Source organism: Ictidomys tridecemlineatus, unplaced genomic scaffold, assembly GCF_052094955.1.
Source record: "Ictidomys tridecemlineatus isolate mIctTri1 unplaced genomic scaffold, mIctTri1.hap1 Scaffold_545, whole genome shotgun sequence".
Taxonomy (NCBI): Eukaryota; Metazoa; Chordata; class Mammalia; order Rodentia; family Sciuridae; genus Ictidomys; species Ictidomys tridecemlineatus.
Genome location: NW_027523619.1, coordinates 7994 through 152172, shown reverse-complemented (window position 1 = coordinate 152172; position 144179 = coordinate 7994). Strand labels below are relative to the sequence as shown.

The following is a 144179-nucleotide window of genomic DNA, read 5'->3' as shown; positions in this document are numbered from 1 at the left end:
TTTCTGTACACAAATATAAATTCTGGACAATCCTTTTTCTTTTTTTTCCTCAGTGCCAGTTATGCTGGTCCAGTACTAGCTCACTGCCTCTTCCTTGCTGATCACTTCTGGTATGCAGCACAACTAAAGACAGATAATTCTGACAAACAAAATTATTTTCAACACTCTCATAACCCCTACAATACACTGAGGTACATTGCTGAAACATTTTACCAGTTTACCTATCTGGTAGAATTTCCCTAAACCATTATTCAATTCATATATCATTATATTTTCCTCAGGTTTACTAAATGTATATAGCATTACTTAACCATCTATCATGCAAGTAAGATAATTTTGAGTCTTAAATGCCTCCATATTTTAAATTTAGGAAATTGCAACTCTACTATTTCATTGACTAGAAAGGTATGATCAATTGAGTAGTGTGAGATTTTGGAAACAACTACCAACAACTATCAAATCCACATATCTCAGGACATCAGTATGCCATAAACAAGTTTATTTTATTCTGAGGCCTTCAGATTTAAATTCAAGTTCTGGTATATAATGTAATCTTGGCCAAATTCTTAACCATTCTACACCCATAATCTTATCTATAATAAAAGTTTCTTTAATATCTACTTCAAAGTGTTATAAGGATCAAGTAGGATAATGTTTACAATGCTGAAAGCACAGTATATATTTTAATAAACACTAGTTTCCACCACACTCTACCCACTTCCATTCAACCCAACAACCCTCAAGGATGAAAAATCTGGAATGAAAGATTCAACCAAGTTAAGTGGCAGGAAAGTCAACCTCCATGAGATCTGTTTCATACCTGAGAGAGGTAGCTCTGTCTGTCCTGGCCTGAAGAATCTGCTGATTGTCACAGTCTCCTTTCACTCTACCCTACACTCTGCTTTGGTGCATATTGCCACCTTGATGATCAAAACAACTATACAGTTAAGGTTTGAAGAACACCTTTGAGTTAAAATACTATAATTTACAATTATAATGTAATTTCAAGTGAGCATTATATAAATTGATATTTAAAAGTGATAAAAATTAAGCCAAAAAAATAAACCTTAAGGAAATTGATGGTATGCAACAATCATAGAAGCATAGATGCTTTGCTTAATTTTTTATAGGATTCTATCATGTTATATTATTTTTAATAAAAAATTCATTTTATTTACATTTAAAGTAATACAGTAAGAAGAAAAAGTTATAAAGAGGGTTTATTACAACCAGTATTTGCTTAAGAAAAAGCCTAAATGACCATTTATAAAAGGTGGATAAAATTCATCTGGTAAAAGAATTATGAGGCAAATATTCAAAATGATAATATGGATTTATAGCATGAAATTCCTTTACAAGAATTGGTATATTGATATGAACTAATGTTTAAAAAATAAAAAGTTATGTGCTATGTAGAATAAGAAAAGAAAGAAAAAAATGTGGAAGTTTGTTTACCAAGTACATAGAATTCAACATTTTGATTCACACTTTTACCTTTATACCTTTTATATTGTCTAAATATTCCATAAATGTTTGTGATATTTGCAACTTAAACCAACTAAAGCTATTATCAATTTGAAAACTAAAATAGGGTAACCTTTGGCCTTGCATCTACTTTAAGCCTCTAGGAGCCATTCTTTCCATTACCACCAAAACACAGCCTGCCTGCTGCCTTACTTCCGCCTTTCTCTTCACTTCTGACCTAGTCTAATGAGGACCCTCTGGGCTCATCCTGAGTCTACACTGCTTCAGACCTTGGTCTCTAAGCCCAGATGATCTGGCAAAACATTTTCTGTCTGAATCGGTGCTTCTTCCTACCTGACAACACCCCATACTAGTATCTGCCTTCCTGACCCAGCCCCAGGCAGGTGCTTTTGGGGTAGTGCTAGCAGTAACCTTTGCCCTGACATACTTTTCCAGCACACCTGGATGCATGTACTATACTTTCAAAGAATTATAATTAATAATACTTTTTAGATACATGGAACAAATTTATTAACTTCTTAATAAGTTAGATGAAATGTATGGTATCTATTTCTTTTATAGCATGGCACCAAAATTGTTTTTTGAAGTAACATTTACTGTGCCTTGTTAAGTTCTCAAGAAATAATATTACAATCAAACTTTACTGTTCTTCCTTCTTATAAGAAGCACCATTCTCTGTCACCTTTGTCATATTTGCAGAATATATATTTATGACATTAGAATCACACTGTTAACATCATTTCAAATTAAATGATGTCCCTAGAATGAGTAACAAGTTAGTTCTAAACACTACTGATAGTTAATGGGCATATAATAAGATGCTTATTTGAGAATACAGTGATGACTCTGTTTTCTCTTTATTCTTACAGCACTTAGTTTTGCTACCAGCTTTCCAGAGTTGACTTTGCAATGGCATATTACATACTGTGCTTTGCTGCTTCTCTTCAACTTACTGGGACAAAGTAACTATAAGCTGCACAGCCAAGAGCTTTCTGAGGATCTTTGGTTTTCACGCCTGTAATATAACTGCCTGAAGGGATGAGAGGCATTAACCTTGCATCCTCCTATCTGGTAATGGAGTCACTTCTTTTTTAAATTTTCTCAAGACTATTTCAACATGCTTTCTCTTTATACACATTCTTTTTCTCCACAAAGTTACATTTATGCGAGTGGGGAGGTAGTAAGGTAGAAAGTATTGTGAGAGTTAAAATGTCAAAATGGCTAAGCAACAAATGTTGCTTCAATTATCAAATTGGAAATGGACTCAATTGATATATGTCTAAAGCATAGATTTTAAAGGCTAAGAAAGTGAATGTTGATGTGTTGTACCTTATGGGCATGAAGAAAAAATATGACACATACAATCCTAGATATTTTACATAATTTATCTTCCTAAAGTCTTACAATAAGCTCAGGGAGAAAACAGTTTTATACCCATTTTGCAGATAAGATAATTTAGTAGGAATTTTAAGAAAAGATGGAATTTGAATTCCAGTCTGTTTGATGATGAATTTATACCTTTATGAAGCCCTGTGTTCCCTGTACCAATATAACCAAATTTAGTTTTTAATATTTTGACCACTTTTTCTTAGTGATTGAAGTTTTAATTATTTGACTTGTGAAAACAGTCAACAAACTTCAGGTGCTCAGTGGATACTCTTGAGACTCAGACTCCATTGGAAATGTACCATGATTCATCTCCACCACCACTACCACAAGAATGACCACTCTTTGAAGTCCCTACTGTGTGCCAGCATTTTATTATGAAATTAACACACACTTTTATTTAACCTATAAAATAATCTCCAAATCAGGAAATATAAACCACAGATTACTACCCATCTCAGGGTTGTCCAGAGTAATGGATTCAATAACATATATGGAAAAAAGAGAGATTGATTTTAAGGAATTGGCTCATGTGATCATGGGAGCTGCTAAGTCTGAAATTTATAGGACAAGCCAGTAGCATAGAAACTCAATAACAAATTATATGTCAGTTTTGAGACAGGATTTTTATTTCCAGGAAATCTTGGTTGGTTCTAAGGCCTTCAACTAGTTGATTAAACTTACCACCCACATTACTGAAAGCAATTTTCTAAAAGTCAACTGACAATAAATGTTAACCACATCTACAAAATACTCTTTTAACAACATCTTTAGACTAGTGTTTGGCCCAAAACCTGGGTATCATGGCTTAGGCATTTTGACATGTATAATTAATTCTCACACTACCTTCCTACTGTAATGTACAACTTTTCTTATTAACCTGCTATAATGATGTATACTCATTTGTTTATTTCTCATGTAGGCTACTTAGTTTTAGTACTGCATAACCTTCATTGACCTATACTTCCACTCCTCTAATTCTATCTCCTTATAAGTCTGTTTTTATAAGTCACTTCTTGCTTTTGTCCATAAGTCTATCTGATGGTTGCATTATTTTTTTAAGAGAGAGAGAAAGAGAGGAGAGAGAGAGAGAGAGAGAGAGAGAGAGAGAGAGAGAGAGAGAGAGAGAATTTTTTAGTATTTATTTTTTAGTTTTCAGTGGACACAAAATCTTTATTTTATTTTTTATGTGGTGCTGAGGATCAAACCCAGCGCCCCACACATGCCAGGCAAGCCACATCCCCAGCCCTGATGATTGAATTATTAACAATGTATAACCTACATTCTTTTGACAAGACATCCTGTTTATTAAGGTCAATATCTTAAACCAGTTCTAGCTTTTCTTTTAATCAAATAACCCAAGAAAAGCAAAATCTAGTATATCCTCTGGATGGTCTGAAAGCTACTTGATGTTGTAATACCAGTTTCCTTCATAAAAGCTTTCATCCACATTGTTTGTTTTAACAAGTAAGATGTAACAGGAATCATGATTTTCCACGTACATATTCTAGAAAAGGAATCAGAAGCAAGTAGCTAAGTGACCTGCCTGAGCTCAAACCATTGATTAGTGGGGTATGGGAGGTCTAGAACTCCAACTTATTCCCTCAACATATATCACTAAATGCCTGTTATGATGTTGCAGGCTTTGGATTGGGTGTTGCAATTTATCAATGAACAAAATAGAAAAAAAATACTTGCCTTCATAAAACCTAAATTTTAGAAAATAGAGTAGACAACAAACAAATAGGTAATATATAGGGTGTACAAATAATACATGTTTATGGAGAAAACTACTGCAGTAACAACTGATATTTGTAAGTTGTGAGGCAAGTTGCAGTACAAAATTAGGTAGTCAGTATGTTTCACTGCAGATGTGGCTTTTGACCAATGCCTGAAAAAGATGAATTACATGACTTGTGAAAATATTGAGAAAGAGTCATTGCAGAAGGAAGGTCCCAAGTAGAAACTTCCTGCTGGGCTTGAGAAACACAGTAGAAGTTCTAAATTAATTTAGCCTAATTTGCTATTCCCATTTTCAGGTCCTTTTGCCATAAAATTCTACTAGGCAAATCTACACAAATTTAGCCTATCAGATAAAAGTTGTAAAATCCACAGTCATTATATTATCCCCCAATACACCTATTATATTGATACTCTTAGATGTTATATTATAAACTTATCCTTCACTCATTAATGGTGCTGTAAAGTAACTAAAGTGGCTAGCAACTAAGTACACAAAGTATTAATTTAGCTTCTTATTCAACCAAAAAAATGACTGTGGCTTCTCTAAATCCTCTTCATTCTAGGAAATAATTTAGACTTATCAGTGATTTGTTCAGGACATAATAAGACTTTTAGAAAGCTACTGTTTAAAAAGCCCTTATGAAAAATTACATTTTATAATGCAAAGTAAATTTGAACAATAACTTGAATTTTAAATTTCTAATTATATACTACCAGAATTTCTTTTTTTGCAGGTAGAGCCTCAAAATACATTAGTCAATATTAATAGTGTCTTATCATCTTAAGAGGTTAATTATATGACCACCATTTATCTAAATTCTATAATCATACACCATTTCTTGAGTATTTTTTAAATGGTAGAGAGCCTAGTCTTATTGTCCTAAATTAAGTCTTAATAACATTTTCCCATAAAATCTGTAATTATTACATATAAGACATAACAATTAACAAGTAAATTCTGCACCTACCGTATGGTGCTTACTGCTATCTAAGTCATAAATACAGCAGCACATTTTAAGCAGACTACGCAAATGGATTCTCAGGTTTACAACAGTTTGCAGAAAATTTCTCATATATTTCATTTTGCTTCTATTTCCTCTAAGTCACTTCCAAGAAAATGCATACAGAATACATTCTTTATTTCTTCCTTTTAATTCAGTGTCCAAACACCACATGTGGAATAACAAGGATTCCAATCACAAAGAGCCAGCTAACTGCTTCATTGAAATATTTTTAAAAGGAAGATTCTAATATGTAATTTTTTGAAAATTCAAACTTTGTTAAAGTATACTTTAAAAAAATTTTCTGTATTTTCAAAAAGCCGAAAACTATGGCGGAACTATTTTTTGCACAATAATAATAAACAGTAAAAAATTAACTTTTAAAAATCCTATTGGTCCTGCAGCCTCCTGCCAGAGTCCCACACAATAGCAAATACCTAGGATGAGAATGGCTCCAGTGGAGCAACACTAATACATTTGACACAGCTTTCACCCCATCATTATGCAGAGGAGCCTCTGCTTATCCCTTTGTAAATTGGAGACTCTTTTAACCAGGAATCCCAGGATGAAATGGAACCATTTTCCTCAAGGCAAAACAAATCCTTCTCCAATGAATTTTGTTATTGTTTATTGTTACACTGTTTTATCAGCACTAAACTGTATGAAAGCTTCAATTAGTTCTTGATGAATGATCCCATAGAAGCATGTAGTTTCATTTCCCCTGCCACCAGATATTTCACTGAGTGTTATTAAATGAAATATAATTGGGATAAGATTCAGGAAACTTATAGAGGCTGTACTGCTCTCAGTTCAGCCTAAAATGGTTAGTCATCAGTAGAGCTGAATCACATCTGATGCACTGCACATATAAATTTCTATTGCTGGATCCTAGGGAGCACATAGAGGCACTAGGTACAGTCTGATGCACAATTTCTGCCCTTTAGAGAGGATAAAGGCCAATGGTGAGGTGCCCAGTTTGGTGCTAGGTCAATAGTCATTATCTCCTTAAGGAGCAAAAAGCATCTATATCAGTCTCCGCTTTATATGTTATATAACAACTATTTTACTATTTCAGCAGAGGCCATCAGAGCCCATTTCTCTTTGGTATAAAAACCCTAATTTTAGGGTTTTATTAACATAGAGAACATTAATACATAGGACAAAAGACAAATTTTTCTGCCTCCCTTGTAAACGACCTTACCTTGTTGTAGTCAATGAAATTTAGAATAGAGGTGTGGTACTTCTGAGAAAGCAGATTAAAGAGGATAGATTCAGCTCAGATCACTTTTTTAAAAAAAACCTTTCTATCGTTCTCCCTTTTTCTGGCCGTCAGTGCATAAGTGATAACTGGAACTTCAAGACATGACCTTGAGACAAAAATCACATGGTAGGATATTAATGCAGAAAAATAGAAGTCTGACTGTGAGGAATTTTTAATTATAATTTTGAACAGAGATTTAGAAAGTGTGGTCTGTGCATACTTCAGGTACTCAAGTCATTTTTTGAGGAATACACAAGGTCAAAATTTTTGTCATAATAATACCAAGACATAATTGATTTTTTTGAGAGTGATCTTAATTATATCAGTTGTGCAAAAATAAAGGTGGTTAAAACTCCTGGAATTTTAAACTAAATGATTCTAGTAGTCACTACATTTTTCACCACCACAGAGCCATAATTAATAAATGAATGGTTTGACTAATTCATTATTAATTGAAGAATTTCCTTTCAGATTGTATTCAGTGAGGCAGTAAAAATCCATAGTTTAATTAAATCTTGAAACTTGAGTATATATCAAGTTTTTAGTATCCCATGTGATTAAATGGGAAATACACAAAAAGTTATTTTGTTATATATTGAAGTAAGACGGGTCTTTGGGGGGAAAGCATTTGCTCAATTGAGTCACAAGCTGAAATAGCTATTCTTTCATGGAATATATCCTTTTACTTGGAAAAAATGACTGAAAATTGGTTATCCAGTCATGAGTATTTGGCAGATATTGTATAGAAAATTATTGAATTAAACTATCAGAGAAAGAGAACAACAGCATTTGTGGCCAATGATCAGATTTAAGTTCTAAAATGATTAAGATTTTCTGATAAAATTGGTGAGAACATTAATGAATAAATATGATATTTTCATATATGGAAGATATGCAAAACTCATAATCTATATGTTCAAAATAACCAATATGTGGTGCTACAAAATCATTCATGGTCGAGAGATTCACTCAAAATGCATAAGAAACAGTTCAATGGATTTAATGTAATGAAGTATAAAAAAAACTTATTGATATGATTTCATATTTCAGATTATAACCTTAAAAAACAACCACTTGCTGAGTTTTGATATAATATCAAAGAAGAATATCTGTGAGTACCTATAATGACAACTACATATCTATGGGAGACTGGAGTTTATTCCTATACTTTGATCATACTATATTGCAGCACATGAAATGAAGAAGCAGATATAAAAATAGACTATTGACTATTAATTTCAACATTGAAGAGAGATGAAATAGTGTAAAACAATGTCATACTTTTTCTTTTTTTCTTTGGGAAATTTTTATTTTTATAAAATATATGTTCTTAATGTTAGCATATAATGGGTTTAGTACTGCTTTTAAAAATTTTTTTAAAAATAAAATTTTTTCTACATTTTAATTTCCAATATGCAAAAAGTCACAATATAACCCACAAATAAAAGTAATGAGATTAGAAATTTTAAGAGCTACAGATCCAGCACATGGCCCCTCAACTTCAATATATGTGAACATTATTACTGACACCAGAAGAGATCTCATTTTAATAGTGAGTAATTTACTTTGAAGCAGAAATCCAGAGTTTAAGACTTGTTATTTTATCTCTGTGGGGCTCATAGTATATCTTATGAACCTTCTTCAAATATTCCATTAAGTTAGAAATACTCAATAGCAAAAGAAATTTGTTAGGGTAAATTTTATGACGTGACTATGATCACAAAAGGAAAATAGATTCCTTCCATTTAAAAAGAGAAAATTAAAGTTCAAAAGAATATAGTTTTTGATATTGCAATTAAACCAATACAGGGGGAGTATGTAGAATAGACAGAAATGTCCATGGTTAATTTTTCTAAATGTTGAAACTATTATTTACTCTAAAACTCTTAAGAATCAGAATGCTTCCTACAACTTTTTAAAAGTGAATAAACAAGAATTACCTTACAATTCTAGATTCTTATGCAATTTTCCTCAAGACAAAGCATATTTTCTAGAACTCTCCCAGCGCATTTAATAATTTAGTTTAAAATAGTAGCATTTACTATTCAAATATCTTTTCAAAATTAAGATGGGTCAGTCATTTAAACCTCAGATTTTATATATTTAACAAAAAGATAATCAAATTTACTTCTTAGGGTTTCTGTGAGATTTTTTTAAAAAAAGACAACAAATACGAAAATACTCAAAACACCTGGAACATAACAGTTGCTTACTATTTTGGTTTTCTTTTAACACTTTCATTTTCTTAGAGAACCTCTAATAATAAAACAGCTCACATCCAATGTGGTGGCCATGAAAACATGTCTCTCAGATCTCTTACAACTGCAACTAAGGATAACTGATGTTTGACCTCAGTTTCCATTACAGCCACAACTTTGGCACCAAGGCTGTGCTTCTCACAGACTGCTTCTATTTCTGAAAAATAACAATTGTTAAACTCTAGGAATAAAAGTGTGGAAATTCAGAAAATTAAGTTGCCCAAAGTTACAGAGATAAATATATGTTAATGTTTAAGTGATTTTTGTTACGGTAGAAAGTTGTCCATATGATGTGGAACTATAGACACTTGCAAAATGGTCTGAATATAAAGAAGACACATAGAGTAACAGACAGTAAATGTTGTCATCATTTAACCTGAAAAAGTTGTAACCACAATTTCTATTCTGAGATTCAAACCCATTATTTTTGTGGATGATATCTTGTAGCCATATCTATATTTTAATTGTTAATATTAAGTTAATTATATATTCTATTGAATTCTATCATACATTCAAGCTTTAAACACACACACACACACACACACACACACACACACACACCCCACCATAATATTTTATCCCTCTTTCAAATGTAGAATGACATTATAACCTTATGAAAATAAATAAATGAGGGAGAGAAAAGAAAATTAATATGACCCACTTCCTGCTCCTGATCCCTATAATCTCAAAATTAATGCATTCTGAATCAGCTTTCCAAATCGTTTTAGAAATAGAATGTCACAGATAGAATTTTTTTAATGTTTTATTATAATCAAACCTAGACTACATGGAAAATAATAAAAAGTAAAAATGAAAACAAACTATCGCTGTAAGAATTTATACTTTCTTAATATCTGTATATTTCAGAAACTTTTCTTAGACATTTGATTTATTTACACTCATAATATTAGTTTATATCCAATATCAAAACTTATCAAATTTCAATTTTTGACAAAAATATATTCTCTGGTAAAGCAGAAATTTTAGAGTGGAAAATAGTGGCAGCAACATGAATGGTAATGAGATAACTACAGTAATGATGGCTGAGTACACATCACTCTTATAGGGCTTTTTCTGACATTAACATAGTTCTGCAATGTCGCAAGCAAGTAGACAAATCCAAATAAAAATTTTTCCTAAAAAAAAATCAAGATCAATTACTTATCATTAGAGAACTTGTTCTTCTGACTTATCTGCCCTCCCAGAACACAGATAACATGAACAGAGAGAATTCAACCATGCAATTCCCTAATGATCTGTTGACCATTAATGTATTATTTTTCCCAGAACTTATTTTAGACTAAAGAAATATAGATACAAGCCTTTCAGTTCTAAGCTTTCTAAATGGATAATTAGATATTCCATCAATTAAAATTGTGCAAGTAAAATGTGAATATTTCAAAAGTAGATTGTAGTTCTCAGTTTGATCTATAAACAAATCCAGTAAACAAAGCCAACAAGTTTGTTTGTTTGTTTTGAATATCAACAAACTGATTATATTGTTCATATGGAGAAGCAAAAGACCCAGAATAGCCAACACAACATTGAAGGAGAAGAACAAAGAGAACTGACACTGCCCTTCTTCAAGATTTACTCTGAAGCTACAGTAACAGAGAGGTAGTATTGGAGAAAGACTTGACAAATAGAGACCTACAGATAAAAAGGAGCAAAGGAAATATAACAGAAAATATGGTCCTTCTAACAAATGGTGTTCAAATAACTTAACATCTAAATGTAAATATATAAATTTAGACAAAACTTCACATACTTCATAAGAATTAATTCAGAATGGAACACAAATCTAAATTTAAAAATATAAAAATTATAAAATATCTAGACAATAATATAAGAGAAAATCAAGATAACTTGGCTTGGGCAATGATTTTTTAGATGCAATTTCAAATGCATGTTCCATTAAATAAAAAGTTGATAAACTGGACTCCAGCACAATTAAAAACAACTGCTCTGCTAAAGACATTGTCAACATATACCACAACAATTTTCTTACACAAGCCAAAATCCAGAACATTGACAACACCAAATGCTGGCAAGGATCATGAGCAGCAGGAACTCTCATTCATTGCTACTGGGAACGTGAAATTGTATAGTCAATTTGGAGGGCAGTTTAAAAGTTTCTTACAAAACTAAATATACTATTACCATATGATCCACCAATTGCCTTTCTTGGCATTCTCCAAATAAGTTGAAACCATGCTTCTACACAAAAAACTGCAAATTCTGTTTATAGCAGCTTTATTCATAATTTCCAAAATTTGGAAACAACAAAGATATCTTGTAGTAGGTAAATAGGACATTTTTCCACACTAAAAATAAATGAGCTATCAAGCTACATGGAGGAAATTTAAATGTAGACCTCTAAGTGAAAGAAGACAATCTGAGAAGGCTATACACTGCATGATTCCAACTCTATGACAGTATGGAAAAGACAAAGCTATGTAGACAGTAAAAATATTCATGGTTTCCAGTGATTGAAGGGAGAGAAAGGTGAATAGGTGAGGCATAGAGGATTTTTAGAACACAGAAACTACACTGTATGCTATAATAATGGTGGGTACAACTCATTACCTTATTTTTCTAAACCCATAGAATGAACACCTACAAGAGTCAATCCTAATGTGGATTATAGACTTTACATAAAAATGATGGGTCAATGTAGAAACATCACTAGTACCATTCTCGTGGGGGATGTTGATAATGAAGTAGATTATGCATGTGTGGAGGCAGGGGTATATAAAGAAATCTCTTTACTTCTGCAGAATTTTTCTATGAACCTAAAACTGTTCTAAAAAATACAATCTATCAAAAAAGTAGATTATGAACCATCTGCATAACACTTTAAAATTAAAATCTGAGGGTTGGGTACTGGAAGCCGCATTTTGTAGAGCTCAGGGAGTTTTCCTTCAGAGCATTCAAATGCTGTTGGGCTTCTACTTTAAAGGACTTCATTTTGCTAAGGGGTGGCATGTTTGCCACTTTGAAGATTCTGACATGTTTTAATTGTCCTGTCTTTGAAGAAATGAATATCTGCGGGATTCCCTGATGAGAAAGTTTCCTATTTAGGGAGAAAGATCCTCTGTTGAAGTTATTTACCAGATTATGGTTTTAACCCTGGAGATAGTCTAATCCCTGACAGGGTTATCATCTTTTTGAAAATATTAATATGTTTGGAAAAGGTTCGACTTCTGAAGAAATTCTTATTGCTAGAAGGAGGCTATCTTTAAATTTTTAGCAGGTTGTTTTCAAGAATATTGTGTAACATAGGACAACTTCATTTGGAGAACGTTAAAGTAAGAAGTGATATGTTGTCACTCCTCACAGAATTCTATAAAAACCAGAATAATTTGTTAAATATGCGACATAAAGTATGTAACAGAAGTTTTTACACTGTTATTAGATAATGTTAAAATGTTAAATGAAATCTGTGACTTAAGTGTATACATACATCTCTTTATTGGTTAACTTTTATATGGTGGAGTTTAAATATGTAAAAATCATTCACATGAACAGTGATAAACATTAGGTCTTATATTGCTCCACAAATGGAGACAAAAAATGCTTTTCATCAATTAACCTTCTTTATTCCATTTCTAAGACTCTAAACATTTCTAAAGACAATCTTTAACAAATATCCCTTATACGAAGAATTCATATGAGTTAATTAAAGGGAGGTGAAAAAATGGAAAGATTGAAATTATAAACATTTTATTATATTTCATAGTGAAAAAGAATGAAAATGAAAGAATAAAAGGAAATCAATAATCTAGATAATTATATAAATCTCACTTACTTGTAGGATGTGAAACACAATTAGAAAAGAGCAATAAAAGTGAGGAGATACAGAGTAGTGAAGTTAATGATGAATCTCATTTTCTAAAAAGAGTCATCTAAAAACAAATGGTTTTTTCAGTAATATGTAATTTCTCTCTATTTTTTTCTGATTTCCTATGTGTTTTCTCTATTAACTAATTTGAAAATACATTTTATGAAGCTTAAAAACCTCAAGAGGTATTACATTGGATGTACTTACAAAAACAGGGTAAAACTCCAATAAATCTGAGGAGTAAAGTATAATGTTATGTAATGGCTTTCCTAATGGTAAACTTAACCAAGATTTTGACCTCAGACTATTTTGCAGTATCTCCTCTGATCACTACACAGTCTCCATCTAAACTACAGTCCTCATTATCCTGGTAGCTCCATTTATCATTGCTTATCTTTTCTTTGTCTCCCAGAATATGGAGCCACATTCCATCCTAGATTAAAAGTTCAAGCCAAGTCTGCTTTCTTAAAGCCACTTTCTTAAATGTCAGAACTCACAGCACCTCTGTGTTCCCTGAACTGCAACAGTATGCATTCTTTTATATTACTTGGTCAAGATCTTTTGGGTCTAATCACATGAGTTAGATTTTAAGCTGCCTTGTACCACAGTCTGGCTGGGCACAATTCAGGAGCCACTTGTCAAAAGAAACTAACTTTATTTTTAGAACCACACATGCCAAACAAAACAGCTCCTCAGGAAAAACCCTCAGAGCCCAACTGCCACCACCCACTTCCCACAAGCCTCCCACACACCACACAAGCCTCCCCCACTCCCACAATCCTCCTGCTCTTAAGGCTGGGTCTCGTGGGCAGAGCCAAAGAAGTTCCCCAGTGAGCAACTCCGTGGTCTGAAAGGGCAGGGAAACAGCCCAATGAGTATCACCGCAGAGAAGCCAATCAGCTAGATGTTTCTGGGGCCGCTGTGAGCCAATCATCAGCTGGCAGCTGGAAGTTTGCTGGGGCCCCTTCAGCTGTAGCTCTCAACAGCCTTGGAGGAAGAAATTGGAATATTTTGCAAACTGAGTTGTTCCAAATGTCTTAAATTAACATTTCTCAGTTTTAACAGATATTTGAACCATTCTAGAGAAAAAATAAATGCCATATTTCTCTAGGGTTGTCATACACTATTTTGTTATACTGTCATTTAAATATATGTATGATTATAATAAATACAAACTAAAAAGTAATAAAAAATTAACAAATTAAAATGTATATTATTTGTGAAAAAATAATATAAAGCCAAAAAAATGTTAGAAAGAAGTAGCATGGACCCAGTTCTTTATATATAATTTTGTATTTTGAGCTTTATATTTAAAAGAAAATATGCACTTATATAATATGTTATACAAAGTGACATTTATAAGTGACTTTAGTGTTTTTCTAGACCAAGAGAATAATATATTGCACTTAACCATTATCTGGACAATTTTAATAGTGGATTATATAACTTAAGCTTCATTTTTTCTTTCAATAAAATGTTCACATTTCTGTCATTAAGCTCTATTAAAGGGGTATCCAACTGAGTTATTTTAAACATTAGGGTGGAAATAGTTGTTTTGGGTTTTTTTTTACTGTATATTCATTACTTTACTTGCTATTTTTAAAAATTAGTGTATATGCAGATTGATCTACTTATTGTTATCTGTTAATTAAGTGAATGTGATTCTGTTGACAGAGAGGTCTTGTCTTATCTAAAGATTTGCATTGCATAATAGTATGTGAATTCAATTTTTCCCAGTGTTGTCCCGCTTGGTATAATATAAAATTTCTTCACATGATAAAAGTCATATATCTCATTATAAAAGTCATGGTTTTGTACCATGACTATATATGGAAAAAAAGAAAAGAAATGCAAATCTGGGCACTATAGCTTCAGAGCACAACCTAGTGCTAAACCATAGCATCTAAACACAACTAGCTATTATTTTAAGGTTACCACATGATTGAAGATTAAAAAAAAAATTAAAGAACTTCTGACACTGTATAATAGTCACTTCATTAATAGTATATATGTAATAAACTGTTGATGACTGAGCAATACATGTATGTATATACTAAATTAGAAGACTATAAATAGATATAAACTAATAGATTCATATTTCTTCTTTTGAGGACCTTAACATTTAGTGATAAAAATATAACAATACTAGTAAAAATTAAGAGTATTAAATAAACATACAAAATTATTATGCTACAACTCTACATTCTTGAATTATTTTAAGCATAGAATTTTTTCAAGAAAATGTTAAGGAGAAAACAATGTATTTCTTCTGAAATCTTTATTGATCACTTCCTCTTTTTAGAAGAATTTCTTTATCTCTGAGGTTCTATCACTTAACTTCGTTCATTCTCATCTGATTTCTGGAACCTTGACTTCAACATTTTTATTTGCTAATGTTAGAAATGATCCTCAACCACTAAATCTGATTAACAGTTGCAATGTAAATTTCAATAACATTTGATGCTACTCACCACGTTTGCCTTAAAAATCTTCTGCTTTCCCTAGATCCATATATATATATATATATATATATAGATTTTATATATATATTTTAATTTCTGATTTTCTCCTAACTATCCCTTTTCTAAGAGAATCTCCCTCTATCTAGCCATTAATGTTGTAGCTCTTCAAAACTTGGCCCTATGCATCATTTCCTTATTTTATTTGTTTCTACTTCACACATGCATTATGTTCAATCAACATCTCACTCTTTCATCTATCCTAGATCCAAGATGCTTTCTATTCAATATGGACGGCAGAAACATCTGAATTATCCTAGAAATCTGCCCTCCTTTAATCTACACATCAAATCCATCTTGCAATACCATTTTACATTTTTTCACCTAAGCATTTTTTTACAGCATCACCTTAGTCCACTATCTTACTACACAGCTAGTCCTTTCACATTCTCCCTGGTCTCAAAACTAACTTTTCAGTGTGTAAACCTTACTGGGTCACCTCCTTATTTAAAGCACTTCAGTGATTTCCCAATGCTCACAGGATTAAGCAGTAACCTGATTAGCATGGCTTATAAGGCTGGGCACCCTCATATTCTTCCCTTCCCCTCCAGCCTTATCTCATTAAGCTCTTTGTCCACTATGTCCTCTAAGTGTACTTGCTTGTTTCAGTACCTCAATTCATTTGTGTCCATTTCCTCTCTCAGTGTCCCAAACTTCTTAGATATCAAGTTATTTTGTGGGGAAAACATATGGTTTCAGATTTGGAAACATCTACATTTGAATCCTGGATCTATTTGTTATCTGCTGTCTGACCTCTGTATTCTTTAACCATTCTTGATTTTAAGTTTCATTCTATATGAAATATAGATAATAGTATTTCCCTTAAAATATGTTGTGAGGGGGCTGGGGTTGTGGCTTAGTGGTAGAGTACTCACCTAGCACATGTGAGGCACTTTGCTAGATCCTCATGAATGAATAAATAAATAAAGGTATTGTTTCTATCTACAACTAAAAATAAATAAATAAATACATTGTGGGAATTTTATTATGACACATTACTTATGTTTAAGCCTTAATGTAGAATTATATCTTATTTATATTCTAGGTGCAAGGTACTTAAACAGATTAGGTATTCAATAACCATTTAATGAATAAAAACAAAGACAGAGACATAGGAGAAAAAGAAGAGGAGTGATTGGGAGAAGAGGGGGATGAGAGATAAACAGAGAAGATAGGATGAAAAGGAATTCAAGGGAATGGAAAGAAAGGGAAGAGAAGGAAGGATTATAAGAAGATAGAAAATTTCTCTCATTTTTTTTCTTTTCCAATTTCTAACTTCTCTTCAAACAACATATTGCTTTGATTTGAATGAAATTTTTACAAAGTGAATTAAGAAAAAGGTTTTGGAGGTTTCAAGATGCCAGAATATAGGAGGTCCCTTTCCTGGAAGACCTGTGACTTGAAACCAAGAAAACAGAAAAACAGTTTCTAAGCAAGGTGGGTGAAAAATGGGGTGGGGTCTTTACTGGGAATTAATACTGGATATTCAAAGCAGATCAGGGGCCCAGGAGGCTGGGAATACTAAAATAAGGAAGAAATTGCTAGTGCCAGCTGGAGCAGTTCTTCTGTGAACAAAATGGAGAAATAAGGGAATTAAAGGAACCCATACTTTTCGGAGGACTGTGGTGTGTCTGTTTACCAAGAAATCAAAAATCAAAGACTGCTGGACTAATCTGAAAGGTGTGCTGCACAATACCCTCATGTGGGAAAGACTTTACATCTCTCCCAGCTGCCTGCAGAGGATAGAGGAAAGAGCCATTTTGCAGCTGTGCCATGGAGACTGGGAGCTGGGAAGCAGATTCCTGGTAAACCTGAGCTGGACCCAAAATATAGGTCTGGCAAACCCACACCATATGACATATTGAATGCCTAAGTGATCAGGAGAAAAGTCACATGTGGAAAGGGGCTTACACAGGGGGATACAGGTGGAAACCCATGGGCTCTCTCTCCATCCCTTTCTGGGCGGGACACATCAAGCAAAAATTCAAAACGGCAGGGGCAGAAGTGATTGGCCTTGGAGAGTGAAACTGGTAGACCCTGAAACACAAGGTCTGGAGTCTGAGAGTGATAGAGGAGACAAAGGATTGGCAACTCCATGGCACAAGTGAACATAGGGGAGATTCCTATGGTATCCTATCTCAGTGTGAGCAGGCAACTGCTGGGCCTCAGCATGCACTAATTTAAAATCTTCAGATCAATTGCCATTCAGTGAAGAACATGGTTTCTATGTACGCCTAAACCCTGCTTCCAGAAGCACTGTCTATGAGATCTCCTCTCACACTCCAGAGACCCCACCATACCACTGCTATAAAAAAGCTATAGAACTAAAAAATACAATTCATAATTTAAACTTAACAGATATATATATAAAATATTTCATCCATCAATGACTGAATACACTTTCTTCTCAGCAGCATATGAATCATTTTCTAAAACAAACCATATCTTATGTGAGAAAGCAACTCTTAGCAAATATAATAATAATAATAATAATAATAACAACAACAACAACAACAACAACAATAACAACAACCTTGCATTCTTTCAGGTCATAATGAAATTAAAGTATAAATCAATGATAAAATAAAAAATACAAGCTACTCTAACACCTGGATGACCAATGGATAGCAGAAGAAATCAGGGATAAAAAACAAAACAAAAAACAAACAAACAAACAAAAAAACCTTAGAAGTAAATTAGAATAGCAACACAACATATAAAACTCTCTGGGACACTTTGAAGGCATTTCTAAGAGGAAAGTTCATTACAGTGAACTCATTTATTAAAAGAATAGAAATTCACCAAGTAAATAATTTAATATTACATTTCAAAGGCATAGAAAAAGAACAAATCAACAATGAAAGCAGTAGAAGACATGAAATAATTAAAATCAGAACCAAATCAATGAAATTAAAACAAAAAAATCAAAAAATCAATTAAACAAAAGTTGGGTCTTTGAAAAAAGATTGATAGACCTTTAGCCAAACAAGCAAAGAGAAAGAGACAAAAAACTCAAATTACTAAAATTTGTGACGAAAAAGGAAATATCACAATAGGCACTACTGAAATACACATGATAACCAGAAACTATTTTGAAAAATTTATACTCTAATAAAATAGAAAATGTTGAAGACATCAACAAATTTAAAAGACATATGACCTACCCATATTGACTCAAGAGGACATAGAAAATTTGAATAGACCAATTTCAAGCAATGAAATTGAAGATGCCATCAAAAGCCTACTGACAAAGAAAATCCCTGGACTAGATGGATTCTCACCAATTGCTATCAGACCTTCAAAGAATAACTAAACTATTATTCCTTAAAACAGTGCATGAAATAGAAAAGGAGGGAACCCTTTCATACACATTGTATGATGTTCATATCACCCTGATTCCAAAAACAGAAAACAGACACATCAAGGAAAGAAAACTTCAGACCAATATCCATGATGAACATAAATACAAGAATTCTTAGTAAAACACTGGCAAATCACATACAAAAACACTTGAAAAAGATAGTGTACCATTAACAAGTGGGATTTATTTCAGGGATGCAAGTTTGGTTCAACATATGAAAATCAATCAACATAATTCACCACATCAATAGACTTAAAAACCCACATGATTATCTGAATAGATGCAGAAAAATCATTTGGCAAAATAAAGTCATACTACCAAAAGCACTATACAGATTTAATACAATTCCTATTAAAATTCCAATGACATTCTTCATAGAAACAGAAAAAATAAGAGACCTAGAACAATCAGACTAATCCTTAGTAAGAAAAAGTGAAGCAGGAGACATACCAGACCTTAAATTATGCCATAGAACTATAGTATACCAGACCTTAAATTATGCCATAGAACTATAGTAACAAAAACAGGATGGTATTGGCACTCATGGTATTGGTCTCCATTAGTTATAGGGCTGAGAATGGAGAGGTGGATGTCAAAATATTATAGCTAAGTATTTTAAAATATTATATCTAGGCTGACTTGGGATGACTAAACTTTTAGGGAAGAGATTAAATAATTACTAAATATCTTTCCCCAAGTGTATTTGTCTCTGTCCCACCTCCATGTTTCTCTTCATGTTGCACAGCCTAGCCTGGTGTGAAAATAGTGATGAAATTAACAGGAATTGTGGTAGGATGCAAAGGTAGATTGCTTCAAGGTGGAGGTTGTGTATAAGACAATACATTAGCTAATTTCTAAGGAGAGATTACCACAATACAGCTGTGAAGAATTGACTAGGAATGGGAATAAAGGTTTGAAAATTACCTGTATATATTTAGTAACTGTAATCACTTAGAAACCATTGGAAAATATTTTTTTATTTGCAATAACCAGAGCTTTGAAATAATTATCTCAAAGGAATATAAGTGTAGCTATGAGGGAAGGTAAGATATAGAGTATCCAGATGAAAAAGGAGAAAGAGGGAATACCAAAACCTGGAACAAAGCATTAATGAAATCTCATTCAAGGTGGGGTTTATGCCATAAGTGCCTAATTTCATTAGGATTAGAAGTATTTTACTTTTAAGCTCCATCATGTGGGCCAGATGGGTAAAATATATGAATCAATCTCATTCCCAGATAGTTTACCTCCCTGAACTTAGATGGATAAGCAATTTGAATGGGAGAATACAGTGGCTCAACTTCAAGAATTTTAATTTTGGAGAGCCAGTGGGAAAGATGGTATATACTTATGTGAAAAGTATTTGAGAATGCTAAACATACCTCATAGAGTGAAGAGAGAAGACAATTGCCTTCTTTGAAATATGTAGAGCAATTATGCCTCAAAGAATCTCTACTTTGAAATTTCTACTTTTACGCAAACTGAAGGTCTTCCATAAGACACAATTAACATATTTTAGTTTATTTTACTATATTGTTTATTTTTCCGAGTTCAAATCTGAATTAATTTGATATTTATATTTCTTGTAAATAACATGTTTCAGATTAGTTTTAATTTAATTGGCTTTTAAGTGGTTGATTTAGTCATATATTTATAAACAGAACAAAATGCATACATTGCAGAATATTTAATGACACCTCTGTGAGAAAAGATGAAATTAAGGACTATATGTAATACCAACTATTTAATAATTTTCAACTAAATTAGATTTGCTTTGGCTTTTTTCAGGAGATGATTCTCTAAGGATGATCATGTAAGGATCAACGTGAATGGTCACTAAGGCTATTTTGCTCTTTTTCTTCTGTTTCAGTCTCAAAATATACTAAGCAAATAGAGTAAGATGCTGAAAAAATATATACTCTACCCTGATTAATGGATGCTATAGATATCTTTCTGCTCTGTCTGCTTGGTTAGCTTTATTTCAAATGTGATACAGACCTCATGCTGCACAGCAGATCCAGAAATAGTCCATATTCCTTTAAATTCAGGCAATGCATCATTTTCTATTACACTGTGTCACACCAGTCTATGATTGTAAAGCATGAGTTATTTGGATATGGTCCAGTAGGTGAACTGGTCCCAACAAATGCACTGTTTTAAAATCCAAGTAAAATAGCCTCATGAAAATATTTTTAAAATAGAATTATAAATAATAAAAAGACTTTATGAAGGACACTTTTTTATTTACTTAAAAATCAACATTATATTTCCAAAAAATTCAATCCCATATATTTCCAAAATCTCTAAAAAATGCATTTTGATTATATGCATTTACAGGATCTGGCTCTTAGAAGTTTCCTATGTCAAATTTCACCTTTGCTTTATTCAGTTATGGAAAAAATAAATAATGCAACGGATTCACTCTTCACATCATCTATGTCTAGCAAACAATAATGGAAGACATTAAAATGGAGACAAAAGAAAGGCTTTCAAAGATAAGAAATTATGTTTGTTGTAAAAATCAATATTATTTCAATGGGGCCATAAGTATGGGTAGTGTGATCAAAGTAATGACAAAGTTATATCATCATACTATGATTATCATTAATTAATATTTATTAAACCCTGACATGCTTAGCTAGTGCATAAAGTTGAAAAATGTACATAGTTTTAAGAAACCCATAGTTTCAAACAAGAGACAATACAAAATAATTTTTTTAAATCTTGAGAATACTAGGAAGAAAAATTTTTTCAAAGAGTATGTATAGTCAGGTTTTTTGCTGCTGAGACTGAAAGGACCCAAACAGAACAATTATAGAGGAGGAAAAGTTTATTTGAAGGCTCAAGGTGTCAGAGGTCTTACTCCATAGAAGCCTGGCTCCATCCCTCCATTCCTTACATAGTGGATTACTCATAGGACTGAAAAAAAAAACACCTCTTTGAGCATCCATTTATCCCTAATTATGAACCCAAAACTGCTTGCAACTTTGCAGAAAAATTACAGATGTAGAAAAGCCATATATCTGCAACAAGAAGGAAAAAAAATAGTAAAATAACTGAAAGGTAATCCAAATTTTAGTATTTTAGCATATTTGGAGAAAGTAATGGCCAACAAAATTTATTTAATAATTTCTTTATTTGAAACATAAATTTTCACATATGTATTAGGAATGGTGTTTAGCAGTCAGGTGCTGAGCCATATTGGAAATTGAGGTAGAAAAAGAATATTTATTTGTATACATTTATCAAAATATTTTCCCATATTTTTGACTCAGTGGAAAATTAATTAAAAGTCTACAACCAAAACCAAATTACTTATAAAGCCCCACCTAACCCACTCTGCTTTCAAACCATATTTAATCTTTAACAAAATATTGTGTGGTTTGCAGCACTCTCAAAGAGATAAGGAACTATAGATTCCTTGGAAACAACTTTTTCACCGCATAATAACAAGGTCATAAAACAAATACAAACCTATCTTTATTTAAAGTTCTGATATTTTGTTCAATCTGGTTTTATGCATTGATTTTTATTTTTAAATTACTGCATTGTATTCAAATACTATTTATTTTGATTTTTGAGGATTTTTTGTGTGCTTTTTAAATTTTCCATCTCACTGGCTTCACTATAATTTAGGCTTTAGTTTCAAGTCAGGAATACAATGTAGAATACAACACAATATCTGGTCTCAAAGAAATAAAACTTTAATATGAAATTAGTTTCCTAGGACTGGGGTTATGGCTCAGTGGTAGAGTGCTTGAGTAGGATGAGTGAGGCCCTGGGTTCAATACTCAGCATCACATACAAACAAATAAACAACAACAAACAAATAAATAAAATAAAGGTTAAATTCTTTTAAAAAATAAATGTGTTTCCAAACTGTAACCTATAGGCTTTTCCTTCCCTCTTTCCCTACAAATGTACACTCATTGTGTAGGTATGTGTGAGGCACATATGTGTATGTGCACACACACATGCACACACCCTCACTATTTTACTTTTATTTTTGCTTGGAGAATTCTATGTTCCCTTTTTCAGAATGTTTGTTTCTCAAAGTTTTAATCATTTTTTACAATATTTCATTCTTCACTGGTCTTTAAATTTTTCCAACTTAAAAAATTTTACTAATGTATATTAATTATATAAAATAGTGGGTTTCATTTTAGTATACTTGTACATTTAAATAACATGTTTTGATCATGTCTACCCCACCCATTTCTTTATCACTTGATAGTTTACACCCTTTCACTCCCTCCCCCAGATCCTTCTTCTATATTCTATACTATAGATTTCCTTCTACCTTCATGTCATCTTTTTGTTTGTTTTATCTAAGTTCCACATACGAGAGAAAACATGCAGTATTTGTCTTTCTGAATCTGGCTTATTTCACTGAACATGATGATCTCTAGTTCCATTCATTTTTTCTGCAAATCTATCATTCTTCTTTATGACTGTCTACTAATAACTTTAATGGTATTCCAATTGCTCAGTTCTTTGAACTTTGGGATATTATTTCACTTTTGTTCAGAAAATCAGATATCTTCCCTTTGTCTCTCCACTCCAGTCTCTGCCATGAAAGGTTGCCGACATTAACTTCATCAATAACCTTTCCCACCTTACCACTCCCATTTGGGTTCAGCTGATGGGAAGCACCATCAAGAGACAGGAAAACTGAAGGAGTGAGGTCAGGATATTCATTATCCTGCCTCCTCTATTTTCAGGTCTCCTCAACTGGCTGTCTTCTTCAACTTCAACCCTCTGTTTTTCTAGCTGTGGTAACTCCCTGTCCACCCCCCACACACCAGCCCTCCTTTCCTCCTTTTCTCTCTCTATCCCTTTTTTTTTGGAACTGAGCTGTGAGATATGAGATTGTTTATTTGGTTGTTTATTTTAATACCAACTCAACCACTCCTTTGTGAATTATACCTATGTAAATACCATGTTTAAACTTATCCAAACAGATATGCTCTCAGTTAGCTTGACTGAAAACATATATTTTAGCATTGTGATTATCATATCACAGTGTCACTAGTTACTATTTGTTTTGATATACTCCTCTTTGTTTTAATAATTTTCTCTGTCCTTTTTTGGATTTTTTAATGTATGCGTGATTCTTTAAAATATAAAGATCTTTGATAGGAATATCCTCAACTTCATATATTACTCTGATACTGTAAACATAATGTTAAAAACACAAGTTAACTTTAACTGATAAACAAATCTCATTGCTGTAAGCATGAAATATCATAAATTAATCCTGTAAATTAGCAATTAATCCTGTAAATTAGCTATTGAAATGCTGTACTGGCTCCTATGCTAAACAATAATACATTCTTGTATAGCACTACTTCTATGCTTACTTTTGTAATTTGATATCTCTTTCTCTAATTACACTTTACTCAACACATATTTATTGAACACTAACTATACTGTAGGGAAAACTAAACTAAGCATTACTAGTAATATATAGGACTTTGTAGCATTATCTATGTGTTCCTAAGCAGTATCTATATTCAGCTCTGAAAACAGACAAATATACTAAGAAGTACTGAATGGGGATCCGAAGACCAGTTTACATAACATGCATGGACTTTTAGTAAATGGACTTTGTGACCATTATAATTATAATCATATGGGGCATGTCATCTCTGCATTTATAGTTAGTTTTTAAGAAGTTGAACAATAAGAATTCCAATAATGGAATGAATAAAAATTCCTAAGCATGAATTCCATGAATAATTTAGAAATATGATTGGTCACTTATGTCATTACCACTGTATATGAAGAACTAAATTTTCAAAGTGTCCAATGAACTTTTAAGTTCAAAGAAATTTTCATGAACCATTCATTATTAATCATAACCAAATATTTTTTCAGTCTGATAGATCATTAACTTTTTTTATCTGTATTATATAGCCCACTGGAGATTTTAGTTAATCTAACAATTAAAAGTAATACCTTCAATTATATTCTACTGGTTTCAAGTTAAGCTTATGCATTCCCTGTTTTTTATTGTGTTTAATGGTAAAGACCTTGAAATGTATAAATAGACTACATAATGGACATCAGATAATGAGATATTAGGGACATGGTAAATGCTGATCATATAATGAACCAAATACTCTGTTGCAATATATTATTTTTAATAAAAGTGTGTAATAAACAGGTATACTTTGATCTATTTATTGAATTGCATTTTTAAATTGAAGCATATAGTTTTATTCAATAATCTGAAAATTTTTAACATCCAAATCATAGATGATTGCAGATATTTTAATCAATACATTAGATATCGGTGAAGGAAAGAAATGGGATCCCTGTATATACTGAATACACAACATACATGGCTTAAAGGACCATACTGTAGGAGTTAAGAGCACAGCTTCTTGCCTTGGTGGTCAGTTCTGCCACTTAGCAGCAGACATAATTAATTACTCTTTGCCTCTGTTTCCCCAATTATTAGGATATTTTTAGTAATATATGTTCCATAAGATTCTCATGAGGAATAAATGAATGTATGTAAATTGTGACTACACAGGCAAATACTTGCAAAAAATATTTATTGTATTTATGTCTATCATGTCACTTATTCTTTTTTTTAGAGAGAGTGAGAGAGGAGAGAGAGAGAGAGAGAGAGAGAATTTTTAAAATTTATTTTTTTTTAGTTCTCGGCGGACACAACATCTTTGTTGGTAGTGGTGTTGAGGATCGAACCCGGGACGCACGCATGCCAGGCGAGCGCGCTACCACTCAAGCCACATCCCCAGCCTCACTTATTCTTTCTTCTAACAATATTTTGAGATTTGCATCATACCTACTTTTATAAGAAAAGAAACCCAGACACAAGTATATATGATTTATTTGTCTCACTACTCCTAAAATTGGAACCTACATTTGTCATTGTGAAGAATCAACGTGACCAAATCATGGATATTTAAACAATATCTTTGTTTTGTATTTTATGTTATCCAAAATTCAAAATTAAGAATTCTGTCAAAATAAATAATATATGGTTTCTTCATTAATTCTGACTGTAACCTAACTCACAATTTTGAACAAAAAGGTGGGGAAAAGAAAAGGAAATTTTTTAAAGACAAAAAGAAGAGATTAGTCAAATATACTTCTTCCTACACCTAAGCAGTCAATCAGAAATGGAGGACTTAAAAATAAATAAATAAAAGGTTAACATGGCATTTTCATATATTCCTTGGTCATCTTCCTAATCTCACTCTTTCCCACTGTCTCTATTGTGACTCTTCATGTGATATTTGCTGAGCACTTTACACTTTTCCAGTATAGTTTAATTTTCATCTCATGTATTTTATTGGTTTGCATCATAACCTTAATGACATTATAAAACGTATGTCAAGGTTTCCTTTTCAATAAGAAAAAATTAACCACTTCAAAGCTGCCTCTTTACTCTGTTGATCAATATCCATCACTAACAACTGCACATCTATGCATGTTGGTTGAGCATCTGTCTCCTGGTTTGTTTCTTTGTCACATTTACAGATTATTCTGCATAACTTTTCACCCTGAATCTACACTCTACATGACATAGGTAAAAAAGCACACAGCCAAGTGCAACATTCTTTCTTTAGAGAGAACATGCAGTGCAAATTCATGCTGTGAGGATCTGCAAAGCTCCTTGAGTCTATGAACAGGTGTGAAAAATGTTGCAGCAATCTGGAAAAGCATATTTTAGACAAACTACTATTGTATTATTTAGGTAACAATGAAATGGTTTATCCACAAAAGAGCAGTTTATAGTACTGATATTTTTATTATGAGGCTATCACTGAGAATTTAAATCTAAAAACAGTCTCCATTAGTGAACTTTCAGGTAAATAATTAAAAAGTCAAAATCAAAAATACCAACAATAGCTACATATTTTATACATTAAATCTGCTTTCTCCAGTTTGCATCAGAGAAAGAAACATTTCTTTGCACCAGCTGAAAAGAGTAGAATCCAGATCCTGAATATTTAATATAAAATAAAATGGTATTTATCTTTAAGTGCATTCTACATTCAACACAACTGCATACTCAAAACAAATCTATTGTGTTGCCCTGACATAATTACTGCAAAGGTTTTTCCTTTGCTGTCCCAAGGGCCCAATTGATTTATCTGCCAGAAGCTGAAAGCCCCAAAATAAGATAGCTTTGAGTTTACAGAGGTCATTTTTCATTGTCTAAATAAAAATTTCTAAACAAAAATCTCTCATCCTGTTAACGGAAGGGTCCTTATCTCCCCAGAGGCTACAGCAACCTGAAAGAAGCCATTTCAATTCTTTCATGAAGAAAGATAAAAGCAAGTTTTCAATTAGAAAGCCCAGCAAAACCTTCTTATTAAATGGTGGTAACAGTAACTAGTTGAAAAGGCAAAACTGTTCTAGGATGGGATGGGGAAAGGAGGAAATTATTATGCATGCGACAAATGTTATACAGGGACTGGAAGACAATCAGAGACAGTGACATTTGAAGAACCAACAGAAAGTTCACAAATCCTTATAACTCCTCACAGTTGTTCTCTACCTAAGTCCTTAAAACCTGCCTAGCTTTATCAAGCATGTTTTCTTAATTATGTGTGCCTACTTTTATCAACCAGCATTAACTATTTGTCCCAATAATTATGCATTCAGGCCCATCTCCTTTGATCTGTCATCATTCAAATTGTTTATGCAGCACAGGCAGAGGTGGAATGTGGCATGCTATCCCAGCTTTAGAATAATAGATTTTGTGAGGTTAAGCTAAAAGGAAAATTATAGAAAATGACTTCATAGACTAAGTTTTGATAAAGAAGATAAACACAGACACTAATGGTGATGCCCTGGGAGGAAAAAAAAAAACCAGAACCGTGAAAGAAACAGGATTTTGCTATTGGGAGAAACCTCCAATAACTGAAGAATAAATAAAAGCACTGCTAATATTTTAATTCTTTTAGCAAAATGTAGTAGGAGAATTGAAATAATGTAGGTTCATGCTTATAGTGAGCATAATCTAGCTTATCTACCAGTTAAATTGTTTGTGTATCATTCCTAAAATCTCTGAAAAAGAAATGGTGCTTGGTGGGCAGGGAGAGTGATTAAGAGAAGTGTTTTAATTCAAAAAGCTTAATTTCTCAAATTATTTTCTTACTAGTTTGTGCTGTAAATATATGTCCTATTAATTCTTTAGATTTTTATTAATTTCAAATCATGGTATAGCAGAGGTAACCCCCAGATGAGAATATTATGGCATAATGCATAAAAAGTTTGTCTTTTCTAAGATAATATTTACAAATATAAATTTATTTCCCTCAGTCTAGGTACATATTGTGAAAAGCATCTGAATGTACTCTTTATTCTGTACCTCATAAAGAACATAATTTTTCTTCCTTATCCAAGAAAATATAAAAATAAAATTGATATATTGATTATAAAACTTTATTGTCACAAACCAGAGGTTACCTGATGATTTTCCAAAATTCTGGCTTTATATCAATTTTTTAGTGCTAAAATTATTATATTTGTCAGAGAATATTTAAATTTCTAATAGTTTATTCTGTAGAGTATTTTTTCCTAGTGAATTCAGGTGGAGGCCATATTGCTCAAAACCACACTAAATGTAAAAATATGAAATAAGAAATTTGTGAGTATGTGTGTATGTGTGTGTGTGAGAGAGAGAGAGGGAAAGATAGAGAGATTTTTGTTTTGGTTTTTTATGTATTTATGATGAGTAAGTGGTAATACCTGCTTTGAGCAATTTTAAACCAAATCATCTTGACTGTTTCTATGGAGCAGAATTTGGAAGAAGAATTTGTCACCAGTTCATGTGTTACAAAGTCCCCAAAACTGTCTCATCAGAAAACACATGGGAGTCCACCTTCAGGTGAAGTGTAATGGATTCCTGTTCAGTGATGGGTCTTAATATGCACCTTCAGTATTGCTTACAGAACTAAACACCTGACCAGTTTCACTGATTTCTAGACATATGGATCTTCCCTCAACCAAAAATATGCTATACTCTTCCATGAGCTTCTATCAGAGAGTAGAATGTTGACCTCCCTGAACTTGTTTGCTCATCAAAATCCAAACTGAGGATTATTCAGTTTTTTTTATGTAGAAAAAAAACTGAAAACTATCCCCCCAAATTATGAATTATGCTTTTAATCAGAATGTATAACTAGAAAGTATATTACATGGGTTCTATTGGCCTTATATACAACTGATGGATTGATGCTCCTGACTCTATAGAAGGATTCATACAATAGGTATCTCTGTAAAATACCTATAAAACCAAAGCAGGCTAATGGAAAAGAATAGCAAAATAGAATTGACTTGAGTCACACAGTCATGTTAGTCATAAGAGGAAATCTAGAGGCAAGTGATCTGTGGACGGTGCAATTGTTCAGCCATGTCAGCAGGTACCAAGTTTGTTTAATCATTGTGTACAGCTATTGTCAGATGGCTATTTCTTCACCCCTCTACTTGTTGACCCTTGGTAGTGATATTGCTGTCACCATTCCAAACAATAACACTATATTCAAAGATAAGAGGTAGAGGGAAGCAACAGCACTATTCATGCCTGTGTCAGGAAGAAAATATAACCAGATGTCCCCAGCAGACCTCTCATCTGCCATTGGATTTAATTGGAATGCATGCAAGGAAAGGGAGCAATAGGCTTTCTGGAACTTACAATAGAGGTGGCAAGAGAAAGGGTAGTTTTACATGGATGAAAGTTTATCAAAAACAAAATAAAACAAAACAAAAATTAGGCTTTGCCACATTGATTAAGAAACCTGAAAAGTGGCTTCTAAATACTCATAATTAAGTATAAGAAATAAGCCCCATATTGAGTACAACAGTAGTATAAAATAGTTAAGCAAGTTATAGTATTGTGTCTTCATAATGTATATGAACACTTTTAAATATGTTCATTGCAAAGGTATTGTTTTATCAATAGCAAAGATCTCAAAGCCATAATATACTTGGTGTGAAGTTCAGTCTTATAATAGTGAATGTAAATCACACAATAGGGTTTTTAATGTCTAATTTCTTTAACCAACTTCATGTGATAGGCAATAGGTCATCATGATTTTTAAACTGCTTTATCAGTGACTAAGAATAAAATGTGAATTCCTTCCAAATTTTATGCAACTTTTCAGCTTTATCCGTATGATATTTGATTTGTATTTTATTTGCAAATTTTTTTGTCACATCTTCCTTTTGAAGGGTTGCAATTAATTTTAGTGGGTAACAATTCATAAATCCACTTAAGCACATGAAAATTATAATAGTTGAAATTAAACTTAGTATGCATGAGGCACAGTCAAAAGTCTTATTCATATTTTCAGATTTTACCAAGACAATTTCGAATAAGATAGATACTATAGATATATCCATATTATATTTTCTTTTTTAAAAAAGTTATGCTTTAGGAGGGTGTAGAAGCTATTCAACTAGTAAATTGCTGGGCTTGAATTCAAAACCAGGTTGGTCCAATCCCAAATCCTCCTTTCTTAACTACTCTTCCAATAAATCAGGTAATTAAGTAATCAATCACAATTCAGCTAAGCACAATCCTCCATGAAATGGAATCTTAAGGCGCACTGATGGTGAAAGAAAAAAGTAAGAAATAAAAACAAAACAAATACAATGTCATGGATTTGTTAAAGGTAAACCTCTGAGGAAATTCAACTCAATTTTACATTTGTATCCATTGAAAGGTATCACAAAAGTTTATGTTTAGAATAATGGCTGACATCAGAATTTTCTTAATCATATACTTTATAAGAAAAAAACTGTATATTTATGAAAGCTGAAAAACCAAAAGAATATTCTAGAAAATGTTCAACTGATAAAGAAATTAAATGGTTTTTAAAGCTCTATGAAGGCCTTCCTATAGAGAGGAAATGTTATGAGATTTCTATCCCAAATCTTTCATAAATGCAGAGGAAACATAAATAACTGCAAACTTTCTGTGAAGTGAGAGACAAGGTAGTATATTCAATGAACATTTATTTTTACTGGTGATATGTCCACTAAAATTATTGAGTATGATATCATATATACATTTTAGTCCACTGAGTCATTCCACACTCAATAATAGATCCCATTGTACACCATCATCCAACTAATATAGTACACCATCTTGTCAATTTCTTAGTTTATTTTATGACTCTTACTTTGACAGATTTAAAGTGGAATTTTTTTAAGTGGGGGTAGTATCAGGAATTGAACTCCAGAGCACTCAACCACTGAGGCACATCTCCAGTACTATTTTGTATTTTATTTAGATACAGGGTCTCACTGGGTTTTTTAGTGCCTTGCTTTTGTTGAGGCTGGCTTTGAACTCATGATCCTCTTGCTTCAGCCTCCTTTGCTGCTGGGATTATAGGTATGCCCCACCAAGTCTGGTTAAACTGGAATTTTTAAAATGCATCTATTTGAGTTAAAATTGTGTACCAGCATGTTTTATCTCTCAAATGAAGTAATTGAAAATAATAAAATTTTTATATGGTTTGAATCTGGAATGTTCCCCCAAAGGCTTATGTGTTGGAGAAAGTTTTGGTCCCCAATACAACAGTGTTGAAAGTTACCTCATCAGTGTATCAATCAATTAATGGATTGCTAATTATAGTATTTTTGGGAAGTGGTGGAAACTATAGGAGGTGGGACCTAGTTGGAGGGAGTGGGTCACTGGAAACATACTATGGAAGGGTATTTCTTGTTCCTGACCACTTCCTTTTCCCCACCCACTGCTTTCCATCTGCCATGAGGTGAGCGAGCAGCTTCTTCCATGACCTTCCATCATGAATTTCTGCCTTGGAGTCAACTGACCAAGAACTAAAGCCTCTGAACCTGTAAGCCAAAATAAATCTTTCCTTCTTTAAGTTTTTTTTTTTCAGGTATTTTGTCCCAGCAATGAAAAGCAAACTAAAACAAATGCTAAATCTCATCAAGAGAAATATCTAATCTATGGATGTGTTGTTTTCTGAATAATTCCAAGTGGTCTTTCCATATTTATTATTCTCATTTCCAGATTATTTTATTGGGAAACAGGTTCTTTGGTTCTTGGAGCTTCCTGTGGTTTTTTTAAAAAGTCAAACATTTCCCCCATTTTATGGTCAATTTCTAAAAGGATAAAATGCTCTAATTATTTATATTTAGATAAAAAATCTGATATAAATAAAATTGAGATTTATATGCAGAAGAAGAGCAGTGGAAAATTCCAAGAGACATGAATTAATGGTTTGGTATAACCATTACAAACTAAGAAACACAGATGTTGTTTTGCCTCTTTCCCCCAAACTAGTCTCTGTTTATGGTACTTCAAATCATTTACCAGAACCTAGGAAGTCTTGCTTAGCTCTATTTTTAACATCACATGTATTGTTTCCTTTTATTAGTGCATTATATTTATACATAATAATTGAGTTTGTTTAAATGCATGGAATTTGATTGATTACATTTTTGTTTGTGGTACACACACTTCCACTCCCCTCTTCTCGCCCCCTATAATCCTTCCTCCAATGGTCTTCCTTTCACATGTTTATTTATTCATGTTTGATTGGTGCTTTATAGATACAAATAATGGTGGAATTAACTGTTATATTTATACATGCACATAGCATAATTTTGTTAATATTTTCACATTTGCTCCCCTGTCCTGTCCCTCCTTCTTCCCTCTCAATCTTCTCCTTCTACTTCACTGATCTTCCCCATACCTTTATGCCTTTCTCCCTTATTTTGGTTAGCTCTTGTTTTGTTTTAAATAGTCTTTTACAGCACAATCTCATTAATTTTTATATCCAAACAGGTATATTGTAGCGGGATATAGTGTTGTCATTTATGCTCAGACTTGCACATCTAGCCCTAATTTAAGTAGGTTTAAATTTATCTTTAAAGATCTTTTACCCAGGATTCTATCTACCCAACCAATATCTATTAAGAACATTGAATATGTTATATGCTCTGCTAGATGGTATCACCTACAGTCTCACCTTATATTAGACTTACTTGATAGAGAAAGTGCTCAAACAAGTAAACACAAGTATCTTTTCTGAATATAAGAGAAAGTATCTTATAGAAAAGACATTATTTCAACTTATATATTTGTAATGTTTCTAAATTTTTTCTTGTAAACCTTTGTATGAAGTTCTAATTACTCTATATTCCCACTGTTCTTCTCAGTTAAAACTATTAAAACAGAAACCATGGAACTGGTCAGAATCTTATAGTGAATTTTAATATAGCCTCTGTTTTCAAGCAGCTAACCATCTTGTGAGAAGACAGAATAATAAAAGTACAATGTGTTCTAAGTTTTAAATCTTTTAAAGTATTGTGGGAATATTCTGTATTGTGGGCCAGATTGTGGAAAGTGTTTGGTGTTCAGGCTGGAAGTTTTTAGGAAAGCATTCCCTGGAAATATTCTGGCTAAGTCCTACAAGGTAAATTTGACCAGGAAAGATAAAGAAAGCATCCAGGCTGAAGAAGCAGCACCCGGACAGGTGTGTAGTGTGGTCAGAGAACTTCAACTAATTTGGTATGCTTCATGTATAATGTATGAGATATAGTAGTAAACCTAGGTCTGAAGACTATATACAAGAGCCAGATTAGGATATTCTAAGTTCAAAAAATACCACAGGTCAACAGGAGGTAATGAAGGCATGAAGGGGGAAGTGAGATAATTAGGTTTCCAATTTGCATTTTAGAATTATTACTTTGACTATAACCATTTTTTCAGGTTGACTAAGGAAGAAAAACTAGAGGTAAGATCTCCCAGCTAATTACAAGAGGTAATTAAAACTGTGTTATGAATCCTCTTCTGTTGGTGAGATCAGCCTCCTCACACACAGAGACCTTTAAATGTATGGGTTCCAGTTCACATTTGATTCTGGATTCAAACTCCCTACTTCTCATTTATTCCTTTTCACAAGTTAAGCCTCATGCACCATTCTTTTTCCTTATCACCTGACTTGACTTCCTTAATCCTCCTTCTGTTCTTTAAGTTTCCTGTCAACTCCTACCAATTTCATTCTGTCTGGAAGGAGAAAGAATAAAGAAATGAAAATAAATTGCATTCTTCAATGAAACAGGGCTGTAAATTTATAGCATCAGTCATTTGTTTATATATTTCACATACCAAACTATTCTAAAAACAACCAGCCACAGTATAGCTTTGTGTAATTATTTTCCCCTATATTTTATGCTTATTTAGTGATATCTACATTTTAGGATAAAAATAATTTTAGTAGAAACATGTAAAATATGAGTCATTGACATAAAGAATAGATATCAAATAGTTAAATTCGAAGAGATAAACAGTTTTCAAATGTTTCAAGTAAAATATTAAAAGAGACATGAATAAGACTATACACACAAATAAAAGTATCACACAAACTTACAACAATGAAAAGAATTATTTTTCTATTTTAGGATATATTGTTGAACTTATTTGGAAACTAGAAAAATTCTTTATAAAAAACATCCTGAAACAGCACCATGGAGACTTCACATACACACACACACACAAAATCCCACTACTATATAATTTTCCGTGTGGAACCCATAATGTCCTTGATAGAGACCATCATGTATTGGGACACATATGCTGTTTTCTACTATTCTTTGATTAGCTCTCATTCTTGCTCTTCAGGGTTTCTATCATAATACAAGAAAATAAAATTTTAAGCCCAGAAGGATTTTTACAGTAATACAAGCTATTGATCGGTGCATTTTTTTTTTCTACCAGAGTTTACTATTGCGTGCAGGTTCCTTACAGCTCCAATATGCCCAGCGGGTTAATATTGGGTATGGTACAAGCTGTTAGAAAACTACCAGTACATTTTTCCCCTCAATGTTACTACATATTTCAAGCTCCTGAGGGGCAGTAACAAAAACTTTATTTCTTTGTTTTTATCCAAACCTCAGATTTCATATATGCTTTGAATTGTTAAAAAAAAAAGTCATGAAATACTTATTCAAATTGTTATTTTCATATGTTGGTTAATCCTAAAACATGTTTAAGGTCATGTTTGTATCTGTGTTCTGCTTAGCATGACATATTAAACAGCTCCCCTAGATAGAAGATCATGGGTGAACTGTGAACAGCCACGATGATTATCTTCTGTAATTGGACATCTTATCTTTCCAGAATCTGGCTCTGTCAGTCTCTGCTTTAAATTTTCTTTTGGCTCCTGGTCTCCATCCTTTGGCATTTAGTTACACCTAGTCTCTAGAGAGTCAGAGTCACCTTTTTAAGAAGCCTGAGTTTCAGAGCCCCTTATTTGCATGAGCCCTTTCTCTGATCCTGAACGGGAACAAGTAGTAGGCTTACACAGTTTTCCTTTTTATTGGTGTTGACAAAGTATGAATTTTCATTCCTTTTTTCCCTTTCTTTCAAAGAAGACTTCCATACTCCTGTTTTGTATGCTTCCAGCTCTATAAAACCCAGAACCAACCCAAACTTCAGGACTTAATTGGGTTTTAGTTGAGGTTCTTCTTGTAAAACTCTCTTACATCCATCTCCTCCAGCTGTGTACCTCTCTCTGAGGCCCACAGGCCTGCTCTGGCTTGGACCAGACAATGCCCTGCCAAGTTCAGCTCTAGCTCCTACTTCTCAGTGTAAGAGAGTCAGCATAGGAAAACTAAAATAAATACTATGAAACAAAAATTGCCCTGAAAGCGTATGTGTATATAAACTGCAAAATTTAGACTTCCAACATAGCATAGAAAACAGTTTATTTTCATCTTCTGCTGCCAATTTCTTTCTGGGACATATCCTAGAATCAGATGGAAAATGAGAGAAGACTTACTTCTAATGCTAGACACATGTAAATACTTCTGAGTGACAAGTATTAACTACCAATCTAGGGTCTTGAAAGTATGTTTGTTTCCACCTAAAAGCTTGGCACTTTTGGTGACTATAGACCAAATAATGAAGATGTGTGTGTGTGTGTGTGTGTGTGTGTGTGTGTGAGAGAGAGAGAGAGAGAGAGAGAGAGAGAGAGAGAGAGAGAGAGACTGTCCACCTGCAAAATGACAGGTGGAAAATTATTCAGGGGAAGGAATTTAATTGGTGACCTTTAAAATAATGATTCATTGCTTTAAAACACTTTTATTATATCAGCATGAGTACTTCAGTTAAAATTAATACATTTAAATCAAAAAGAGTAGGTCTTATTTAACCTATCTTTAACCAAAAATTACATCTTACAAGAATTTATTTGAATTTTTACCTTTCCTTTTTCCTTCCTCCTTCCCTTTTTCTCCTTTTCCTTCCATTTTTTCTTTGCTTGTTCTCCCCTTCTTCTTTCCCTCCTTCGATTATAACCTTCTTATTTTTACTGGGAAGGAGACCAGCATTTAAGCTTTAACCTGCTTTATTAGTTGCTGTATGTAACTGCATGGACATTGGAATGAGATAATATATATAAGGCACTTTGTAAGGTTCTAGACCCTTTGTAAAGTTTAGTTCACTGCATTCAACTTCTCACTCTAATTCTGGGATCTCCATAATGGCCCAAGTAGAACAAAATATAGTATATAGAGAACATAGTGTATACCAGCACAATAGGGAACTAGTCTAGATTTTACATTTGGCTACTGATTTGCTCAGAAAGAAAGAATAATTGAGACTGTTGGCAGCCCTCTAACTGACATGCAGAATGTGCTGTATAGCCCCCCTCAAAATTGGATTCCCAAATCTCAGTATGTTTCTGAGCCTAGAACAAATATGTACAGGCAGGTAGCTACAGTAATATTAAAAAAATATATGGCTGGGCAGAGGCTATATTTACTAGGGCATGTTTGTGATTTTCAAAGCAAAATTTTGCGACCAGTTTTCATTATATTCTGGGCTATGTAACTTTTTATGGCATACACATTTATAAATAAAAGCATGAGAGCCTCTAAATCACTGACTTAGGCTGAAATGATGCCTCTAGGGTTTGGGATTATAAAAAAATAAAAGGAGACCAAGCAGGGATCATAAGGCAATATGCTACAGGAAGCAAATTGATATCTGGGATTACAGTAGCAATTCCTTTCTGGCATTTACGAAGAAACATATTTTAAATAAACAAATAGGCAGAACATTTTGGATCTCTGTAAATAGATCTGAAAAGTGAGGCAAAAGCCTTTCCCTATATGGTTGCAAATGACATCATTCATAACCTTTTGAGCAACTGGTGCATTTCGAAGAGCTGTAATTTGCAGATATGATACTAAAGTTGAACTATTCACTCTATTTCGCATTATAGTTCTATTGGCAGAGCATGGGAAAGGCAATCTATGACTGAATTTTCATGACTGATTTCATCTGTAATACTCTCATATTAATATTGAGATATATATTTCTGGACCTGAAAACAATAATAAGTTCTGATTTATTTTTATATCAGTCTTTTATTATAAGTACCATGATCGCAATTTTTTCAAATGTATATACAGACATAGGAAGCCGTGCCACACAGAAGAGATAGCAAATCATAGTCATGTTCTATTTTTTTGTCAAGTGTTCAACAAGTATCATTGTACCAAATGCTGAGGGAGGAATTTGGGGGAGCTTGAAATGAAAGAGGATATATAATGTTAGTCCTTAAAGAATTTGGAAACAATAGGAGAAATGGGATGCTACATAAATGCATATGATGCAAGAGGAAGTTTAATGAGCACTGTGAAAATTACACAAATTCAACAGCATTTCAACAGCAGGAAGAAATAAATAAAAGACAACACACACACACACACACTTCATGGAAAAATATTATCTAACAAATCTTGAATTATACACAGAATTTTGGTGACACATATTATATGAACCTGGTTTTAGGTAAACTTACATTGTTCCTGTAAAATAAAAACTAAGAAGCAAAATTAACTTCCAATAAAGGAGTGAAATCATTTGACTTTAAAATGCAGAAATTTACCAATTACTTCTAATCTGGTACAATGATTTAAGTATACTTGGGATAAAGAACTGTATGAGCAAAAAATTTTAAAAACCACTAACTTTCTACCGTTTACTCTATTTGAGTCCCAGTGCCTGGAGATAGAAAGATGGAATAGCTTTACTGACATCTTCTGGGAAAACTCTAAGGCATGTCCAGGGAACACTGTAACTTCAAATAAGAACACATATATCCTATGCCATTTCTTTGAGTACTTATTTTAAAAGACATCAAAATAAGAAACATCAAAAACAAATTACTACATATTTGTTACATTTTTCTTTTTTAGTACATTTTTCCATTTACTTAACAATAAATAACATCACATTAATTTGATTTTATTTTAATATACATACACCTAGTTGGTATATAGTATATGAATTGATTGTACAGCTTTGATAAAGTATGTAAATTACTCTCCCCTTTATTCATGCCATTTTTTTCATTATTTATAGTTATGCTCACTGAAGAGAACAAATAAATCGCATGACGACACTACAAACCTCTGTTGAAAATATTATGTGTTCACGCACACTAATCCCTTTCACAGGGTGAAAGCACTGCAAACAGCTCTTATGCCCCAAGTTTCTACTGTGCACTTAGGGTCACTCATGGGAATGTGCATAAACAAAGGCTACTACTAATGAAAAGCAGGCACTTAGGAACCTGGAGAAAAACACAGGGTATTGGTGTTTGGTGTATGAATAACTATAAACAAGACGTTTCATCTACTTAAAATTAATTGCAAGGTTTATTATTACTAGAACAACTTTCCCATCAAGTAAACACATACTAAGAATTCTTGGGTTTGAAACCATTATCTTGGGTCATTGCTGATATATCTCACATTCTTAAAGATAGTAATTCAAATATCAATGAGTATAAGATACATCTGACTACAATCCTTTGCATAAGCAATGTAAAAATATTCAGAACCAACAGGAAAAAATGCATTTGTATACTCAGTTTGAATAGAATTAGTGAATCAGTACCATGCAAACTAAACTTAGGTGTGAAGGAAACATATCCAAAGAGAAAAGGAGCAAGATGAGCAGGAGTGAAAGGAGGAGGGAGGAAACAAGGAATTGGGGAGAACCAAGCAAATAGCCTTCTTTTACAATGAAATGGTTTTGAGAATAATAATGTGCTAGTTTCTTTCTTTCCTTTTTTTTTTAATCCAAGAAGCTATTGAAGATTGTAATAATTTCAGTCTAAAAAGCAATGCTGGAAAGCCTCTTCAGGGATTGCCAACTCCCACTGTGTGGAAACACTGTGTCCCTAGTGTAATGGAGACAAACAAAAGAAACACTACAAGAAAAGGGAGGCAGAACAGGGAGGGTGAAAAAAACACAGAGGATGTGGTTCCCAGAGAAACAGTAAGAGTTTTAGCAATGACCAAAAGCAAGCCTAACTATCCCCAAGTTTGAAACTGATATAAGTTAAATGAAAGACTCAATGACCTAAGTAATATATTATACAATGTTATTCTCATTTGAAATAATATTAATTTATCATCAATTATAATCTAATTCTACTTGTTAGTGAAACCCACTCCCTGCCTTAAACCAACTGAACTAATTTTATTTTTGCAGACATCTGTATTGACTCCTATCAAAAGCAAATATATCTATGAAAGATTATTAATTATAGAAACATATTATTCTATTGCTTCTGTTTGCTTGCACATGTATCTTCCTTTCCTTTGGAAAAATAAATGCTTTAAAAATCAACATATGTAACTACACAATGAAAGCTTCCTAGTTAAAATGATACTACTTTTTACTTCAATTTCTATAAAGATTTAAATATGGCTTATTATTTCCATATTCTGATTATTACATAAAGGCCATTAATAATAATTACTGCTTATTTGCTTTCAAATATTCTTAATGTAAAAGTTGTGTGACATGTTGAAAACTACAATTTTATGCGCTTCTTAGAAAAACCCAGTATCAACATTTTAGGAAAGTGTATTTAGATTTAATTTTAATTCAAATTATTTTAATTGCATTGTGTCTATTTTTGATCCTATGAAAAAAAGACTAGGTCTGCTTAATACCATTGTATCTAATCCAGAAACTGATGCTTCTGATATTCAGTATTATCTTTGCTTTTCAAACCAATTTTAACTGTATTATTCATCTTTGTGTAAGTTATAGCTGAAGGATTTTTTTTAGTATTTTTATATGACTACATTTCATAGCTGATACAGTGCAAAAGAGGCATCTGTTTCTTGTATCCAGCAACTCACACCCTGATAAAAGAATCACACTGGACCTTTCTGATGGAAGATCCTCACATCCTTATTTAGAAAGCAAATCATCATATCTAAAACTTTGAAGAAAGGCATTTCAGGCAAAAAGATGGGGAAAACATGGTAGTCAAAACCACTATATTTAAGGTTCTTTGTTTTGTTTGTTTTTGAGATATAGTCTTGATTATGTCAGTGTGTTATCACTGTTACAAAGCCAAATTCTAAAATTTACCAAATGGATAGAACTTTCTTTGATTATAATATACAAATATTTTACTAATGAAGACAAATCTGATTAACTTAACTTTTCATATAGTCCACCTTCATAATGGCTGTTTCAAGTATACTTCATATCTGAGTAGCTATAAATATACCTTGGCTATAGGCAAGAAAAATAACAAAGAACAGTATAGAAATTCAATTTGCATAGTTGAATAATTATTTATAATTCTTGGATAAAGAGAGCCTATTTCTTTTATTATAATTAAAGAACTTGAAAGATCTAGCTATGAACAATGAGCATATCTATTCTAAACCATAACTTTCAAATATTTCATTTTGATATCTCTTGTCCACTTTGCTTTAATTATTTATTATTAGCACTATTATACATTATACATTATTATACATAATGCAATGAGTTATTATAACATAATGACTAACATTTATGGAACATTTGCTATGTTCCATACATTGTTACAAGAGCTTTGTATACACTAGCACATTGAAATTTCTCAGGCTAAGAAATGCATTTTATTACCCCAATTATATAAATGAAAGGTAAATAACTAACTCAAGAGCAAGTGCACTTTAAGTAGAAACAAGAATTAAACCTAGGAAGTCTGACTTGTGTTTTACACTTCTAATATTAATAATACTTTGGATGCCTCAATATATCTAAATTTATTTTGTGTATTCAACTAACCACTCAGTATCTCTGAATACTATGTGTCTAAAATTATTTTTCTACCAATAAAATTATAATGCACCTTTCAGAGGAAACACCACAATTCTAGTATATATCTGTTTGTCTTCTGGAAAATAATTTTTAAAAGACAGAAATAGAAAAGGCAAAAGTACCTCTGATTAGCCTCAAGAAAAGTGTGGAAAAGATGAAAGCCACCTCAGACTCCAAGGAAGAACAATGGGTGTCAGCCACTCCCATCCTTTTCCTTTTATGGGTAAGAAAAGGTTATGACACTTGTATTATCCCTCTTGCTTACCTCTTATTTTAAAAAAGAAGTAAGACAAAAAGAAGTGATGTTCAATTAACCTTAACTACTTAAGTATGAGGCATAGGCTTTTTTTCCCTAAGAACCAATTATTTTTCTACAATACATGTTTTTAGAAGAAAGTTTAAATAGCCAATTACCTTTCATTATGATAATAACAAGACAGTCGTGGTCGCTCATTCCCCAGTTAAGCAGTGTGTTGCTGGTTAAACAATGTGTATGTCAGTCTGAATAAGCAATTCTGCTAACAGTAGGGAACTCTAGATGATATTGGTCTATGGTGGTCTCACAGGTAAGTAATCTGCTCATGGTCATTCACACATGGAACTGATTTTCTCCTTATGTTCAGGCTAGAGGTAGTGAAACTGTAAGTAAAGTGACCTGGGACAACAACATACAAAGTTGAAAGTCTCAGTATGTGCCCTCTAGAAGCTCACAACCTAGTTATGAGAGAGTGACAAAAACTGAAGGAGTTTTTTAAAAGAATTTTTAAGGTACTGTACAAGTTATTAAGGAGGGCAATGCCACATAATCCAAGAAGGGGCAGGGGCCACGGAAGTGTACTCAGAAAGGCTTCACAGAAGAGATGACTCATGTCTAGTTCTTGCAGAAGGTTTTGTCATCAAGCCAACCAGAGAGAACAGGGAGAAGGATATGCAGAGATGAAAAAATATTTCTTGCCAGAAGAAAAATAAAACAATCCAATCAATTTCACTTGTGCAGAAATCAGCTCTTAGAAACTACTTACAAACTCCAGCAGAGCAGAAGGTTTCTCATCCATTCCCAGCAAGTTTGCAATCCCACATGGGGCTCTCCTCATTCATTTATGGAGAGCATGAATATGGGGCAGCAGTGGTGAAATCATCCAGCAATGACTTTAACCCCCCAGCCTTCCTTCATTTAATCACAGCACCTTCCTCCCATTTTGCTTCTCCTCTCTTTGGAGTTCTGTTAAGCAGTGTGCTTGTGGCTTTAAAAATGCAAAATGGTTGCCAAAAGGAACAGTTTTGCCATGAAGCAAATGTTCATACTCTGCAATGCTAATTTTTGTCCTGTCCTATAGTTATACAGGTTGCTATGTGCAATGAATTAAATATTAATGAAAATTATTTGATGATGCTATTAGGGAATATATTGAGGAAATAGATGTTTGAGTACAGGTGTTGCCACTCTGAGGTAACTTGTTTTCCTTCAAGATTTGAAAAGTGACTGAAATGAAAGCATTGGGAAATGCAACTCTTTAAAAATTTAGTGTAATTAATTTTCTATTTCTTAATCTGATACTGGAGACGTGGCTGTGCACTATTTGAAAAAAAAATCACCAACTCTCAATTTCTGGAAGGTATGTTACTATTTAGGTATACTATCTATTAATTAAACATTTAAGATATTTTAACATTAGCAAGGGAATATTTAATATACTCACAGTGCAGAAAATAATCATACTCTTTAGTACTAAATCTTAAAACACCAGATGATTAGGTGAAAATCCTTCTTCATAGAGAAATAGACTGCTTCAACTCTTGCAGAAATTCAAACATAGCAGGTATTCTGGTTTTATGATGTTCAGGGGGAAATTCCTATCCCAAATATATACTTGTGAATGAAGTATGAAATATTATTTTTTGGAAATTTTCCTTTATCTCAACACATGGCTGCTTTTGTTTCTACCTGAGTTTCTTTCTGTGTACAAGAACTGAGCAGGCCTAGAGGCTGACAGATAGTTTATGTGGCATTTAACAATAGAGAAGCCAAGAGTGGCAAGGAGCTGACTAACTTCCTGGAATACTATAGGTAGGAAAATTACCTTGATGCTTCCTGTTTGGGCTGATTTTTCCTTCTGCTGACACTTTTGATGCTCTGAAAGTTGCTTTGCTCACATCCTCTGCTACTGGTGTCAAAGCACACTCTCAATCTTCACATGCCAAGAGTGGAGGAAAACCTTATTTCAATGCCCAAAAGACTTAGCTCCTGTCAAAGATATTCATTTAACACTCGCAGTTGGTCTATGGCAACTTGAAGATGTTGTCTTAAAGGGTAAGATGGTAGGGTGTTCGGGTGTGGAGGAAAAGGCCTAGTTTTCTAAGGAAGGCTTGTGATTTCAATAGCCCAAAGGCAAGTAATAAATGAAGGCTGCACTTTCAACCATTATTTACAAAATCTACCTAAGCTGCTTCTGGATAAGGAGATGAGGTGGTATGAATAAATAAAAAAGGATCATTACAATTTTTTAAGCAAGGGGATATTTTCAAAACAATAAAAAGTTTATTATTTCCAAAGCTTTCTTCTATGAAAATAACTCCCACACAATCTTATTTATTATTTAGTCTTGGCCAGTTGTAAATACTAAATTTCCTGATAAGAAAAATGATTGATTGCCAGCACTAATTTTAAGCTGTGAATTTTCTTAATGTGTTAAGCACTCTAAACAGCACATCCAAAATATGGTCATTCCTAAATATGTGTGACACTAAATTCTATTCTGTATAAAATTAGTCATATAAAACTCCAAGTCATTTACAAAAAGGTAACCAAATATGTTAGTAACAAGTTGCTATGTGACTATATTATGGACAGCTGACAAACCATCCTCCTATCTGCAGACCACAGAAACACTCTTCTTCCACATTCATATAAGGTCACTTATTAATCTTCCACCACTACCCTCACTCCAGAATTCTTCATGATAGTTTGTACTATCCTGAAACCCATCCTAGAACACAGAGAAATACACAAACTTGTTTCATTTAGTCCTTTTTTCTTTCCTTAGGCTACTTTTAAAAGCTGCATATTTTACACAATAAATCCTAATTCAGCCAATACCAATTCATTCAAATAGCATCTGAATTTTAAAATTGGATCCTTTTCAGACAATTAGTTGGGGTGCCAATTTCCCAGTCAAATAAAATCATTTTCCCATTAACATTTTTAGTTATATAATCTGCTATACACATATAATACTATTAAAACTCAATGTGCAAATTAAGTCCCTAGAATATCTCAGTTGCTAATTTGGTCAGATAACTCCAAGCATACATTTTGCTGTCATTTAAATTGGAGATTTTTCTGCTGGCTGATTGCTTTCCACGGGTGAGAATGTGGCTGAAGAGCCCAGTGCATGTCTCAGATTTTCCACACTTCGTACACATGGAAGCTGTCTTTGGGCTGGGACTCTCTCCTCTGTCTGTAGAGCATATTGTACTTGCAGCCCTGCCTTTCCTCCTTGTGGGCTGCCAGACACATTTGCCCAAAAAGAGTCACTCAGTCTTTGATTTTTTGCATGTAAGTTTGGCCTGTCTGATGTTTGCACAGCCATGCCACATTGTTAGAAGTTGTGATTCAATGTGTCCTTGGGGCTTTTCTTTTGCCAGCCCTGCCTACTCCAACTCACAATGCCCCCATTTCAGCTCCCTGTGGAGCAGCTGAGTCAGGGCCTTAAAGTGAACCATCCCCCAAATTTGCCCAGTTTTCATGTTTGCTGCTAGGCTGATCCTTGCTTCACAGTCACAGGCCCAGCTGGGGGCACACTTTTAGTAATCCTGCTTTCCCATTTATGTCACATATGTCTTGCAGGTGATGTGGGAAGCTGCCTGCGACATCTGTGACAGATCCAGACCTCCCAACCATATGGAAGGTTGGACAGTACCAAGCATTTGATTGGATCCAGAGTTTGGTGCCACATTTGACTGCCAACCTTCCAAAAGGCACATGGACCACCTTGAGTAGGTTTCCATTTCTTTGTTTCCCTGAGCTACAATTCAGAGTGGTTTGATTTCCAACAACATCAGTAATACCACTATTACCTACAGGTTGAAGATGAAGGTTCTGGTTTCAGACAACTGGGGTATAAATCCTGCTTATACCACTTTGGGCCTCTGCTTTTGGACAGATTATTTAACTTCTTTATATCTTAATTTTCTTATTTATACAATTATAATACTTATGTCTACTTCATTGTGTTAATATTAAATGACAAGAGGTGATAGATGAAAACACTTAATATACATAAAATATACACAAGTGTTAACTAAATATTAGCCATTTGAGTACATATGATAAAACTGAGTTCGTTGGGAATAACTGTAGCATATATGGATTACAAAATGTGTATGTTATATATACTTGATCAGTTACTAATGTATTTCTCAATTTATTATAATTTTCATTAAATTTGTCTTGTAGAATGTAAGAATGCAAGTCTCTAAAACTTTTGTTAGTCCCTGAACCAAGTGAAATATTTCAGTTCATTCTATACTTTCTTCCCAAATAGCATTAATTATAATGTCCCTAGTACCCTATAAAGAAAGGCAGGAATCCCCTCCTTAATGTAATAGTTGAGTAAGAGTTATTGAAGCCATTCAGACTTCTGCCCACAGCTGGTCCTTCCCATGTGTGTGCATCCTTCTGCTACTTAGTTCTGAAAACTGGAATCTAGGATAGTTTATCTAGACCTTCATTCCATTTTCACATCTTTGATTTCTGAGTCCAGTTAATTAAACCAATATCTTTAGTTCTGTTTTCAAGACTGACTTGCCTACTACACTGACTTGTCACAATATCTTCAAATAGGAGAGATTAAAGGGATCTTAACAGGCAAGTTGTCTTCCAGGGAGGAATCCTCTTCTGTCTGTTGAGTCATCTGGTGACAGACCTGAGCTGAAAGAGATCTTACTGATTTTGTTAAAATCCTTTCCAAAATTAATAAGTCACTGAGTTTTTATAATTGGAATCTGCCTACTTGGCAATGTATTATGTTATTTTTCTTGTTTGAATAGACTGACTGATCTTCAAAATGTTGATGATGTTATCCTTAAAGTCTATGTCTTCCAACTTAATCATCCTCAGTTCTACCATCCTTCATGATTTCTGGTCCTAGCTATTTAGGAATAACCCTCCTTAGTTCTTCATAAATTATAGTTCACATATGAATTATACTTTCTTTTGTAGAAAGAATTTTTTTCTTTGAGAAAATTTAGCAACAAAATATTTTTTCATCATAATACATTTTACCAAAGGCAATGGTCCTATTCCTCTTTTGCCCTGAATTTTACTCCCTAAGCCCCTTTCTTCTTTATCAGTTTTTTAAAGAGGGCACAATTTGGGGGGGGGGATGGACATAGATTAGACACTAGTTTTAGTATTGCTGTCATAAATGTATTATTCATTTGAACTCAAATTTGGTTACAAACAACCTATTCTAATGTGTATGATTCTTGGCTATGGATAACATATGGGGTTGCTACACTGGTAGATTTCCATATCTCTTGCCTTTATATTAGACACTAGTTTTAGTATTGCTGTCATAAATGTATTATTCATTTGAACTCAAATTTGGTTACAAACAACCTATTCTAATGTGTATGATTCTTGGCTATGGATAACACATGGGGTTGCTACACTGGTAGATTTCCATATCTCTTGCCTTTATCATTATAGTTTTTAAAAATTATAAATCAAAATTTATTTTCTTTCTAATTCTCCATTATTTATAACTGTACTAATCTTTAGAGCCCCTGGATGTGGAATTATACCTATATATTTTTTATCTCTTTGTAATGTACTGACTAAAATTGTAATCATATGTGGCCATACATTCATGTCACTATTTAAAACTCTAACATAAAATTTTCATGTTCTCTCAAGGTTGACATCACTTATACTTTAAAGATGAGACAATGTACAAAACAGTAGAATTTATCACATTGCATCCTGTTTTTATGAGAGTGAAAACATATCAAATGTATTTTAGATTACTGTAATATAAAATAGTGCTGCATTAATCACTGACTCTGCTGTTAGATCAATTTTATTACTGATAATAGGAAAGTTTAAGGCACACCCTCCTTTTGACCAAGCTGTCAAATACCTATGATTGCTTCATTTCCATTTAATCATGAATCTAATCTAACCAATTTGAGTGATACCAAAAGTTTTATTACTTTCTCTTTAGGAATGTATATTAATTCATAAAAATATGGTTGATTGTAATATATGTATATGTATATATATATATATATACATATATATGTATACATACACATGCATTCTTTGTGTATACAAATGTGAGGTTGTATGTTTGTATGTGTAAAAACTATTGTGAAAGTATTTGTGAAAACATTGATAACTCTGCTTTGTGACCATTTCCTCTGTTTCTTCCTTAGAGTTCCCGGGTTCCTTGCTGACATAAATTCTTGTTTTACAAGTTTATCATATTACTAATTAATGCTCACTTACATGATTCCATTGTACAGTTGGTGGTATATTTATTAAACTGAAAAGCATCCGGTTTGTAAAATTTTGATTCAAATTATTTATCTTCCTCAAATGTTATTTTAACTTCTTAAATTGGTGAATTTACTACAAAACATACTCTTCTTGATGCCCTAAGAACTCTGTCACTGATCAGGTAACATACCTTCTGGAATTGCCAGCCAAAAATAATAATTATAGGTTTTTATTTCTTGATAGTATACTATCCTTACCAATGTAAAATTAATGGCCTGAAACTGAACAAAAGAGATAAAGTCACTACCTGTGTCCTCAGAGCTGTCAGTTTCCTTCTCAAAGACAGGTTTCATAATCTTTCTACCAGATTTGTTCAATTCTTTAACAAATCCTTATTGAATGTGTACTCTGTGACAGCCATTTTCCTACCAAAATGGGCAGGTAAATCTGCCTATGGGAAGGAGTTAGACACCTGGTCAACTGGCTACTTTGACATGTTATGCATAAATTCATGGCCACATATGGGAAGAGGACTTCAGACAAATCTTGTTTGGGATAGTTAGATCACTTCAATTCCTACAACTAACCTCAATTCGAATTCTTCAAGAATATGTTTGCCTATTATTACTCATGATTAGACAGATTTATTAAACTCTCCACCCATGTTTAGAAAAACTGAATTGTTTTCTTAAGGGACATGATGAGTCCTCATCTTGATAATGTAGGTATCGATTATTGTGCCCATTGAAATAGAAAACTTGAGATTTAGGAAAGCTGTGCCTAACTAGTATTCTGACATCTTTCTCCTGCTTCCTGGGCACTCTTCAATTTTTAAATTTTCATAATCTTATCATTAAAGAAATAATAATGTCCCTAACTATGTATATTGGCATCTTGTCATCAATGCCCATCACCACTATGACAACCAAATAAATATTTTCAGAAAGCACCATATTTCTAACAGCTACATTAATCAACATTTCACCAACATGGCTCCACCTCCAGGTAGCTTTGATAGAGATTGAGTGTAACACCTAGGTGCCCCTAAATTTATCTGCTTCAGGACAAATACATTATTTTGAAGCTCCTAGTTCCTTTTTTCCTCTATCTGCTTCTACATACCTGAGGACCAATGAAAGTAGTAATAGTGATTAAATTTGCACAATAGATAGCTACTTGGAGAATGACCTAGTTGCTATTTGCAATGATATTCACAGCTAGGGTGCCAAAGTCCTAACCATCAGCCATATGCCTGTGGATATTTTTTAAAATTTCTTGACTATCAAAGATATTCAGTGTTTCAAGGAGAAGATTAGATATTATATATTAGAAGATTAAATATGTACTTTATAAGTACTTATTTAATCATTAAAAATAATAGAGAGCTAGGTGAAAAGTGTTTACTAAGAACAAAAACCAATGACCAGCACAAACTATAATTCAATGATCATTTCTACATATTAACTCAGAATAACCAACTTTCCAAAGGTAATATGTTGAAGTGTTATATCACGGTGATGTTAGGTTTCCTTATCTCCAGTTGCATGTAATTCTTCTTCATGTACTACTCCTGCTCAGACATAGCAAGTTATGATTTGTGTTCTCAAGAATATAAAAATCCAAATTTTCAAGCTGGCATTCCTGGCTCTGTACCATCACTGTTTTCTAATATGCCTCAAGTCTACTTACTCTCCACTGCTGTCCTCTTCTCATACTATTTCTTCAAAACTAGACAAAGAATCACTTCTTCTACAATAATATTTTTGTTTCCTGCTAATATCTGTACGTATTTAATGCATCTGAAATATGTCAATGTGTATTTTCAAAAATGTACACTTTTGATAGAAATAAAATACATATTTTATTTTGTGCATCAATTTTAATATGCCTTGATTAGCTGTTTTCAAAATGAATATATTTTTATGTCTACTACAGAGATCAAAAAATAAAAATTGCCAGGAATCCTGATATTGCTATGTGCCAATTCTTTACCATGAATCTGCAAAGGATTTTTATTATTCTTACTCCCATTACCATGGATAATTTTCATACTTTTGAACTTTTACAAATATAATTATTTGGACTTTTTGTTCTTGGTTTCTTTTATTCGATATTTTTTTGTGAGGTTCATTTTTACTTTCACATGGAGCAGTAGTTTGTTGTACAGTATTTTATTGTTTGAATATTTAACGATGTACTTAACCTGTTTTACTACAGGTAGACATTGACTTGTTTTCAGTTGGAAGCTATTACAAATAATGTCTTTTACAAATGTTCTATAACATGTCTTTGATATACATATGTGTGCCTCATGGAAGTATGTGCATTTGGGAGTAGAATTGCTAGATCTAGCCCTTGGTCAATATACAATACAATTTTATAAATACTACAAATTTTATAGATGCAAATGTTCAATTAAGTAAGTGCTTTACATGGGCCGGGCATGATGGTGCATGCCTGTAATCCCAGCAGCTTGGGAGGCTGAGGCAGGAGGATCAGGAGTTCAAAGCCAGCCTCAGCAAAAGTGAGGCACAAAAAACTCAGTGAGACCCTGTCTTTAAATAAAATACAAAATAGGGCTGGGGATGTGGCTCAGTGGTCAAGTGCCTCTGAGTTCAATCTAGGTACCAAAAAGGGGGGGGAGTCTTTACTATTTATTCCTACATTTCTAAGAATTTTTGCATTGAATCAGTGTGATTTTATCAAATGCTTTTTTTCTATATTTTTAGAATGATCATATTATTTTTATCCTTCATTTGGCTAATTGGAACAAAATATAGTAACTAATTTGAAGTATTGAACAAACTTACATTCTTAAAATAAATATAAATTTGTCTTCATTTATTCTCTTTTATGTGCTATTAGATTTTATGTGTTGACCTTATGTTTAAGAATTTGTTTTTCTCTATATTCATGGAAGATTGTGGTTTGTAATTTTCCATTCTTGTAAGTCTTTGTCAGGTTTGGGTATAAAGTATGTGTAAGTCTTGTAAGTACATATGCATGCAATGAAAACTATTTCACCTTTTTTAATCCCTAGAAAAGTATGTGTAAGATCAATACACTCTTCCTGTGAAGGTTATTTAGACCAGGAATGTTCTTTGTAAAAAAAGTTTTAAAGATTCAATTACTTTAATAGATATAATATCATCATATCTGTTATGTCTTGTATCCAGTTTGATAAATTATAGTCTTCAAGGAATTTGAATTTCATAAACAAATATATTTACAAATATATTGGCATGCTATTGTTGATAGTTTCAGGATCTCTGATGATGTACCCATTTTCCATTCCAGGTATTCTACACTTCTTCCCTCCTTCTCTACTTCCTACTCTTTTTCCTTCAGCAATATTAGGAGATTATTAATTGTATTATTTTCTCCATAAGACCAACTCCTGGATATGGTGATTTTCTCATTCGTGCATTTGTTCTTTACATCATTAATTCTTATCCATCTTGTCATTGTTTCTTTCTTGATACTTTCTTTGAGTTTAATTCTTGCTATTTTCTAGCCACATGAGATTGATACTAAGATCATTGTTTTCAGACTTTTTTTCCTAATGCATTTCATGGGATACATCTCTGTAAGCAAAGCTTTATTTGGATCACATGGGTTTCAGAATAAATTTTCATTATTCATTTCATAATATTTTCTTAATATTATCTCTGATTATTATCTTCTAATTTAGATGTATAACACTTAATTTTCAAACATTTGGGTATTTTCAAGTAGCACTTGTTCTTGGGCAATACATACATATTTTTCTGTTTGAGGTTCAGAATTCTAAATAGATCAAACTAGATTAACTCATTAGAGTTTTCATATCTTCCATTGTTATATTAGATTCTTGTATAATTATTTTTCCAGAGAAGTGAATTTAATCATCAAATATAATTCAGCACTTATCTATGTTGTCATATAGTCCTTTTATGTTTTGCTTTTTTATTCTTGATGTTGTATTATTGTATACATAAACTTAAAACTGTTTTTATTTTCCAAATAGGTCCTTAATAACTATGGAATCTTTCTGTTTAGTAAAATTTTCTTGTCTCAAATTTCATTTTATTCTTTTGAAGTCACTATAGGTTTTTAATGCATGCCTTTGTATTGTGTTATCTATGGTGGGTCTCTTAAAAACTGCAATTATAGCATTTTAATTTTTATCTCACTTTATTTCTGTTTTTTATATTTAATGAAACTACTTTTATATTTGACTATTGATTTATGATGTTAACAATTGCTTTGTATTTATTGTATTTGTTTTATATTTCTTCTTTCTTGTCTTAGTTTGGACCCATTAAAAATTGTATTGGGCTGAGGCTGTAGCTCAGTTGCCGAGCATTTGTCTTGCCTGTGTGAGGCACTGGGCTTGATTCTCAGCACCACGTAAAAGTGAACAAATAAAATAAAGGCATGCTGTCCATCTACAATTACAAAAATATTTTGTTTAGATTTTGTTATTTTCCCCCCTGTATTAGCCAGTTAGTTGTACATTTTAAGCTATTCTTTAAGAAGTTGTAGGATACCCTTCACAAAATTGTCAACCAGAAGCACCAAGAACTCTCATGCAAATCCATAAGATAGAATTAAAACAATTGGAATATGACTACTCACTGAGGTGGGTGAACATGGGAGAATGCTGGAATTCAATAGTGGACAATGACTTGGAGAAAGCCAGAGATGATAGATAGTGGAATAAGTAAAACAGAATGCCCCAACTCCCATCTCCTAGATTGTGACAGAGGAAAGGTGAGCACCTGTTTGGTAGAAATAGAGGAGAAAAAAGGGATTGTCACAGTGAAGACCATTAGCACATGATTCAGCATTCTGCAGAAATAAAAGCTAAAAAATAAAAACAAAACAAACAAACAAACAACAAAAAAAACCCTGTAATCCTAATATTTACACAATGATCTGGCTTTAAAGTAGTTCTTTGCACTTCCCAGCATATTTTCATGGTATTCCAACTGGGATCCATCCTGAGAAGGGACCTATTTATGAGCTTACTGCCTCAGAAATAAGTTCATTGGAGGTAGAAGGTGGGCAGTAGACAAAAGTTTCTACCCTTTGGAACCTGTGATTTGCCAAGCCAGCTCTTAGAGTGAGAAGTCACATGTGATAGCATGGGAAATAGGACTGGGAAAACCAGACCACTGGCAGTGAAGCATGTGCAACCTGCCATCATCCCCCTAGCACAAATTTTTGAGACTTCACAACCTCTCTCTGTCCTTGGCAGCTTTTGAGGCCTCACGTAGAACTGGTATTATCCTGAACTCGGAGTATATAGCTCCAGAGAGAATCTTTGAGGAGTTTTACATTGTGCATGAGCTTCCTGTAGTGTCAGCATCTACCTTGCTCTCAGAGTTCATAAGCAAAAGTGTCTGGAGACAGTTTTGTTTCTAGGGAGCTTTGCATTCTACCCTAACTCACTCCAGAATTAAAAGCAACTGAGAATTGTATTTCAACTGACTCTGACCACAAATTCCTCTTGCTAGTCAACTGATAAGCAAGACCAAGGAGAGAAGTGGGAAGAGGTAAATAACCCCCAGACTTTGCTCTTTCCAAGGAGTCACAACCTAAGAAGACATGGAGAGAAGCTCTGATCACCATAGGCTACAACTCTGCACTCTTGCCTGCTCATTCAAGTACCTTGACAGAGAGGAAATTTTTATTAATACATGTTTTGTTGTTGCTGTTTCATGTTTTCTTCTTTTTTCTCTTTTTTATTATCTTTTTATCATTTTTTTCTTTTATTTTTCTTATTTTTATCTCTTTCTCCTTTTTTCTTACTTTTGAACTTGTTTTCTGCTATCTCTTCCTTTTTGGTTAACTTCCATAATTTTTAATTCTATATTAATTTTTATTCTATATTATTTTTTCCACTTTTTATTCATTTAATAATGTTTTCAATGCTTTGATTACTGCTTTGTTTGGTTTTTCATGTAGTTCTTGATGTCATTTCCTTTTCCCATTCTTTCCTGTTTTGTTCTCTTCTTTTTTGATGGGGATGGGGAATGAGCCTAACACATGAAGCATATTAAATGGGTGCTCTACTACCGAGCAACACTTCCAGCCCAACCAAGGAAAACTGGATCTGGCTTCAACCACAACCTAATCCCAGCAGATATTTTAACTTTAAAAAAGGACAGATAGAAGCCCCCAGATTGTGAGCCATGTCCCAGGAGGCATGGCTAGAGTAGATATGAAGTTCCACTCTTAATCACTCAGAGCAATAACAGAAATAACACAATTGTTGTAGGTACCTCATCTATGAGGGACATTAACATAGTTCACTCCCATACCCAATTAGATAGCACAAAACTGGGAAGACTGTAGTTGAATTCTACAGAGGAGTAACTATGACTCAAGCCCCTGCCCATCATTGTGAAACAGCTAGAGCTTCACCAATGTCTAAACAATGTATAAAAGCTCCAGAACCATCACCAAAATTTGAAGAATCAGTAGCAGAACTATTTTCAAGTAACAGAGCCAATATTTATAGAGTCCATGGAAGCCCCCAACATCTGATAGTAGCTTCCATTCCCACTATAGAAGTAACCACAGAGGGTGCTGTCTACACTATATCTATCTAAACTCTCAGGGGAACCACATTGTGGCAAAAGCTACAGAGAAATCAGGTCCCTCAAGCTCTGACAAGGTACTTGCTGTGTCAAAACCAACTAATCACAGCCAACAAAGCCACAGGGAAACTAACTTATGAAATTCAATTGGAACTCAACTCAACACTACAGAACAAACTGATATCCCAGGACACATCATTATGAGAAGGCTGTTTACTAAGAAAGCTCTCAAATAAAAGTGGAGGGGATACCCATCCGAACATATTTACAGTTCTCAACATAGAAACACTAGAAAAATGGAATAACAAGGTAAAATGACACTTCTCAAAGTTTGTGACTCTCTCTTTGTGACATCAAAGAGACTGATATGCTGGAAAAGAATTGAAAAGAATGATTTTGAAAAAGCTTAATGAAATCCAAGAAGATACAAATCAATAGCTGAATGAAATAGGAAGATAATAGGATACAAATGATACAAATGATTATTTTAATAAATATATAGAGACTTTGTAAAAGAACCAAATAGAAAACTTGGAAATAAAAATTTCATTAAGTCAGATAAGAACTCAGGTAAAAGCCTCAACAACAGACCAGAATAAGTAAAAAGAACATCAGAGATTTTTAAGGAAAAATGACATATTCAGACAACACCAAGTTAAAAAATAAAGATTTAACACCATTTAAAGAATAAACATCTGAATAACTGACATACCAGAATGAGAAGAGCTATATCCTTAGAGAATAGAAAAACTATTTGGTAAAATAATAGCATTGTATTTCTCATACCTTGGGAAAGACATTGATATCTAGGTACAGGAGGCATTTAGAACATTGAATAGTACAACTAGAAAAGAACCTATCTATGATGTATTGTAGTTCGATTGCCAAAAGTACAAAACAAAGAAAAAACACTAAAATCTATGTTTTGGATTAGATAATATAGGTGCACCTTTTGAAGAGTCCCACCAAAGCTCCTGTGTTACTATAGAAATGTTCAGAGAAAGAAATGATTGGGCTGAAGTAGCGCTGGCGTTGACAGAGGCGGTAGCCACAGCCGTTAAGGAGTGAGGGTTCCAAGTTTTATACCGCTTTGGGCAGTATTGGGCTTGGAGGGTTGCGATGTCAGAGAAAAAGCAGCAGGTAGACTTGGGTCTCCTAGAGGAGGACAATGAGTTCGAAGGGTTTCCTGCTGAAGACTAGGCTGGTTTAAAGAAGACGAGGATGCACATGTCTGGGAGGATAATTGGGATGATGACAACGTAGAGGATGACTTCTCCAGTTATGAGCTGAACTAGAGAAACATGGTTATAAGATGGAGACTTCATAGCATCCAAAAGAAGTACTGAAGTACCCTACACTTGAACTGTATACTAAATTCTAGAACAGAGAACCGAGGATGAAATACTTTAAGAAAACGTTTATTTCATTATCTGCTTGAATTCATTTTTGTTCTTGTAACAGAAAATAAATGTTTTGATCTAAATAAAAAGTGATTGGACTGTAAGAGCTATAATCTAATCATTTCTTCCTAGTTTAAATGGACAAACTGGATTAAAATTATGTGCAGGTGGAGCATGGCTAGAGTAGGTAGGTCACTAAAGGCATGCCTTGGAGGGTTCATACTTCTTCTGGCCCCTCTAATCCTGCTTTTTCTTCTCCCTGAGTCTACAATGAGATCAGCAGCACTCCTCTGCCATGCCCTTTTGCTCTTCTGGCTATCTTGGGCAAGGTTTACTACAATAATTAGTTCATAAAGCAGAGCTGGAAGATTTTAAAAACTTCCAGTTCGACCAAAAAAAGGTGTGAAAGTATGTGTAAAACTAGAGCCAAAGAAGGTGTGATGTTTAAAGAGATTACAATGACTAAAATAAAGAACTTTGCACAGAGATAATAGGAATGATACCTTGATGACATCATAGGAATTTGCAAGACAACACCTATGTAGTCTAAATGGTTCAGGAAGGAAATTACATTTAAGAAGAGATCACTGGGACACCCTGATTGCAGAGAGGGACATAAGAAGTTGTTTCTCCCAGGCACTCAGAGGCCACTGCAGCCATAATATTAGGGGGTTCAGCCACTCTGCTAGCTGGGAGCAGATCTTGTCTTCATGTCATGCTGGTGCTAAAGTTAGTGATCATGGAGTCTTCCACCAATATTTCAAAGGAAGTCTTATGAGGCAATACATAGTGTCACAGGGTCAGAATTCCTTCGTGTTGTATACATCTGTGAAGGTAAAACTAAAGCTGGAATAGAGACTCCAGGAATTCAGAGACTCCAGTAACATGAACTGTCTGCCAAAAAAAGCTACTGGCTGAGGGAGCCGGGCTAAAAGAGAATCACTATATGCTGTAAACAACAAAGTCCAAGCAAGGGGTAGGACCACTCAAGACCTTTGGAGAGCACATTTCACCATTGAGTTTCCTAGATGCTATATATAGAGTTACAAGACCTGTTTACCCAGGTGGGTTTTGGTCTGATTTTGTTCCATCCTTCATTCTATGCCCCTAATCCTCCATTTTGGAATGAAAATGTTTATTTTGTGACATTGTATATGGATATATGTTACTTGCTTTTCATTTTTACAGGAGCTCACAGTCAAGAGTTTGTCTTAAGTATCAGATGAGACTATATTTAGATGTTTGGGTAATGTTGGAACTATTAAGACTATAAGACTCTTAAACTAAACACATTTTGCTTTGTGAAATGTACATGAGCTTTTGGGGCCACGTGTATTGTGTTATGGTTTGGATATAAAGTGTTTCTTCAAATCTCTTGTACTAATACTGCAATGTTTGGAAGTGAAATGATTGGATTGGGAGAGATGTAACATAATCATCTCATCCGAGTTTGAATGGACTAAATGGATGTTATCTGTAGGCAGGTAGGGCACAGCTGGAGGAGAAGGGTCACAGGAGGCATGTTTTGAAAGGGTTCATCTTCCCTGCGGCCCTTCCCTTACCCATTCTCTGCTTATTGACCCTGCCTTAAGATGAGAAATGCTCCTCTACCTTGCCCTTCTCCAATAATATCCTGCCTTACTTTAGTCCCAGAGCAATGTACTCAGCCAACCATGGACTCAATCTCTGAAACTATGAGTGAAAATAAACTTTATCCCTCTAAGTTGATCATGTCACAATGATGAAAAGTTGACTAACATAAGCTGCAAGAGAAGGGAGGTAGAATGCTTGTATAATATACACAGGGCCTGGGTTCAATCTCCAGTCCTAAAAAGAAACTGCAAAAGAGAAGTGCCAAGTTATATGTAAAGGCAAACACATAAGAATAATAATAGTTTTATGAACAGACATCTAAAGACCAGGAGTGTTTTAGCCAGCTTGTTCAATACTGTGGCCAAAAGACGTGACAAGAATAATTAAAGTAGGGAAAATTTATTTGGGGGGCTCACAGTTTCAGAGATTTCTGCCCACAGATGGCCAACTCTATTCCTTGAGGTCTAAGGTGAGGCAGAACTCATGGAGGAAGAATGTGGTGAAGAAAAGCAGCTGGGAACATGACACCAAGAAGTAGAGAGAGAGAGAGAGAGCTCCAGTTCACCAAGAACAAAATATATACCCCCAAAGCACATCCAATGACCCACCTCCTCCAGCCACACTCTACCCACAAATAGTTACCACCCAGTTAATTCCTATCAAAAAACTCATGCCCTGATTAGGTTAAGACTTTCATAACCTAAGTATTTCACCTCTAAACTGTCTTGCATTGTCTCCTACATAAGATTTTGGGGATACCTTATATATAAAACAACAAAGAGGGTATTGAATGATGAATTTCAAGCACTGAGTGAAAATAACTGTCAAGATAAGCATAAACTTAAGAAATTAATGAACACTAGACCAGCATTTCAGAAGATTTTACACCCAGAAGTAAATGAAAGATTAACACAATCATAGTATCTGGGTAAAATAAGCTTGAGAAGAAGAGTAGACACAAAAAATAAGAGGAGAGAATCAAACATAATTAATAAAGTAAATCATCAAACATCTAAGATGAATAAATCAGGATAAAATGAGCATAGAATATTCAAAATAATCAACAAAATGACATAAATATCCCTATTAAGGTTTAACTTAATCACTAAATTAATCAACTGATATGGATTAACAGAGTGGTAACTATAGGCATATGGGGAGTGGCTAGAAAAGGTGGGTCATTGGGGCCTGCCTTTGGGGCATGACCAGGATCATGCCTTTTAGGTTTATATTCTGTCCCCAGTGAGCATAGCTCTCTCTGCTTTCTTGTTTCCACGTCATGAGCTGCTTTTCTCCATCATGCTCTTCTGCCTCACCTTGGGGCAATTATGGAGTTAGAGCTCTGAAACTGTGAGCTCCAAATATACTTCTTTTTCTCTACCTTGTTATTGTCAGGCTTTTTGGTCACAGTGATAATATAGTTGACCTAAACAATACCTTTCAATAATAACCCTGAATGTAAATAGTTATAATTTTCCAGTTAAAACATGCAGACTGGCTAACTGGATTCAAAGCAGAACACAGGCTGCCTGCAAGAAACTTACCTTATCAACAAAGATATGCACAGACTGAAAGGGAAAGAAAGAACAATAATATTTCAAATTTGTTAATCAGCTCTTTGGTGTTGTGAGAAATACCTGAGAATAATTGTGGCACATTGTTTCAGAGATTCATCCAAGGTCAGCTAACACCACTCCTACAGGCTTATGATGATATAGGACATCATGGCAGGAGGGCATTGCAGAATAAAGCTCTTCACTCACGGCATCCAGAAAACAGAGAGCAGCTGGGAGTGGGCACAAGAAATGAGCTCTCGGGGTATAATACCCAGGTTCCTATTTACTTCAATCAGGCTGGACTATCTATAAAATTTGCCACATTCCAATAGTCCATTCAGCTCTCACTGGATTAATACACTGATGAGCTTACAGACCTCAATATCCAAGTGTCATACTCTGTTTTAAGAGTTATATAAGCAAGGAGAACAAACGTCCAGTTACATTTGAGGCTCTGGTAAGAGACTGCTCCAACATTGGAGCAAATCCCAGTGCAATATTTTAAATGAGTTTTCACTTCTACATCATAGAAACTTATAAGTTGGGTATTTCTGATTCCTGAAAAGCTTTCAAGGGATACTTTCTATATTCTATTGTATCTACATAAAGTACCTAGCTCCTCTTTAGTTGTGCCAATCTCTTAAGCAAATATACCTTCCTTGTCCTCAATTTTATATATACTTTTATGGTCAAACACAAACTTTTCAAATCATTGCACTCTGAATCTTGTTTCTGATTCTCACTTTAAACATTAATAAAAGCCCATAGCAATACTCATGATAGTGCCTGAATTCTATGCTTCCTTAAAATTTCTTCCACTAGATTAATTAATGTATCACCTTGAAATTCATCCTCACACAATCTCAGGACATGGAAAAAATGTAGAAAAAATGTTCACCAGAATTTAACACAAATGGCTTCTAAATTAATTCATATGAATTCTCACTCCCATCTGAAATCTTATGAGCATAGTTTTGACAGTCTGCATTCTTATTGGCATTCTGGTCTTCCAAGATCACACAAGATTGTCCATTTATCTCTGTTTACAATATTTTTAATATTTTTATTAATTGTTGGTGGGCCTTTATTTACTTATATGTGGTGCTGAGAATCAAACCCAGTGCCTCACACATGCTAGGTGAGCATTCTGCCACTGAGCCACAACCCCAGCTCTCTGCTTATAATATTTTAAGACTTTTTTAACTTGTATCTTCAAATCTTGAACATCTGTAAATATACTCCAAAGGTTTCTGAATCTCATGATCAAAAATAGCTATAACAACAACCCAACTTCTTGGTACCAATTTTCTGGATTAGAAAACAATTTGAAGAAGGAACTGTTTCAGTGCAATGTCTTCAAATTTCATTTCTGTGGATTTTTTGTGAGGCAGAACATTATCCGAAGGGCAAAGCAGAGGAAAGTTCTTCACCTCAGGGCAGGAGAGTAACAGAGGGTGGTAGGGAAGACGTTGGGCACAAGAAATGTCCTTCCAAGGTATTTCTCCAGTGATGTACCTCCTCCAATGATGCACCACTTCTTAGAATTTTCACCACCATCCATTATCATTGGATTAATCTACAGATGAGGTTAAAGCCCTGAGATCCATTCTCTTCCAAAAATCCTTACCTCTGAATATTGTTATATTGGACAACAAATCTTTAATACATGAGCCTTTGGGGGATCTTCCAGATCAAACTCATAATGTCAAGTGAATAGAAACCCAGAACAAGTGGTAGTAGATTTACTAATATCCAATAAGATAAAATTAAAGCCAGTTAAAAGAGACAAACAAATTAATGATATTTTGGCAAAGGGTACAATTCATTAAGAAAATATTACTATTATAAATAGATATAGATGGATGTCGGATCACAAAATTTTATGGAACAAACACTATAGACATAAATGTAAAAATAGGCCCTAATATAGTAATTGTGAGTGAGTTCATGACTTCACTATCACCAACAGAAAAATCATCCACGCAAAAAAAATCAATGGACTAACATCAGAGTTAAATTACATTATAGATCCAATGAACTTAAAATATATCTATAAAATATTCAATCCAACAGCTACAACATACACATTCAGTATTCAGCATATGAAACCTTTTCCATAATACATCATATATTGAAACAAAAATCAAGTCTCAAAAATTTAATCAGATCACAATGGATCAAAACTAGAAATAAAGAACAGGGAAACTAAAGAAATTATAAAACACATGGGGATTAAGCAATATACTTTTGAGTGAATAGTGGTGCATTGTAGTAATTGAGAAAAATTAAAAGATGCAGAGAGTCAAAAAATGGAAACACAGCATACCCAGAACCTTGGGGATAAAATAAAAGCCATAATATAAGGGATTTTTATAGGAATAAATATCTACATCAGAAAAAGAAAAGAGATACCTCAAATAAATAACCTAATAACTAATAAATTTTAAGGGCTTGGAAAAAACAACTAAAAGGTAGGAAATAATAGCATAGCAGAAATAAATGAAGACAAAAAAGTACTGCAAAGAATAAATGAAACAAAGGATTCTTTGAAAATATTTAAAAAAGTAACAAACCTTTAGTTAAATTTAGCAAACAGAACATAGAGAAAACTCCCCAAAATAAAATCAGAGATGAAAAAGAAAGCATTATAGCAGATACCATTGAAATTCAAAGGATCTTGAGCTCAGCTCATGGGAAAGTCTAAAAGAGAGAGAAGTGAATACAGGGAACATGCACCCTTCTGGTACACATTCCCAGTGACCCATTTCCTCCAGATACAGCCCACTTGCCTGCAGTTACCACTTAGCCAGTTCATTCAAGCTAGGATAGATTACAGCTCTTGTAATCTAATCATTTCACCTGTGAATATTTATGCAATTTGTAGGCGCTTTTGTTGGAGACCTCATATACAAATCATAACAATCATGACCAAGTTGGTTTCATTCTATGGATATGAGGATATATTATATCAATATATATAAATCAATAAGCATAATCCATTACATACACAGAATGAAGAATAAAAATCACATAATCATCTCAAAAGATGCAGAGGGGCCTTTGATAAAATGCAATATTTCATTATGATTAAAATCCTGAATATATGGTATAGAAGGAATATACCTCAACATAATAAACCCATATATGACAAACTTATAGCCAACATTATACTGAATGTGGCAAAAGCTAAAGCATTTCCTCTAAGATCAGAAACAAGACAAGGATGCCTACTCTTACTTTTCTAATTCAATAAAGTATTAGAAATTTATCCAGAGAAATTAGGAGAAAGAAGTAAATGAGATACAAATAGGAAAGGATGAAATTAAATTATCCCTGTTTGTTGGTGATATGATTCTATACTTAGAAATTGCTAAATCAGCCACCAAAAGACTCTTAGAACTGATAAAGAAATTAAACAAAGTAAAGAATACCAAATTAACGTATAAAAATCAGTACCTGCTGAGCATGGTAGCACCTACCTGTAATCCTGTCTACCAGAGGCAGAGACAAGAGGATCACAAGTTCAAGGCTATACTTGACAACTTAAAGAGACCTTATATAAATAAATAAATAGATAGATAGATTGATAGATAGATAGATAGATAAAGTTGGTAATGTAGCCCAGTGGTAGAACAACCCAGGCTTCTATTCCCAACAACAACAACCACAACAAAACATACACACACATACACACACACACACACACACACACAAACATTCATTAGGTTTTCTTAACACCAATAATCAACTCACTGAGAAAAAAATACATTTCAAAATAACCTCAAACTCTCCTAACCAAGGAGCTAAAAGAACTCTACAATGAAAATTAAAAGACAAGAAAGAATAACTTTGAAAAATACACTAGAATACTGAAACACATCCCTTGTTCATGGATTGAGAGAAATAATATTGCTAAAGTGACCATAGTACCCAATGCAATTAGAAATTCAATACAATTCCCATCAAAATTCCAAAGACATTCTTCACAGAACCAGTAAAAATATCCTAAAATTCATATGGAATCACAGAAGCTCCATAATAACCAATGTAATTCTGAGCTAAAAGAGCGATGCAGAAAGCATCACAATTCCTGATTTCAAAATATACTATAGAGTCACAGTAACCACAAGAATATGGTTTGGCATAAAAACAGATATGTGGACCAATGGAACAGAAAAGGGGACTCTGAAATAAACCTATGCATGCATTCTTCACAAAGATACCATAAACACACATTGGAGAAATGATAGCCTTTTAAACAAAATCTACTGGAATACTGGATATCTGCATGTAGAAGATTAAAACTAGTATCCTATATCTAATTCTGTTTAAAAAAAACCAACTCAACATGGGTAAAAAAAACCTTTAAGACAGGATACTTTGAAACTACTATTAAAATAAGATGTTGGGACAGGCAACAATTTCTTGACTAGGACTTCAATAGCTCATGAAATAAAAGAAAAACTGACAAATGGAATTATATCAAATTAAAAACTTCTGCAAAGTAAAGGAAACAATCAACAATGTGAAGAAGCAGCCTACTAAATGGGGGCAAAGTTCTGGCAGTCATTCATCTGACATAATTATATTCAGAATATATAAGGAACTCAAAAACAACACCATAAGAACAAGTAATCCAAACAAAAAAATAGGCAAATAACTTGAAAAACATTTCTCAAAAGCACATAAAGCCAATAAATATGTGAAAATTAATATTTTTAAATGCAGATGAAAACTTCATTGATATTTCTTCTTACTCAATAGAATGACTTACATATAAGAAAAAAAAATACATTCTGGTGAGTAAATAGAGAAAAAGAACACTTACATACCATGCTGGGAATGAAAATAAATACAGCCACTATGAAAAGTGTGAAGGATCTTTCAAAAAACTAGAACTACAGCTGCCATGTATTCTACCTATGTTTCTCCTAGGTACAAATCTAAGGAAAATAAAGTCAGTATACAAAAGAAATAAGTGTATACCCATGTTTATTGTGGCCCTATTCACAATAGATAAGATATTGAATTACCCTAGAGCCCATCAGCAGATGAATAGATAAAGAAAATGTGATATAGATACCCATTATTCAGCCATAAACAAGAACAGAATCAGGACATTTGCAGTAAAAGGAATGGAGCTGGAGGACATCATGTTAAGTGAAATAATCCAGACACAAAATGAGAATTTGAGAATGACAAGAATTGCATGTTTCCTATAATACATGGGATGAAAAAACTGAAAGCTGAAAATACAAGGGAACTTTCAGGGGCAGGAAAAGGAAAGGGAAGGTAAAGGCAAAAGGGCATAAGGGGAGGAAGATAGACATGATCAAAGCATTTCTCATGTATGTATGTAAGTAAATGTTGCAAAAACAATTAACCCAATTAATATGTGTTAGTATAGCAAAATGAGGTTAATATAGACATTATCGATATACTTTTTTACTTTAATTTTATAGTTACCTATCTTCTAGAAATGGAAAATTTCTTGCAAATATTTAGTTCATATTCACCTCTGTGTGCAGTGTAATTTTAATTTAATTTATACTTATATAAATTTATAATCAGTATTTAAGTAACCACATTTTTACCATTTTCATTGTACTTTAACCCTTTATGCATTTTTGTGTCTCAAGAGAATCATTTACCTTCTGTCTGAAAATCCTTTTAGCCCTTCTTTCTTTTTCTCCCTCTTTTTCTCCCTCTATTTCTCTTTCTTTCAATCTTTTTTGCTGTGCTGGGGTTGAATCCAGAGCCTCATACTTGCTAAGCAAGTACTATACTACTGAGTTATATCCCTAGCCATTTTTTTTTAAAGTTACTCAGGCTGGCCTTAAAATTTTGACCCTCCTGCCTGCCTGAGCCTCCTAAGTAGCTGGGAGTATAGGCATTTGCTTTCACACTGAACTAGGTTTTGTTGTTGTTGATGTTGCTTTTAATGTAAGTTTGCTTGTGATGAATTCTCCTAGTGGTTACTGTTTATATGAAAATGTCATCACTTTCTCTTTATTACAATGTCTACCAGTATAAAATGTCCACCAGTATTATATGGCTAACTATCTGTTTTTTGTTTGTTTTGTTTTGTTTTGTTTGTTTTCTTGATCTTGTGTTTGCAAGCTTTTTGCATACTTTGCTTGATACCTTTTAACAATGATTGTTTTAAAATTCTTGTCCTAATATTTTAAAACATTGTTCTTCTCAATCCATTCTCTTCTTGCAGTTCCAATTCCAGTGTTCTGCCTTTTCATTCTATTCCATGTGTATGTAATAATCTTTTCTGAATTTTCTCTCCATTCTTAGGAATAAATATTTCTCCAAAGAAGCAACTTTGGTTTTATTGATTTTCTGTTTTATTTTCTATTTCAAAGATTTCTGATCCTTCTGATTCATCCTTTTACTTCCTTTAGTTTTAACTTTTTTTCTTGTTTCTTAGGGTAGGAGCTTAACAAGCTTTTCCTCTTTAAAAGCATTTAATGCTATGCAAATTTCCATGTACTTTTTGAGCTGCTACCTACAAATTTTGATACATTGTATTTTTGTTTATATTTAACTCAAAATATCTTCTTTCTAATGCGATTTATTTTTCCACGTCTGGTTTATATATACACATATATATGTATTTAATTTCTGAATATTTGGAGAATTCTCAACTATTTTTTCTTCATTAGTTTTCATTGAAATATATTATGAGCAGAGCCCATACTTTGTACAATTTGGGTGCTTTCCCACCAAGCCACATCTCCAACACCACCATGCAATTTTTGTTGTTATGAGAATCTTTTGACTAAATTGCTGACATTGGCCTCAAACTTACAATCATCTTCCTGCAGCCTCCCAAGTCACTAGTATTACTTGTCTGCTCCATAACACCTGGCTACTTTGCATGGTTTCAATGAAGTTTGTTCTATGATTTAGAATATGGCATAGAACATGTATTTTACTATTGCAATGAGGAGTGTTCTATTATTATCACTTAGGTGAATTTTTCAAGTGTCCTTTGTACTGATCATTCTATTGATTGTTGTTATAATAATTATAGATTTACATATTTCTCCTTTCAATTCTGTCAACTTTTGCTTCATGTATTTTGAAGCAAAAAGTGGGTACATATACAAGATTGTTATGTCTCCTTGTGGACTCAATCCTTTCTAGTTATGAAATGTTCCTTTTCTTCCCTACTGATGATTGTGTGTGTGTGTCTACTATATTGTGATTTTAACATAACTCTACTGCTTTCTTAAAGATTCCCTATTTATGGATGCACATTTTTAAAAAAATCTAATCTAAAAATTCTTGCCCTAAAATTGGGTTGTTTAGCCATTTACATTTTATATAAAACTCAATATGATGGAATTTAATCTAACATTTTGTTTTTTGTTTCTATTTTTTATCTGATTTTGTTCTTTCTTTTAACTATTTTTAATTATTTTATATTTTTGTATGTTTTTGGTTGGTTAGTTTAAGTGGTTATTCTAGGATTGAAAATATTCATACTTCTTGATGATCCTTCAAATAATATTTTGCAATTTCTTCAATACTCTACAAATAGACAAGTATATACTTCCAATGTTCCTCCCTTTTTTGTTTATTACTATCATGCATTTTTAAAATGTTTTAACTTATAAATTCAATGTCATGACTTTTTTTCTTTAAGAATTCAATTATCTTTTTAAACATTTTAAAGGAGAATAAAAGGTCCCTTTCACTACCCATGTATTTACTATTTACAGTGTTCTTCATTGCTTTGTGTAGTTTCAAGTTTCCATCTGTTTATCATCTTAGTTCTGCCTGAAGAACTTTGTTTTACATGTTATAATGCAGGTCTACTAGTGATGAACTCTCTGAGCTTACATTTGTCTTGAAAAATAATTTTCTTTTACTTTTAAAAGATGCTTTTACTAGCTGTAGATTACAAATTGACAGATATTTTCTTTACCATTTTGAAAATATAGTCTCATTGTTTTCTGATTTCTGTAATTTCTGATGAGAAATTTATAATTCTTTGTGTTGCTCTTCTGTCATTTTTCTCTGGCTGCTTTCCCCAGGTTTCAGCAATTTGATTGACATTCTTTCGTGTGGCATTTGTGAGATTTATCCTGCATTTTGTTGCATCTTGTATTATGTGGGTTTATATCTTTTAAATTGAATTTCAAATACATTTGTGATTATTTTTTAAATACATTTCCCTCATTATTTTTATTCCCTAAAAATCCAGTTGCACTTATGTTAAGCTTCTTGAAATTGTCTCACAAGTCACTGAGTTCCCAAGCATTTTGTTTTGTCTTTGTGTGTCTATGTGTTTTATCTTGGCTACTTTGTTTTGCTACACTATTAGATCCACTGAACTTTTTTTTCCCTCTAGTATCTCATCTGTTAATGAGATACCTAGAAAGTTTTAGTAAAACTTTTATATTTTCCAGTCATTCCATATAGTTATTTTTATATTGTCCACATTTCTTGCTTCCTCACATCTGGGGATTAGATGTCATATATCATCAGTTTTGCACTGAGTGCTGAATTTTTTATTTCCATTAAGAATTGTGGAGTATTTTCTAGAAGACAATTGTGACCCTGTTTGATTATTTTTAAAACTTATTTATTTATTTAATTTTTTAAAAAGTGGGCTTCAACCAACCATGATTTCAATTAATGTAACTTTAGAATCCAGCTCATTTGTTTCATTCTCTCAGTGGTCACAATTCTCTCACTGGCCACAAAATAACTTTAGAATCCAGCTCATTTGTTTCATTCTCCATATCTGAAAATAGTTGGATCATACAATTTTCTCAGGTTTTTCCAGTTGTTTAAGGAACAAGGATATTAGTTACATCTACGTGCTGTTAAAATCATCTATTGTTTTTAACCTGAAGTATTATATTTTATAGTTCTAGAATATCCATTTTTTCCATTAAAATATCCTTATTTTCCATTTTGACTTTGGGTAAAGTATTCCAACAGTTTTTATTCTTGAAAATATCATTAAAAGATATATTTAAATTTGTGTGTCTGAATTTCAAAGTTCTATTCTCTATAAGCTTTTTATTGAGTTTGAAATTTGTAAAGGCTTTTCTATTTCCAATCTTTCTTCATGCTTAGAACATATCATGTTTTGGTTCTTAGTTCTAAACCTAGTGTTTTCTCAAGGTCCTGGTACTAATCTATAACTTCCAATTTTCTTCTTCCTGATGTTGTGAAATTAAACAAACAAAAACAAAACAAAAATCTCTTCTTAATCTCCTTGACTTTGTACCCTCCAGTCCCATTAAATTTAGGAATCTGCAAATTCTTCAAGCATAAATATCACCAGATTTCAATTTTACCTCAATATCTTTTTCTGTGACTTTCACCCTGCAACACCTGTCCTCTTCAGTGTTTCTACAATGCCTTCGAATAGCCATTTTGTGTATTCTATCCAGCCTTTATATTGATCTCTATTCGAAGTTTCTTTTGACAACAGGACCTTTACCACAATTTAAAAAAAAAAGGAGAAGAAGAAAGAAAAGTTCAATATATGTTTTATAGCTCTTCAGGCTGTAACTGTTTTTCTGTATGATGTATATCTATAGATTTTTATATAGTTGATATAGACTATGAATTTTCTTATAGATAAGGACTCTGGCTTGTCCTCCTTTATTCAAGTACTCACATAGGGTCAGCTGTCAATAACTATTAAGGTTTGCAGTGACTCCTCTTCTACCTTCCTACTTCTTTTGAAAAAAGAAAAAACCTGCATACTTCTAAATTCCTACATATTTCTATTTGCTAATAACTTCATTCTTTCTTTATTAGTAGTAACATGCTTTTGTTCTATATCCCCATATATCCCTCATCTTCTTAAAATACTGTTTGAAAATACTTGGAATTTTTCACTTCCTGATCCTAACCATGTATGATCAGATATCATTCCTTAGCAAACATATTTCAATGTTCTGTTTCACATTGAGAACTTTTTTGATAAGAGTCAGAATTTTTTTTTACATTGATGGATTGTGAACCCCTTGCCAGCAGAAGCTTACCTTTTGCTTAGCATATATTCCCTTACTGATGTGGGCTCAGCACCACATACAACAATGGAAGTTTGATACAGGTAGACTGTATTAGATGTAAACCTCAGAAAGATAACTGAATTATTCTTTTAGATGAATTGACCTAACAGCCTTCTCTTTTGACTCTGATTCCCAAGCCATTAAAATAAGAAAGCATGGATATTAAATAAAAGCAATGCCTTCTAGCCCAAGACACAAACTTGAATACTTATTATACCACTGAGGAATTCATTAGTATAGCATTGCAAAATATTCTGGAAAGATATATTATACATCATTCAAGATTTAAATTCAAAGTATTAGGTGATAAAAAGTAAAGTTAATAGTCTTCTGGGATATAAAAATATAAATGCATTTGCATTCATTAATGTAAGACTCTTTATTTTTGTCACCTTGAATTTGTTCTGAAAAATATTCAATACTCGGTTAGATTATCACTCTCAACAGTTTATTAATGAGAAAAGAACATTCTCTTTGAAGACTTTACCATAAAATAATTTAAAATTTTCTCCAAAAATGTAAGTAAAATGGAGACTATTTCTTAAGTTGATCTTTCACTTGTGTTTGTGTTTATTTTCCTATTCCTGGAAACTATTGTCTAGTCAGAATATATCTGCTTTTTCATAAAACTTGGTGGTAATCTCTGGGGTGAAGTGAATCAAGAAATGTACATTGTTGTGTTTTAAGTATTTCCAAACATTGAGATTCACCACAAATAAGCCATTAATCAACAATTACACTTAACAAACAAATAAGTAGACACACAGAGAGAAACAAATCAGCATCATTCTTTCTCCTTATGTAAACACCAGTTCAAGCAATTTCTACTGCTTCACTTTCCATTCAGAATGTTGGAATGAATGTTCTGTACCAAACCAAATTCATTCTCTCTCTCTCTACCTCTCTTCTCTCTCTCTCTCTCTCTCTCTCTCTCTCTCTCTCTATATATATATATATATATATATATATATATATATATATATACACACACATACACACACACATAGATATACACACATATGTGTGTATACACACACAGAATTGTTCATGTATGTATATATACAATTATATATATATATATATATATATATATATATATACACACACACACACACATGAATGAACAAAGACAAATGGAATTTTAAAAATTTTATATCCGTCTTTAGAGATTAGAAACACACTCCTTCTCAATGTCATTTTTATCTATTTTAGCACTATTTTTTCTGGTATAAATTTAGAAAAAAACAAAATAAAATCTGAAAACACCTGCATAAAATAATGCAAAATCTACCTACTAAAGAGAAAGTGAGAGAGTAAAAGAAGAAAAAAGAAAAAAAAATAAACATGGCACAGTAGAAGAATAAAGCTTCTGGGGAAAGAAAGCAAAGCTGTGTGACAGATGGAAAGGTCTCAATGGATAAATGGTACTACTACAAATAAATAGCAGGCAGCCAGAGGGAATCAAATAATGATTATGGAAGAAAAATGAGGGTTAAAAAAGATGAAAAGAATGTTGGGACTCAAGCTAAAGATTCTATATTAATAAAATTTCTTATTTTTAAAATATATTTAATTATACATCCACAAAAGGTAGAAAATAACTCATGTCAAATAGGGGAGACAGCTGACAAGTGAACCAGTATGGACAATATAAAAAGCTCAACATGTTCTTTGAGAGGAAGGAATGCATTCCACAATTTGTACTGGCATGCCCCCAAACCTGAACAGATTACTTTCTGACGATCAATATCTGTAACCACCAGAGGCCTGTTAGAGAGTTTAAAAAAAAAATCAGCTTCAAAGAGACTTGGTCCCCAGCTTACATTTTATTTTTGCCAGTGGGTGCTGAGATAAGAGTTTTGGACAAGGCTCATTTTCTTCTCTTTATAAGGCTGTGTATTGAATATGAAGCGCCCTAGCATGTTCTCTGATTCTAGTCGGCTACATTCTGGCCCTGTTTACAGAAACCATGAAAGAGGTCCAGAGTCCCTCACCAACATGAAATAAGCCTGTGCATATTCAAGTTAGCAGTAATGTTTGGCCACTCGGTAGTGAGGTTTTCAATCGTAGATGCTTATTCTTCAATCTGATTTCAGTTTAATGTCAAGTAAAAAATGGGGTAGTTTATTTTGCATTAAGTGGTATTTAGTTAGTTTATTTTAAATGTAACATTTCCTTGTTACTCTTGTCTGAAATGTGCTCAAGTCTCATGAAATCAAAGCCAAGTTTTCTTAACATCTTTCTATCCATAATGAAAAAATATCTATTCCTAACAGTGCAGCAAATTAAAAACAAACAACAAAATGCATAATTATCCTATGCTTTACCAACTGCAGAAAATCACTAAAATCTAGAACAACTATTTCCAAAATATATTCTGCAGTACTGTAGTCTTAGGCATATTAAATTTTATAGGATCTGTAGGAGACCAGCTCCAACAGGGAGTCTCAGGAGACGAATGAATGGTGAGGAGTCGGTGAAAGAGGGGGTGGAGAAACAACACAGACACCAAAGTGAAGGTGTTGATCGCAATCTTTACTTGTGAAGTTGATCATATATACTTTTCATTTTGGCAGGCTTACAGTACTTTGTGGTTACAAAACAGGAATCATTATTCAAACAAAACAAAATATTACGTAGCTACAATTAGAATAGAAGAATGTATCTTGGCTTATGCATAAGCAAGCATTTGTACTTTCAGTTTGAGTTTTGTTTTGAGCTGTTTCTGCTTAGTTAACTTTTAATAATAGTTACAAATGTCTCAAACTATTGGCCTATACCTTGACTATTCTTTCTTGACTTACTGACTGGAACCGGTGCCATGGTTACGGCAAGTGGTTGACTTGTTATTACTTTTAATCAAACAAAAGTAAGAGCACAAACCATTGTGCACAGGCACAAGAACAAGTTGCCCAGTACTAAGCACTAATCTATCTTCTTAACATTAATTTTTCTTCTCTAGATTTTAATTTAATTTCTCAAAAACTTCCTTGACAGGAATACAGGGAGTTTTTCTTTAGACATTAACAATTTACACTCCACAGCTGAATCATTGCATTTAGAGCAAACAGATCTATGCTTTAGAAGTAGTTGCATTAATTGGGAAAGTCATGATTTTTCCTTCATACTTAATGGTCATATGAGAAATCGCAACTATACTTATTAAAGGAATACAAAAACAAACCAGCCCATTCCCAGAAACATACTGCGCTCCTCCAGAGGATGGATGCCTTGCGCCATCCACCTCAGTAGGGCCTTGCCATTGCCTGAGTCAGGGGAGGGGCACAGCAAGGATCAAACATATTTAGGCATTCTACAAATTCTATCCTCCTCTTAGCAATTGATAATGCGCACTATCAAATAACTGAGAGGTCCCAAAGCAAATGAACCTGCTTAGTTTCATTTAAATTTTCTTCAATGCATTTGAATCAAAGGATATTTAAAATCCTGAAAAACTTTATGGTATATCTATGTGGATTTGTTAAATAAAATTGTGCTTTGGACTTCCTTCCACTTCATTAGATTATTTCTGCATTTGTTAAATTATTTTTTTTCTAAGTATTGGAGATGAAAAGCACTCCAGAGAAGGTAGAGAAAATATTTCTCCTACATATCATTTAACATCCAGAATATGACTGAAGATGCACAAGGTAGAGGACAAAAGAAAGGGAAGAGTCTGCTTTACTGTAAGGATGCATCCTATCCCACTCTGCTCAGTGGTTCCCCATCCCAAGTCACTGTGTTATCAAAGCAAACTCAGAGAACACATATGCATTAATCACAAGACTTTTAACAGTGCTTGTAGGTATGGGGGTAATGAATAATTGGGAATTTAAATGGAAGGATTAGGAAAGTTTCTGAAGTGAGTTTGTAGAGATGGCAAAACAGGAAATTGATTAATGCACAAAATTCAAGTTAACTCATGATAAATAAACAAAAACATAAAAATATATCTGGATTGGGATTCTGAAACAAAGTAGTTCAATAATTAGTCTCAGATTTCATATTTTAAAAAACAAAGTAGCAAAATTTTATAAATTTCAAGTTGGTTTTTCCTCTCTTAATCACTATTTTCATATTTGCAAAAATTTAATCAAAAAATTCAAAGAACATTGAATATTGTATATCATTCTTGAATAATCTTAATAAAAATTTTAATAAAAGTCTTGAGAGGTCCTGTAATGCAGAAAGGTTTTAAGTTTTGGTGGACTTTTTCTCTAATCTAATTGACATAGAGAGTCATATTTATATAGAAAGCCTCTTAATATCCCAGGGTTATTGTAGGGAAATACTATATTGCTGATTCTTTTTTTTTTTCAAGGCGGGTTTCCATCATGTTTAATATCTCTCCTGATTATCTGCACCGTGTCTGGTGGGGTTCTTTCTCCCCACGGTGAAAAGCTCATCAAGCATCTCGATGTGCACAGCACACATACATCATGCTATTGATCGGCACCTGTATAAAACTAAAGACAGACTCTGAAAACGGTGGTAAATAGAGAAACCGTGAATCCCCAAAATCACCGCAACCCGAGAAAGTACAATATTTCAAAGGCACAATGACATCGCCAGACGCACCATCAACAATTCTGTGCGTGCGGGTGGATGAGCTACCTCTGCACTGAGGGTCCGTCCATTTCTGGCCCTTGGACTGCGCTCAGAGGTGACATTGCTGAAGAATCCAAGCATCTCCAGCAATCCCAGTTCTTGACTCTGAGATGCGGTAAGAACAGGAAGACTGCACATTCTTCCCCAAGCCTTTGCTCCTCACCTGCCCTCCACCCTCCTGGAGTCTAGGGCCAGGTAAGAATTTTATGGCATTGTTGAGTCAGAACACTGTAAACAGCCTCTTAAGGGTTCAGATGGGTGGTCCTAACTTGGGGACTTGGCACTCAGTGGGCTGGGCTAAGAATAGTATTTTTTGAAGTCCTTGATTTGCATTTGAACAAAGATTTGGCAAAAGGAATTCAAAAGACAAAAACTCAGACCCCAGGCTTGCAGTCTGTGTGGATTCCCATAAAGTTAATTTGGGAGATGGTTCAGAGACACCGGAGGAGGGTCTTGAGGAAGCATTCAGAGCATGTGTGGCAGCAAGTTAAGGTCACTTTGCATAAACTAAAAAGCCATTCATTAAAATTAAGTGTTTGCCATCACCTCAGAGCTTTTTTTAAACCCACCTACCCTGGCCCTTCCATCTCGGCTTCAACGACAGGGGTTGCATTTTTAAAATATATAAAGAAAAATATAAGCTTACTTGGTGACCATATAGTGCACTCTAACAGCTGTCTGCAAATATTTCCACCATGAACGCCCTTACTAAAAGTAAATCACGGGGTAAAGATAGCTCAAACGTGACAAGGTTCGCAGGGGACCCACCGCCGCTCTCTGCGATCCTTTTGGTTGCACATGGAAAAAGAGCCACTTGGGGTGGCCCAGTGAGCTGCGCCCCCTAAACCTTGGGCGATTGGGCCCGGCTGAGGTAGAGGCTGAGCGTGCGTCTGAGCAGCAGGTCCCTGCAGGCTGGGCTGTGACCGCGACATTCGCCTAAATAGTGGTTCTAGTCCAAAGTCTCCCGTGTGCAGGGAAGCCTGTTCTTTTGTTTTTGATTTTGTTAAGAATATCCTCTATTTCAGAACTGTCTTCCATCACGAGCTTCGTCCATCACAGGCGAGGGTTGGGGGGCAACGTCCCAGTAGGGACCGGCTTCACTCCCTGGCACTTTACGGAACAGCTTTGTCTTTGCCCAGTGGCTGCGGCAACGGCGACGGGGCTGATCCTGACCAGGCGAAGAGCAGTTTATAAAGTCGGTCTCTCCCATCTGGTAGATGGGGAAAGATGGACTACAGCAAAGCTCAAAGGTCAGCCTTGGCCCATCTAAAAACGGAGCAGCAGCGAGGACTCGACAGTGTGCTTTCAGTACCCGGAGTAAACCGATATGTCCCGACTCCGGCCACAGGACACAGCCGTGGGCGGCGAGAGGAAGCTCCGCCCAGCGCCCCTTCGCTGGAGACCACGGCCCCAGCAGGCCCTTCCAGACAAGGTGCTTGGCGCCATCAGAATCCAATATCACTGTCTTTACAACACAAAATAGCAGCACGCTCATGTCAAGTTCTTGAGAGTAAAGCAAATCCAACGGTAAGGCTGTCCCCTGTCACGCCAGAAAAGTCAGACTTGCTTTTCGGTTGTCTTAGGTTTTTTTTTTTTTTTCCTCTTTTCTTTTCCAGAAAAAAAAATTTACAAAACACACTTACAGAACCATAAATAATCTGATGGCAATATATACATATTTAAATAATTAACTTAAATATCGTACACCTACTCCTGGATTCCACTCTCTGTCCAGAGTCCGTGGAGGCTGAGGCGGCTCTGGAGGGTCACAGCCTGGGGAGGAAGTGGGTGACCTTCATGGTGGGTGGCACTCGGTTCCCCTTCTTGGGAACCATTCTTAGTGCGATGAACATGCCGGGGTGCTCCTGGGACTCGTAGGCGTTGTAGTTGTTGGGGAGCAGAATCTCCTTGAACTTGCAGTCATCCGCAAAGAAGGGCGAGCCATAGAGCTTGCCCTTGCTGCTCATGGCCAAAAAGAACCTGCTGGCCACTCCGAAGATGCTCACGACGCCCCGCTCCACGGGGGAGAGCTCCAGCAGACTGTCGCTCATGTCCGCGTGCACGCCGCCGATGCGACCATCGGGGAGCACTTGCAGGTGGAAGCCGATGCCCACGTTGCAGTAGAGCCTCCGCAGCCGCTTGATGCCCAACAGGTAATCCCCAGCGCTGCTCTGGACAGCAGCCTCCTTGGGCTGTGAGGCCACGGGCAAGCGCACCAGCGAGCGCACCAGCAGGCTCTCCCAGTGGTGCTCCGGCTCGGCCTCCAGCGTGCCGTTGGGTGCTGTGGGTGCGGCGGCGCCCCCTTGGCCCGCCCAGGGCGCCAGCAGGGCCAGCAGACTGCCAGGAGCAGAGCCGCCGCGGCCGTCCCGGGCCCTGCCATCCCGGCCCGAGGGCGGTGCGTCCGTCAAGCGGTCCGTGCGCCGGAGAAGCCGGCGCCCGAGCTGCGCCAGAGCGGGCCCGCGGGAGCGCATGGACTGGGCCCAGGCTAGGGGTGCGCGGCAGAGCGAGGAGCGGGCGGTGAGCCACGGGGTACCCCGGCGTGGACGCTAAGCTACCGGGGCTGCATGGAGCAGCGGGCAGAGGCGGAGGGGCGCGCGGCCGCGGCTGGGACTCCACCAGGCGATGCGCGCCTCCCTGCGCGCTGGGCCGGCCAAAGGCCGAGCCGCTATATATATTGCTGATTCTTACAACAGGTTATAATCATGAAGTTTTAGAAATATAGAAAAATATGCTATGCTTGGGAGTGACAAACGGTAACATATTAAAGTAGTGTTTCTCCAAGTATGATCAAGAAGTCCTGGGCTGACCCAAGACACTTTCAAGAAATCCATGTGATGGACTTAATAATACTGAGATTTTCCTTGGCCCTTTTATTGTCTCTCAGAGATGTGCAGAGGAATTTTCCAGAGCCTTCATGACATGCAATAAAGTCATCACTCAGATGCATAATAAAAGGAGTAATTGGATATTTTGCATTTAGAAAATGCTTAGTTGTAATTTCTGATACAAGTCAATTTTGCTAGATATAATTCACATTTTTTATAAACAGCTTTTTGGAGAGCTTAAACTATTTTAAGAGTTGTCCTAAAACCAAAAACTTTGAGATCTACTGCTTTAAGGTAAACATAAGTTTACTTAAAATTTGAAGTCTACTATAAATTCTGAAAATTTATTTTCAGTGGATACTTGGTGTTTTCATATGTTCTGGATCAATTATAGAATATAATCTCTCTATATATTTTAATGGGTACAGTAAGATTCTTACCTTCAGCACTTTCATTATGACTATAAATTCTGGGTATGAGTAAAGAGAACAATACATGTGAGCTACCTTTTAATTTTAAAATTTTTTTGTATTTTTTTTGGGGGGGGGCAGGCACTAAGCTAGGTACAGCTGTACCAAGTGCAAAACTCTTTGAACTCTGACCTTTTGATGATAAAAAATTTATGGCTTTAATGACAAGTACAAAAACATGCCCAAGTCTAAACTTACAGTTCTCAAAATTAACAGCTAATGTAGAGGATAAATAAGAAAGAATTATGTGAAAAACAGGCTGATTTGCCTTATGTATTTTCATTTTGGTCCTTTTAGAGATGATCTACCTAGTTTTCTATGGTATCATGCTATGTTTTTAGTCAGTAGGAATAAACATGGAGCAGTATACCAAGTATTGAGAAATACACAATTTGCATCTCTTTTACTCAACCAACCTCCACAGCATTAGGGAAGAGCTACATTCCCCTTTCAGACTGATTATTTGCTTGACTGAAATTAGATATAATAGGAACTATTCTACTAACACTACTATTTCTACAAATTTCTTGAAAAAATATCAGATAAATAAGGTTTATGTTCATGAATAATCAGACAAAACATGTACAGTTCTATAAAGAGCACTGTCACATAAGAACATTCTTGCCTATCCCAATGCTGATATCATTCATTTAAAAAAATGTTGATAAGTTATTTATTATATGCCAGGCACTGGGCTAGGCTCTGGGGACATCCTGGGGACATGAATAACACAGACAAAGGTTCTGACTTTTTTTTTTGATTGTTCACAACATTACAAAGCTCTTGACATATCATATTTCATACATTAGATTGAAGTGGGTTATGAACTCCCAATTTTACCCCAAATGCAGACTGCAGAATCACACACATCCACAATTTTACATAATGCCCTATTAGTAATTGTTGTATTCTGCTACCTTTCCTATCTCCTACTATCCCCCCTCCCCTTCCCTCACATCTTCTCTCTCTACCCCATCTACTGTAATTCATTTCTCTCCTTGTTTATTTTCCCATTCCCCTCGCAACCTCTTATATGTAATTTTGTATAGCAATGAGGGTCTCCCTTCATTTCCATGCAATTTCCCTTTTCTCTCCCTTTCCCTCCCATCTCATGTCTCTGTTTGAGTTTTAATTGAGAATATATATAGAAATATATACAATATAATTAAATTTCAGGGGCATGACATATTATTACCTAAACAGAAAGTGCCTAATCATGGGACTTTAGAGCAGTATTCCTCTCTGCAAAATATGATGTCCAATTGAAACATGAATAATAAGAAGGAGTTAATGAGGCATAAAGTGTTCAAAAGCAGGAGGTAAGAGATTATATTGCATGTTCAGAGTACTAAAAGAAATAACACGGCAGGATTGTAGAGTATATGTTAGGGCAGGAGTGAGGGCTAAAAAATATATATTTAAGGACAATTCTCAGCCTGTATGTCATGTTAAGTAAGTTAGATTTTATTCTAAAAGCAACTAAAGTCACTGAAGAGTTTTGAGTAAAATAGTAGCATTATGAAGTTTGAGTTTCAGAAAGATCACTGTGGTTATGGTTTTGGAGAATAATTAGGAAGAGGGCAAGATTGGATGCAAAGGAATTTGTTATGACATGAATGAAAGTAAAAATTGAATCAAGATGTTCACTTTGATTTATTTAGAATGTTCAATCAATAGAAATTAAGGAATTAAAAGACAATAGGCAGACTAGGGGCATGAGCCAAGGGAAAGGAGACATAGGAGGCACAAACTAAAGGAGATTTGAAGAGCTAAGTTTGGATATTACTGAGTTGTAGGTGACTTTAAGAAATGAGTAAGTTGGCAAGTGGATTTTCAGATCTGGAACTTAGAAAAGAGGACCAGAATAAAGACATAAATGTGGGCTTCACTGGCATGCAAATGGAATTTTAAAAGTTAAAATTGCTGGCCTGGGGTTGTAGCTCAATGGTAGAGTGCTTGCTTCTTTTGTGTGAGGCAGGAGGTTCAATCCTCAGCACTACATAAAAATAAATAAATAAAATAAAGGTAGTGTACCCACCTAAAATTAACAATATATTTTTAAAAGAGTTAAAATTGTATGAGATCTCTATGAAAAAGTATAGTGAGAATAGAAGAGGGCACAGTACTGATATGTACTAAACCCTGGGTATTCTCCCCAGATTAGACTCCTGAAGGAAAGAAAAGGACAAAAATACTGAGTTGGCACTACATTTCTGATATTCGTTATATTAGGGCCAGTGACAGGTAGTAACTGCAGTTTTAAAAAAACAAAATTCTATTTACCATTCATGTTAGTTTGTAAATTATGATTAATGACCTCTAAATATTATTGGTAGTATTTTATTATAGGATTTAATTAACATCTTCATTATGAAGGAGAAAACACAATATGGCCAAATGTGTGCAAGAATAAAAAGAATCACACTTCTTTATTTTATAATGCCATATTATTTTGAATATAATTTCAAAAAAGGATAAAATTATATGATTATCAAAACTGAGTATGAGTTTTAGAACCAAATTGGATGCAATATTACTGTACTGTAGAATAAATATTCATTTATGTAGCATCTAGCATATGTGCTTAACAGAAAAAGATCTTAATAATTTAAAGTTTAGTCATTATGGTGATGGGAAGAGTTGCAAGTAGTCACGCTCTTGTTTATAAATTAGATAATGACAAAGCAGTTGCAAACTAGTTGCTGTTTGACACATGTCATGGGGACAGATACACATAAGGAAAGTGTCTTAGTGCTCTCCAGGGAAAATGAAGTAATTGTAGGAGGGAGAGGGAGGGAGGGAGGGAGGGATTGGGGGGAGAGGGAGGAGTGGAGAGAGAGAAAGAGACAGAGACAGAGACAGAGATAGAGAGAGAGAGAGATCTTAAAAAACTGAATCATATGATGATGTAGGTTGGCAGGTCCAAAATTTTAAGATAGGCTACAAGTTATAGATTTAGAGGAGTTGATGTTGCAGTTTGAGTTTGACTACTATGCTACTTAGCATATCCTCTTCCTTGAAGGAATCTTTTTTTTTCTCTTAAAGGTCTCAACTGATTGAATCATACCAAATCAAATAATAGAAGGTAACTGATTTACTAAAAGTCTTTTAATTTAAGTCTTAACTTCATCTAAAAACGAATCTTCAGAATAGCAATATTTAGACTGATATTTGCCCAAATAGGGCCTGGAAAAATTGAGACATAAAATTAATAATCGCAGAATGCAAAAAGAATTTTGCAAAAGCATAAAAAATAAACATAATAAAACCTAATAGAAAGGTTAATATCTCAGAAACTGAACCTCAGAAAGAATAGAAAAGCAACAATAAAATGCACTGATAACACCAGAAATCTCTTGCAATTCTATATGGTTTTGAAATTTTCAAAGCATTTTCATAATGCTTGGCTTAAAGATGTCTGTTTATTAGACTTATGAGGAAGAACTTCTCAACTTTCTTTCACATATGAATCTAAGATTATGCATATGAATCAAATAATTGTAACAGTTTCTCATTTTATTCCCATGGCATGAGTTATGAAAGAATAGGTTTATGTAAGTGATAGGGAAATATAAGCAGAGATACTAGGCAATATCTCTGATGTCTCTTAACAAAGAAAATTAAAATTAAAATGCTTTGACTGTCAAAGAGGGCATTATTCAACCCTACCTCTCTGTTCCATCAATATATTAAACTATGGTAGGCATGAATTTCAGTGAAAATCAAATAAACACACACTTTTAGTACAAGTGTTGTGCATTGGGAATACAAAAAAATGAAGTCATATTCTTCATCTTATAGTGTGCAATCCACTGCAATAGATAAGCTTCTAACTGAATATTAGCAAAAATTTAACTTGGCCTCACTTAAACAAGCATCTTGGATGAGATACGTTTGAGAGTTAATGGTAGGCCAAAGTTAGAAAAAAAATGGATTGGAAAAGTGGCAGAGAGAAGGTATTATGAATAATGTCATGGTGGGTGTAGAATGACAGAGCATCATCAGTTCCATATGCCCAGAGACAAGTGGGTATATAGAGCAAGTGAACATTGAGAAAGGAGAAGTTAAAGGGTAGGGAAAGGAGGATTTCAAGTACTATGAATTAACTGAGACAGAGTTAGTAAAAACTATCTAGAAGGTATATCTAGGCCTTGGATATATTTGTCATGTAGTACTGCATAAAAACATTTGAAAGTGAAAGACTAATTCTGTTTTACAATTCTATGTTTACAAAATCAGTAGCTCAGACAGATGGGAAATATTCCTTATGATCTGATGGCTTTTACACAAAGCCCAACCTGAAGCTCCCTATCACTTAAAAGCTATCATTCCAGGAGAGGGATAGATAGGATACCAGTAGAGGAAGTAGAATAGTGAACAACACAATTTCTATTAATGGTAACTTATTAGTTACCCACAATGATCATTTAGAACCTCAGAAAATAGTTAACAGATTCTCTCAAGAAAACTAGCAAAAGTGAGGTTGTAACTTAACAGGTATAAATGATATTTGATTAAAACTTGATACAAATATTGGTTAGGAATTGTAAAATTATAATTTACATTTTAAAAATTGAGAAATAAATCATTTTTATAAGCAAGCTATAATAACTGTTTTATGAAATGAATAAGTTCTTGACATAAAATAGCATAAGTGTTCAAATATAGTTTTTAATAAAAGCAAACATATAATCTAATCCCCCAAATAAGTTACTGTATGACACTTATTCCCCTAAGATTATCTTCTAGAATTTAAAAGAGGGAAAGAAAAGAAATAAAAAGAGAGAAAAAGGGATATTTATTACACAGGTTCAAATTGACAGTTTCACTAAGAAATAACAAAATTAGACAGGCTGGTCACTAGAAAAACTATTAAATATTTTGAGTGGAGAATATTTGTGTCTGATCTCTCTTCCTGACCAAAAAGGAAAAAAAAAGAGATCTAATATGACATGAACAGAGCCAAATACACACAAGTAAATGGTCTCTCCTGTATATTTCACCTTAGTATATTTGTAAGGAAGTGCTAAATTCGAAGTGTTGACTAAAAACACAGGTTAACAGTGAAAAACAGCATGAGTAGAGCTCTTAAAATGTTAACTAGAGGTCATATAAACACATGATACAATTTTGAACCTTCTCAAGGAGAAAATATATGTGTGCATAAAACTTAGGGGGTTAACAAAACATTTAAAACCCATAAAAGAACCTGTAAGATTCCAAATACTCTACATTAAAAAGCCAATAATGTCAGCAAAATAGGAAAAGAAGGAAAATTCTTCAATTAGATATAAAACATCTCCATTGCCAAAACCCAAGGATACTCCTTCTCACCACTCTTTTTCAATATCATAATGGAAGAAACAGCTAGTAGAGTAAGAGGAAAAAAAGGTATTCAGATTTGAAAAGAAGAAATAAAACTGTCTTTGCTTGCAGACATGATATTCTATATAGAAAATTAAAGAATCAACAACAGCAAACTCCTGGATCTAATAAGTCATAGCATGAAAAATATGATTAACATATAAAAGTCGATTATTTTCCTATGTGTCATTAATGACCAAGTGGAATTTTAAGTTAAAACCCCAATATCATTAACATTAACACAAGAAAGGGAAATATTTAGATAAAAATCGAACAAAATATGTATAGAACTATTTGAAGAAAACTACAAAACTCTGGTAAAAGAAACCAAAGAACTGACTAAATGTTGATCAACTGGTGAATGGATTAAGAAAATATGGTTCAAATATACAATGGAATACTATTAAGCAATTTTAAAAATGAAATCCTGTCATTTTCAACAACATGGATGGAACTGGAGGTCATTGTGTTAAGTGATATAAGACAGGAACATAAAGAAAAGTACCACATGATTTCACTCATGTGAAAACTAAACATGTCATAAGGAAGTTCAGGTTAGAATGGTGGTTACCAGAGGCTAGGAGAGTAACAGGGAGAGGGGGATGAAGAAAGGTTGAACAAAGGGTATTAAGTTACAGTTAAATAGGAGCAAAAAGCTCTGATGTGCTATTGCAAAATAGGGTGACTACAGATAACAAAAATATACTATGTGTTTTTAAAAGATAGAAAAATAATTTGAAAGGTTTTACCATAAAGAAATAATAACTGTCTGAAGAGTTAGATATATGTAGCCTGATTTAAGCATTGTACAATATAAAGATATGTCAATACACTAGATGATAGCCCGTTAACATGTATGATTCTATGCTGTTATGTATCAAGTACATGTATGAAGACATAAATTGGTGTGAACATACTTTATATACAGAGATATAAAAAATTGTGTTCTATATGTGTAATAAGAATTGTAATGCATTCCACTGTCATGTATTTAAAAAATAAAATCAAATAAAAAAATTTTTTTTTAAATAGGTAAAGTCCTGAACAGACACTTTACCAAAGCAGATAAATAAATGGTAAATAAGCACAAGAAAAAATTATATTATTTAGAGAAATGTGAATTAAAGCACAATGAGCTATCATTACAACCTATTAGAATAGTCAAAGTCTAGAACACTGAGAGCTTCAAAAGCTAGTAAGGATGAGGGCCAACACGAACTCTCATTCACTGTCAGAGGGAATGCGAAATGGCACCATCATTTTGCAAAGTAGGATGGTATTTTCTTGCATAATTAAACTTACTCTTATCATATAATTCAGCAATTGCATTTATTAGCATTTAGCCAAAGAAGTTGAAAATATGTAACTACATAAAACATACACAAATATGTTTATAGCAGCTTTATTTATAATTGCCAAAAATAGGAAAAAAACAAACAAACAAGATGTCCTTCAGTAGGTGAATAAACTATAGCACTTTTAGATACACAAATATTATTCATTAATAAAACAAAATGAGTTATCAAGCCATTAAAAAACATGAAGAAACCTTCAATGTATATGATTAAGTGAAAGGTGCCAATCTGGAAGGGTTACATACAACATACTATATATAACATTCTGGATATTGTGAAACTGTGGAGACAGTAAAAAGATCAGTGATTGCCAGAGGAGATGGTGATGAAGAAGTAGGGGACACAGAGGAATTTCAGGGCAATGAAATTATTCCATCTGATATTATCATAGTGAATACTTGTCATTATACATTTGTCAAAATCCATAATGTACAACACCCAGAGTTAATCCTAATGTAAACTATGGACTTTAGGTGATAATAAAGAGACAAACTGGCTCTTCAGTTCTAACAGACTACCACTCTGGTGCAGGACATAATAATGGAATTCTGGGGTTGGGAGGTTGGTAAGGCTCCCTACTTTGTGTTCAATTTTGATATGACTTAGAAATTGCTCTAACAAGTAAGGTCTATTTAAAAGAAAAAATAATAATTCCACAGTCTACAAGAAAACAAGGATCACAGGAACTGCTTCAAGAAATCAAAGTTTAGGACAATCTATAGGAAATAGTTCAATATTCTAGGTGACATCAATCAATCAGAGGCATACTGGAATGGTGGTCACAAGATAAGATGGAATTATATGCACAAGGATGGATTGGTAAAGTAAAGTGAGTGAAGAAAAGTGAAACTTGTACACAACTGTTCCACTTAACAGAATTTTCTCATTATCTTTCCAGAAAGAAAAATCAAAGCCATATTAATATTTACAAAAAAGAAAAACTCAATAGTTTTCCTTGCATAGAATTTGCTGTAATTTTTATATATATCTTTTTTTTAGTTGAAGCTGGACATAATACCTTTATTTGTGTATTTTTACGTGGTGCTGAGGATTGAACCCACAGGCACTAAGCAAGTGCTCTACCACTGAGCTACAACCCCAGCCCATGCTGTAATATTTTGTAAACATGTTTCCTTAAAACTTTTAACAACTGAGTATGATATAATTTAACCAATTAATTATATTTTTAACCTCTGATATATTAGAAAACAATCAGTCTCCAGTCTTCACTGAAATTATTTTTAAGATATTCTGTTTGTCTTCTGCTTTTTCATATCTAGGCTAAATAAAATGTAACCCTATGTTTTTCTTTAATGGATGAAAGAAAACAAAACTATTTTAGATATAAGCTATTCAGAATAGGTCATAAAAAAGGAAGAGCAAACACAGTGAGAGAATTTACTGATTTATAAAGACCTAGCATTCTGATTACTGGGAAGTAATTTCTAAATTTTTCACTTGGCAAATACACAAAACATTTCTGAAGAATGCATTGAGATACCATAAACTAAGTATTCAAAACTTTACAGAATAAAGCTCTCATCATTATAGTGGATTTAATCATCATCATCACTATATCATAGAGTTACTGGTCCTTATACACTGGAGCTAACCACTCCCATATGATTCTTAACTTTTCCTGATTTGAATACACTCAAGGAAAATCTACATTCTCATGAAAAATAATGGCTTTGTATAGCAAAAACCTAGTTTTTATTCCCTTGATCTTTTAGACAATGATTTTAGTATTCATTCATTAAGCATATATAATATTTTGTTTAAGCTTTTATAGATATTCTGAATCAATTTTAGGAAATTCCCTTTATTCTTCATTTGCTAAGTTTCTATCTTATTGAATCTTATCAAATGTACTTTCTTAACTGATGTTAATGATCCTATCATTTATCTCCATTTATTCATTAATGATTTTACATTAATAATTGATTTTCTAATGTTAAATAAATATGCATTTCTGAGACAAACCCAAGATGATTTTAATGTATGGCTTTTATTACTGATTTTGGTTTACTTAGGATTTTTGTACCTATTTTCAGGAGTAATTGCTTATCACTTTCATTTCCTATATTAATTCTTCTGGAGTTAGTTCTGATACATGCATTTTTAATGATTTGTTCATTTCAAATGTTTGCAAATTTGACATGAAATTATTCATCAGTATCTTATTTTATTATTAATCTCATCTACATCTGTAATTATATCACTTTTTCATTAATAATATTGTTTATAAGAATCTTCAATGTTCTTTTTTATTAATGTTGCTAGATTTTGCCTATTTTATTAGTGGTTGTTTAAATGGTTTATTAACTCTATAATAAAATACTAAGTTTATATAATTTTGATTGCCTACTCATAAGGTAATTATTTCTCCAATCTTTTTTGTTGTTGTTGTACACCTTTTCCAATTTCTTTTCTTTTGACATGAAACAATTGGAAGTTGAGATTTTTATTTTCTATTTCTAATATACGTTTTTAGTACTATACATTTTTGTCTAAATTTCATTTGTGCTGCATTCTCATTTTTTTCTTTATTTTCTGGGGCTGTATTTTTTAATGGGTCTTTAAGTTTATACACTAAGAGATAAACAAACACAAAAAAATTAAAACCCACTGTGCCAATATTAGCATTTGATGACTTCTTTTTTTATTTATTTTTTATTTTCTTAAATAATGGGTATTTTTGGTTTTGTTTTTTGTTTTTTCTATAATGAGGATTGAACTCAGGGTTATTCAATGATCACTGAGCCACACATCCCCAGCCCTATTTTGTATTTTCTTTCAAGACATGGTCTCACTGAGATTCTCAACATCTTGATAATTTTTTTTTTTACCTGAGGCAAGCTTTAAACTTGAGATCCTCCCGTCTCAGCCACCTGAGTGGCTAGAATTACAGGCACCTTGCCCAGCCTATAAAGATTTTTGAAGACCTAATTTACATAGAAGATGCTTCACCATCTCTTTTCCCCCTTAATCCTGTTTAACTTGGTGAAAATATTCAAATCCATCTAATCCAACATATTGGCATGCAATTTTTCAAAATATTCCCTAATGACCTATTGGGGTTTACAGAGTTTAGTTCCCTCAGGCCTGACATTTTGCAAGAGCTGTGGCTGTGATTTAGGTCAGCTGAGGCAAACCTCAGCTAAGAGGAGGAAAAGTTCTCTTCCCCTTATCACAAGTCACAAGTTCTGCATGGTTTGGCCATGAGGAAGAAGCTTCCTGCATACTTGACCTGGGAACAGTACATTCTAAAGAAGCAAATACATCCTCAGGGGATTAGATAATGTCTACAAAGAACTTTGGGAGGGTACTTATCAAATGAACAGGAACAATCTGAATTTAGCTCTGTGTACCCGCTGAGGCATGATTTTTAGGCAATGTGGGTGAAGTGTTACTGAAGAATCGCTTGCTTTGTTAGAAAAAGAATATAAAAGGAACTTGCAAATAAACCTCAGCATTCAGTTGCAACTGCTTCCTTTGCTCTGCATCCCCTGTGTCCTGGTTATTTCGCCAGACCCTTACCCAGGGACCTGAATGCTCTAGATGTTCACAATGACCCTTTGTATGTTTCAGTAGTATCCATTGTAATAGTTCCTTTTGAGCCCCTAATTTTATTTAAATTCTTCTCTTTCTTTGGTTAATGAAGCTAAAGGTTTATTGATTTTATATATTCCTTCAAAAACCAATTATTTGTTTCATTGATCATATTCATTGCTCTTTGAATCTCTATTTCATTTATTTCTCTGATCTTTTACTAATTTAGGGTTTTGCTTGGGCTTGCTTTACTAAGAATTTGAGATGCATTATTTGGTTATTTGGTTTGGTTATCTGTTTTTATAGTGTAGGCAGCTACAGCTATACACTTCCATCTTACAGCTGTTTTCAGTGTATCCCACAGATTCTGTTAGGTTGTTTTCATTTCACTTGATTTTAGGAATATTTTCCTTTCTTTCATGATTTCTTCAGTGACTCAATGCTCATTCAGTAGTATATTATTCAATCTCCACGTGCATGTACATTTTCTAGAGTTTCTTCTGATTTTGACTTCAAGTTTTATCCTGTTGTGGTCTGGAAAGATGCACAAAATTATTTTAATTTTTTATGAGTTAAGATTTGCTTAATGGCCTAAAAATGTAACATATTTTTGGAGAAGTTCTAGTTTGGGGGCTGATGAAAGGAATATGTATTATGCAGCTTTTGGAAAAACTATTCCACACATGTCTGTAAAATCCACATGATCTATAGCATAATTTAACTCTGATGTTTCTTTGTTGAAAATAATCCAAACTATTCTTCATTACCTAGTGATATTAAGAAAAGTCATTACTGAAACCTACTCCAGTTGGCTTCAGTAAAACCATTTCCTTGGACACTTTGACTTGTTTTGCTGCATGAGAATACTATTTATTGAATGGATCTCACTCACCATTTTACATATGAATGGAATGGTTCTTCCATGCAAGAAAAGATGCAGACTTTTTGGTGTTGACTTAAATTTTCACTGTGCCTTTCCTATCTTACTTTCAGGATATGACAGTCCCTATACTGTGTGGTATGACCCTCAATCATCTATATTTTGATATAGAAAAAAAAACTTAAATACACTTAAATAAACCACTTAAATACACTTAAATAAACCACTGGCCCTGGATCAACATCTGAACGAGGTTGGTGGTATTCAGGGCAGTCACCAGCCAACCTTGGTTTGCAGCCACATCCAGCATTGCCTGAATAGGCACAGAGCACATGTTACAAGAACATCAAGGCATTCACCCTCTCTCATTGGAAATCTTACATTAGCTTTAACAAAACAAACAAAAACAAAAAATCAATCATTTTATCACTAAATTACTATTCATCCAAATAAAAACAGAATAAACTACAGTTGGATGGGGAGAGCAAATGAATTTCCTGTAACATCCTACAAAAAGTCAAACCCTAAGCTAATTTTAAGAGTAAAAACTCATTGTACTTTTAAAACAAATACTTAATAATTCACTATATCAAGAATACTAGTAGTTGCATTTCTTCTTTTTTAAAACAATTCTTTTTAGTTGTTGATGGACATTTATTTATTTATTTATTTATTTATACACAGGGATGAGAATTGAACCCAGTGCCTTATGCATGCTAGGTAAGTGCTCCACCACTAAGCTACAACCCCAGGCCCTTCACAGAGTCTTTTAAATTTGAAAACTATTTATGATGGTAAGGAGAGAGAAGGTTTTCTTGTGAAACACTCATTTTCCCCAAAGAGCAAGTTAAAAATAGAGTCTTGTTCTCAATGACAATAATACACCACATCCTAGGCAAAGGGGCAATTGCCAGTGGTACATGTGGAATGATGGAGAGCTATTCATATCAGTCTATACATTTAATCTAATGTTTTATGAACAAACAAAATGCTGCATTTGTTTAAGGCAAAACTAAACAGTGAAATCTTTAGTTTAAACTAGGAGAGCTGGATGAATGAACCATATGTTTTTAACTTTGAAGTTTTGACGATAAAGTTGAAAGACTGCATAAAATTTATGAGACTTCCCCAGAATTTTTCATTTTATGATCCAGATGTGAAAAATGTAAAAAAAAAGCAAAATAAGTGCTTATCATGTGAAGTAAATGAAAGGCCATATCACGAACTGAAAAACTATTATATTTTATTAGTTTACAGAAAAGGCAGGTGGGTAGAACAAGAATCCAGGATGATAAAATGTTTTGAGGCTTGTGTGGTGAACCGAATGCTATTCCCCTTTTCTCTCTGCTCACCCCGCCCTGGTGCTCCTGTTGTCTCCTCCCCACTACTTGATAATGACGCTCCTTGTCTCTGTTGGAACGTTACATAAATTTCCTTTATTCCCAATCTCATAATTTTTTTAAATTTGTACTTTATATTTTTTCAAATTGAATTTTTAAAGGGGTAAAACTTGTCATGTCATTCCCCTGCTTAAATTTCTTCAATGCCATCATTTGGTAAGGAGAACAAAACTAACATGTCTCTCTGCATTACAGATGGTCAACACCACACTATCTATTTGGTCCTTGATTTATCTGGTCCTTACTTTTCTCTCTGGCCATCCCCTCACATAGAGCACTAGAAAATTACTGGTATTTTTTTCACATTTACACTTGCTTTTATTTATTTATTTTGTAAAACAAATATTCCATTTGTTCACCTGAGAAATTCCTATTCATTCTTTGGGTCTAGCTTATACACTACTGATATTACGAAACATCACTGATTCCTTTTTTTAGAGAGAGGGAGAGAGAGAGAGAGAGAGAGAGAGAGAGAGAGAGAGAGAGAGAGAGGGGGAAAATTTTTAATATTTATTTATTTATTTTAGTTTTCGGCGGACCCAACATCTTTGTTTGTATGTGGTGCTGAGGATCGAACCCAGGCTGCATGCATGTCAGGCGAGCGCGCTACCACTTGAGCCACATCCCCAGCCCTTCACTGATTCTTTCAGATGGATTTAGTTCTTTCTCTATGCCTTTGCTGCTTTTGAGGAATGCCATCATTATTATAGCATGACCTTTTGTTTACACATTTGTCCTTTGAACTATAGGTTCTTTGACAGCAAGAATCTGGAATTATTTTCTATAACTTCAGCCCTAGCAAAGAACACTCAAAAAATACCTGTTCTACTAAAGAACACTGGAAAGCCCATGATACATGCTTATAATCCCAGTGGCTCAGGAGGCTGGGGCAGGAGGATTTTAAGTTCAAAGCCAGCCTCAGTAACATAATTAAGGTCCTAAGCATCTTGTCAAGACCCTGTCTTAAAAAATAGAAAGGGCTGGGGATATGGCTCAGTGGTTAAGCACCCCTGGGTTCAATCTGCAGTAACAAACTAACAAACAAAAGAATATAGGTTAAAAATTATAAGAATTATAATAAATTCTGCCTAAGTTGCTGTACAAAACAGAAGATAAAACCTATGTTTTGATGTCACACACACACAGATTTGTATCCTAATTCTGTCCCATTTATAACTCAGGAAGATCACTTTACCCTACTGAACCTAAGCTTCTCACTAATAGAAGGATATCATATTTCACCTCCACATGCTTTCTTTTCCAAGAAGCAAGATACTTGCAGCCCTGCCTGGCCTAAGTGGACAGAATGTCACATTCTTTAGCAAACTCTCTGTTAACTGCCGGAGACCAGATCCTGAAACTTTGGGAGATAAAAAAAAAAAGGTTCCTTCTAACCATAAAATCTGTAATCCAATTGGAATGGGTCAGCATGGGTCAAGGTGAACTTGAGTTGCCATGACAATGGAAACTTGAAAAATTCAAGAGGTGAACCTGGCCCCTGGGAAGCCTGGCTCTTGCCTCTGGCAAGACCCCTTGCTATGACACTCCTAGGCCTTATATTCACTCCTTACATGTTAAACTGCCTGGTCCAGTTTGTAACGTCATGCCTAAAAGCAACAAAACTAAAGATGGTCCTGACTTCTGAACAGGAAGACCTTAAATATCCAGCTTTATAAAGGTTGATGCCTTATATGATACAGACAGGCATCAGAGGGGGAAATGAAGAAGAAACATTGGTTTACATTACATTACTTTACAGTTTTGGTCTTTGTAAGAGTGTTACTTAATTACTCGTCCCTGTAAAAGTGTAGTTTAAGTGCTAGTTTTTGTTTGTTTGTTTGTTTTTTAATATAGCTCTTAGAAATGTAAGCTTACAGTTTTTGAGAAACTGCTGCCTGTGGTGAAGGTCACTTGTGATGTCGCTTGGAGGTATTTCACTGCATTCATTCTGCATCTGTGTACTACTTATTGAAGAATTCCTGTGCAATATTCTTGGCCACACAGTTCAGTAATTCAAACTCACTAATGTTGTAATGGTTAAAAGAAATGATATCAAATTTCCTACAAAAGTTCCATGTAACCTCAACTCAGGGCCCAGAATTTCAGAGCACTAGCTCATCTGGGTATGCCGGAATCATAAACCTGAGTTCTCCAATAACAATCCCCCCCACAAAAAAGGTATCATATTTCCTTTTAGGTGATCTATGAGGGTAAAATGAAATGTTCTACTTACTATATTAGTACCTAATATACTATGCTACAGAGTGGATACTAATGGGCAAATGCCTATTCTAAAGTTCCTCTATGATAAGATGAAGACATCCTAAATCAACCCATTCTTTCTAACAGGAATTTTCTTTGATCTTTTTGTTGTTGATTTCTACACTGGGCAGTAGTAGATGGGCAATGGAGATGCATGGGATGGAAAGTACAGGTCCATCAATAGAGGTGTGCAGTTATAGGAAAGCCAGGAGAAAAGTTCAAAATCCGATCCTACAACTTAGGTCACACTGGAAGGTGGGAGCCTTCTCAATTCAGTGGGCAAGTTCACTTTACTCTTCAGAAGTGTGTTAACTAATAAGAGCTAAGGATGGGGGTGGTCTAGGTAAACAAGCTGAGGGATCCTGGTAGTATGTACCTTTATATGACTGAGCCTAGAAGGACTGACTCTATCTCTTTATCTTTATAGTAGTCTGTCTGGCAGATAAGTCATATATTTTAGCTGTTCCAATTTTATAAAATACATTATTCAATAAATAGAACTTATTTAAAAAATGTCTCAAACTAGAGTATTAACTTTTCCTTTTGATTTTTTTTTAACATATGACAGCAGAATGCATTACAATGCTCCACCATGTTGGCTTAGGACTTCCTCAATAAGATTCCTAAAGCACAAGAAATGAAATAAAGAATCAATAAAAAATCAATAAAAAATTTCTTCACAGCAAAGGAAACAATCAAGAATGTGAACAGAGAGCCTACAATATGGAAGAAAATCTTTGCCACCAGAATCTCAGACAGAGCATTGATCTCCAGGATATATACAGAAATCAACAAACTTAACCAAATAAATAAGTAAATAACAACAACAACAACAAAAACAAATAACCCAATTGGCAAATGGGTTAAGGAACTAAACAGGCACTACTTAGAAGAAAAAATATGAATGGTCAAAAAATATATGAAAAAATGTTCAACATCTCTAGCAATTAAAGAAACACAAATCTAAGCTACACTGAAATTCCATCTCACCCCAGTCAGAATGGCAGAGGTTCATTTATACATTGTTGGTGGGAGTGCAAATTAGTACAAACACTCAGAAAGCAGTCTGGAGATTCCTTAGAAAACTTGGACTGGTTATACATTCTGTGTCAAAGGAACTGTTGAGCTAGAGTCAACACTATAAATACGGAGATTTGATAAAGTGTGGTATAAAGGTGTATTAAGAATTGTAATACAAAAAATTATGAATGTATTGCACTCCACTATTGTCATGTATGTGAGAAATAATTAAGAAAAAGAAAACTTGGAATGGAACTACCATTTGACCCTGTTATTCCACTCCTTTCTTCATATCCAAAGAACTTAAAATCAGCATACTACAGTGACACAGCTACTTCAATGTTTATAGCAGCTCAATTCAAAATAGCTATAATACCAACCTAGGTGCCCTTGAAGAGATGAATGAATGAAAAAATTGTGGTATATATACACAATGGAATATTACTTAGTCATAAAGAAGAATGAAATTATGGCATTTTCTTGTAAGTAAATTGAACTAAAGAATATCACGCTAAATTAAATAAGTCAGTCACAAAAATCCAAAGGCAGAATGTTCTTTCTGATACGTGGATGATAAGTCACAACAAAGGGGGGGGGTTCAAAATTCACTGGACTAGACAAAGGTAAATGAAGCAAAGGGAGGGGGTGACTGCAATAGGAAAGACAGTAGAATGAATATGGAATATCATTCCTATCCTCATATATAAATAAATGACCAGTGTAACACTACATCATGTACAACCACAATAACAGTATCCTAATTGTAACAAGTTACACTTAATCTATGTATGTATAATATTTCAAAATATACTCTACTGTCATGTAAAAAATAATAATGATAAAAAAGAAAAAACCCATTCTTTTTCATAAGGTTATAGCTGAAATCAAAGCATTCTAGAATTTCAGAAATGATGGGGACTTTAGAAATGATTTAATACAATTTTTTTAGGAAAAAGTTCGAGAGAAGTTGTGATATCCCTTGTGTCACACAATAAATTGGTAGTGGTGGCAAAACAAAAACCTGATTTTCTTTCTTTGACGAACTGTGGAAAAACTTGGAAGCCCCTGATTGATTTCATGTAATGAAATCATTATGTTTTCTTTGGAGTTTTATTTAGTTAAATTAAGTTTGCCCTGTTCCTACATTTATTCAAGGAGTACTGACAACAACAGAAAATATTCCTCAACAATGAGAACCAGAATAAACGTGTGCAATCATAGTTTATCTATTTCATCAAGGAATAAAGGTCCAGTGAAGTTGTGAAACTTGCCATCATAAAGAATGAAAAAGTGTCTACCTATTCTGGATCACAGTCTCCTTTTCCAGCTTCCACTTTCCAGTAAAGTAGACTTTGTTTCAATCTGAGACACATTATGCTGTTTTATAAGCATATAAAATAAAATTAAATGTTTAATTGAAAAAAGTAAGAAACTAACTACTCAGAACAATCTTCAGATTCAATGTAATCCCTAACAAATGCCAATAGCATTTTTCTTAGAGATAGAAAAAATCTAAATTTTAAGGAACCATGAAGAACCAAAAAACCAAAGAAATCTTGAGAAAGAATAAAGTTAGAGGCATTCTACTTCTTGACTACAAATTATAGTACAAAGCTTCAATAATTAAGATAGTATGGTGCTGGCATCAACATATACACATAGACTAACAGAACAGAGTAGAGTCTAGAAATAAACACACATCCTGTCACTAATCTGACAAGAATACCAAGAAGGGAAAGGATAGGCTTCAATAAATGGTGTTGAGAAAACTGAACATCTACATTTAACAGAATGAAACTGGAACCTTGTCTTACACCATATGCAAAAATCATCTTGAAATTTACTAAAAACTTAGATGTAAGATCTGAAACCATAAAACTCCTAGAAGAAAACAGGGGAAAAGATCTTGACACTGGTCTTAGCAATGAGTTTTTGAATATGTTCCCAAGGACACAGGAAAAAAAGGTGCAAATAAACAAATAGGGGTGCACCAAAGCTACAAACCTTCTGCACAGAAAAGGAAGCCATCAATGAATTTAAAAAAATAACATATGTAATAGGAGAAAATACTTGCAGATGTTAGTAAGGTGTTAATATCCAAAACCTATAAGGAACTTATATAGCCCAAAAACAAAAAGGCTAAAAATTATATTTAAAAAAAGGTGGAGTGACAAATGAGGCCAATAGATATCATTCTGTTGAATTACAGAATGGCTAAGAGACACAAAAAGGTGCTTACTTTCACCAATCATTGCAGAAATGCAGATCAAAATCCCAGTGAGGACTGGGGTTGTGGCTCAGTGGTAGAGCACATGTCAAGCATGTGAGAGGCCCTGGGTTTGATCCTCAGCACCACATAAAAATAAATAAATAAAATAAAGGTATTGTATCCAACAACAACTAAAAAATAAATACTTTTTAAAAAATCACAATGAGTCAACACCTCACATCTGTTAGAACGAATATTATTAAAACAATGAAAGTATTGGCAAGGATGTGGAGAAAAGGAAACTGCTACACACTGCTGGTAGAAATGTAGTTGGGGAAGCCATTATGGAAAATGCACATGGACAGCCTTAAGAAATTACACATGGAAAACATCATCATCATCATAGGAATTCTACTTTTGAACACATATCCAAAAGAAATGAGATAAATATCCCAAAGACATGTTTATTACATCATTGATTAGAAAAGCCAAGATAAAGAAACAGTCTAAGTGACCCAAGATGGATGAAAAAAGAAACTGAAACACAATGGGAGATCTCTCAGCTTTACAAAAGAAGAAAATCTTGCCATTTGCAATACTATACATTGTGTTAAGAGAAATAAGCTGAAAACAACAAAACACTGAATAATTTCACTAACAGGTGCAATAATAAAAAGTCAAATTCATAGAAGCAGATTAAAATAATGGTTAAGAGGGGGTAAAAGTGGGGAATATGAGGAGATATTGCTTAAAGGATATAAAGTTTCATTTATGTAGAACAAGTTCTAGACATCTAAGGTACAGAAGGGTGACTGTATTTAATAATATCATATTAATAGACTTGAAATTTGCTAACTAGATATTAAATGCTCCCACTGCAAAAATATGTGATTATCTGAAGTGATGGATATCTAGCAATCTTGATTCTAGCAATTATTTTATAATTTATATGTATATTTAAGTATCATATTGAACACCTCAAATATAAATCATTTTTATTAAAAATAAAATAGTATTGGGGAAAATTTACTAAATATTATGGTTTAAAAAAATTAAAAATCAATACTTATTTGATTCCGGTGTTATTTGACATTAATTGATAATATCAATATTTGGAGGAATGTAGCATAAATTATGTCTACATTTCCTGTGTATAGTTGAAGTGTTTTAAAGTATTAGCATTTCATTCATATCCAAAGACTGATAATGAATCATTATATACCTAACAAGTATAGCTAAGAATTAATTATCTCATAAAAGAAGTACCCATGAATTACAGATATGAGGATGTGTGAGCACTATATACATGAGAAATTCACCTAGAAGACTCCAAAGTTGATATCAAGTTTTTTGCAACAAATTATTCTAATACTGATCTAGCCCCCTGGAAAATTCACTGAGAGTATAACAAAGCTATTCACCAGAGTATGTCAGGATATTTGGACCTGGCTAGTTTAGAGATATTAACTATCTTTTCTAATTGAATATAATAAGCACATAATATGTTCAACATACTTTTGAGGAGGGATACTTGTTGAAGACTCTGAAAATAGCTAATTCAGCTGCAACAGTCTTTCTTGATCCAGTGGGTGCTCCAACTAGGACACTACAGTCTGTGTGATACAGTGTATGAAATATTTGTGTCTGCACAGGGTTAAAGTGGCTGAAGTTGTACAGGGCTTCATATGCTTTACATACCAAAGCCATAACTGGCAAAGGCTGAAGATCCAGTAATTCTGAAAAGATCCAACAGGTACTTCTGAAAAAAAAACTGAAAAAACATGCACAATACCGAATACTGTATTTTTAAGAATAACATTTCCTAATTATCTCTAGAGAAGAACATATTTAATATAAGTTCTTATACACCAGTGACACATCTTATTCAGTCACTACATTTAACATAACTGATAAATAGAACACTTTTATTGAAGAATCCCCTATAAACCAACTATATATTTCTCTTCCAAAAAGGGAAATAACTTGAATAAAAGTACATGAAAGTATGTATGTTATGGTACAAAAATAAATCAGTGAAAACCATTTGTAAACAGCAGTATTGGAAGGGTCACTAACAACAGATTTGATCTGCTACACACTGACCAATCCTGAGTAGCTGAGGGGTCTTTTAGTATGGCCAATGGAAACAAAAATGAATTTAGCCTTATTCAGGAAGGAACAAGGATAGTAGTTTCAGAACACAGCATGACTGAGTAAAACAAAACAAAACAAAACAAAAAACTCTCCTTAAAGGGTACAGGTCTTCTTACTTTCACTAATCATTGGGGAAATTTATGTCTGTAAAGTAAATTTATGTGTTGAAAGACACTAGATTTGGTTGCTTCTCATTATATGGACTGGGTGCTGAAGAAATTAGATAATTATCACAAAGTTCAAAAAAGAAGATATAAAAAAATCAGTTAAGAGGACACCTTGATCTGACCTTTATAGTATGGTTGCAAAATAAAAAATATGGTAAATTTTCTTCTAAAAAATAAAAAATTAAAATAAAAAATTAACTTAGTTGGGCATGGTGGCACAGGCCTGTAATTCCAGCAGCTCAGAGGCTGAGACAGAAAGATCCCAAGTTGAAAGACAGCTTCAGCAATTTAGTGATATCCTATCTCTCAAAATAATAATAATAATAAAAAGACTGGGGATGTGCTTCAGTGGTTAAGTGCCCTTTGGGTTTAATCCTGGGTACCTTGTCCCTAAAGAAAAAAAAAAACCCAAAATAAAAAGATGACTTTAAGAAGTTATCTTTTCCCTACCCATTGCTCTATTCCATTACAAGGATAGCTGAGAGCTAACTTCATACTCTCTATGTCTGATTATGATTGTTTAAATTTTCCGTAGCTCTGGAAATCCAGGAAGGAGGAAGACATTGCATGATAAGGCATGCAATGTTAATCAAACATATTTTTTTAAATAAAAGACTAAAAATTAAACATTGTACAATGTCAAATGCACAGTTATTGACAATGGTAAATTAAGATGATCTATTACAGTGATTTTACCTAGATGGTATGTTTATAATAAATCAGCTAATTATATAAATAGGTTGATATGTATTTGGTTGCTTAAGAAAAAAATTATTAAATTGGCATTAACATATAATGCTAATGTATGTGGAATTAAGTACTTTAATGAAAGAAAGAAACCTAGCAATGATATAGGAAGCATATATTTTAAGTTAAAACATCATCACTTCCACATATTTTGAACTGATGAGATTCTAGATATCACATAAACACATTTGATGAAATAAGACCAGAAAGACCCTCTGCAATAAGTAGATTACTAGATTATACAGTCTCAATATCATTCTATTTTGATAAATTTTTTTGGTTTTGCTATGCCAAGATATCAAAGAGAAATTGAGATGTAGTATAAAAAATATCTCAATGAATAATATGAATAATGTGTACATTTGACAAAATGAAAGATTATAAAGTCATATTTAGGTCTCCTTTCACTTCTGAAAGGACTGTCAAATAGCATGCTATTTAAAGTAGAATAACATTTTTATTCTGAAAAGGCAAGCAGTTTGTCTGAAATATACATGGGAAAGAAGATTTGACTCCTAATTTATGTCTGTAAAGTAAATTAAGGACCTCTGAAAATCAATACTCATCAATTATGAATTCTCAAAAAATGAAATTAGTATACTAGTTTCAAGATGTTTTTGAAATAGATTTCAGGGGTACTTGAAAGTATCACTGCAAATATTTATTCATGAAATTTTGCTTTTTTAATAAATCAAAATAGAAAGGCATTTGTTCATTTTATGAAAACCTAGAGTTTATACATTACAACAATAAAAAATGTTGCTGAATACTCTTACTATATATCCCTTTTAATAATTTGTTATATATATACAAACATTCCAAAATCTAAAAAAAAAATGTGAAATTTGAAACACTTCGGGTTTTAAACATATTGGATAAAAGATAACCTGTACTAGAATTAAGTTCATGTGAATTGGACTAAATGTAAGAAAAAAGAGATATCTCAAAACTTTCACAGAGAATACAGATTAAATGATAAATGACAATTGCAATAAAAAGGAAGGCTATATGGAGAAATAATGATTATATGTACAGATGAAAGTCCAGTAACACAGAAATAGTAACTCTCCTCATTACTATGATTATCAGAATTGACTAAGCCTACTTTAATGCTTTTGGAACTTAAATAAACAAAAATTAAAGGTCCACAATTTTACTATCTACATATACATATTTGATTTTGAAAAATTTGAACATACAGTTTAGAAACAATTTTGTCAAGTAAGTTGGACTTTGATTCAGAATAAAACAACTTTATACTTCTCAACATTAATTAAAATAACAATTTTGGGAAGTCAATAATTCACATCAACACATTAATGTTCAATTTGTTACCTGTATGGGGCTGATGCCTGTCTGGTAGAATCAGATGTTGGAAGTTGATAATACAAACAGCCTCTGCTCCTAACCATCTATCAGAAACTGCTCGGATATAGTATTGGGAAGGCAAAGTTTCAAAAATAGGGATTGCAAATACCAGTAGTTGAGCTTCTTTACTAATGACCTAATGTAAAATAAAGTCTAAAATAAATAAAGTTCTTAGTAGTCAATTCTTAATAGTATCTATACCAGATGTAATAAAAATAAACTATGTTGTATTTCTAAATAGCTCAGATATTCAGGTACTACAGTAACTTGTAGGTGATTTCCTTCTGAGGATTATTTGACATAACAGAAGGTAAAAATTTATACTAACTTTATATTATTTATATATATGTTATCATTATGACATGTTACCAGTTTGATTCATTATCAGAATTTCCCAAACATGATTCATGCAATTATTTCATGATTTCTATAATTTCAAGTACCATATTATTATTTACTTAATATTTTTCTTTAAATCTGATCAGTATCTTAAGTGGAATATCTGAAATCTCTTAAAATATATAGGTTACATGGTTATCAAGAAGATAAATGCATGAAAACAAAATATTGCTATAAAATACTATTGCTATCTAGTCAAGATTTTCAATCGGAAGCTTGCTTTCTCTTTGATAAAAAGAGAAATTACAAATAAAACATGAGTTAAAGATGTAGTAACAATTGAGTCTTTACAGATAATTTTACAAGGAATGATCTTTTCACTAAGCAATTTATTATTTTGCAGAAAATTATTTTTACCCCTCTTATTTTATATATTCCATGCCTCTAGAAGCCATGCCTTAAACCATGGTAAAGATTATAAATGAATTTCTTGAACTAGGATCAGACTGAATAATCAATATTGTCACACTGAATCTCTGTGTTCCTTTGAAACAAAACAGGAAAACAGAACATAACAAAACTTTCACGGCACTCTGAAATCAGAGAGATAGTAAAAAACAAAAATTGTTTATATATATTTTTTATGATAGCTAAATAATAAGGTTATATTCACCTGTTTTTTTAAGAGCTAGAAAATACTCTGAATGATAAATATGATCATTTGTAGGATCTTCCACCCAAATCCACCAGGATTCTCCTACTGTCCCATGGACCTAGAAGAAAAATTATCCTAGTACTATGAAAATCATAACTCAAGTAACCGTACTGTTTACATATCAGCACCTATTAGTCTAACAACTTTTTTGATATATAATTTATAAAACAAAGTTCACTCATTTAAAGTATACAGTTCAATGGTTTTAACATATTTACAAAGTTGTACAACTATGAACATAATCTAATTTTAGAACATTTTTATCACCTCCAAGAGAGTACTTATATTCATTAGAAGTATGGACATGGCTATTATAAACACTTTGTTAAATGGAATGATATAACATATGGTCTTCTGTGACTGGCTTTTTAAACTTACCATACTATTTTTGTAGTTCATCCATGTTTTAAACTGCATCAGTACTTTGCTTCTTTTTATTGTCAAATAATATTCTACTGGACACATATATCATATTTTGTTTATATAAGTCAATCTCTCTTTTTTCCTTATATGGTCCAATACTATTCAGTATTCACTTCTTCCTCAGGGACTCATGAAAAGGAGATCACATCCCAATCATTTCTCCTCCAAATCTTCTTGCACTATCTCACATGAGCTTTTGGGGGACACCACATTTAAACCATAACACCTGGGATAATTTTGATTCACATAAAGCCAATCAGCTCATGGCATTCTCCTGACAATATCTATAGTAAAGGAGAAGTCCATAACAAACACTTGGCATAATTAGACTGGGGGGGCATGTATTTGTGGGAAGAGGGCTTACAGTTTATGTTGTGGGCTGAGGAAGTGGGTATGTGTTCCCCTTACTCCATTAACAGTGAAAGAGAAGCAGGAAAACATTCGGGAATAGTGTGAGCAGAGCAAAGAAGTGGAAATATCTTGGGCCTTGAACAATACTATTAACCTCAAGACTGGACCCTCTTTAGGGCCCATCTGATCTGTGGACCTTTTATTGTACAAAAGAATATATTACCTTACGTAAATCAGACTGAGGCAAGTTAGGTTTTACATTCTTGAAGCTAATAGCATTATAAGAGAGTTCATTATAAAAACAATCAAGTACTTTCTCCTATTAATTAATAAAACTAAATTAGGATGTATTATGAATAGCAATAGTAGAAAACCATGTGCAAAAATAATGAATCTTCCATTCCTTTAAAAACAATCGAAAATTTCAAATATGAGCTTATACTTAAATATAATTTTATATTTTATATAATATTTCATATTTATAAAAAATATTAACTGTAATTTGGTGTTATCAACTAGTGCTCATATACTGTGAGAAAAATAGGAAATAGGAATGCTTTAGGAATTAAAGGTCTGAATGCTTTAATGACAATGTGGAATTAAATTAAAACATAGATGGGTGATTTTAGAACACACTGCTGAACAAAATTCATTTACATTAAAGATATACAAATGTTAACTAATATAGGAAGTATCCAAATACATTTAATAAGAATTTTATAAGACTACTTGATGTAAGCATTGTTATATACAGTTTCTGATTACTTGCCTTCCCCAGTTAGTTTTTGAAACTGAAGACTGAGTCCTATTTGCCTTTTGTATGTACAATTTCTAACACAGTAACTAGTCAAAAGATATATCTGAAAAACTATTGATAGAATAAGAGAATACAAAGTAGGTTTTTACATGTATGTTTACCAGTATTTTGGTAAACACATATAAGATATTGAAGATCATCTAAGTATTAAAGCAGGAAAAGGAGGAATAAAATTAGAAATAGAAACATGATAAGAATCAAGAAAGGACATTCTAGGGAAGAGCTCCGTATAAAATGCTATCTAATCAGAGAAGAAAAATAACTGAAAAATCTGCTGGTTATGGCAACTGGTCAATCAGATATTAGAGATCCTTGAGGAAGTGGTCTCAGCAGAAAAGAAACTGGTGACAAGAAAGCCAATGTAGAATACCTTCTATACAAGTCTAATGTTTAAGAAAAGGAGAGAACAGTATTTTGAGAGACATCATGATTTAAAAATGAATTTTTGGTAAGCAAAAATGAGAGTCAATAGAGATGGCAAAAATAAATGGCAAAGTTCTCATGGATTTGAAACCACTAAAATAGTGTCCAGTGATGCAATGTTAAGTTCCCTAGGCTCTCTGAGGAAAGATGTAGGGAGGTGTAGTAAAATCTGAGGTACAGACATTTTAGTTTAATATAGATATTTTCCACTTCTACCTGATCATTCCATGTGAAATCAGGGTAGATGCGGACAGTCTGTGTGATAGGCTGAATGGATGCTTCCATCATAACAGAAGGAATCTGATGAACACATTGTTTGACCTTTTGTCCAATATTCACGATGCAAAATGTGACCTGAAAGAAAAATATCACATAGAAGTAATGTTTCCAGACAGAAAAAAAAGCAATATAATCTGACTTGTAAGTGGGATTTCAGAGTAGGTGATTTTATTGCTTGTTTTATGATTTGCTATGTAGAATAGATGACATTCTTGACCTGGCATTGTTGAGAGCCACAGCCCAGTCAGAATGATGCCTGGCATTTGCCAGAGGGAATGTTTGAAAGGTGACACCAGCGAACCATTGAAATGATGATTTGAGTTAAGCTATACATAATTGCTGTGGATTGATTGAGTTGTATATTTGACCTTTACTGTCAGGCAATAGGGTGGCTCTTGCTGCCTTGGGCATCAATTCATAGCTCTGGAAATCAGTATCAAGGTTCCTTTAGGTATTAATAGGGTTCTGAACCTTGATATTGTGCTTAAACTAGTATAAACGGAACTACTTCTTTTTGAGTTAGTTTAGAACACATACAGAAATATTTAACATTTTATGTACATAGCCACTGGTTTATTCACGGTCTACTTTAGAACTCTAAAATCATGAGAAATGCTTCAGGAATTAAATACAACTTAGTTGAATTAAATACAACTCATCCACCCAGGCCCACTTCTAGAAAACATAAAATAATCAGGTTCTGGAATGCAGACATATATGGGAATACCAAGGGTAGAGGCTGTTAAAAAACAAATGTGACTAACTGATTTGAGCAATTAAGTGAAAATAGATCATATTTTAAAGCATCAAGTGTGCAGTATGTGTACAGTCAACTTACTTTGTTAATAGTCTGTCTTTCTGCCCTTTTTCCTACTCTATCTTAGAGTACAAATGTAATGACTATCTCAGCCTCTCTAAACATCTTTGGAATTCTTTTTTCTTTTTTTTATTCTCTAAAATTTATTTACAGTTAATAAGTTAAAAAGCAAAGTACAACCAAATTGTAAATGTTAATCATATGCACATTAAACTGTCCAGGGAAACACTTCAGTTCCACTAAAAACAATTGCTTTCTAATGCAATTAAGACATAACAGTTATCAAAAAAAATATTTCAACATACCAATAAAGCAAATGTTAGGTATATATAATCATTAAAAATTATCAATTTAAAGAGTGCTGTGGCAACCCAACCCTTAAAACGACCAAAAAACCTTTTGAGTTCAAAATTGCTCAGACTTTTTGTATTCAATGATTTTAAAAGATTTTATTGAAGAGTTTTTTGAAAAATAGTACTAACATTTGCTCATAGCAAATCAACAAGTATGTGCCACTAGCTTAAGTTACACTTGTCCAATAGAGTACTCAAACAAAAATAAATACACGCCACAACAGCAACACTTTGCATTATCAATGATGAAGCTTGCCCTCAGAATCATGACATTACTGGTTTTAGTGACATAGAAAATGAGTTGCTGGTTGTTAAGAAGGAATGTAAAAAATACCAAAAAAGATTATTTGTTGTGCCAGTCACATTTAGGCACCCAAAAGTCAAAAATCAAACAGAAATATATCAAGGTGATAAAATTCCTCCTAGCTTCCTCCTCTACTTTTGTCATATGAGATATAAATGAAGGCAAGAGAACAAACAAATAGGACTTCTTTAAAAAAAAAAAAAACTATACACAAGCTAAGCTACAGACTTACTTCTGAAACAATTAATGGATGCCTCACCATAAAAGCCACTATGCCAAGTTTCTTTTCACACTCTGCCCAAAGGTAATCATAAAATACTTTCACTTTCCTATTAACATACTAGTCAACTATATCAGATGTTTCTCCACATTTTAGAAGTTGCAAGATAGGTTTTGCTAAAGAAAACTTGGCAAAAATATTTCTTACATCTTACTTCACAAACTAGAAACGGCATTATTTAATAGTCCACATGAACCATATTGACTTCAAGATGGGCAATCAGATTCAAACTGAAATCAGATAACCCAAATAAGCCAAAAAAGCATTTAGACACATTCAAGTGCACTAAAGTAACAAGGCATAAGAGGAAAAAAATGTCAAGAATATCAGTTAATTTCTTTACATGGTAAAATGAAGTGCAGGCAAGAATCAAGTGATATAAAGAAATAGAATTCCTACATATTTTTATTGGATATGACACAATATAATCAAAGAATGCACATAATTAAATGCTGTAGCTCAAAGCATCTTTGAAGTAAAGATTCTGCTGATCTTTTTATTTTATGTGACTGCTTACAGATTAGTCCTCTATTTGCTCCTAAAGAATATATTTAAACACTCAATCAATGAATAATCTACAGCAGTTTGTTGTAGAATCAATAATGGGGAATGGTGCATTGTACCAGGATAGTTAGATATACCCATAGGGAGTTTCAGTGGTCAAAATGCTTCCATTGCCAGAAGGTAGTCTGAAAATGGTCTAGAAATTCAATACAGCATTGACCCTACATTGTGTACATGATCCACAGTCAGTTTCTCAAGCATACTTGAAGTTTTAAAAAAGAGCAATTAAAAAAAGCCAGGAATTTTTTAAAAATCTATTTTTAAATAAGATTTTTTTGTTGTGTGAAATAATTTTTAATGTATTAGTTCAAATGAGTTGAACAGCAAAATCTAATCATGTTTGTTGGAGGTTAAATGCATTTAAAATCACTGTATTTAAAAATAATTTCTAATATTTAAAGTTGCATAATATTTCTATTTGTGTATGCATAGTTAAATGCTCATCTACTTCACTCTCCTAAAATCTGGTTAATGAACAACAAGTAACCATCCATAAACACACAATTTGTGATGTCTCTCTTATTTCTATTACATTGTTTTTTTTTCCTTATTGTATTATTGGATTAAGAGCAAGTTAAGTGGCAAGATTTCTAAGTAAACAGATTAAAGCCATTTACCAAATGTTACACAAGTATGTTTGATTTTTACTACATTATGAGAATTGCCAGTATATTTTCATCTAAACACATATCAACATTATACTTTTTAATTATTAGGTGGTTTTATTTGTTTAGTTATTCCAGATTGCTTGAAGATGACAATTTTGTAGCCTAAAATTGGAATGAGATTAGAAATTAGATTTCCTACCAACAGAAAAAAAACACAAAATGAAATATTCTTAATGTGGCAATATAAAAATTTCTTGTCATCCTCATTCACAGAGTTTTTTAATCACAGTTTTAATGCATTAAAATATGTGCATTTAAATGGCACCTTATTAGATAAATTTTAGCACCTAATTTGCATGTTTTAGGTTTCTAATTTTCAAAATTTTAAGGGTAGAATCATTGATATTTTAAGGACTACAAGTATACTAAAAATACTATAGTAAATATTATACATACATATGTATAAAGATACGTTCAATGTTTCATAGGTAGATGTATATATGAGACAAATTCATTGAATGTTAGAAGCTGATTCTAAAATTTAAGTTTGTATTTATGCTAATTTGGTCAAATTATATGGATGAATATATATATAACAAACACGATATACTATGATGTTGAGAATAAAATGCTCTGATAAGCTTTGCACAGCATCTGGTTGATATTTTGATGAAATTTGTTTTTTATATTTAAACAATACTTGATGATAATGTGAATGTTAATTTTCTTTCTAATTTTCTTTCCATATTGGTTGATATGCTTACTTTTTATAGATAAAGGCTACTACTTTGGGGAAGTAAGTTTAAAACGTTAAGCAATTGGACTTTACATCTCTTTTGTTTGTAATCACTGAGCCCATGAAAATCAAAGCCATATAAATTCTTGCATTACTAACAGTCAAGCTTGAACCTCTCAAAAAAAAAAAATCCTTGGTCAAAGCTTTGAAATTCAGTAAAAATTCAGAAACGAGTGGGATTCAGAATACCCTGAGCACAAACTAGTGCAACACCACAAAACATGTTTGATCTTCCGTCCAGAAAGAGGGGTGGCAGTCAAAAAGAAAAATGGAGGCGGGGGTTAAAGAGCAAGCAAATTCTGGCTTTTATTACACAAGCACGAAAACAAATTCCTTTGGAAAAGAATGACTTCTTCGGAGGACTTCCAGACCACTGAGGTAGAGTCCAAAAGGGAGAAAACCAATCTGCCCCTATAGTCCTGGAGACTTCTCAATCTGGGGTTCGGAAGCAAAGGGACCTCCCCTGGGAGTCCTGCAGTCTCCTCCTTCGCAGACGCAGTGCAGGGAGGCGGCAGAGGGTACACCTGTCCCGGAGTTCCAGACGCGGGGACGCATCCCGGGGGCGCAGGGAGGCCATCCCGGGACTTCCTCGCTGGCTTAAAGTGCACTAGGGGACGGTCCTGGTGGAGACTGTAAACACTCGACTGACACTTGTTCATTTCTCCAAGCAGAAACTCCATCTTGGGCCTGGGAGCTGCAGGAGGCGCCCTCGGGGCGGCGTCTCAAGCCCGGGGCACCGGGAAGCGGCGGAGCCTCACCACGGGTTCCAGGTCCACTCGCAGGACTTGGCACGCCGTGCATCGCGCCGCCGCCAGGCTGCGCTCGCCCCACACGTCGCCGCCGACGCGGATGGTGGGGAAGGTGGTCAGCGTCGGGGTGGATGCCCTCCAGATCTCCTCCAGGGTGCGGCCCCGAAGCAGGGCTCGGGCGCCGAGAGCTTCTCCAGGCACGACTCCTCGGGGGCCGCCGGCGGCGGCAGCAGCGGTGGCGGTGACGGTGGAGGCGGAGGGGGCAGCCGGGGGTCCCCTCCTGCCCGCGGCGGTCTCCCGGGCTCCGCGCGTCAGGGCCGGCGCGTCAGGCCGCGGGCGGTAGGGGCCTCCGGGGGTCAGGCACCAGGGCTCGGCAGGTCCTTGCTGCGCAGGATGTGCGGGGAGAACTGGTGCTTGAGGCTGCAGAGGAAGCTCCAGAGCTCCGCATCCGAGCTCATGAACTCGGTGCTGCGGGGCATGAACAGCTTGAAGGCATCGCCCAGCGCCTAGGTGCTGTCCGCCAGCGACAGTTGCGACCAGGAGTACACCACCTTCTCCTCCCGGCCTCCAGCCCAGCCCCTCCTCCCGCTCTAAAGCCGCCGCCCAGGGAGGCCGCTGCCAGGGGCCAGCGCTGGCGCCTCTTCATGCTGCGCCGCATCTGAGGCCACTCGAGGCGCTTGACCTCTGACCTACATACCCAACCCTATTTTGTAATTTTATTTAAATACAGGGTCTCACTAAGTTGCTCAGTGCCTTGCTTTTGCTGAGGCTGGCTTGGAACCCTCAGTCCTCCTGTCTCAGTCTCCCCAGACTTGGTATTCCTGGGGTGTGCCAGGGAGCTCAGTTTCCTCTTTAGAATTCTGGCCAGCAGTAACCCTCCTCCTTACTTGTCTTCAGAATGACTCTTTTCATGTGTAATGTCTATCCTCTGCAGAAGTCAATACTGTCTAATCAAGGCATTATACATTTATTCCATAAATGTTAGGATTTGTGGAAATGTATGTTTAGGAATAACTTTTCAATATTACACAAAAAGCTAGACACTGAATACTATGTATGCACTGATGACAACTGGGTTTAAAGGCATCTATGTGTGATTAAGCTTGTTTAAACTCTGGAGAATGTAGAGCTTATTGTTCACTTAAACTTTTACTGTAATACTGCTGATATACATAACATATTTTTGAAATTGGTTCAATATTAAGAAACAAAATGAGAATAAATATCACTGAATGATTCTTATCATTTATGGGTAGGATCTACATTTAAAATACTTAAAACTTTGCTAATATAAACTATTTTAATTGCTAATTTTTTTTGGAGCGGGTAGTGATGGTTGAACCCAGGGCCAGCAGCTAAGCCACTAAGCAATATCCCTAGCCCATTTAATTTTTTTTTTAATTTTGAGACAGGGTCTTGCTAAGTTGCTGAAGCTGACCTGGAACTTGTGATCCTCCTATTTCAGCCTCCGGAACTGCTGGGATTATAAGCATGTGTGCCCACATCCAGCCTTAATTGCTAATTCTGCTAAATAACTTCATAAAATTTGGAGTGATTTTTGCTCTTTTGCATAAATAAAGAGATGTCATATGTAGGTTCAAAATTTATATTGAGTTATATGCATTCATGAATATGTCAAAATTAACAATGTAAAATATAATGTACTAAAACAAATTTAAAAAGAAGAGAGAAAATAAATTTATGTTAAATGATATGAAAATTCACAATACTTTTATATCTGGTAAAATATTTTATTTTCACAGAAAAATTCATTTAAGCACTTTTTCCCCCTTCTTACCTATTTCATCTTTCCTCATATCTTTCAGCTTATCTACAGTAAGATTTTTTTCTTCTAATCTTGTTAGAATATGTGGTGGTAACACTGAGAGGCTGAGAAAGGAGGATTTCATGTTGAAAGCCATTCTCAGCAATTTAGCTAGGCCCTGAGCAATTTAGTAAGACCCTATTTCAAAATAAAAAAAAAAAATAGAAATGGTTAGAGATGTGGTTCAGTGATTTAGGGCCTGTAGTTTCAATCCCTAGTACTAAAATAAATAATTAAAAGAAAAAAATAAAAAAGGACTGAGGATATATTTTAGTCATAGAGAGCCTCTCAGTTTAATCTGTAGTATTACGAAAAACAAAACAAAACAAAACAAAGAAAAGAAATGAAAGACAAAGAAGACAAAAAATAACTTACTTTATTTCACATGATGGTTTAAATATATGAAGAATTTTTTTTTTACCATAGCAGTTTTTAAAAGTTATAAATTAAATGAGCTGTAGGTTTAGGGAACAATTTTCTTTCAGTACTCAATATTTAAAATCAGAGACCTATCATACTGGAATACATATATTAGGCCTTATATAAGATATATTTGTTACTAAGCCAAACAAACCACTAACTTTCACACCCAGTCCTGATTTACAAGCACAGGTTACATAAAAGATGTACAAATCAATATATTTAATTCTAAGGAGAAACTGTAGTTCATAGAATTTTTCAAAGTAATGTATTCACAGAACAATAGAATTAATTCCTTGGTCTCTAGAGATAAACAAAGAAGAGAAAATGGGGAGTAAGATTCTTACCTGTGCAACATTTGCAGAATCTGACATAAGGGAGAAACTATCCGTCTCTCCTCGGCTGATGGAAGTTTGAAGTAAGATGTTTATTTTCCCATAACTATTTTCTACATCACCAAGAGCTGAGAGTTCACAAAAAAATTTTAATAGAGCATCTAACTCCTCTATTTCTTCTTCTCTGACCTAGAAGAGTCAATATTTTTATAGTAATATTTGGTCTGATTTATTTAAAAACCACATTGCATGTTTTTAAGGTTGCCTTTTAGTATAATGTAATATTTTACTCTTGTACAGCTAAAACCCAGTAATTTTCCCATAGGTAAATTATAAAATATAATATGAAATTGTGTTGAGGCGGGTACAATTATATTTTATTGTTCATCACCAATATTAAAGTTGCCATTGACACATAAAAATTTGATATGACACAAAAATTAAGTCATCTGACATCACCATCCTTCAATTGATGAGGTTTCATTTCTTATTTGACCAGAGTAAAACCTCTGCCCAGACTGATTAGGGCAAACTTGATTATCTTCAAATGCATTTGTTATAGTCATATATTTTTAAATGGTATAATGCATTCATAGCTTAAAGTTGTGAAGTACTATTTCAAAGTATTAAAGTTTTCACTGTTAATAACATTAAATTATAATATGGGTAATACACAACCTATTTAAATTTCTTGACTTGGGATACAAAGCAAAGCATGATGTTAGGTATGCTGTGATATTATTATCTAGAACACTGAATTTTCTTGTACAATAGAAAACACTGCTGATACTACAAATATGCCATATGGCTTTTTTATATTGTATTAGGAATAACAATTAATTTCAAACTTTCATAAATAAATAAATGTACATACCTGACTGAAACTTCAAGTAATCTTACCTTGATCTGATCAAATTATTCAGCTTTGGAGACTATCTCAGATATGTCACCTTCTGTTTTGTGAGCATCGAAGAGTTCATTAAAGGTCTACTAAAGTAAGTGTCAAATTTAATTAAAATAGAAGACCAAAAGATATTATCAAATTTATGAAAGATTAAAAAACACTCCTAAACATAGTTAAGAAAGCCATTAGAACCAAAAAAAAGATCAGTAAAATCATCTAATAAAATCCATACTAAATGTCTAAAAATGTTCAACATAACATTCTGGTCTTGACCTCAGTATAGGCATATGGAAATCTGCATCACTTACTAATTATAAGCTCACATACATCATATAAAATTCTGAGGGAAATAACTAGACAACATGCAATTCAAAGAGTCTCAAAATATGAATAGCGAGAATACACAGAAAAATCAGTTAAAGGCCATACAGAAAAGACAAAGGTACTACACGGCTAGAGTTGCTGAAAAAGAACTGCAAAAAAGAAAGTGTTAGGGTGTAATTTGGCAGCAGTCTACTAGCAAGAGGACAAATGAGAAAGGCTGTCTCATAGAGACAATGAGATATAAGGAGGGAGGACTAGGTCTGGGATTGAGGAACCACCAAATCACAGCTCTGAGATAATATATAAAGAGGTCTTGCAGAAATCTAGTGTCATACAATAGGTTATTCTGAAAAAATGAGGAAAACCCAGTAAGCACATAAAGGTGTTTTTCTGAAACCTGTTTTATATGTAAGCAAATATTAAATCTACAAACCCGAGATTTCATATAAACTGACTTTTTCTTTTTGATGATTTCTATTCTCCTATTTTAAAAACAACTTTATGTACAAAAGGCAAAAATGAATTTAAGAAAAAACTCAAAACACTATCTATTGAAAAAAGTATAAAAATTCAACTTAACTTATTTCAATCTCTTCATATTTAAGTATTCTCCCAACAGGTTATCATTGTATTGACATGTACTGATATATGTACATGAAAACACATAAAGAAATGTATATGCTTTTTAAAAGTAAAAATATTAAAGTATCACATCATCTTAAACAGGACGTTGTTAAAAAGCAACAAATCCTCTTATAATTGTATGGTCAAAATTGGCCTTAAAAGTTTCTTAAATTAACCATCTAGTACAAACAGGCTGAGTTGGTAATTTTAGTAGTTTCTTAAACTCTTCTTTAGTGTTTCTTACTAATATGCAATTAAGTTTTCAACTTTTTATTCAAGGAAATAATTAAGCTATCAAGTCCAGCTTAAAGTCATTCTGGCACACACTCTGTAAGACTCACCAATAGGCTTCAACTATTTCAGGTGTATGTAGTGTTTAGGATATGTTCATGAAACAGGATGACAGAAGAGCACCATTGCTATCTAAAGTCATTTTTTTCCTTGTCATTACTAAAAGTATATTGCTGAATTCATATAAACTAAATGTATTTGCTCATAAGTTGTTTTGTTATTTGGCATTATTAATATATTTTGAAGTCTAGAAAGTATTTGACTGTAAAAACAAACATTTTTGCATTTGTTCCTCTTAGAATATTACCTCAATGGTATTGTATTTAATATAATAGTGGCTGGTGGTTCAACCCAAATCCGTTGAGGAAAAATAACCAGTTCTCTCTTCAAAATGAATCATCTGAGCTTTGTCTAGTTTTCGTCCAACTTCAATGACTAACTGTTCTCGATGCTTTCTTAATGTTGGGTCAATCTACAGGAAAGAAATATAAACACTTGATGTTTTAATTAGACTTTTAAAAACTTAATTTTGAACTGGTACTTTGAAGCATAAAATTATATGTATCAATGGTGTAAAGTGATTTTTCAATACAAAAATATATTGTGCAATATTTAAAACAGATTAAATACAACTATTTTTCAAACATTTATCATTTATTTATGGTAAAAACTTGGTACTCATTGATCAGTCTAACATTTATCATGTATTTATGATAAAAACTTAGTACTCATTGATGAGTCTCTCCCCATCCCTCTCTCCAGCCCCTAGTAACCACCATTCTATTTTCAACCTCTGTAACATCAACTTTTTGAGATTCTACACATGAATGTGATCAGGTGGTACCTGTTCTTTTGTACTTAGCTTATTTCACTTAACATAACAACATCCAGTTCCATCCCTGTTACTGCAAAGACAATATATCAGTCTTTTTATAGCTGAATAATGCACCATTTGTGTATAGGTATTAGATTTTTCTTTATCCATTCATAAGCTGATGAACACTTAGGCTGCTTCCATTTCTTTGCATGGATAGTGCTGCAATGAACACAGGAGAACAGATGTTCTTCAACATACTGATTTCATTTCCTTTGGGTATATACCCAGTATTGAAGCTGCTGATCAGAGATTTTTCAATTATAAATTCTGAAGTACATTCTATACATTTAAGAAACAACTAGAAAATATTGTATTTGATTAAATAAAGAAAGCTTTAAAATTCATTAAAATTATCAATCCACATAGTCTTTTTGGATAATAAAACTATCAGTCTGTACAATCTCTTTAGATACCAATATTATTCTTCCATGGTCTTATAATCTTTAAGGTTATAGACACAGGGAATTGGGTATAAGGAAAAAAAAAATATCATCTTCTAATTCCCACACTTAAATAGGCACTTTAAATTACCAAACCATACTTCTATTTTATCAGTCATTTGGAGATATGATGGCAAAAAATGCTTTCCCCTGTCAAAGGTAAAATAAATGAATGGTTATCCCCTTAAAAATACAATTCTATTGTTTTAGTAGTTTTCACAACTGTTGGTGGAAAAATCCATTTTGTCTATAATAATAATAGAATCAAAGAATAAAATGAAGTTGACAGTGAACTTTTATATAGTTTTAAAACTATTATAATTTTTTTCTAAGTATAAATTGATATTCAATACAAAATACTAACAAATATTCTTTTTGCTATGTATATACATGCACAACCATACTGTACAAGTGCACAACCATACACATCTAAGTCTTGAAGATTAATCTCTTGTTATGAGCAATAATGTAAAATATGATCTTTAATGGGGTGTTGGAGAAGTAGTAAACCTCCTTAGAAATCTAATGAGTTAATATTTCCACCATTTGTTTTAACTTAGATCTTTTTGGCAGCTTAAAAAAGTTTTAAAAATCAGAAAAATTAGGCAAAAGGAAACCAACTGCAGATAAGTAACATAGCATCAAGAGTATTATCAGCAAATATTTGCTATAAGTGATACTATATATATCAGGTCCAAATTACTTGATTTGTTTTTGTCTATAAGAATTCTATAGATACAAATTTACAGAGCAACAAAATCAAAACATATAAGTTAAAGAAAAAGTTAAGATATAGAACTGTAAATGCAGTAAAACTATGAATCCTGGAATGAAACAAAATTCCTCTTTCTTAAATACCAGAAAACTATGTTAAAGTTTTCATTATACTGCAAAAAAACTTTTGATATTAACCTAATACTTAAAAATCAATTGATGTGTTTATCTTATTCCAAGGAATATTTAACCCATGAAAATACATGTACTTGTTTAATTTTAGTCCTTCAGAAAATTTTCATTGTACCTTTGACTATTCTCACAATGATCATATTTGTGATGAGAACATTTAGAGACACATTATTTAAAAAGTGCAAGGTCTGTTGGGATTGTTGGGTCACAGCAGCACAAATCACAATAGTCAAGTTATGTAACCAGTTCAGGTACCCATTAACATATGAACAAATGGAGAAAATATGGTATATGTACAAAATGGAGTTTTATTCAGACATAAAGAAGAATGAAATTATGGCATTTGCTGGCAAATGGATGGAACTGGAGAACACCATGCTAAGTGAAATAAGCCAGACTCAAAAAGTCAAGGCCTTATGTTTTATCTCATGTGGAAGCAAGAGATAACTAAGGAACTAAAAAAATAGAGAAAGGGGGTGGGCAATGTCCCATGAAAATAGAACAGAGATTAGCGAAGTAGATAAAGGGTACAGAGGGAAGGGAGAAGGGATGGAAAAGGGAGGAACTGAGTGAATAAACTGACCAAATTATGCTATGCACATGTATGAATAACCCACAGTGATTCCCACCTTTATGTGTGTCTATAGAGTACCAGTTAAAAATTAATAAATATAAAAATGTATGAAATCACAGATGATAAAGCAGTTATAAATTGCTTATAAAATAAGACATCCATTTGAAGATCAGCACATATTTTAACTGAGAAGCAGAAAAGTAGTGGAATTCTATGTAAAGAAGACCGAAGTATGAAAACCTAAGAATTTCAGATTACCAGCTTCAGAACGAGTTGCTACTACTATTTTTAATGTTTCCCCCCTAAGTCTTAAGTTTCAACTCTTCCATGGCAAAATCTACTGTACAAGAAAAGGAAAAATGAAAGAAAACCCCCAAAAGTTTAGCAATTGCTTTGATAACAAATGCACATAATACATATATATATATATATGTATACACATATTTACCAATACATGCACATACATTCAATGCATATGTATGTGTATTTATCAATACAATATTTGTGTGTATATATATTGGCAAATAGAGAAAAACTATAATTTTGAGTTAGACTCAACCTCTTTGATAATTTTGACTTAACAGAAGTAAATATCATATGAAGATGGTGAAATAATGTTTTTATTACATTACAACTGAATTTTATCTGTAATTAGGAAGCATTTACAGTATATAAAGCAGAGTTCTAAAGAAAAGACAAGATCTGTAAGCCACATGGACCACACAACTATAAAGCTCATAGGAAGACCTGCTATCACGTGTATGTAATTCTCTGTCTATGCACACACATTGAATCATGAAACTGACTTTAAACTTTAAACTGTTAAGACAATAATGCTTTAATGCTATCTTTTATTTCACTATAGGGCATAGAAGGGACATGACAGGAGGAGTAGATTTTATATAACAAGCCTATTTTTAAAAATGGTCTATGTTTCCTTATATCTGGTTATTTCTAAAACTAAATGTACCAGAGTAAAAACTCATGTTGAAATATCAACATCTAACAGAAATATACCTGAAAAATAGTATGATACAAATATCAACATTATTAATGGGAAAAGATATTTAAATAAAGGAAAATAATTACAAGAAACAAATTTAATTTTTTAGTGTATTTTAAAAAATGATTAAGAATCTTTATTTTTCTTCTAGGTCCATAACTCTTTTCAGATGAGGCAAAAGTAGCAAATATTTATCCTCACATCATGAAAGGATTACAGAACCAAAAAGAAGGCTTGAGGGTTTTTTTTTTTTTTTAATAAATGAGTTTGCGTTTTCTACCTGATAAGCTTTGTGACTGATGCCATACACTAATGGATTTTCTCTCATCCATACATAAAGGTAAGTAACTTATCCACTTCAATGCTTCTTCCACGTTTGTGACTGTTCCCAGAGCAATCTGCAAATCAAAAATACAACAGAAATTAAAGGAATGCATTAAAGTCAAACATAAACATTACAGCAAAGGCCACTCTGCCAGAAATTAAGTTTTCAAAATAGATCATTGTGCCACATTTGAAAGTAGGTAAGCACAATCATTGAAATGACTTCTCAGTTAATGAAAACAGCAGTCCTCTTTATTTCATTGAGAATAGTACATTGGAAATGCTATCTTCCCAAACTGAATTTACTCAATGATGACATTTGATTGTTTTTTCCTGTATAAATTTTAATTCTACATAGCATTAAGGACATTTTTGACATTTGTTAATTCTTTTTCATATTCTGTATCTGTTTTTTTTTAGTTTCATTTTATATTTATAAAACTACTGAGTATGTTTAAATTTAAGTGTACCAGAATAAAAATAACAAAATATGGGGCTGGGGTTGTAGGAGAGCACTTGTCTAAGCACATTTGAGGCACTGGGCTTAACCCTCAGCACCACATAAAAAAATAAGCAAAATGAATAAAGATTAAAAAATAAAACTCAACATTATTTAAAAAATAATTAAATATTAATTCTGTCGATCTTTATCCTGATTCTACGCACTGTCATCAATAAAACCATAGAAGGTACAAAGGTAGTTTTTACCTTTAGAGCTACTCATTTAGAGGACTGCCAGTATAAACATACAATATGCGTATAATGGAAAATGCAATTATTTCTGCACAAAACAAAGCAAATTTATTGGTATTTAGACATATTAATATTTATGCTTTCAAAATCATACAAGAATAGGGTGTTTTTTAAAATTGTTAACCTTTAAAACAAGCAATGGGAAAATATGATATTTAAACATTTGAACCAAAGTTATCATTGGATGATTGTTTAGATTATATTCAGAAAGGAAATATAATGTTTAATATAGCATTTGAAGTGATTTGTAATATATTTATTAAATAAAACCAAAGGATAATAATTTAGAACACAACAATAAATATAAGATCTGTGTAATAAAGAGAAAGACATGATTAGATAAGAATATTAATTCAGAATTATAATGAGATGTATTCTTAAAATAGTTCCTTAGGCAAGGGAAGTAATTCTGCTTTTACTTAATGTATCCTTTTTACTTTAACTATTAACCAAATTTGTAAAACTTGACAGCTGTAAATTTGTACCTGAACCCATTTTTTTTACTCACAGGAGGGGAAAAAAAGGAAAACAAATGGTGCCATTTTTGTACTAAAATTGAAGAAAATAAAAATCTTCATGTTTGATCTAGTCGCTGTATTATAATTTTTAATTTTATATAACTTTTATTGTGAAATAAAAATGTAGAAGGACTGAGAGTGGTACAGTACATGATTAGTATGCAGAAGGTCCTAGGTTCAATTCTGAGCACCAAACAAAACAAAATACAACAACAACAAAAAATTGTACATTTAGCTACTTTGAATGAATTGAAGATGAGATACAGCAGCATATAATTTTTACTGTAATATTACATCATAGTATTTGTTATTTAAAAAGTGGGACAACCAAAAGTAAAAAAAAAAATACATAAGAAGATTCTGCCTATTTGCTTCTAAATTTCTACTACTTTACTTAAAAATGACCAAGCCATTCATACTATAAGTAAGTACATTTCCTAAATGTAAACTGTAAAGCTTTTCAGAAAATGAAAGGCAGTAAGAATTAAAATTAAGCCAATAAGAGAGTTGTGTAGGATGTTTAAACAGTTTTTCCAGTCTGCTTAGGTAAATAAAACTAGTTTGATGATACGGATAAATAGCTGAGAGTCTCACCTATTTCTGATTTTATTATTTGCAAGTCAAAAATGTATTGTCATATAACCCATATATTCCTTTATAGTGACCTATATTCTCTTATTACTTTACGTTATTACTTTAAAATAACAACCTATATTCATTCCGTTTTGACCTTATGATGCTCTTTTAAAATACTATACAAATCTCAAGAGACAAAAATTTTATAAAGGACAATTTAAAAATCAGACTTATCAAATAAACATCAATAATTACCTATTGCTATTAGTTATAAGATTAGAAGAAAAAGTAGGTATCAAAAATTAGATCATGTAATGGAAATCTTCTAAAAATTCATTAAAAGGGAAGAGATTATCCAGAAAAAATAAATGTAAAGGTACAACTTATTTTGAGACTAATCCTTGAATGCCACCTAGTGACAAAAATAAAACTTTTCTTGAAAATATTTGCTGTCGCCTAGTGGCTATCTGATACAGGAGCCTTTCATAAAACAAGTATTTTTTCCATACTCTCTCTTTTTGAAATTTATTTATTTATCTCCATAATCATAACAAATCACTAAAAAGCCTATATATAATTTAAGGTACAATGGATATGGTAACAAATAGTATGGTCCCTGACCTCACTTCTCTAGTCATGGAGGTGAGATATGTATAAATAATTAAGATGACAAATAGAAGCCCAACATCCACAGAGTCTAGCACATACAAGATACTCAAAAATATAACATGTAAAAGTGACATTAGTGTATAGTGTAATAAAATTAATTCTTCCTTAACAATAATAAAATCAACTCCAAATTTGGTAATTCAGAAATCAGACTCAAGTGTCACTTAATATTTATCTATTTAAACTTTAGTCTTTAAGGTTATCTTATTTATTTTTACTATATGTGTGTTTTAAAAAACTAGTTAAAACCATTCATATAGTTTCTATTAACTTTATATAGTTTTTAGAAACTAAATAAGCAAATATAATCATGAGTATAATTTTTAATTTTATATATATACTGCTTAAGTAGGGCTACATATGAAGGGATCATCAGAAAATAGTGATACTATATTGCTTACCAACTTGGAACAGGCACTTATTGAATTTTCACAATGAGAGCATCTATATTTCATAAAAAAGAAAATTGGGCCTTTCTAAGTGAAGTGAGTAGAGTAATAGCTTCCTAGGGCAGAAGGCCTATGTTGAGGAGTAATGAGAATAAGAAGTGGGAAGGGTAGTCAGACTGTGGAGGTTTTAACTCAAGAGCCATTGTATGTACAACATCCTGAAGAGACAAAAACTCTGTGTACACAAAGAATGTATATGTTAGGATATAGAATAATTAACAAAGTTATAAAGTATGGAATATAGGGATTAGAACAGAGTATACACTGAGCAACATGAATACATTTTAATTAGCCTGAAATACATATATCAGTGTTTCTCACAGTGCAAAAATAAGTGGCTCTTTATAGGAAAGGGATTTGTTACTTCTCAACTTTGCATTATGAAGTCAGCCCCATTAGGCATCAATCAGCAAAGATGTCTCATAAAATATTTGCATTAAATTATACTTCATAAAATATTTTCTCCAATTTTTCTAAATTCAAGGTCAAAATTGATATTCAGGAAATCAAATATATTAATAAAGGCAACATTACTATCCTAACATAATCTTTATGTTGATTAGTGATATTTTAGAGTCTTACGGAGATTTTTTTGCAGTCTAAGGACTTACAAATCTATTATCTTAAGAATGCAGCACAGATTTATGTTATAAACCAATTTCACACTTGATGTGTACAGATGACTAAGTTTAATTTCACATTCAACTATAATTTAAAGGAGTTTGTTTCATTAACAGGAAAATTTACTGTAACAGGGAGCTCTTCCAGTAAACCAAGATATGAGCAAGTTTAGCAATGGCTGTACTTCATTATAGTAACTAAAAATTTTCAATCTATATGTTTCATTATTTAAATGCCCTTTATATCACTAAATGGAATTGTGCTCAGAGTGTGTTGACATTTCTGAAAATGACATTTCTAGCAAGTACTTTAATTAATATGAGATGAACTTAAGCGCTATTTTTATATGCAGGGCTAGATCACATAGTTTCACTGGTGCTACTTTTTTGTCCCCAGGAAAGAGTTCCCTGAGGACAAGAGCATTGTTTTGCTTACTTTGTGTCTTCTGCATAATAACATCAACACATTGTGACTACCACTTACAAAAACTATCAAGAACCAATTCTAGGTGTGCTAAGATTTAATATTCCTTGACATGCTCTTTAAGCTAAATTTTAGAAAAACAGGATTTTTTTTACTGTAAATGTTAATAGAAATTATGGCTACCATTTTTGAAAATGTTTAGTTCAGGTTTTAGAAGAAAAGAAGGGAGAATCTTAATGTAGGGTAATGTATTTTTTTAACTTATTACATTTTTAATAAGATTACAGAAGTCTTAAGCAACAATGAAAAGATCTTGGTTAGAGCTAAATAGACCACAGTTTGAATATTATTTCTAAAAATTATAACTTAGTGACCCTGGGCAGTTACACGTCTCTCTGAGTATAATATCTACTTAGCAGCTCTGACAGAATAAGAGAATGTACATGAAGCACCCAGCAGTCTCTAGCCTATGCTACTATTACCATCACTTTGCAGTAATAGATTTTATCCCATTATAAACACTCTTGGCCCACACCTAATTACTTACACCATGTAATCAGGTTAGGCAATGAGGACCAAAATTGAGCTATGATAATATTTTCTTTGGAGTCAAATTTTATTTTCTAATATCTTTTTGTTGTCCTGTAATTTTGTTAAGGTAAACCAGTGCTCTTCATGCTTTTTTTCTTACTTTCAAACTTATCTTCCAAAACGTATCTATTGTCTGAACTCAGACTAAGTTTACTATCATCATGAAAAAAGCCTTTTTTGATAGCCCCAGGTCAAACATATTTTCTCCTTCTACCAAGTACTTCTATGGAAGTTGCCATTTTCTTTCCATATCTTTTTTTCTCCTTTTGAACTATATGCTTCTTAACAGAAGAACTACATAATGTAGAGTGTGTCTTTCATTCTCTATAAAGAATCTTGTAAATAACCTGAATAGAATTTCTATAGATTGTTTAAGAAGTACGCCAGATAGACTTGCACACAATAAGTAATATTTGATTGTAAATATGATTGTGAATATTTCATTCATTTATTCAATATTTACATCTTAGCTAAATTACCTAAATTATTTGAGTTAACTTTAAAAAAAAGGATACTGAGGTAGGAAAGCGTTGAATACTTGTGCAGTCATTAAAAATGTCATGAAAACATTGCACTTAATTTTAAACATTCATTTGAAAGTTTGAGATATATATATATATATATATATATATATATACATACATACATGTATACATATACTCTAAATTGTAAAAATGTTTATTTTCTTTACCAGTTGAGATGTTACCTATGCTTTCTAGGTTCATTATTTAAATCCTATTGCTGGGGGTGGGGTGACGAATAACTTGTGTACAGTTGATACAGCAGAAGAGGGAGCTGTTTATTATAGGACAACAGAGCTATTTATACATTTTGCACAGCTTATCTTAATTAGCATAAACTAGATACATCAGTCAATCAATAAGGAATTTCCACACTTAATGGCTCGCTTTTGTTACTTTTCAAACCACTCCCTCTGGCATTTTGCCAGGCACCAATCAGACTTGTTTACAAACTCTAACATTCCCCTGGCAAAATACCAGGTGTTATTTTGACTTGTTTACAGACTCTAACATCCTATTATTAAAGTCTCCCCCCACACACTCCCACATGCCTACACACACACATTTGAAATAAGACATTATACTCTTGCTCAATTTAGGCAATCACATTTTACATAACAAAGATAATCAAATGACCTAATAAAGACAAGAAAGCTTCATAAACCTTAGAAAAACTTCATACAAATATTAATCATCAATTGAGCACTAAACATATCAGTTATTGCTATTTCTGTTTCCCTGATTTGTAAACTTTGGATTGTATTTCTGATCTATAGCAAAACCTCATAGATTGCAAGTGTGATCATTTAACAATGAGTTCCGTTCAGTATTGTTTTCTACATTTATACTGCTGTGAGTTAATCAACAATATTGCCCCCCACCACCCCAGCCTCTTTTGTCTTATGACTATATAGCATAATCTGTATACCTAAACACTACAAAGCAAAAACCAACTCAACCTTTATCGTTATTCTTAAAGCTGACAATTCTATCCCAACTTTTGGCTGATCAGATCTTACCTCTGCATTTAGGTTATCTGCAAGACTTTCCAGAAACTGACTCTCAATTGGGTTTTGTTCAGTGAGCAGAGTGAGGTAATGGCTGAGTTTATCATGTGTTGTTATAATGACTCCTTCCCCAAATTTGTCAAATTGTGGTGGTCCAGCTCGGCCAAATATCTGCATGACATCTAAAATTCCAAGGTCAATACAGGAGCCTCTTTTTGCAGCATATATTTGTGTTCCCTAGATAAGAAAAAGTTAATAAAAATTTACATAAGTATACATAAATATAATCCTGAAGAGCTAAATACTGAAATTGGGCAAATACAGTAAGATCTCAAAAGTGTACTTTAACTAATCCCTTCATCATCTGTGATAGTTACATTTTTACAACATAAACTGAATTTTATTGGAGAAAATATTTTTTCTCTTATATAAATTAACATTGAAAGAAACAGCCAAATCACAATATTTTTTCTAAATAAATCAATCCATAGGTTTGTTTTAACACTCACAGGAATCTGTATCAAAAGAAGGTAAGCTCCTACCTTAATAATAACAGCATGAGCAGGGAGATTGAAACCCCAGGCTAACGTAGCTGTACAGACTCCAGGTAGTGTCATCAATCCCCATCTATACTACCAGAAACAACAGCACAAACATCCCCATTTCTGGGTAAAGCCTCCTATATTTCAAGTTTGCCAAACTAATGAGAGAGAGAGAGAGAGAGAGAGAGAGAGAGAGAGAGAGAGAGAGCGCAATAGTAACATGTATGATTAACATGTATGACTATTTATTTTTAGTCATACATGATAGCAGAATGTATTTTGACATATAATACATTCATGGAATGTACATACATCAATCATATTGTCTATTCTATTCTGCTGTCCTTCCTATCCTCATTACTCCTCCCCTCCTCTCACATCCTTTCTCTCTTTCCAATGTAATGTGACACACTTTTTTTTTCTTTTTTGTCATTACAACATCATATATGTATTCTGTATAATAATGAGGTTCTCCTTCCATCTTCCATGCAACTCCCCTTTTCCCTTTTTCCCTCCCACCTCTCTTCCCTATTTAATGGTAGCCTTCTTCTCATGCTCTTCCTCCCTGTCCCATTTTGAGTCACCCACCTTATATCAGAGAAGATATTTGGCATTTGTTTTTTAGGGATTGGCTAACTTCACTTAGCATAATCTGCTCTAATGCCATCCATTTGCCTGCAAATGCCATGGTCTTGTTATTTTTTAGTGCCGAGTAATATTCCATTATGTATAAATGCCCCATTTTTTAATCCATTCATCTATTGAAGGGCATCTAGGTTGGTTCCACATTCTAGCTATTATGAATTGTGCTGCTATAAACATTGATGTGGCTGTGTCCCTGTAGTATGCTCTTTTAAGGTCTTTTGGGTATAGTCCAAGAAGGGCAATAGCTGGGTCAAATGGTGGTTCCATTCCCAGCTTTCCAAGGAATCTCCATACTGCTTTCCAAATTGGCTGCACCAATTTGCAGTCCCACTAGCAATGTATGAGTGTACCTCCCCCCCCACATCCTCGCCAGCACTTATTGTTGTTTGACTTCATAATGGCTGCCATTTTTATTGGAGTGAGATGGTATCTTAGAGTAGTTTTAATTTGTATTTCTCTGATTGCTAGAGATGGTGAGCATTTTTTCATGTATTGTTGATTGATTGTATATCCTCTTCTGAGAAGTTTCTGTTCAAGTCCTTGGCCCATTTGTTGATTGGGTTATTTGCTTCTTTGTTCTTTGTATATTCTAGAGATTAGAGCTCTATCTGATGTTTGAGGGGTAAAAATTTGTTCCCAGGATGTAGGCTCCCTATTCACCTCACATATTATTTCTCTTGCTGAGAAAAAACTTTTTAGTTTGAATTCATCCCATTTGTTGATTCTTGGTTTTAACTCTTGTGCTATAAGAGTCTTATTAAGAAATTTGGGGCCTGCCCCCATGTGATGAAGATTAGGGCCAACTTTATCTTCTATTAGACACAGTGTCTCTGGTCTGATTCATAGCTCCTTGATCCATTTTGAGTTCACTTTTGTGCATGGTGAGAGAGAGGGATTCAATTTCATTTTGTTGCATATGGATTTCCAGTTCTCGAAGCACCATTTGTTGAAGATGTTATTCTTTCTCCATTGCATTGTTTTAGCACCTTTGTCAAATATAAGATAGTTGTAATTTTGTGGATTGGTCTCTGTGTCCTCTATTCTGTATCATTGGTCCACCTGCCTGTTTTGGTACCAGTACCATGCTGTTTTTGTTACTATTGCTCTATAGTATAGTTTAAAATCTGGAATCGCGATACCACCAATTTCACTCTTCCTGCCTAGAATTACTTTAGCTATTCTGGGTCTCTTATTTCTCCAGATGAATTTCATGATTTATTTTTCTATTTCTGTAAGGAATGTCATTGGGATTTTGATGGGAGTTGCATTGAATATGTAAATTGCTTTTGATAATATGGCCATCTTAATACTATTAATTCTACCAATCCATGAGCAAGGTAAATCCTTCCATCTTCTAAGGTCTTCTTCTATTTCTTTCTTCAGGGTTCTGTAGTTTTTATTGTATAGATCTTTCACCTCTTTTGTTAGAGCCCACTTTTTGTCCTTAATTATACCTAAAGATGACAATTTTTCTATTTTATTTTGATTTATCAGCTGTATTACAGTAATACCCTTCTCCTACCCAACTTGGCATTTATTCTTACTCTTTCTCTAGCTTAGATAGCAGAGCCTAGTGAAAAACTTTGGGTTTTTCAACTGGTTTTTAAAAACTCTATCTACACTAGACTGGGGATGGAGTCAAGGGGCATAAGACTTGCCTAGTGTGTGGGAAAATCTGGGTTCTATCCCCAGCATGGCAAAAAAAAAGATTTAACCCTAAAAATTATATTTACACTTAAGCACCTTGGTGAACTATAAACTTTAAAAAAAAATCATCCATAACTGATTTATGAAAGAGGCACATAAAATTGTACTGAGCAAGATAATGGTTTTATCTTGGATGAACTTAAGTTATGATGGAAGAGGCTGAGACTTTCACAAAATCTATAAGTTAAAATGTATTTTTCTGTACTGATAGAAAGATACACTACAAATTATTTTTCTCATGTCTTAGTTTTTTATTCCACACTTTCACAAGCATTTTAAATTTCTTTTCTTTATAATTCTTCAAAACAAAAAAGAATACTGGATAAGAGATGAAGGGGTTAAAGATGTAAGTAAGCTATACAACAATGCAATATACTCGAGAGCAAAGTATAATCAATACAGAAATATGGCAGCTTTAGTGACAAAATCTGTAACATAAAGAGACTTGGACAAGAGGACAAGCTGGTTTCTAATCTGCTATGTATAAAAATACAGGTCACTTGATTAAAAAAAACATTAAAATAAATTTTATAACAACAAATTATAAAACATCAAATTGATAAATATTTTAATTCCTAGTTTTTAGTTTGAAACATATTAAAATATTGGGGTTCTATGTTTATTTTGCCATCCTTATTGTTCTACCTACTAGGTTCCCAAAACTTTGCAGAATTTTTCTTCCTCATCTCAACAAAAAAATTTAGGAAAGATTTAAGATTTAAATGTAGAAAACAAACTTTAAATCTATCAGAAGAAAAATACAGGAGTTCATAAACTTGGTATGCACTAGGAATTCCAAGAAAACATAATAAAACAAAAAAGGTACAAACCATAAAAGAGTTGACAAATTTAACACCTTACAATTAGTCTGCATGGCAAGAGCAGATGGAGTTGGTTCATTTCATCTTATTCTTGCTTATTACATTTAAAAACTCTAGAGAAAATGGATGAAATGGACATCAGGAAGCTCTAAAAAGTGGAAATGAAGTAGGACTATATGAAGACCTCAGGCCTCCAGAAAAGAACTGGCAGTGAGTAGCTGGCTTTGCTTTCTTTGCTGCCTATATATCCCAGACTGGCAAAGCAGCTTACAGCTCAGAATGTCAATGAAGTTGTACTCCCTCCTGAAACAATCCAAAAAATATAGAAAAACAACAATAACAAGATGAGACTGCTTTCTCTATACAAAGGCAAAGAGAGGACAAACCCAATAAACACAATCTGTGTGACAAGAGCCAAAAACCATAAGAGAAAACAGTGGTCCTTCCCCAACTGTTTGCAGACACTGGCACAGTGGGGTAGGAATAGGTACAGAGTCCTAACCACTGTCTCACCTAGGTAGTAACAAGTAACAAGATTTAAACACAAACTAGACTTTGATAATAAAACTAATACTGAAAAGATCCCACAATCAACTTAAAATAATGTTTACCAAGAATCAGGAAAATCTCAACTCAGAAGAAACACACAGTAGATGCCAATATGAGAGACAAAGATTTTGGAAAAATATGACAAGACTTTTAAAGTACAAAGACAAAAGGTATAAAAAGTTCTTCAAGGATCCTTCAAACACCCTTGAAACAAATGAGAAAATAAAATATCTCATCAAAGAAACACAAATATAAAAAAATAGAAATTTAGAATTGAAAAATTCAATAACCTAAATTAAAAACTCATTAGAAGTGCTCAAGAGCAAAATGTAGATAATAGAAGAAACAATGAACTAAAAAAGAGATTAATACAGGGCTGAATCTAGCTCAGTGGCAAAGTGTCTGCATCACATTTACTTAGCCCTGGGTTTGAGCCCCAGTTCCAAAAGACAAAAAAAAAAAAAATAACCCCACAAAGAAAAAATAGAAAAATAAAAAAGAGAACAATAGAAATTATCCAAACTGAACAACACAGTAAAAAAGAGATCTCTCGATCCTGTGAGACAACATTAAAAGATCTAATAGTCTTGGTCAATGAATTCAGTAAGGAAAGAAGAGAGGGTGATGAATTCAAGAAATAAAGGCTCAACCTTTCCCAAATCTGACAAAAGAAAAATTCACAGAAAAACAATCTGATAAAATCAACAGATTCCAGAAGCTGAGGAAACACCAAACATGGTAAGCGCAAAGAAATCTATAATAAGGCACACCATACATAAACTTCTAGAAACTGACGGCAAAGAAAGGATCTTAAAAGCAGCCCAACAGAAACAACATATTACACATGAAAGAACAACAACTTTAATGGGTTGGGTTTCTCCTTAGAAACTATTAAGGCTCGAAAACAGTGGTAGTGCATTATCAAGGCTTGAAAGAAAAGACTGACAATTCACAAACCTATTTCCAAAAAAAAAAAAAAGTCCTTCAGGAATGAAGATAAAATAAAGACATTCTCAGATTTTATGCAGAAAGGTAGCAATAGTAAGTCATTCATACAATATACAAATATCCAGATAAAACTGCAACCTGAACACATGTAATATTAATCCAACTCCATTTGCCCTAAGTACCATATATACATATTCTCAGAGAAATAATCAATTGACTCTATACTAAGAAAAAACCCTTGAGAGACAAGGAAATGAAAGCAGTGTAACATCAACCTCGAGTGTGACCTGAGTTTATAAGCACCAATGCCACCCATACCCTAACAACCAAGGTTGATGGAGCACTCTCTAGCAGAGTAATACAAAATAAATTGGAGGTTCACTTACCTGTTGCTCAGGCACTTAAGAGATTGAACATAATCACCTTCCATTCCCAATCAAAACAGAAAAAAATCAAAACCTTAAATAAGCCAGCTCTACAACAATGAAAACAACAAAAGCTGTGAAGATCAACAGCACCAATGCCAAGAAAGCAAATATAAAAAGAGAAGAAAAATTTCAAAACTCAGCAAATGTCTTGCTTTGACACAGAGGACAGGAGAAATCATTATTCTAAAGTATATGACCAGTGTTTTATAACTTCAAAATTAATAGTAGAGAACAATTAAATATAAGAAAGGATCCTTATCCTTATATAACATGAATCTGAAAAGTTATATCCATGTTTTTAGCAATGACAAATTACTGAATTTTTTCAAATTTGATCAAAATTACTTTTTGGCTGAACACCAAAAAAGTATTGTTGTCTGTATTAACTATTTCTCCTGATTATAAATCTTAGAATTATATGATTATGTCTCATAAAAGAAAATTGTATATTCAAGTCTCAATAAAATCATAATTGCTGCTAGACCCGATGGTCCCTCTTGAACCACAAAATAGATCACATCTCATATTACATTTAATTTATACAAGATTCCTAACAAGCTAGGTAGTTGGACTTACTTCAATAAGCAATAAAGAACCAATGAAAGTCTATGAGCAAGGAAATAATATGATCAGAGCAGCATGACAGAAAATTTGCAAATGAGATTAATTTGCCTTCTCATGTTTACAAGAAAAAAGGAGGGAGGGGGTAATAGTATCCACACTGATAAAATCAGAGGAAAATTTAAAATATATTTAATTTAGTTAAATATTGGGAAACTTACCAAAAAATATAAAATGGAAATAATTTTAAAAGCTAATAAAATTAGAAAATTGAAAAAAGTAGGAAAAACCTGGTTAAAAATAAAACTTGAATGTGAGTTTTTTCCCACATGCTTTGCTTTACTTCCTGCTTTGTTCTTTCTATAGTCCAATCCAAAAGGCCATGATAGCAATCTTTCCATCTGTTAGAATCTTTGAGATGGACAGATGGAAAGGATAGAGGTTATTGACTATGTAGTTTCAGTTTATCAATGTTTTCTTCACTTTTTTTCCTCACTTAATAGATACTGGACATGATGAAATAGAGAAAGCTCTATTAAGATTGCTGAAAACAGAAGAGTTGCTTGACTTGTACTGGAGCTACAGGCTGAGATAGATTGGATTATTGGCCGTAGTCTGCCCCCTCCCTTGGAGCACCTGCAGGGTGCCTCCCACTAAAGGTGGAGGGGCCTCCCTGTCTCATGACTTGGAACTCACCCAAGACACATGCTTTGGATTTAGAAATATGACAACGTAGAGGCCTGAAATGTGTTTGCTGTATACCTCTGTCATGATCATTAAAAAAATATGGCCCTGCTAGCCCACTAGTTCCAGAAAGAGGACCATGGATTTTTTGTTCAGGAATCCCAGCTGAAAGATTTGCAGCCCAAATCAGAGCTTCTCAGTTACACCTGAGCCTAGAGCTTCCTGATTGTGATACCTCAATGCATGTGTTCCCTTGAGGGACTTTGAGACATTGTGGCTCTTTATTACACAATATTATCGAGGCAATGGCTAACATGTACATAGGCCACAGTGATGCATTCATTAACCAGACATCTTATATAATTTTTGAGTTTTAGTTAGTGAATTACTGCTCTAAATTAAGAGTCACAACAAGGGGGGGAGGGACAGTTTATCTACACCCTCAGTGGTGTGCCTGTGAGTTAAGTTCCCTCGCCCTGAACCTCCCCTTCCCACTTCCCACTTCCCACATCTCACATCACCTCTCCTATCTGCCAACTCAATACAGGGCACATGGAGCCCAACCCACACAGTGCGAAGTTTAGCAGCCAGTGGGAATATCTGACCCAAGAAGAACAAATCAGAGGCTGTGTTAAGTGTCTTTCTAAAGAGTAGAAAATGATGAAGAGGTAGGGAAGTTCTGTCCTCGGATCTGAGAGCTCTGAAACCATGAGCCAGAACAGAAACCTTCCTCCCTTCAGTGGTTTATGTCAGAAATTTTGGTCACAGCAACTAAAACATGACTAATAGAATCTCTTCTATTCCCTTATACTTTTAAACTGCTATGTCAAACTTTAAAATCTCATTGTAGAGTTTTTGGTCTTTTTTAAATCTCAAACTATAACAGATTTGATTTACGTGAAAATGCATACACATGTTCATCCATAAAAATTAATGAATACCACTTTTATATAATCTAAAAGGTAAAATGTCTTCTGAGAAAATCTTTAACTTATGTGACAGAATAAAAACTTTTTAAAGTGCTCTGTGCATTAATTACCTTCAGAAATTCTATTTCAGCAAACTTAGAAGGCTTCTCTTAGAAGTTTCAAACAAGGAAAATTTAGATTTGCTTCTAAATTTTGCCTACCATAGAGTCAGCACTTGCTGTATGCCTCCTGGAGGATTTAAAAGCTGATTGGCCCACTGCACTATACATTTTATTGTTATACACACACAAATAAAGAGCAGCAGAGAAGAGCTGGTGTAAACCGCCAACTGGTAAAACCATCTCAAGTAATGAAAATACTAAGAATAAACCCTGGGTGAAGAGAAAACTAGCAGGAGGAAAAAACCTAAATGTCAAAAGCAAAGAAGCAAACAATAAAGAAATTTATTATTTTTTTAAAAGGTGTTTTCACATGGGATGCTGTTTTTTCACCTAATTCTCATTGCTGAAGCCTCTGAAGTAAAGTTTTTAGTGGAAAAACTAAAAAAATCATATACATTTTTAAAAAATATTTCACTTTGAAGAAATCTTTCAATGGCTAAAAAAGTGTACTCTCCTGATAGAAATAAAAAATGGTGCAGAATCAGATACAACACCTTTGTGCTTATGCAAAACATGAAGTTAGACTCAGAGTCATGGAAAAGACCAGATTAGTTTAAAATGTTTATTGACTACTTTGAAGTAACATGGTTGACTTTTGGTCCAATACGTTCTTACTCTTTCTCAATATGTTCTTGTACCTACCTTACTATCAGTAGGATGACATCAATGGATGATTTTTTTTTTTTTGGATTGGGGATTGAACGCAAGGGAACTTAACCACCAAACGATATTCCCAGCAGTTTCTCCTTTTTATAGAGACAAGGTCTCACTAAGTTGGTTAGGGCCTCACTGACTTTAAACTTACAATCCCTATGAGCCATGAGATTATGGTCATGTGCCACTGCACCTGGCAGCAAACACATTTTCTTAATTTTTTTTTTTGAGAGAGAGAGAATTTTAATATTTATTTTTTAGTTTTCGGCGGACACAACATCCTTGTCTGTATGTGGTGCCGAGGATCGAACCCGGGCCAAATACATGCCAGGCGAGCACGCTACCACTTGACCCACATCCACAGCCCCAGCAAACACATTTTTAAAAAAGAAAAAGAAACAAGGGTGCTGGGGTTGTGGATCAGCGGTGGAGCACTCTTCTCACAGGTTCGAGGCCCTGGGTTCGATTCTCAGCACCACATAAAAATAATAAATAAAATAAAGTTGTTGTGTCCAACTACAACTACAAAAAAATAAATATTTAATTAAAAAAATGAAGCATCTCTTATCACTTATCCTGGTGTTTCCAAGGCAAAATCAGGAACTCACTTTTCCTGATGTTATGGTTGAAATATATTTTTATGCATGCTTGCAGAATTAAAATTTCAATTTAAGGAGTGTATATCAGCAGTTTTGATAAACAAGAAGTTTCCAGAATTAATTATTCAAAGAGCAAAAACTGTTATTTCTTGAATTATTCAGGATTTTGTTCTGGGTAGTTTTAATGAAAAATCACACAACCATGAGACCACCAAAAGAAACTCAAAACTCCAATCACTGACTACAAAGAAATGGAAATAAACAAATTAATCAAAAAAGAATTCAAAATAAATATCTTAAAGAAGCTCAATGAAATGCAAGATGACACAGATAAATAACTAAATAAAATCAGGAAAACAATGAATTAACAAAATTAGAAGTTTTATAAAAAAGCTGATATCATAAATAGGAAAAAATACAGAAACCCTGAAGCTGGAGAACATAATGGCAGAACAGAAAAATTCAATAGAGAGTTTCAATAGTAGACTCATCGTTCTGCCAGACGGGAACCGAACCGTAGAACAGCTGGAAGACAGTAGAGGGGACCCTCCACAACACCTGGAAGACAGTAGAGGGGAATCCTGCACAACATCGGCTTAGGCAAGCATTCCATTTCTTATCTCTCTCTTCTTCTCTTTCCAACAAAAGGACAGGCAAAGGGGATGCATGGAGCTAAAAAGGTCTGCAGTTTGCAAACCCTATGTCTGATAAGGGCTAACAGACACACAGGGAACTTCAACAACTCAACAGCAAGAGAAATAAACCAACTGAAAAATAAGCAAAGACCCTAAACAGACTGTTCTCAAAAGAAGACATACAAATGGTCAACAGATAGATATGAAAAAAAATGTTTATCATCACTAATAATCAGTGACATGCAGAGAAAAATCACAGTGAGATATCATCTCACACGTTGGCTTGGCTACTATCAAAAAGACAAAACATATTGGTGGGGTGTGGCTGGGCAGGATCTCTTGTGTGCAATTTGGTGAATGTAAATTAATATAACCATTATTGAAAACGGTATGGGGGTTCCTCAGACCACTAGAGGTAGAATTGCCATAGGACCCAACAATCCCTCTTCTGTTTATACGTTTATTCACAATAGCTAAGATAGGGAAGCAATCTGAATGTCCATCAGCAGATCAAGAAAACATAGTGAATAAAGATACACAGTTGAAACCTCTTCCCTGTGACATGGATGAATGTACAGACACTATGCTGAATGAAATAAGCCAGTCCAAAGACAAATACTACATGGTCTCATTTATGTGAGGACTCTAAAGAGTTGAACTCACATAAGTAGAGAGTAGAGGCCGAAGGTGGGCAGTGGGTGTGGACAGGGAGAAGGTAGATTCTTACCAAGAGAACAAGGTGGCCTAAGGCTGTAGTGGTCTACTGCACAGAGAGTGACTGTAACAAACAGAAACACACTGTGTATTTCAAATTGTTAAAAGTGTAGGTTTAAAACATTTTTACCACAATAAAATAAGTATGTGGGGTGACAGATATATTAATTGGTCTGATTTAATCAGTCCACACTGTAAATATATGTCAAAGCATTACATTGTTCCCTATAAATACACATAATTATATTTGTTAATTAAAAGTAAAAATGATCTTTAAAAGTATAGAATACAAGGGCCCACAACTGATGTGTGACACTGAACTGTGAGGAAATCCTCATTGCAAAGCAGGGGACACCAGGTAGTTGTTTTGACAAGTCCTGCTGGGGCTATGACATCCATCCATGTGGGAAAGACTTGAAGGCTGACTCCCGCTTTACATGTCAAAACCCAGTTATAGGGGAAGGCTTGATGCCAAGGTGACAGATAAAATAGTAACCCTCCACAAAAGGACACTCTTCCCTCAAAAAGCAAGCACTGAGCAACTTCAGAGAGGTGGGAGAGGCGTGCTCCTCTTGATAAGAATGCAAAACTACTTTTTAAAAACACTGGTATTTTTTAAAAATCAATGCTCCATGTAATTCTGGTATTTTTTCCCCCAAGAACTTAAAAATATCCATTACAGTACTTGATGTTCTAGAATAATCCCAGCCAGATTCAGTTGAGTCTGTCTGCTAAGCCCTGGCTGGCAGTTTCAAGAACCTGTGCTTCTTTCTGTGATGGGGGGGAGCACATGAGGGCGGGGTAAGAGGGGAAAGAATTAAAAATGGTGTCTGTTTCTTAGGTGGGCCTGAAGACAACATAGTTTTCTTAAATGTACTTGGTAGGACTTGAGGCATGAACAGTGATGTTTCTGGAACACGGTGATGGTGGATGCCCTCTCCCACTTCAGCTAGACATCCAGCATGGCCAGATCACAAGGGTCTGGGGCATTTGGTAAGCCAAGGGGCTGGAGGCTGTGTGACTTCGGAGGAAGCCTTCTCCTGGCTGGCAGGGTCACAGTGGAATATGAAAGGACAATGTTGGATGGGGTGTGCCTTTGCCCTGCCATGATGGGGACAGTGCTGAGAACAGAACTTTTGGATTATTTTTTTTTAATTTTTTAATTTTTATGTGGTGCTGAGGATCGGACCCAGTGCCTCATGCATGGTAGGTTCGCACTCTACCTCTGAGCCACAACCCAGCCCCCTTTTGGATTATTGATGGAAATTTAACTTCATTTGTATCCAGAGGCTGGTGGGACCGTGAGACATCTGGAGTACTTGATATCAACATGGTTGATATCAAGTACTCCAGATATGGCCCTTTATTTTAAACTGAAGAACGGGAATTGGATCATGATATAGAACATTTTTCCTTGTTTTACATGATGAGGAAATGGAATACTGTAAGTCAGTCTGTTTTCTAGATAACCAAAATGGTCTTTTAGATTTGGAATGTTGTAATCTTTCTAATGGAGGAGTGAGGTAAGAGGGGAAAAAATTAAAAATGGTGTCTGTTCCTTAGTTTTTTTTTATTTAATGTTTTAATTTTTATGGAGGGTCTACCAAAATACACTGTGTGCTGTTTCACTAACTTCATTAGTAAAGGGTAAAAATGATTTTGATCATTTCTGGTGGGTCTCCAGGGACCTGAGGCCAGCCTGGCAACCCCACCAGATGGTCCTGGACTACCACCTGGAGCTTTGGCCCTTTTATTCTCTGTCCATGGTTGTGAATACATTCTTTTTACTTTTCTTAGGGAGGTGGTTCCTTGGCGTCTACATTACTCTCATCACACTTTTAATTGGACATTTTATCTGCTTTGGATTTAGTAATCATGTGACTCTTGTGAAAATCCTAGTTAAAAAAAAAGTATAACAAGCAAACAAAAAAATCCAGGGGTTTAGCTTTTTAATTTATTTTTTTGGTGGTGGTGGTGCTGGGGATTGAACCCAAGGCTTTGTACATGTAAGGCAAGCACTCTACCAACTGAGCTATATCCCAGTCAGGGTTTTAACTTTTGGCAGAGAGTTGGCAGGGTTTTCCTAGGAGTGAAGTGCAAATTTTTAAGTTTTTTTTTTAAATCTACCTGGAAGTATTTAAACTCAAGTTTTGGGCATAGTGGTACACAACTATAATCCCAGCAACTCAGGAGTCTGAGGCAGGAGGTTTGAAAGTTTGAGGTCAGCCTCAGCAACTTAGCAAGACCTTATCTCAAAATAAAAAAATAAAAAAAGGATCAGGGATGTATCCCAGGGTAAAGTGACCCTGGGTTCAATCCCCAGTACAAACAACATCAATAACATCAACAAAACTTGACTTTTGGTCTTGGCTGTACCTCAGATAGAAGCTACTGGATGGGGGACTTCAGAGACACAGTTTTTGGTATACATATAATTGGGATGCTATGAAGAGGGGAAGAGATGGTTGGATCTATACACATCACCCCCATCAACATTACCCTATTCATTTTACAGAAATTGTAGTTAATATTCTGAATTAATTAGATTGTATAATCAGTTTCAAAAGCATAATGTAGTGGTGTATAAATTTAATAATGCACAAAACTTGTTCTGAAAATTTAAAGTTTTAGGGCCTAGATGGAATTCAAACATGAATTTTGCATGAAGAAATGAAACAAAATAGTTTTGTTAGAATAATTTGCTTTATTACAAAGAAAAATGTCTACAGCATCATTTACATACTGTATCATTCATCACATGCAATACTTCCCAGCAAGCTAATTTGGGGAGGACTCCAGGCTCAATAAATACCCAAAGGGTATATCACCGCCACCCCCCGTCTGCCTACCTTCCTTTGGAAGATCAGCAGCAAAACCAGATTTCCTAAAATAAACATTATCATATTCAGAGAAGACTGGAAATCATGAATGATGTGAGCAACTTCCCTAGGCTATGACAGGAAGCCTGCATATGTAATCTTTGTTGCGAATAAACATCTTCAATTTCTAGTATTATATCATCCAATTCCAGGAAAACATTATCATAATATGAAATAGATGAGAAAGTAAATAGCAATCAGAACTCTCTGGCAATGACAAGGACTGGACTTTCCCTTTCCTAGGTTGGGGCAGCTGCCTGCGGGAGGCGAGCTAATGCAAGTGGTACTGCGTTGAGATTTCAGTCCTAGCGACTCAGGCAAGTTACCAATTCTCTGAACTTCAGTCCCTCAGACCACCATGCACTGAAATGATCCTTCTGGCCCAAGGATGGCTAAAAGTGAAGTGAAAGTGTTACATTTACCATCTCCTCCCGCTATATTCCTTCTACTAACACCTGCTGGTCCTTCTTCTAGCCATGACGCTTTTCTTGTGCATTTTCTTCATGAGGGGACCGTCAGCCACCCGATCAGAAAGCTAGTGATGGTCCAAGGGTTCTGTTTACTAGCTCTTATCTACTCCTCACCTGCACTGGTGTAAGTTAGGAGTCAAAGACACCTGCTCTGAGCTCCCCTGACAGCATATACTTCATTCATAGTGTGTACTTCATCCATCCTGGTGACTACCAATAGACTACAATGGTCTTGGGGAGAGGTCTTGTAGTTTTTCTCTCTGGAAATGATATCTCTGGAAAGAGAAGAACAGAAGCCCATAACTAGCCCGCTGCTACTTTTGGTTGGTGCTGCTGGTCCCTCTCCCACAAGCACTGCAATCCCATTTGTCAGAATAGGCAGAGTTCCCCCTTTTGTGTGTTCAACTCTGTCAAAGGGGAATCAGAGCTCCCCTGTCCTCCTGGAAGTGTCAAAGGAGACCTTGTGGACAGGCTGAAATCCATCAGGTGTGCCCCAGTACAGAAACCATCTAGCACGTCCTGACGAAGTACCACAAAACAGAGGTGCCTGTTTTGTCTAGTCACAACACACAAGGTGCTACCTATTTTTAATATCATCCCTGCAACTAGAGCTACTTCTCCATAGGACTCCACAGATGAAGGCTTATGGGACTCTGAGCTGGTAGTTTAGCCTCAGGACAGACATAAAGCTTGAATCCTAGTCACCTATTTTTTTAAGAGACCAAAATGGACTCGGAGGCATGGTCAAGTTGGCAGCACCAGGATCACCTGGAGCAGTTTTTTCTCCCAGTACATTTCTCTGGTCTTCAAGAGCACACACTTTCCATTTCTTTCCCTACCAGATATGTCCAGACATGGCTGGACACTAGTGGTACACACAGTTTAGGCTCAATCTTAACACACTGATTTGATTATAATGATAGGGGATGGGTACCATGGTTAGTTTGTAGTTTTGGTGAAGTAATAACAGTAGGTATAATTTCTTTTGTATTATAAACTTCTATGCTTGTGATTTTACTGATCTCTCTTCATAATGAGCAATTTTTATTTATTTTATATTTCTTTAGGTAGGTTGTTAGTTTCATATAATTCATAATTGTTAGAGTTTCTTGATGCTTCAGTTTTTTGTTACAATGCATTTTTATTCCTTTTTGCTTTTAATTGTTTCTTTTCTGACAATATTACTGAACTAGCTTTCTTTTAAAAAATTTTAATATATATATATATATATATATATATATACTTTTAGTTGTAGGCGGACACAATACCTTTATATTATTTAGTTATATGTGGTGGTGAGGATCAAACCCAGGGCCTCACACATGCTAGACAACCACTCTACCCAAGCCCCTGAAATAGCTTTCTTATAAAGGAAATCATTGATGTTTTCTTCTAGAAGTTTTACTTTTATTTTTCATTTTTAAACCACTGGGAACTAATCCTGGTCTAAATTTTAGGTACAAAACCGATTTTAAAATTGGATAAATTGCTTTAATATGAATTGAATATAATTTACTATTTATTAGTATTTAATTTTAATAAAATATTTACTATGTGATATTAACATTTACACACATTACTTTGATATATATATTGTTATCCCTGCATACATACATGTTTTGAACTCTCTCTCATTTGCTGTTTCCTAGTTCTTTGGTCACCTCCATTCTACCTCCCAGATCTCAGGATGGAGGTTAGGGGCTCGGGGAGGTGGTTCCACACACTTGCTCTTGCAAGGTTGTGTCTCTGTCCTCCTGCTTGTTCTCCTCTCAACTTCCTGTGAAGCTGCAGCCCCAGGCAGCACTTAGACGAGGCTTTACTCAGCCTCTGTTTACAAAGGCTCTTGGGAGTATGCAGTGACACCAGTCACTGTCACAGTGCACCAGGCTATATTTATAAATATGCCTGTCCACCAAGAGATAACTGGTTGAGTAAACCATGCTGGACACAGGGAATCGCACAGAGCCACAGAAAAAGAATGATAAAGATCTCCATGTCTGGATGAGGAGGAATCTCTTGCAGGTACCGTTAAGTGAAAACACAAGATACAAAGCAGCATGTAAGGTGCACTAGCTTTTTAAGAAAGGGAGCAAAAGGAGAGTCTATATGTAGATGTACATGTATTTTTCTTATTTTGCAAGAAAAAAAAGTTGCAAGGAGAGGTGTTGGAAGGATACATAACAAGCTAATAAAAAGAATTTCCCAAAGAGGAGAGGAAGTGGGGAACATGAAACATGAAACTTCTCTGTACCATAAAATGTTGCAGTTCTGATTTTTATGTAAGATATATCTATTAAGGGGCTGGGATGTAGCTCAGTGGTAGAATGATTGCCTAGCATATAGAAGGCCCTAGGATCAACCCCCAGCATCACTACAAAAAAAAATGAATCTATTAAAATAAATGAAATTATAGAGAGAACCTACCAATTACAAAAGATGCATGTGGTGCAGTGTGTGTGTGAAAGTGAAAGAGAAAGAGATGGGGCAGTGACTGGCATCTTTGTGTTCCTTAGTAGCACACCACTTGCTCTGAGCTGCAGAGTAGCAGCCCCAAAGCAACAGACCTGTGCATGGTTTGCATTGGTGTGTTCTGCCTAGCTTGTGGAAATTATTATTTCAGACTTCTTCTTTTTAGTTTTCTCTTTATCTATTTTACCCATCATTGCTGTGTATTTGAAGCAGAGGACTATATGGATGTGTGAACCTGTCCTAATGGAAATCACCATTTTAACCTAAATATTGAAAAGCCTTTAAATATCTCTTTTCCTGCATTAAAAAAACACAAAAAACCCCACCAGTACACTAAGAATTATTAAACATTTCCGAGTTGATAGAAAATGTTAGAAGGATATTTTTAAATCCTCTCAGAATAAAATACAATATTTCATAGAATTAAAAATATCACTGGTTATAAGATCTTCCATTATTTTATTTACTATTAAAAATACTGCCAAATAGACTATGACAATTACCTTCTTGTACAACACATGTTGATTTCAGATATCAAAATATGAGAAAAGTGCATCTTATAGTAGATAAAATATAGGATTTTAGATGCTGCTTGAAAGATTATAAGGTTGAATTAAATGTATATTGATTTTAGAATATTCCAAAAATCCAAAGAAAATGTTGTGCCTAGAGCAATGCCAGGTACAGGTGACTGATGCTTGTGGATAAATGGAGACTTTTACATGGCATTGGATGGTCACTATAATACAGATGGAAGAATGCAAGAAAGTCTGTTTTAAAAGAGATACTAAGCATAGACTATGTCGAGGCCCTGTACTATAATATTAAAGATAGAGATTTTTTAAAATAATGAGGTTAGAGCCCAGTCCTTGCATGGTTTATACCCTAGTAAGAGAGAGAAATGTAGCATCACCTGACAATCAGAGAAGAGATAAGACTAACGCTGCAGATTTAGGAGTCACCTTCAGAGAGAGAAGCTGACAGCAAATAAGCTTGTCTGCCCCATGAACAGAGGGGCAAGAACAGGTCCCTGGAGAGTATTATGTTAGATGGGAAGAAGAGGATCCAGTGAGGAAAAACAAGAAGTGGTTAGAGAGGTAAGAGGAGAGACTGGAGAGCAATCTGTCATTGAGGACAGAGGCAGAGATGGCTTTAAGAAGGAAGCAACCATCGGCATTGTCAAATTGCTGAGATAGGCCAAGATGAAGAGTGAAGATGTCATCAGATCTGGCAGCTGGGAGGTCATCAGTGACTTCCAGTAAAGTGATTTCAGGAAAATGATTTGAGCAGTTGTCAGACTGTCGAGGGTTGATGAATAAATGCAGGGAGAGTTTATCTGGAAACAGCTTATGAGGAAGGATAGGAAGCAGCAGGAAAGGAGAGGAAGAGCAGAAATGGAATCAATAAATGCAGAGAAAAAAGGGGGCACCTCAACACCTGGAGACAAAGTGAAGGACTGAACATGCAGGTGCAGGAGGAAGGCAGGGTGGGAGGCAGCTGGGCAGGCACCAAGACAGGGAGCAGGGAGGAAAGGCAGTCTGGCTCAATCCCTAGCTCTGCCTGGAGGACAATGTGGACGGGCGCTCCCAGTTCGTGGAGGGCGGTGGCAGACTGGGGCGGCAGGGCCGGAGTGCCCAGGTCGGGGTCCGCATGCAGGTTCCAGTCTGCCTCGGCCTCGGCGGGATTGTCGCCAGCCGTGAGGCCCGGGGACGCGGGTGGCGGGGCGCCCACGCTGCCTGAGGGGCACGGGCCGGTCCAGGGCGTGGAGTGGGGCGCGGCCCGGTGAGGAGGCCACTCACAGCCCAACGCTGTGTTTATATTCTCCCTTCGCCCATGTGCAGCAGCCCACGGGCTCCGGCAGCCCACCCCCCCACACTCACACCCTCGCGGGCCGCAGGGACGGCCCCGCCCGGCCTCGGACTCCGGCCGGGAGCCTGGACCCAGCGCCAGCCCCTGCTAGCGGGGGAGCCCGGCGCCCCCGAGATCTCGGCGCTCAGCTCCTGGAGCCGGCGGCAGAGCTCCCGTGCCCACCGCGGCGCTGAGCCCGCGAGGCGACGCCCGCTGGCGCTCTACCCCCGCAGGTCGGGCACAGAGCTGGAGTGCGGCGGTGGGGAGCGCGTCTGCCGCCCTGAGCGACCCTCCTCTCCCACGCCTGCCCCGCAGCATCGAGTTGTCAGAGAATCTCGGGTTTAGGTGATTTAGGACAGTTGGCCCGGGAAGGGCAGATCACTTTTCCTGTTTACAGGAAACGGGGTCGTGATGGTTGGCCCTTCCCGGGTAAACTGTTCAGATAATCCACTTTTCTTTGTGTGTGTGTGTGTGTGTGTGTGTGTGTGTGTGTGTGTGTGTGTGTGGGCTCTTAAGGTGAGTGTTCAGGGAATGGTATTTAAGGTCAAACCCTCCATCACAGTAGGTCACTGAAGAGTGGTGGTAGCCAGATACTTTGTGGGACAGTAGTCTTTAGTTTAACTTGTAACAAAATCTTAAGATTTGATCGGCTAAAGGATTAAAAGCAAGCTAACTTAAAATAACTCGTGCTCTCCATCCTGCCCCCCTTCCAGTAGGTAGGCCCTGAATGCATCAGGGAGGAAATAACTAGTTTTCTGGAGAATATTCAGGTGAATGACCGCCTTAGAGACCTGAAGCAGGAGGTCTGATGAACAAAAAGAGTAATATGGTTTTATGCCTTAAATAGCATGTTTTGCACCCGATTCCCAACATGTGGTCAGACTGATGATGCCATTGAACAGAGGACAAGGTGCAGTTACTTTGATTCATTGTCCTGAGGTGAAGTGTAGCAATGAAGCCTCCTCATAGGGAAACCATTTATCTTGGGATAGTTTCCTTTATAACTGCAATTTAACCGCTACTGAGGCTGTAGATAGTTTATCCGGGATGATAAAATACACATTGCATTTTACAAATTTCAGGTAACACATTAAGTTTCATTGTTAAGATATTTTTAATGTAGAAAAAGGATGGATGTTGTTAACTAGCCTTATACTGTGATTAGCTTTCCATGCTATAGTAAAAATTCATTTCTTCTCAAGAGAAGAGCATGGATTTTAAATAAGGATAATTATAAAAGTGTTTCATATACATGCTTATTTCAGATGGGTTTGTTGTGCTTCCTCAAATTTTTATAAGAAGCTGTGTTTCTTAATCAGCGTAATGTCCACATTTAGGGAGGTGCCATTTATTTTAGAGCCTATTTGAATGCATTGAGCTGAATTCAAGAGAATGAGAGCAGTATATTGTTTTAGGTTGAAGTTAGTGTTTAAAATAAGGTGGACTACCTACAGGAAAGTATGTGCTTTAAAATTTTTAAAAACGTAATTAGAATTATTTTTGAATTTCTCTTAATTAGTCTGGCTAAATTTGAGCCTTTTGTTTTGATTAATGATTTTTTAAATAGTTCTATTGCAAGGTTATGGTTCCACTTTATGATTTTTATGTATTGGTAGATTCTCAGGCATTTTTCATCATGTTTTTAACTAGTGTGTCTTATGGTAATGACTAAAAGTGCTGTGGGAATGTGATCAAATTGCTGTGCTTTATTCCTCACCCTGCTTGTGGGCCAAGTGTGGTAGGGTATTTTGGTTGCTGGTGAACCCTTCCGAGCTCCTGCATGGCTGCCTGGCTTCTTTTACAGGCATCTAGAGTGCGTCTCACCAGAAAGCCCACTCGTGATTCTTTGTCAGCTTGCCCCCCTTGTTAACTGTAATGGTGCAAATCTTGAGCATTTGTATGACAGCTGATCAAATGTAGTTAATTTCTAAAGGACTGTCCTGCTTCCAAGCTACTAAAAGTACTTTTTAACCTCTTTCCCCAAAATAACTTTTTAAATTTCTTTCATTTTGTCATAGTCAAAAACACCAGTAGTCAGGGAAAACACAAACTGTGGCTGTTACTTAGGTATAAATGATGTTGCTTTCAGTCACAGTTTTAATTTGTTATTCTCTGCATCAGTGTATAGCAAAGAGCAGAAGAAATAAGATGTACTCATTACTGCCTAGGTTGAAGTAATTGTTTATATGTCACTCATCTGGTTAGTGGCTTTTGGAATAATTTCAGGGTTCAGAGTGTCAAATTACTCTCATCAAGCCTCCAAAGATATTTAAGAGAACCTTGAATATCTTAGGTTGGTAGTTCTAAAATGATAAAACTAGATTTTTAAAATTTTTAAAATAAGTTTGTTGTTAAAAAAAAGGAGTTGAAATGTTTCTTGAATCTGTATTGCTTGATTTTGAATCTAGTTGTGTGTGTTTTAAAATTGACCACTCACTTACTGTTTTTTTGTTTTGTTTTTATATTGAAAACCAGCAGCCCTACGTTTTGCATTTTAGTCTTCTTTTAAGCACTACTAAAAATAATGGTGGGCAACTGCCTTAACTTGCGTTTACACATCAGTGCTGGTTCAGTGACATGGTTTTGTTGATTAGTATAAAGTTGTGTTTCTCCTAAAGGAGGTTCTGCTTTTAGAATTATTCAGATAATTATTGTTTACAGAACAAAACAGGTCATGGACAAAACCTGCCCCTTCCTTGTCACCATGTTCTTGTTTTCCATATCTTCTTCAATGCCAAATGCTTGAGCAGGCATTTATTCCTTCGAGGAAATCTAATCTTAGGGTTAGTTTTAAAAGTTGTGGATTTCATTTAGTAACACATCTACTTTGAGTTTTTGTATCCTTTGTGAATGGATCTTTCCCTTTTGGGGGAGAGACCCTTTGGGCCAGAATTTTGCTTAATTTTTGTCTTTGTTATGTTGCCTAAATAATAGAAATGTCTTTGGGGGTGGTTAAAAGAGTTGATAATTAAAGTTCACAAAGGATAGTAGATTCCTTATATATTTTTTTGAGAAAAGAAATATACTGTTTATTATTCATCTGAAATATCAGGTGCACTTTTAAAAATTTAAACTCTCTAAACATCTCAATAGCATCTTACCAATTTGGTGGCAGCAAAAGAAACACTAACAAAGACAAATATTTTGAAAAACATTTACAAAAATACATTGCACAAAGTCCTATCTGCATCTTTAAAAATAAATTAATATTCAAATGTCTCCTCCCCAACTCCCAAATTTAGTTTTATATAGGAAATTTGACTTATGTATATAACCTATAATATAGGAAACATCTGTACACATTTCACCCAACCAAGCTGCACAGGAGTAGTTTCCTTATATATTTTTGCACATTGTTGTTATAATCTTTATGAATAAAGATGACTGAGTAACTGGTTTAAATTGATTTTATTTTGTGCTGAAGTATTTCTGTGTTCTAGACTGACAATGAGCTCTTACACACTCTTGATCAGTAATAGCAATAGCAACAAAAATAGCGTGTGGAGCCATTGCCTGGCTTACTGATCTATTCACAGTGTAGAAGTTGGAATATGAAAATTTTCTTTCGTTTCACAAGTCGTGGTTTGAAGAAGCTCTTAATATGCAGTGTGTGTAGTTGACAAGGTTCTGTGTGTTTCACTGTAGGATGTTAATTCATTGAGTGAGAGGATATCTTACAGAGCTTTTCTGTGGGGCCTTCCCCAGTTTAAGCAGACAAAAGTTTTCAGTTTTGCTCAAATTTTGCTGACAGGACTAGTAATTGAGCAGAAGAAGAATCAGCAAACTAGTTTTGCTTGTCTTTTGAAGTTCTGTCCAGGAAACTGGATATTTAGAGAGGATACATTATATTAATTGAAAAAATGTGAAAAGTATAAAACTAAGCTTAATATGAGTGTTTGTGTCAGCTTTATATAGCCTGCAGTACTGAAAATCATATCAAGTACAGTTTAATTTGTCACATAATTCATAATTCTCTGTAACTTTATTGTGTCTTAGGTTAGAACTGAAGAAACAGTGTATAAAATTAAATGAATGAAATAACAAATTATGGTAGGATTTATTTTTCCCCCTAGTGAGCA

At 34.1% G+C, this 144179-nt stretch overlaps 2 long non-coding RNA genes and 2 pseudogenes across 2 annotated transcripts; all 4 read right to left on the bottom strand.

Moving 5' to 3' along the window:
* Window positions 1–75057: 75057 nt before the first annotated feature.
* LOC144374011 (fibroblast growth factor 4 pseudogene) lies at window positions 75058–75671 on the bottom strand (annotated as a pseudogene).
* A 20479-nt stretch (window positions 75672–96150) lies between these two features.
* LOC144374010 (uncharacterized) lies at window positions 96151–102483 on the bottom strand. Its single transcript, XR_013433539.1, has 3 exons — window positions 102349–102483; window positions 100077–100176; window positions 96151–96399 (listed from the first exon to the last, which is right to left on the bottom strand). It is a non-coding gene; the product is annotated as an uncharacterized LOC144374010 (long non-coding RNA).
* A 3931-nt stretch (window positions 102484–106414) lies between these two features.
* Window positions 106415–107602, bottom strand: LOC144374012 (coiled-coil domain-containing protein 71L-like; annotated as a pseudogene).
* A 4318-nt stretch (window positions 107603–111920) lies between these two features.
* LOC144374009 (uncharacterized) lies at window positions 111921–121946 on the bottom strand. The gene is made up of 3 exons (XR_013433538.1): window positions 121870–121946; window positions 115686–115803; window positions 111921–112077 (listed from the first exon to the last, which is right to left on the bottom strand). It is a non-coding gene; the product is annotated as an uncharacterized LOC144374009 (long non-coding RNA).
* Window positions 121947–144179: the final 22233 nt, after the last annotated feature.